The following is a 144,179-nucleotide window of genomic DNA, read 5'->3' as shown; positions in this document are numbered from 1 at the left end:
GTAATGTAATTGCACAAGTGACATTATGTCACCTTTGCTATGTTCCATTGTTAGAAGCAAGTTATAGGTTCTACCCATGCTCACGGAGAGAGGATTATACAAGAAAGTGAGGATCCAGGGGTCAGAAATGATGAGAAAACCAACTTATAATTTGTCCACCACAAACTCTGAAGCTGCGATGGCTCTTCAGAGCTGTCCTGAGTTGGGTCAAGGGGGTCAGGTCTTTCTGTTTCTCCATGGACTTGCCATTGGATGTGGGCTGTCCCAGGAAGGGGTTGTGACCTTGGATGAAATAACTTTGTGCTGATGAAGCAATTTTTAAAAAATATGGACCGTTTTTGCAGTCTTTATTGAATTTGTTACAATATTGCTTCTGTTGTTTATGTTTTGATTTTTTTGGCTGCAAGGTATGAGGGATCATAAGTCCCCCAACCAGGAATCGAACCCACATCCTCCTCATTGGAAGACAGAGTCTTAACCACTGGCCCACCAGAGAAGTCCCATGACAAGGTAATTTCTGACAGCTGAGGGCTATCAGCTTGCAATCTTTCCAGTGGAGAGTCTTGAAGAGAGGGGCATAGACACAGCAACCGCAACAGCACACAGCCAACAAGATGTGCTACAAACATCCCTATCTACAAATGAGGAGGTGAACACTAAGCCTTGACTAGATCCACACATTAGTATGTAATTAAACCACATTCTAACTGAGTTTAGGAAGTCCATATACTGAAGCAATTTTACAGTTTATTCCTTGATGGAATTTAAAGTCTAATTGTAGAACAAACGGATAGTCTGATTTGCAATTCGCTGGGTATAATCCCAGTGATTCATGTTCTTTACCACCAGCTGTACTGCTAGTCACAGCATCGGTGGCATTTACAAGTAAAGATGAGTTAGGGAAGGTGGTACGTAAATGGGTTGTACTCATATTTTGAAAGCTAATAGATGTTTCTAAATCTAATTCCATTAGTCAGGGTAGGCTAAGTAATGCTGCAGTAACAAATCCTCCAAACTCAGTGGCTTAATACTCTCACTTTCATCAGAGTCTAATATGAGCTGGGCATCTTTGGTCATTCTCCTCTGAGTGGTGATTCAGGGATCCAGGCTCCTTTTTTTTTTTTTTTTTTAGCGTTTACTTATTTATTTGGCTGTGCTGGGTCAGAGTTGTCACCCACAGGCTCCTCATTGTGATTCAGGGGCTTCTCTCTAGTGGTGACGGATGGGCTTCATTGCCCCCAGGCTTGTGGGATCTTAGTTCCCAGACCAGGGCTCAAACCGGCATCCTCTGCATTGGAAGGTGGATTCTTAACCACTGGACCACCAGGGAAGTCCTCTTTCCATCTTAAATATATAGTCTCCTGGGTGATCACAGAAACAGCAGAAGATTCTAGAAGCACAGGAAGTGTCATGGCTGACCCTGGCAGCCGTACCTCCCTCCCATTGGCTGGGGCTCAGTCACATGTCTTCAACCTAACAAGGGATCCTGGGAAATAAAAGACTGAAATGGCCTCTTCTGAGCACACAGCATTATCTCTGCCACGCCCTTCTGTGTGCTCCAGAGGGAAGCAGACCATGGGGAATGTCAACTCTCTCAAACCAGCTAATATTGACAATTGTGTCAATAAAGGCCCATCCCTTTATCCTTCAAGCTCTGAACTTTAGATTCCCCATGTAGAATATTTGCTGGTGGAAAAAAAGATAATCAAATGGCCCATATTTACCAAGCCTTTGGGCATTGATAAAGACCTCTGTCTCAGGCCTTCTGAGTCGATTTGACCCTCTCCCGGGTTTCTTGAGGCTCTCTGCAGTGTCTGTGGATCCTGAGGGCCTCAGGTCTGAACCAAGAGACGCTGGGAAGGAAGAAAAGCGATCTGGCTTTAAACTATTCCCAGACGAAGGGGCTCTTAGCACCTAAGCCTCGAGGGGAGAGACAACTCGCCTTGAGAGACTGTCTGAGCCCACACCTGGAAGAGATTGATTGAGAGACAGTTAATACGGCTGCGTGATTTATGAGGAGGGGATATTGTAGCCAAGGTGCGCGGGCAGGGGGTGGGCAGGGTGAGCACAGGCGATGTTAGGTCCTTACTGCTGGGTCAGGAAACACTTGATAACGTTCCACGGTGGAGCTCGCGGTGGAGGGAGGGGGGGGCCAGACCGTCGCTGTGGGGAGAGCCGGCTCCCAAGCCTAGTGCGGAGCGGGCTGTGGGATGCAGAGCGCTTCTCCCAGGGCTGCTGGTTTCGGTGGGATCCGGGGCTCAGCCTGGCTGCCTCACATTCATCATGTGGATGAATGGTCCCGAGTGAAATATCACATCTGTCAGGAGCCCTCCGCACTTGCGGGCGTCCACCGCTTCAGTTCACGTCCATCCGGTGTCTACCTGGTGCCAAGTGCTTAATTCACGCATGTGTCTGAAGCCAGGCATCTCTGGGAGACTGCGTGTTCTGCCCTTGATAAGCACTTGCTGCCCTCCGAACCTCATTCTCTTTTTCTGAATTAATAAGAATATTCTCTTCCAGGAGTTTAGTTGATTCTTGTGCCCTTTTGGGCAAATCGGTGACGTCTTGTGAATTTCCGAGTGGTTGTTTATACCTCATGTACCCATCTGGGGAGGAGTAGGTTTTCTTTGCTTGTCTCACTTGCAAGAATATAAGCATAATACTAGTTTAATGCTTAAGGTCAAGGGTCTTAGACATAAGTAGAGCCCTGGCTTCATTCGAGCTATATAAACTTGAGAAAGTTACTTGACCTCTCTGAGAGAGTCAAGGCTCACTTACCTATGAAATAAGTAATAACTACCTCTTAATATCATATGGAATTATGATGCTGATCTAGGTAAGGTGCTCATCTCCGGAGCTGGTACACAGCATGAACTCAACAAATGAGACATAAAATAATGATTATTGATAACATTAACATCAAGTATGGCTAAGGTGGCTCAGAGGGAATGTATCCACCTGTAAAGCAGGAGACATGGGTTTGATCCCTGGGTCGGGAAGATCCCCCTGGAAAGGAAATGGCAACCCACTCTAGGATTCTTGCCTGGGAAATCCCATGGACAGAGGAGCCTGGTGACTTAGTCACAACTTAGTGACTAAACAACAACAACAACAACAACAAAGGGCACACATAAGAAAGTGTTTACAAACATGTTGTTACCATTGAAAGAGATAAGCTCTTGCATCTCCGCAAGAGATATATGGCTTCCTTTAACAGATTTCACACAACTTGGCCAAGCTCCTATCAGCCAGCGGGAGAAGTGAGCCTAGATAAATCCATATTTAATTCCTATTGTCTAGAGGATACTGATACTGATACTGATAAGTCACTTCAGTCATATCCGACTCTGTGTGACCCCATAGATGGCAGCCCACCAGGCTTCCCTGTCCTTGGGATTCTCCAGGCAAGAACACTGGAGTGGGTTGCCATTTCCTTCTCCAATGCATGAAAGTGAAAAGTGAAAGTGAAGTCACTCAGTCGTGTCCGACCCTCAGCGATCCCATAGACCACAGCCTTCCAGGCTCCGTCCATGGGACTTTCCAGGCCAGAGTACTGGAGTGGGGTGCCATTGCCTTCTCCAAAGCTGCATTGTATATATCTTTATAGATCAGTAGAGGAGAGGTTTAAATAAACAAATGGATGAAACTATAATCTGATAAGGGCTTTTCATGCAGTCAGTACAATGGGGACTGGAGGTGGCTCTGGAAAGAATGATTAGTGAATCACTTTCTGGAATGATCCAGGAAAAAATTCCAGAGGGTTGTGACTAGAGCTGAGCTTTAGAGAGCATGAATAGATAGTCAAATATCTTACTTGCTTATTCCAGGCTAGAAAGTCAGGGCCTCCGGGGCATGAGGAAACAGGATTTAAACATAGAAAGTCTGTTGTGTCACCCCATGAGGTGCCCAGCCTTGTGATGGCATTAGGAACTGAAGCCAAAAGGATGACCATATATGCTCTACTATATATAAAATTGGACTTCTCTGGTGGCTCAGCAGGAGTCCATGGGGTCTCAAAGAGTCGGACACGACTTAGTGACTAAACACCACCACCACCATATATCAAATAGATAACCAACAAGAACCTACTGTATAGCACAGGGAACTACACTCAATATTTTGTAATAACTATAAAGGGAAAGAATCTGAAAAAAAATATGTATGTATGCTTCACTGAATCACTAGGGCTCCCCGGTGGCTCAGCAGTGAAGAATTCACTTGTCAGTGCAGGAGACCCGGGTTTGATCCCTGAGTCAGAAAGATCCCCTGGAGAAAGAAACGCCAACCCACTCCAATATTCTCACCTGGGAAATCCGATGGACAGAGGTGCCTGGCGGGCTACAGTCCATGGGGTTGCAAGGGTTGGACACAACTTAGCAACTAAATCACCATCACCATCAACCAACTGAATCACTTTGCCGTCCACCTGAAATTAACAACATTGTAAATCTACTATACTTCTATATATATATTCACTAAAAAATAGTCAAAGGCAACAATGGCCCTTGTTCCCGAAAGCTCAGAGGCTGCAGGACTGACCGTCTCAGAGAGATAAAGAGGGCCAGGGATGGGCTGTAAGGAAGCAAGGAAGGTTCTGAAAACTCACAGGACAGCTGGTCTGTCCATTTTTCTTTGCCTTTACCAGCTTAATGGCAACAAGTGCTCATCTCCCATCTCTCATTTAGGCAGTTTTTCATTTGTTGAATTCATTCATTCAACAAATCTTGTTTACAAGCCAAGTGTTGTTCTAGATTCTGGAAACATGGAAGTCAATGAGACAGAAAAGGAACCTGTCCTCTTGTGGCTTTTACTCTATTGGACACTGGCAATAAGCCATCAAACAACTAAATAAAGGAGGTAACTTGTCATGGTGAAATAGAAATAAACTGGGTGATGTAATAGAGCACACTCAGGGGAGTCTCCTTTAGGTCAGGTGATCAGGGAAGGCTTCTCAGAGGAGGTGGCAACCAGGTTCATATTTGATGGTTGAGAAGAAGGCAACTGTGTGAAGGTCCAGTCTCCTTGTAGGAGAGAAAGATGAAGGAATCAGGCTCCTAGTTTCAGGCTGGGCACACTAAGGGCAGAAATTTTATTGACTTAGCCCAAGAGCACTTGGCAATTTGCTTCATTCACTTCCAACTCTCTGACTTGCAGAGCATTCCCATTAGCATCCCCATGTCTCTGATGAGGAAACTTGAGTTTCAGATAGGTTGTAAAAAACCTCATCAAGATTATGTAGTAGTAGTAAAAGCTGGAACCAGGATTTGAACCTAAGTCAGTGGGAATCAAAAGCTTTGGATCTGCCTAATCTGGGCCCCAGGGGGCTCTTTCCAGCTGTGTATTTGAACCTCTGTCTGCAGGTTCTTCCAGAGGTCAGCCTGTAGCTGCTCAGTGGACCTTGGGGGACATGCCAATCATGAAACCAAGGCTGGAGTCGGCCTGTGTCCGCCTTCCACTGGGCTTAAGAGAATTCACTCAGCAGTTACCCACCCTGGGGTCATTCACAGAGGAACAGACAAACTGGGCCAGATGCCGAGGGGGCTACTGTAAGCTTTTCCTTGCCTCCAGATAATGAAGACAGCTGCTTTAAAACCAATTTGGCTTCTCTCTTTTTATAGAGGAATGAGCTTGCTCATAGCTCCAAGGGACTGGAAGGTCATGGAAAGGCGCAGATGTTGTATTATTATTTCTTGGGTGAGGCTGACGATAACACACAGTGAGCCTTGGTTACCGCCTGTTTGGGCTGCAGGCACTGGTAGTTACTAGGGGAAGCTGATCTTATAATAAAAATAATAGAAGGAAAGGACAAACGCCATCCCACCCAATGGTGCTGTTGGTGTTCTATGGGTTTTCTTATTGGATCCTTGGTCACTATGGCAACAGTGCTGAGTGGTGGCTTGTTGGGGGTGATTAAGAGTTTGAGTCTCATTGACTTAGGTTAAAGTCCTGGCTCCAGCTCTTTGTTTGTTGTTCAGTCGCTAAGTGGTGTCCCACTCTTTGCGACCCCATGAACTGCAGCACGCCAGGCTCCCCTGTCCTTCACTATCTCCCGGAGTTTGCCTCAGATACATGTCCACTGAGTTGGTGATGCTATCTAAACCATTTCATCCTCAGCTGTCCCCTTCTCATTTTGCCTTCAATCTTTCCCAGCATCAGCATCTTTCCCAATGAGTTGGTTGTTCTCATCAGGTGGCCACAGTATTGGAGTTTCAGCTTTAGCATCAGTCCTTCCAATGAATATTCAGGACTGATTTCCTTCAGGATTGACTGGTTTGATCTCCTTGCAGTCCAAGGGACTCCAGCTCTTACTACCACATAACTTTGATTAGGTTTATGTGACCTGTCTGAACCTGTTTCCTCATCTTTGAAATGGGGATGCTAATGATATCCTCCAAATCAGAGGGTGGTTGGATGTGAATGAAGCAAAATGCGTAGCACAGTTCCCTGGAACACAGAAAATCCTCCGTAACTGAGAACTGTTACTCTCACTATAATTATTAATGGTTCTTAATTGTCTTATGATTAGTGCTCAGAATTAGTAACAGTAGATCATGCCAGATTTTCAGATGGGGAAACTGAGGCACTGAGTGATAAGGTAACTTAGTTGAACTTTCCCATCTTCCATGTCAATAATAGGCTTTACAGACCCAAAGAGTGAGGTTTTAAAAGTATTCCCCATAAATAAATGGGGAAAAAAAAAAAAAGCAATCTCTTGGCCCTGGAGACGACTTTCTAGTCTAGGATAAGCAAGTAAGATATTTACGACACAGTCTCAATAGAGGGGATATTGTTCTGGGCTGACTGAGGGGCCCATCTAGAATGCTTCCACTGTTTTTTTTTTTTTTTTTTCCTGGGGCTGTCTTTTTCATAAAGAGAGATCTTATTGCCTCACATAAGGGCCACTGGGATAATTCCAGGTGGTAGCTCTAAGAAAACCCCAGGAGAAAATTCAAGCGAGGAAGGATTTGGGAGGGGAGCAAGATGAATGACTTATTCTGGTTTGCTAGGAAAGGAGAGGAAAACATAAAAATGGAATTAAGCTTAGTAAGGGAAATCAGCCAAGGGCCTTTTGGGGAGGTAGTAAAAAGAGGAGCAACAATGCAGTTTGGCAATTAGGAAGCACCTACTATGTGCTAGGCTGTCATCAACACTGGATGGTTTTCATTTTCTCATCCAGCCCTTCAAAACATCAGCCAAGAAAGAGAGTCATTTCCTAGGTTTTTAAAGAAAATATTTATTTACTTATTTATGGCTGCGCTGGGTCTTTGTTGCTGTGCGTGGACGTTCTCTAGCTGCGGAGAGCTGAGGCTACTCTCCAGTTGCGGTGCGTGGGCTTCTCATTGCAGCGGCTTCTCTTTTGTGCAGCAGACTCAGGGCCTGCGGGCTTCCGTAGCTGCTGCATGTGGGCGCAGTAGTTGTGGCTCGTGGGCTCCAGAGCTCAGGCCCAGTAGTTGTGGTGTACCGGGCCTAGTTGCTCCGCCACATGTGGGATCTTCCTGGCCTAGGGATCAAGTCAATGTCCCCTGCATTACAAGGAAGATTCTTAGCCCCTGGATTACCAGGGAAGCCCATACAGTCATTTCCTATTTTACAGATGATCCCAATGAGTCCTAGAGAAGTTATTCTCTATTGAGCCCTAGATTCTAATTCGAGCCTGGCTGGCTGTTTTCAAAGCCCACTTTCCACTCCAGTTATCAAATTGCCAGGTCAGGATGAAGAATTCAGAGTGTCAAGATCTACTCCGAAGGAAAGGGAGGCCTGATCTCGTGGCGGGGATGGGGGATAGGTGGTGCTTGCTTCACTGACCCTGACGTCTTGGCCCCCTTGCGGGATGGAGCAGTTCTGGCCTCTGCAATAGCCTTCCTCTCTTGCCAAACTGCCAGCGGCTGCAGTCTTGCTTCCTCTCTCTCTGCCCGCCACCCACGCACCCGAGAGTCACTTCCAAGGGTGGAGAAGCCTTTGAAGTCGGTGGTGACGCCGTGGAAGGCAAGGGCGTTGGGGGAACCATGGAGGAGGTGAACACGGGGCCAGCAGATAAGCAACCTAAACAAGCACCAGCGCCCTCCCAGTCGCAGAACCAGGAATTTCCTGACAGCGGGTCCTCGCCTGAGTTGTGCTTAGTCTCATTTTTAGAGCCCTGGAGGATGATGTTCCCAAACCCAGCTGACCCAGAAACGGAAGGGAGCAGAGCCCAGCAGTTGTTCAGGAGCTTTCCCTGTGGCTAGAGTTCTGGATTCACTCTTCCCCATGGCTTCCTCTCTCTGTTGTTTCCATATTGAATAAATCAACCTGGTATCCTGGAACAGAGTCCTGGAAGGTGCAGTATTCTTTTGACAGTATCAAGAGCTTGCAACAGAGCCTTAGTAATCCCTTTCTGGGAAAGGTAATAATATTTTGCAATAAACAAATGAAAAAAATGCAAGCTGTTAGCAAGTAGATGGAGAATGCCAAATACATTTTTTTGTTGTTGTTGTTCAGTTGCTCAGTTGTGTCCCACTTTTTGTGACCTGGTGGACTGCAGCATGCCAGGCTTCTCAGTCCTTCACTATCTCCTGGGTTTGCTCAAACTCATGCCTATTGAGTCACTGATGCCATCCAACCATTCATCTGTTGACTTAGGTGGAGATGCCCCGAAGTAGACCTTCAGATAAGTATCTGAGTGCCAGTAATTTGTATTTTGTTTTGTTTTGCTTTGGGGGTGATTCCAGAAAGCACCAGTAAGGGTGTAGAAAAATTTGAAAGAAAACTGTCAATATAAATGCATTCATGAACAGATTACTGCTGGGGAAAACTGCTGGGGAAAACTCCGTCCTGGAGATCTCTGAGAAGTGATAGAGAACTTGCCTTGGAGTCATCTCTCCAGATGGACAAGAAGCTGGCACATGTAGCTTCCAACTCCAGCCTGTCATTATCTTAGGGATACTCCTGGACTTCTGGTCTACCCTGTGAGCTAAGGCAGGGAAAGCTATTGGGTGGAGAGTTGCAAATGCTTGCTCTAGGAAGTCATCAACTTGCAGAAAAAGGGTGTGGGCTGAGAGCAGACTTCCCATGGTATCTACTACATACATAAATTCATATTTACTTGTTTCATTGCTGAGTGGAATTTTCTACTTATGGGAGACACAGCTCTGAAGATGACAAGCTTGGATTTTGTAGTAAATTAGGAAAAGGACTCATGTAATATTAATCATGTAAGTATTTACATAAATGCTGTGGGCTTATAGGTGAGCTACTGGGAGGAAGCATCATAAAACATTTCTTTGCATGAAAAATAAATATGTGCAAATGTGGCAGGAGGACTAAAGGAAATGTGAAATTAAGGAACAATGAAGTCCACTGAAATTTCTTTAGTCAACAGCCTAAAAGTCAAGAGCCTGGGTTCAGGATTCAGATGGTTCAAGTTCTAGGTCTGACATGTAGGACTGCGTGACTTCCAATAAACTGCAAAACCTCTGAGCTTCACTTTTTGTCTTTTTTTTTTTTAACTTATCAAATGATAAATCACATGCAGCTATCCTGAGAATTAAAGGAGGTAGTACCTATAGACAATGGTTATAGGTTATTTGTTTAGTAGCCTTTCTTTTATTCCCCACCCTTGCCACCCACCCTTTCCCCAACCAGGGCTTTCCTGGTGGCTCGGACAGTAAAGAATCTGCCTGCAATGCGGGAGGTCTGGGTTTGGTCCCTGGGTTGGGAAGATCCCCTGGAGAAGGGCATGGCAACCCACTCCAGTACTTCTGCCTGGAGAATCCCCATGGACAGAGGAACCTGGCGGGCTATAGTCCATGGGGTCACAAGGAGTCAGACATGACTGAGTGACTAAGCACAGCACCCCTGCCATGGTTTACTGTGTCAGGGGTATACTTCCTGTCCCACTGACTTGAGACATGGCCACGTGGTTAACTCTGGCAAGTGGCTCCTGAGCCCTTCCTCTTCCTTCCCTTACTATTCTAGCACCTCTTCTACTTTTACCTGTGCCCAGGTTTATTATTGTTATTTTAAGAATCTTCATGCAAGGAGCATGCACTACATGCCAGGCACCCCACAAGGCACTTTGTGCGTATGACCTTATGTAATCTCCACAACAACCAGTGAAGTGGGTCTTATGTCCATTCAACACCCAGGAGAAGGTACCTACCGGAGACCATGCAGCTCAGGAAGTGAAAGAGCTGGGATCTGAACCCAGGGTCATCCAGCTCCGGTGCTGGTGTTCACACCAAGGACGATGCTATCTTGTCTCTGGTTTGACTATAAAGATAACCAAGAAAAAAAAAAAAAAAGATAACCAAGGACTTCCCTGGTGGCTCAGGGGCTAAGACTCTGAGCTCCCAATGCAGGGGGCCTGGGTTCGATCCCTGGTCACGGAGCTAGATCCCACGTGCTGCTACTAAGAGTTTGAATGCTTTAACTAAAAGATTTCACATGCCACAACTGAGCCCTGGCACACCAAATAAATAAATATTTTTTAAAAAGTCATCTAAAAAACATAACCATGACCATAGTTGTCATTTCTAGCTCTGCATACATTAGGATATTCTCAGATGTTCCAGTGCCCAGTGGAGACCAACAGCATCTCTGAAGTGTTCACAAGTATTCTGGCATCTCTTCTGCCCCAAACTGTGAACAGTAACCCTTCAACACGCTCACATTTAAACCCGAACAAGCACACACACTCCGTATGTTCTCACACTCACACACACACACCTCATATATACACTCAAACATGTTCACACACTGTCACAAACACCCTCACACACACTTATATTCACATGTACTCACCCACACCCTACCTCACATATACCCTCAAACATGTTCACACACTGTCACATATACCCTCACACACACATCTATTCACACGCACTCACAAACACACACATCACATATACCCTCAAACATGTTCACACACTGTCACATATACACTCACACACACTTATGTTCACACACACTCACACACACACACGTACCTCTCCACGTCTGGAGAGGTCCCAGATGGCTTCCGGGTATCTTTGGCAGGGGAAGGCAAGCAAACTCAATTCTCTGGCAGGTGAGAATGTTTCTGCTCAAGGCTCTTTTTGACTTATGACTTAAAAAGAACCGCACCAGCTTTAGGCACCTTGGCTCCACTGGTTTCCCCAAACTTCACACTCTGATGGGTTCCAAAGAAAACTTTACCAGGGCCTGGGGAAGCCAGAACACTTGTTTCGTCACCTGTGGAGATGCTGGGAAAGATTGAGGGCCAGAGGGGAAGGGGGCAATAGAGGATGAGATGGTTGGATGGCATCATTGACTCAAGTTTGAGCAAACTTTGGGTGATGGTGAAAGACAGGGAAGCCTGGCATGCTGCAGTTCATGGGGTCACAAAGAATCGGACACAACTTAAGTGACTAATCAACAACAATAACATAAAAACTTGAGCTCAGTGTCTGTCCCAGAGTTAGCTCTTAGGGGAAGGAGGGAGTTTATTTCTAAAAGAAAATAGGCAAGAAGAAGAACTGGAGGCTGAGCACAGACTGCATATGACTTTAGTTTCTCCCAAGCCTCGAGACACAGATGAGAAAGTACATAAAGCTCATTGCATGGCTGCTTTTTTTCTCCCCGCCTCCTCCCCGCTGCCGCCATACAGCATATGAGATCTTAGTTCTCTGACCAGGTATTGAACCCATGTCCCCTGCAGTGGAAGCACAGAGCTCTAACCACTGGACTACCAAGAGATTCCCAGCATGACTGCATTTTACATTCTGGGAATTTGCCTCTGAGAAGCTGTCATCCATGTGTAAAAGACAGGGCATACCAGCTGTTTAACTGGAATGAGACAGGAAAGCAGGGAAAAGCTAAGACAGTACAATTTCAGACATCCTAGCAGCCTTTCTTAGCAATGACTAACTGGGGACCATGGCATTATTTCCTTAGCTCATGTTTTCTCTGTTTGAACCCAACATTTAAGTCAGGTGCTCTACCAGATGAGGAAACTTAAGTAAGTTCCTTTCCCTATCTGTACCTCAGTCTCTTCATCTGTTAAGTGGGTGTCCATGATTTACCTCACAGAGTAAAGGAGCAAAACACTCAGCGCAATGTCTGGTACATAATAGGTGCTCATTGATTAGTTCCCTTTCATATAAAAGTGGTCTGGGATTAGAGGAAAAACTAATGGCCAGTTTAGAGAAGGTGTTCTTACGTTATAAAGATTTCCTCCAAATGTTCAAAGAAGTATACCCTTTGTGGACCTGACCAGGCATCTCCAAACTTTTAAAATTGTGCATTCCTACCAGTCTAAAATAATGAGGATGGGTTATGGTCATACTTATCTGTATACAACAGATTCATGTAATATTAGCATATTATAAATATTCTAAGTATATGCAAAAATTAGAAATAAGAAGGATGAGCTAAAAAATGAATATAAATAGAAGTTCTGATATTTCCCCTAAGTCCCAAAGAATTATTCTAAACATCCTACTTTGTATACCGCAGTCTGCGTGCTAAGTCACTTTAGTTGTGTCCAACTCTTTGCAACCCCATGGACTGTACCCCACCAGGCTCCTCTGTCCATGGGATTTCCCAGACAAGAATACTGGAGTGGGTTGCCATTCCCTTCTCCAAGTGAACTTCCTGACCCAGGGATCAAACCCAGGTCTCCCACATTGCAGGCAGATTCTTTACCATCTGAGCCACCAGGGAAGCCCATACCAGAGTCTAGGCCTTTGCTATTCAAAGTGGGGTTCCTGGACCACCAGCAGCAGCATCACCTGGGAGCTGGTTAGAGACACAGAGTGTCAGACATCACTCCAGACCAGCCGCATCTAAATCTGCATTTTAACAGGATCCCCAGGGGACTGAGTGCATATTGAAGTCAGGGAACCACTGCTTTCCTCCGTCTCAGTTTCCTTATCAGTGTTGAACCTTCTTCTTATTACCTGAGGTTGAATGAGTTCTTCGCATTGTCTTCAGTTCACCCGGCATCTAGGGGATTCTAGGGAATTCACTGGCTCCCTGTGCAATGGCATCTAGTTTGGTAAACTGCCTTAGAATAGACTGTCCGGAGCCAAGCCTGCTGAGTGTTTCTCATTTAGCCTATATTTAGTGATGCCAGCCAATTTGGAGACATCTCTGAAGAAAGGGCTGCTGGTCTCCATAGTTTGAAACGTGATTGCCCAGTGATTCCATAAATCTGCTTGGGAAAAGGCCTGGCAGGATTTTTGGAGGTAAAAAAGCTAACAAAACTAATCCCTCGCTGTTCCTTGAAGTGGACTCAGATGGAAATAAAATCTTTCCACAAAGTGAGCTTTGGCCCCACTTCCTCACTTTGGGTCCAAAAATGACTTTCAGAGAGCATGTTAGCAAGAGCTCTGGCTGGAATTCAGAAAGGGAGGCCCTGCGGCAGAGAGGCGGAGGGGCGCCGTCACGAGGGAAGCACGCGCTAAGGGGCCGGGCTGCACAAACATTATTTTTTCATTCTGAGGGTAGAAGCAACTGTTGGAGAATTCATCAAAATCTAGACAGGGAAGGGCTTGGTTTCTGCTGCGCTGGCACTGCCCTGAGCTCAGAGTGGAGTTGAGTCACCTTCAGTCATTGGGGACACAGCCAAAGCCGGCTCTTTTGATTATCAGCCGGCCCAGTGAACTTTAAGGGAGCGGAAGGGGGAGCGGTGGCCAGGCCAATGGCTCAGAATGAAAGGGGCTACAGGGCGACTTTCTGGTGGAGGGCAGGGTTGGGCAGTCCAATGGCAGAATGTGCTTGTTACTTTCTCCATCTGAGTGTGTCCCTTCAACTGCCATGTTGGAAGTCAACAGGGTGGTAAGATGGCCAGCTGGTGGCTGCGAACTACAATTCCCAGTGTCCTTTGCTTCTGGTTAGGTTCAGCCAATGGGAATGCGCCTCCAGTGGGGGGCGTGGCCGGGTTGGAGGATGGGACCATGGGAGATGCTAAGATGTTCCCACACTCCGTGCTTTCTCTGATATGAGGGACTTTTCTGTGCCTAATGGTCACTCCAGCAGTGACTGTGTTTCCTACATGGTTTCAGCTTTCTCTATGCCCCTCCATGGTCCCAACTCCCTGCACGGCCAGCCCCAGCTCCTGGGTTCTGGTAATGCCCCTTCCTTCCTTGGTCCCTCCGGTCTCAGATGTTAGTGACTCCCTACTTATTTTCGCTGAGTTGTCTCCTGGGCTGTGTTTGCCCTTTTAGTTCTTCCAGTATTTCTGTCGCTAGTGACCTATATTAAATCCTTTCTCTTGAACTGTCTGAGGGGGTCACTTTGTCTTCCAGACTAGTGACGGACCAGTAAACGTTGAGACTCGGCAACAGAAACTTGAATGCTGTCAAATGAATGAGTATTCAGAGACCACTCCAGGACTCAATGACTCAAACTAACTTGAACAGTGTATGACAAAGACACAGGTTATTCCCGTGATTTGAAAGTGAAATGGAACAAGAGTGTAAACCCAACTAACATTGTTCAAAATAGTGTAGCACCTGTCAAGGGTCACTATCAAGTCTCTTTCTGACACCCAAGGCCTGGAAAATTACTGAAGACAAGAAGTTACAGATTCTCAGCAAAACCACATCTTATAGAGACGTGCAGCCAGCCCAGCTACTGCTGGGAACCAGTATAGATATGAACGCACCCCCTTTTCCCTGCACCTTCCCCTTTTAACTCAATAGAAGACCCACTCTATGTATTTGGCCCCTTTCCTCCCTTGGAAAATGAATAAAAATTCTTTTCTTCCCTTGTTAATACTTCTGTGAATTCTTTCACAACCCACGTTGGCTCACCTAATAAGTGTAAGTGTTAGTTGCTCAGTCATGTCCTACTCTTTGTGATCCCACAGACTATATAGCCTGCCAGTTCTTCTGTCCATGGAATTCTCCAGCCAAGAGTACTGGAGTGTGTAAACCATTCCCTTCAACAGAGGATCTTTCCAACTCAGGGATCGAACCTAGGTCTCCTGCATTGCAGGCAGATTCCTTACCATCTGAGCCACCAGGACCCACACAAATATAAAGCACAAGGTTTCTGATCTCTAGGGAGCAGACACTACCAGGAGAGTCTCCTTAGGATACAACCTTTGAGATAAATCAGCTCCAAATGCTTTCCTGGCCCTCATGAAGAGAGAGATTCTCATGGCCTTAGCTTGGGTCACCTGGCCACTGGTTGACCAGAAAGCCCAGGGCACCTCGACTGACAGTCCCACCAAAACCTGAACAAGTGGGAGAGGAACTTGTATTCATTGGGGATCCCTATGATCTTGTGGGGGACACAAACTTTCTGTCTGCAGCAGTTTCCTTCCTTCCTTAATTTAATATCAAAGGTGACCCACGTGAAACTACAAGCTCAGTGTGCCTTGAACATGTACTCTGTCCACGGGATTCTCCAGGCAAGAATACTGGAGTGGGTTGCCATTTCCTCCTCCAGGGGAATCTTCCCAACCCAGGGACTGAACCCAGTCTCCTGCACTGCAGGCAGATTCTTCACCAACTGAGCTATGAGGGAAGCCCACCTTGAAAATAGTAGGTGCTTTTAGTGAACTATGTTGATCTGGATGCCTACCATCTCCTTTAGGTAGCAGCACCTCAGTTTTCTTTGAATAATATCTGTGGTTAAACTACTAGTTTTCTCCCAGTGTTTGTCCTCTTTCTCTTCCACAGCAAGGAAACAAATACGTCCATAAGAACTCTGTAGTTATTGGGAACAGAGAGTAGAGCAGAGTAAGGAAATAGAGTGAAGAGTGCAGTCCAGGTCAGTTTGTCTGGGAAGGTAGATTCAGCAAAGACCTGAATGATTTAAGTGGATGAGCCATGCAGATATCCCAGGTAGAGCATTCTAGGTCAAGCATACAGCAAGTGCAAAGGCCCTGGGGTAGGAGCATGATTTTCCTGCTGGAGGAAGGGCAGAGGTCAATGGTCTTAGAGTGAGTGGAGTGAATGGTGGGAGCCAAGGTAGAAAGATCAGTCTGTAGCAGGTGCTGTAGAGGCTGAGAATCACTGTTAGGACTCTGGATTTTACTCTGAGTGAGAGGACAGCCACTGAAGGTTTCTCATAGAAGAGAGGTGGGATGGGATATGTTGTAGATCAGATTGCCGACCACTGTATGGAGAACAGACTGTGGCTGGGAGTGAGACAAAAACATTATTCTGTACAGTTTATCATCCACCTCTCAGGCAGAGGATAAGCAAATATGAGAAGGTAAAAGAAAGCACGGATATTGAAAAGTTAAACAGAAAGAAATTTAGGTAAGAGTTCCAGACAAGATTGGAAGGGTCATTCCAGGCCTGTGCATGAGTCATTGCCAAATGCTGGGAGTAGACAGGATTTACTCCGGGAAATCTGAGGTGGGAGCAAACACTTCATCCTGGGGAGAGAAGGAAAGGTGTTATAAAGGAGGTGGGGTTTGAGCGAAGCTTGAAGGATGAGGTGGACAAACCCCAGTCCGTGCCACCGCAGGAATTCATAAGCAGGGGGAAAGCTTGGGGCCAGATGGGTCTACCAGTTGTTTTCTGGCCAACCAGGATTATTAATCCATCCAGTTGTCACAGGTGGGAGAGTGATGGATGGCTCTTGACTCTGTTAGCACTGCCTGGGTCTCTGTCTCTTCCTCTGAAGGCTTGGGATTCCAGCCTCTCTGGCTGGCAGAGTCTGGGCTTGTAAATGGAAGATGAGTGGGTGGGTAGAGGGGGGTCTACAAGGATGAATAACACATACAAGCCCCTTCCCCAAGGAGCTTATAGACAGAGAAGTGCAGTGTTAAATAAGCAAAACAGGGGGACTGTATCTTTTTTATTGGAATATAATTGCTTTACAGTGTTGTTAGTTTCTGCTGTACAACAACATGAATTAGCTATAAATATACACATATCTCCTCCCTCTTTAGCCTCCCCCCCACCCCACCCCGCCCCTGCCAGGTCATCACCTAGCGCTGAGTTGAGCTTTCTGCGCTGTGTAGCAGCTTCCCGCTAGCTGTCTGTTTTCCACATGATACTGTATATATATCAGCGCCACTCTCTCAACTTGTCCCACCCTCGCCTTCCTCCGCTGTGTCCACAAGTCCAAAAGGAGAACTATTTCATTACAAACATTGGTTAATGTGATGAGGGAATACATCAGAGTGGGGTCTTCTCTGGGAAAAGGGACATGTGGGTTGAATCTGAAGAAGTCTCAGCTTTTGTGCAAAATTGGAAGGAAGGGCACTGGCGGCAGAGAGAACAGTGGGTGCTAAGAGTTCAGGGCAAGAGCAAGCTTCCTGGATTCAAGGAAATGAAAGAAAGCAAGCATGGTGGGAAGACAGTATATTAGAGGAGTTGCAGAGGATGAAAATTCTACAGCTATTCTTTTTCTATTGATTTGGAGGAAAGGCAGAAACAGATGCACAGGTAAGAGCATGGGGTCCCTGGGGATATTTTGTTACACGTAAGAGTGATTGTAATTTCTTGTAAGCAAAAAATGGTTCCTTATAGCTGGACTGATGCAGAATGAGGGTGTGAGTGGTTGACCATTGATGACAATGGTCACTGTACTGATTTTCAGTACTCTCATGGCAACCAACTCTAGTACTCTTGCTGGGAAAACCCATGGAGAGAGGAGCCTGGCAGGCTTCAGTCCATGGGGTCGCAAAGAGTCAGACACGACTGAACAACTGACCACAGCACAACATCAAGAAGTAAGCACTTCTTAGACTGAGAAAGTCATAAAAACCCATTCTAAAGCTTTATTTGGCCAAGCACAAGGTTTTTGTCTTCCTGGCTTCCTGGTTTGACTTGCTCCTTTGGAGGGTGTTTTATCCCCAAGGCTTCGATGGTGATCTAATTGCTACTGAAAGTTAGCTAAGGAAGAGCCTTTTTCAGATGCAAAAGGACTACCCTGTGGCTTACTCCAGGTTGCAAAAAACAAAAACAAACAAAACCAATCCCAACTACTTACCAGAAAGTGCCTGCGGTCAGTTCTGGAATGAACCTTAAAGTTTAAAAATCCATTTGTTTCCAGGACCCAGACATTGCAGTCCTCTCTCATTCCAAAGCCATTTTGTGTTCCAAGGGATTTTAGTTCCTGTGAGTTCGACTCATTTGCACCCATCTCATCAAAACAGATTTGTTTAGTTTCAAAAGCCACACAGCATCCTTTGATACCCAGGAGACTTCACCATCTTTGTGGCCTCACCAGGCAATTCTCTCCAGAATGAATTTGGAGCCTGCGAGACAGGAGCCTCATCAGTTGTTGGCAGCTGTCTTCCTTGTTTTTCATTCTGTTTCCAATTTGAGAAAAGGATGGGTCCCTGAACAGTATTTTAAAGAGGTTCTTCCAAACCTCTCCATTTTCTGTGACAAGGATGATCTCTCATTCATTCAACAAGCATTTAGCCAGTGCTTACTATGTTCCAGACTCTGAGCTAGAACTGGAGAAACAATATACAGCTTGACATGACTCATGCCCTGCACTAAATGGAATTCCGAAACGGAATTTGCAGTCAAGTGAGAGAGACACGTTAAACCATAATGACTCGTAAAGTAATTTAATTGCAAATGCAATTTTTCAACCATCAACAAATGTCTATAGAGCATCTCTTCATGCCAGATGTCATTTGGCATTGGAAATTCAGTAGTGAACAAAACAGATGTAGCCAAAATGTGGATATAAGTAGTACTGAAGTTTAAATGAGATCAGGCACTGTTATTATGAGTTACCTACCTGGTTTTAAGTCTTCAATGGCTCCCCAAGGCTTAGAGGGTAATAATGTTCCATCTCTTTTGGTTGCAAATAGCCGGGCTCTTCTTTTTTACCAAATCGGTCCAGTCCTGGTTTCACCACTTAGCAGCTGTGTGGAAGTCACATGTACTTCTCTGAGCCTCAGTTTTCTTTTCTGTAGAATGGGGATACTGGAATCTATCTCAAAAGGTGGTTGTAAAGATTCAAAGACCAGAGTGAACACTCAGTGAATGTAAGTTATTATCATTAAAATTGCTGTTTTTAAAATGATTGCTACTTCTGGCAGAGAGTTTGATTTCTCCACTTCATGATGGGGCTTCCCCTACGGCTCAGCAGTAAGGACTCCCCCATCAATGAAGGAGACACAGTTTTGATCCCTGAGTCGGGAAGATCCCCTGGAGGAGGAAGCAGCAACCCACTCCAGTATTCTTACCTGGAAAATCCCATGTGCAGAGCAGCCAGGCTGGCTATAGTCCAAAGGGTTGCAAAGAGTCAGTCACGACTGAGTGGCTGAGCATGCACACATTTCGTGATGGTAATAGAATCTTTAGCTGGACACACAGCTTCTCAGCATAAAAATACATTTGCCAGATTCTTTTGCAGTTACTTGTGGCTATGTGACTTAAGCCCTGGCTTATAAGGTATGAGCAGAAGTGATCTGTGTAACTTTACTCTGTGTTCTTAAAGGGAGGGATATACCCTAAGTTGGCTCCTACTGGCCTCTAGGCTCTGTTTTGGGTTTTTTGGATCTGAAGGAGATGAGTAGATGGTCTCTGTTTTCAAGGAGCTCCCAATCCTCCATCCATTATTTCATTCAACAAATACTTTATGGTCTTACTGTAGGCCAGGGACAGGACTAGGCTCTGGGGATTCAGTGGCGAACAGAACAGAAAGTCTCCTGCCCTCATGGAACTTAAGTTCCAAAACATTCACTTATGTTCAGGTTGAGGGGCAGGGAAGAGAACAAACACATCGATAAAAGGGCAAGGTAAGGACACAATAGAGTAATATGATACAAAGTGAAGATGGGGATGCCAGGCTAGAAATGATCATCAGACAAGGTCTCTCTGAGGAGCCGACCCTTGAGCTAAGACATAAAGATAAGAAGGTCTGGGGAGATGCATGTCCCAGGCAGAGGAACAGCAAGTGCAAAGGCCCTGAGGTAGCAATGAACTTATTAAGCTTAGAGTCATGGCATAAAAGGCAGAAGGTTGGACTTCCCTGGTGGTCCAGTGGTTGGAGCCCACCTGCCGATGCAGGAGACATGGGTCTGATCCCTGGTCTGGAAAGATCTCCCATGCCGTGGAACACCTAAGCCCATGTGCCACAACTACTGAAGCCTGCATGCCTAGAGCCCATGCTCTGCCATAAGAGACACCACTGCAATGAGAACCTGGTGTACTGCAACAAAGAGTGGCCCCTGCTCACCACAACTAGAGAAGGCGTGCTCATAACAACAGAGACCCAGTGCAACCAAAAATCAATAAAGAGGTTCTTTAACAAAAAAATAGCAGCAGGTTGGAACAGGGCTGAGAGGTCAGGAGATGATGTTGGAGAAATGGGGATAGACCTGACCATGTGGGGGTCCTATGGCCAGAGTAAGGAGACTAGATTATCTTGTTAATGCAAAGGGAAGCCACTGGGATTTAAATAGAGGAGTGAAAAAATGAGATTTGTACATTTAACATGATTCTGGGCTTTCCTGGGGGCTCAGACGGTGAAGAATCTGCCTGCAGTGCAGGAGATCTGTGTTCAGTCCCTGGGTTGGGAAGATGCCCTGGAGAAGGGCATGACAACTTACTCCAATATTCTTGCCTGGAGAATTCCATGGACAGAGAAGCCTGGGAAGGCTACAGTCCATGGGGTCGCAAAAAGTCAGACATGATTGAGTGACTAACACACACTGGATCACAGTAGGGAACAGGGGAGTCTCCGGGAGACCACTTAGGAGCCTATTGTCATCCAGGCAAGAGAGGAGAGAGTGGCTCAGGTCATAGAAAGGCAGAGAAATAGATGGCTAAGGGGGTATATTACAGAGAGAGACCTGACGGCATATTGCAGAGCTGTGGCGGGCTCAAAAGCTGTCCTCACGCAGCTCATAAAGCTATATTGAAGACAGATCCCTAAACACATAAGTAGAATACGGGAGGCTACCTGTGTGAGAAAACTTCACTTTCAGACCTATTACCTAACTGAAATTGCCCTTGACCTTGTCACAGACCAAGCTCTTGTTTCCTGAATCAAGTTCCTTTGAGAGCTGATTCTCCTTTGCATCACTGACAGTCCTTTGTACTGCATGTGCGGACTGTACCACAAACCCTTGTTGGATGCCCTGAGGGCTAAATCAACCTATAACATTTATTATCCGTATTAATACAATGATAGTTAATGTTTTGTTGTTGTTGTTGTTCAGTTGATAAGTTGTGTCTGACTCTTTGTGACCCCATGGACTACAGCACACCAGGCTTCCCTGTCCTTCACTCTCTCCTTGAATCTGCTCAAACTCATGTCCATTGAGTCAGTGATGCCATCCAACCATCTCATCCTCTGTCATCCCCTTCTCCTCCCACCTTCAATCTTTCCCAGCATCAGGGTCTTTTCCAATGAGTTGGCTCTTCACATCAGGTGGCCAAAGTTTTGGAGCTTCAGCTTCAGCACCAGTCCTAATGAATATTCAGGGTTGATTTCCTTTGGGATTGACAGGTTTGATCTCCTTGTTTTCCTAAGGACTTAGATCATGGACCAGGCTTTGTGCTTCATCTTTATTATCTCAAATCATCTCTACAATGATCCTTTAGGGTAGATTTTATTGTTACTCCATTGTGCAGCAGGGACAACTGAGGCTCAGAGAGGGGAGGCAATGCCTTCCTGGTCACACAGCTTGTCCGTAAAGGGTGGCATCAGGATTCAAACTCAGCTCCGCATGACTCCCCAGGGTCTTAGCTACAAAACAGTATTTGCTCTTCCATTATGGATAATCGAGCCTCAAATCCACCTTTCGTAGGAGTCGATGGGTGTGCCACAGAACCCCTGGCCTGTTTCTCCATGAGGTCTGTCACATATTCCCACCTAAGTTAGAGAATCTGTAAAATATGGTGGGTTAGGGTGAAGAGATGGTCCCAGATCACAGGGGCCTGATCATTTATGTTTCTCTATAGGCCTGGAGTATGATGGATGGAGATTCTACCTGTGGTCAGATGGGTCAGCTTTGCCACTTATTGGCTGCGTGGCCCTGGGAAAGTTACTTTACCTCTCTGAGCTTCATCTGCAAAATGGGGGCAATAGTGACAGATCTATTTTAGTGAGTTTCTAGAAAGATTCAATGTGCCTATAGCAAGCACCCAAAGCATGCTGGTTGTTATCATTGCCATCCTAGAGGTGGCAGGTTCAAGGTTAACGAGACGGAGGAGTTACTTCAAGGACCTCTTTCTAAAGTTACAGGAGGGAACTGTGTGGTGGTGCAGTGGTTAGGACTCTGTCCTCTTATTGCTGGGGCCAGGGTTTGATCTGGGTGTACAGTGGGCCCCCTAAAGTGAAAAAACAAACAAACAAGTTACAGAAGGAGGTAACCAAATTCCTCGAAGGATGAATTATTTGTAAGTCCATGTCCTCTTGACCTGCCCGTCCCTTCCAGGGCTCCCGTCCCTTCCCCTCTTGGGATTTGAGGGACTGTGAACTCAAGGATTTTGGCCTGGAACCAGTGCCTAGCAGCACTTTGGAATTATAAGAGTTAAGCATCTGTCTAGCTCCCAAACACAGAAAAACTCCGCCAAGACACAGGAGGGAAGTATTTCCATCTCTGATAAGGAGTAAAAACGGAGCAACTCATTCCATATGGGCTGGCGAGAGAGGCGGGCAGAAGCAGGCGGGGTCCACAGCATGCAGGGCTGAATGGGGCTGGTGAACGAGCCGCCACCAGCTGGGCCAGGCAGACCGGCCTCCACTTCGTAGGGATCAGGAGAGAACAGGGACAGAGGAAGAGAATCTGAGTCCTGCACGAGGAAGGGGTGGGCGTCGCAGGAGCCATTCCCACTTTTCTTGTTGGTGGCAGCAAGAATATGTGTCACCGTCTGTTGTTTGGAAAGAAACGGCAGCTTTAACTAGAGAGGGATGTGGTGAGAGCAGCATTCGCCGTGATTCAGCTTTGAGTCCATCTCGGTTAAGATCTGGATGAATTTCAGAGAGAAATCACCTGGTAGGCAGGAGACCCCGGTTCGATTCCTGGGTTCGGAAGATCCCCTGGAGAAGGGATAGCTGGCTCAGCTGGTAAAGAATCTGCCTGCAATGAGGGAGACCTGGGTTCAATCCCTGGGTTGGGAAGATTCCCCTGGAGAAGGGCATGGCAACCCACTCCAGTGTTCTTGCCTGGAGAATCCCCATGGACAGAGGAGCCTGGCGGGCTCCAGTCCATGAGGTCTCAAAGATTCGGATAGAACTGAGCGACTAAGCACGGCACAGCACCCGGTATGTTCTGGTGGGCTGTTTGGCAAGACCAAAGAATGTCATTTTCCTTCAAATGGATGCCTAAAAAATAAATACTGCTGGACTGAGTTTTGGTTAACGGGATACTTGGCTGAACACAGCCCGTGGATGTGGGTTACAGTCTGTGCTGTTCTGTTTTTGTCTTTCGGATAATTATTCAAGCTGTGTCCTTTGCCTGAGGTGCTGTTTCTCCTCTCCGCCCCCTTTTTTTTTCACCTGGAAATTTACTAACACTTACCTAATACTGTTTTCTGGCCAGGCATTTTCTAAGTGCTTTTTGAAATACTAACATCCCTCTAACATCAACTTTTTTAATCCTTGCAGTAGAGCTATCCAGTTGGTACTATGATTATTCCAGTTACGCTAAAGGGGAAGCTGAAATAACCCACTGCACTCAGATCATAGGTGGCAGATCCAGGATTTGAGCTAGGCCAGTGGAGCGCCAAATGCTACCCTCTTAACCGCTAAGCTACATGATTCTTACACTTGTGTTGTGCCTTCAGGTCTCTGCTTAGATTTTCCTGGCCAGAGATGCTATCAGCCTTAAACCTCGGATGATTTGATTCTTTTCAGATATCTTTAGTACCACTTAATTGCCCTCCTTAGGGTGTGGGAATCACAGAGCGCTGGGTTCAGATTTCCTTTTCCAGAGTTGTTCCCTGTTCTGAGGCACGGAGCTTGGTAGCCCACAGCCTCCAACTGCAGCACCTTCAGGATCCGCCTTGGCTCTCAGCTGAGGCCACCTCTGCAGCCCCAGCAGAGGCCTGTGACAGATGCCCTGAGGCCTGGCCATTTTTCTCCAGCTGTGTCTGCTCTGGAGCGCCCCCCCTGTGCTGACTGGGACTGTCAAATTTGCGTCACCGTTGGAACCCTCTTCTACCCCACCTCCCACCCAACCCGCGACAGCTTCTTTGATCTGCTTCCTTCTTCATCCTTTTTCCCCGAACTCACGAAAGGGCAGAGCCTGGTCCTTGTAATTGCGGTGTTTCTAGTCCGGAGCTCTGTGCTTTGTAAGATGCTCTCTACTTGTGGTAGGGTAATATTTTTAAAACAAAAGCAAAGTGAGGAACCTCCCTGGTGGTCCAGTGGCCAAGACTTGGCCTTCCAACGCAGAGGGTGCAGGTTTGATCCCTGGTTAGGGAGCTAAGATCGCATATGCCCCTCAGCCCCCCAAAACCAAAACATAAAACGGAAACATTGTAAAAAGTTCAATAAAGACTTTATAAATGGTCCACATCTAAAAAACAAAAGAAGTCTTTAAAAAAACGTGAAGTGAAATTTTTTTCGGTATTTTGCTACTTACTGTCATATTTCAGATTGTGCCTGCTCCCCCTTTTGGTCACTCCCTACCCCCAATTTGAGCATGGTACTGGATGCCCATTGCCTCGGCGAAAAGTTGAGACAACAGAAAACACAATTGAGCCTCAATTTGGTTTTTGAAATTCAAAATCCTACATCCTGCGACTCAGGTCATGGACTATATATTTGGTATTTATTGTGAATAATAGTATGCTTTCATCCCCTTGAGTTAGAAAAAGGGTGTCCAGGCGGGGAGGGAGGGGAAAGATGGAGATTTGAAAAGAGAAAGAGAGAAGCAGGCTAAAGGGCGTTTGCAGGATGAAGAAGTTGAACAGATACAAGGGGCTGGATCAAGCTCCTCCTGAAGTTGCATCTACAAGCCAGGTAAGATCTACAAGCCAGGTAAGAAGCACAAAATTGTCCATCTCTACTTCATTGGGTGCTGGGAACCACATGGGCTAGTCTTCCTGGCAAAGTCTGGCTTGGATCTCCTCTCAACCACAGCCAGCATACTTTGTGTTGAACATCTGTCCATGGGGCCCTGAGATTTGCTGGGTCACAGAATGACTTTCTCCTCTGAACAACCTCTCCCTCCATTATCCCAGGCAATGGAGGGTAATGGAGGTGGAGGTTGGGGCTCTGAACGTCACTGAGATGAGTGGTCATCAAGAGGACCAGAAAGCCACCCATAGGCTGTTCCTGGGTGGGGCTTAACAGGATCACTCCAAGTTGGCCACTGAGCTATGGTAGTTGTGAAAGATTCTCCTGGTCCCTGAGTTTCTAGGTTTATTTAGATCTTGACTCAAATGTCACTCCTCAGAAAAGACTTCCCTGACTTGGATCGAAGGCTCAGTTATTCTCCAACTTGTAAGTCTATTTCCTCTCACTTATTCCATTTCCTCCCATCAGAATTTGTCTTCCTCAGACTTGTTTGGTGTTCCAGTGGTTAAGACTCCACACTGACAATGCAGAGGTCATAGGTTCAATCCCTAGTCAGGGAACTAAGATCTCTCATGTCATGCAATGTGACCAAAAGATTTAAAAAAAAAAAAAAAAGATAAATAAAAAGAAATTGTCTTCCTTATTTATTTACTTGTTAAGTATCTTTGCCCTGCCTGGAAGGTGAATCTCACAACTGTAGAACCAGGTGGGCTTGTTCATGGTTCCATACCCAGTGCTTGGTTCCGGGTCAGCCCCACCCTCATCCTGTACGAAGCACCCAGTATTCTGGAAAGAACAGTTGAACACCTGCTTGTCCTCAGAATAAAGTCCAGGATGCAGTGTGTTACTGCAGACGTCTTGTTGGCAAATGGATGAATGGAATCATTTAGAGGAATGTGAAATGGAAGGGTGGGAAAAACCTCTGAAATGTTGGCTGGGGTCATACCAGTCACAGGAATGGGGAAAAGACCCTCTGAGCTGGATTGTGAACTCGAGAGATGGAAATGATCCACGTGGACGTCTCTTGCTTGAGGTACCAGAGGACACCAACCTACAGTGAGGTGGACCTGGGCCAAGTTTGAAGGTAGAGGGTCCTTCCCTCTGGCTTTTGTTTCAATCGGATAAAATTCCTGATTGGTTAACTTGGTTTATGGTCTTTGAATAGCTTCTCTGCTGGAGCCACAAATCCGTCAAGGACCATCCCGAATGGGGAATGCCATTGGCCTGCTTCCTGCGTGGGCAGTAAATCATTCTCCTGGGCTCCCTCTGGGCTTGGAGCCACAGATGGGAGCTGCTCACCAGAGTTAACCCACAAGTCAGGGGCGCTCTGGGGAGATGGGTCTTCTCTGCGGGAAGTGGTCAGGATGGCTTAGGGCACCCTGAGGGAAATCTGTGTTCTCTATTTGGTTTAAGGATGTAGGACTCTCTCCCATCCCCAGACCTTGGTCAAGGCAAAGAGGAGAACCTGGTCAGAACCTGGGGGCTGGTTTGTCATAGAGAGTCAGAACAAGACCAACAGCTTAAGAAGTAAAGTTGAGCAGCATTAATGAGAATTAGGGGGGCCTTAATGAAAGTATATTTGGAACCCTATATATTCCTGAAGTAATCTGTGTTTTTAAAATAAAAATAAAAGGGCACAGACAAGCCAAAAGAAACAAAAAAATATATGTGTGGATAATCCCTCTACCTAGACATAACATCGTTAATGAGTTGTGGTTTAGCTTTGCAATAATTTCATGCATAAGTGTATATGCTTTTTATTAAAATGGACTTATATAATATATACTGTTGTGTAACCTGTCTCTCTTACTCAGCATTAAGTCAGGATATATTTCCTTGAAAATAAATGGAGAGCTACCTCATTGATTTTGATTATTACATAAGATTTTAACATATGGATGGCCTGTGATGAAGTAGTAGTTTAACCAAATTGTTATTGTTGACGTTCAAGCTATTTGTAATTTTTTGTGCCTTGAATAACACTGCAGCAAGCATCCTTTCATATCCTTCTTTTCATACATTTCTGCATATTTCTTTGTAATAAATGAATTTAACGGGAATTCCTGCATCAAGGATATGCACATTTTAAATTATTTTTTGATATATGCTGCCAAGAGGCCCTTCTTAAAAAAAGTATATCAATTAAATTCTCATGAGAAGTATATATGAGAAAATGCCTTGATAGAAATAATTTTAAAAGCAATGTGAAGCTAAGTGAAAGTCACTCAGTTGTGTCCGACTTTTTGCGACCCCACTGACTGTAGTCTGCCATGCTCCTCTGTCCATTCTCCAGGCAAGAATACTGAAATGGGTTGCCATTTCCTTCTCCAGGGTTAAAAGCAATATATACTTGTTAAAAAATACAAAAACATGAACTGAAAGTTACTTGTTCAATTTTCCTTCCTAGAAAAAATCATATTTTTACTGAATTGATATCAGATCCCAATTTCCATTCAATCTTGATCCTGCCAGACTAACTCCACCCTTTCCATAAGATTTGCTTCTGATCTCTAAGTTTTGGGAAGGGCGAGGCTATATTTCTTTTGTTCATTTTTGCATGCTAGTATCTATTTCAGGGGCCTGGCACATAATGGATATTTATTGTATTAGTTATCAATTGCTACGAAACAAATTACCCCCCAATTTAGCACTTTAAAGCAATAAACATTTATTATCTCACACGGCCTCCATTGAGTCAGAAATCTGGGAGGTGCTTAGCCAGAGGGGTCTGGCTCAAGGTCAGGGAGTCACCTGGGCCTGTAGACTCATCTGAAGACTTGTCTGGAGCTGGAGGATCCAGTTCCAGGGCATTTCATTCGCACGGCTGGCAAGGCGTGCTTGCTGTCAGCAGGAGGCCTCAGTTCCTTGCCATGTGGATTTTCCAGGCAGCTGCTTGCGCATCCTCACAACATGGTGGCTGGCTTCCCCCAGAGAATCAATCAAAAAGATGGGGCGAGGTGAAAGTCGTAGTATCTTCTATGACCTTCCCTGAGAAGTCACACCTTGTTATTTCTCAGCAAATTTTATTTCTGTTGTTAATTCAGCAATACAGACAGACCTCAGAGATATTGTGGGTTAGGTTCCTGATCACCATGATAAACAGGTCACGTGAGTTTTGTTTGTTTCCCAGTGCATGTAAAAGTTATGTTTACGTGATACTGAAGTCTATTAAGTATGCAATAGCACACAATCTAAAAAAAAAAAAAAAGCACACACCTTAATTAAAAAGTACTCTAGGAATTTCCCTGGCAGTCCAGTGGTTAAGACTCCATGCTTCCAACGCAGGAGGCACAGGCTCAACCCTTGGTCAGGGAACTAGGATCCCACATGCCGTGTGGCAAGGTCAAATATTTTTTTAAAAAAGAAAGAAGTATTCCATTACTAAAAATTGCTTATCATCATCTGAACCTTCAGTGAGTCTTAGTAGTAACATCAAAGATCAGTGATCACAGATAACTATAATAAATATGTGAATGATGAAAGCATTTAAAAGAGTGCAAGATTTACCAAACTGACATGGAGACAGAAAATAAGCAGACACTGTTGGAAAAAATGGCACCGATAGACTTGCTTGACTTGGGGTTGTCACAGGCCTTCAATCTGTAAAAAAAAGAAATATCTACAAAGTATAAGAAAACAAGATCTGCCTGCATTTTACTGGTTACTAAGATCAGCTCTATTTCACGGGGGATGGTCCTACAGAAGGGCATTCATTTCAGGCAGCAAGGCTCATTGGGGACTGTCTTGGGTGCTGGCCATCATGTTTATTAAAATAAGCTGAAAACATGATTAAGAAAATGAATTATTGCCTCGGATTAGAAGAGACTAATGGCCTTTCCCTTGGTTTCCAGACTGTTCTATGTTCGCGAAGGGATAATTATCAAAGAACCCCGTTTGAACTGAGCTCTGTAGTTGCTGCGGAAGCTGCTGGTCTGAACTATTTTTGTATTGAGTCAGGACAGGCAAGCGAGGGCCGACAACTCCCAAAGCCCTCTGGGAAATTCCCAGAGGGTTGAGGTCTTGAGGTTCAGACCACAGGCCCAGAGGAAGGCTGGTTCTTACATCTCTAAGGAATGCCAGGCCCGCTTGTCAATCAAGGCAGCGTGGGTCGTTTGGCCAAAGGGAGGTCACGCTCATCATTGAAATACTCAGTAGTTTACGACCTCCATAAAGCTATTAGCCCCGGGAGATGAGGGGAAAGTGGTTACCAGCACCCTTTGCCTCTCTTGGGTCCATTAACATCAGGGTTGTAAACTCGGTCTTAGGCCATGGGTGACTGGTTTTATTATCAATCAATTACTGTGCTTGTCAGCAAGTCCAAGCATCCTGCCAGCATAGAATCTGGCCCAGATACTGCTGGGCAACTCTGGTCAACTCACCTCTACCCTCTGGACCTCAGTTTCCCCATCTGTAAGGAGTTGGACCAGATCAGAGGATCCTGCACTTCTCACTACCAAAGTCTACCTCCTTTATTTTACTTTGAATGTGTTTAGCTCATGTTTTGAAATGATTTCCCTAGCCATCAGCATCCCTGAAATGCCCATTTCTCTTCCCCATTTAATATTGTAAAAGACAATTATCTTTATATAAAAAGGAATAAACAGGGAATTCCCTGGAGGCCCAGTGGTTAGGACCTGGTGGTTTCACTGCTGTGGCCTGATTCAGACCCTAGTCAGGGAACTAAGATCCTTCCAGCTGCATGGCATGAATAATAAATAAATAAATAAAAAGGAATACACAATTAGTGATCAAAAATTCTAACCCCAAATAGGGCTGCACCCAGAGTGTATGAAGTCCTGGGTAAATATGTTTTGCAGGGCCCTGCCTATATAAATAATTTGAGCTACACAAAATCAACATGTCAGGACCATTCTGGTGGCATGATTCCATGAAAGAAATTCCACACAAGTCCGGGGGGGGGGGAGTGGTCTGTATGCCAGGTTGCCCTCCTGAAACTGGGACCAGCCATGGGGTCCTGTGATAACCCTAGAAGTGCAAGTTCTGGGGTTCCTCAAAGCATCTTCTTGACTTCACTCATGGGTTCAAGGGTCAGAGAGAGCCAAAAAGGGAATATCAGAGACTAGGACCCAAGTGGGTCCCGTCCAGATTCAGCACCATTTGCTCAGACAGCAGAACCAGTCCTGGCTGGTCCCTGGCATCAGGGGGCACTTAGGATATTTCAAGGAAGGGGGTCCAATGCTGGGGGCATCTGGGTCAGGGTCTCCTCTTGATCAGCTCTAGGGACCATCCTGACCATGGGATTGCCAACGTTCTCATGATGAGTTGTAAACGTTCTGCCCCAAAATGAAATAAACACATTTTTTGGTCACCTGTGAAGCCAAATCACTGGTAAATGAACAATTCTGTTCTTCTGTTGGAAATACAGAACAAAGTTGAGGCTCAGCCTTGGTACCTTCAGGCTTCCCAGGTGGCACAGTGGTAAAAAAAAAATCCAACTGCCAGTGCAGGAGATGCAAGAGACGCGAGTTTGATCCCTGGGTTGGAAAGGTCCCCTGCAGAAGAAAATGAGAGTCCACTCCAGTATCCTTGTCTGGGAAATTCCATGGACAGAGGAGCCTGGCAGGCTACAGTTGATGGGGTTGCAAAGAGTCAGACACAACTGAGTGCACATGCACGCATGCACTTGGTACCTTTGTAGATTTACAGAGGATAAAAACTCCAGTCATTATACTCACTTATTGTATTCATTTAGTGAGTAGCAAATCTGCCCAAGACCCTTTACACATACTATTTTCTTAACCTTTATAAGAATTCTGTTAGGAGTCCCTCTATACAGACGCATAAACTGAGATTGACAACACTTTCTTCCGGCTGAGAAGTAATCTTGAGCAAACCCTCAAGAAGTAATCTTCTGGTTGTAGGAGTAATTCATCTCCAGCAATTATTCTGTAATAATTTAATCCAGTGTTTATTGAAGATTTTCTGGGTACCAGGCATTGCTTCAGCATTTCAGTCCTTAGGGCTATACTTGGAAGTAGGAACTGCCCTCACTCTCCCATTTTACAGATAAGTAGACTGTAGAGAGGTTACATCACAGAGCTAATGTCACAGAGCTGATATGTGATAGACATGGGATTGAAGCTCAGGTTGTCTAGCACCACGACTGAGTTCTTAGCCATTAAGCCACACTGCCTTTCTCTGACCTCACTTTCCCAAGATTCTACCCCGAGGAATATCTGTCGAGCAGGTCTTCTGGAAGACATGTGCTCAGACAGCCATGTTTGGAAGTAGAAAACTAACCTTTGAATTCTTGGAGATAACTCACTCTGCTTCTCTGAGCCTCGGTTTCCTCCTTGGTAGAATGGGGATAATCTTATCTTGCTGGAGGCTACTGTGGAGATAAAATGAGATTGGGTGCAAGGTTCTGGGTTTAGTAGGGCCTTGCTATGGGACTTCCCTGGTGGTTCAGTGGTTAAGACTCAGCCTTCCAATGCAGGGGATGCAGCCTCGATCCCTAATCTGGTAGCTAATATCCCACATGCCTAGTGGCCAAAAAAACCAAAACATAAAATAGAAGCAATATTGTAACAGAGTCAAGGAATGCTTTGAATATGGTCCACATTTTTAAAAAATCTTAAAAAAAAAAAAAGAATAGGGCCCTGCTAGCCTTCCTATTCTTAGCCCAAACTACCCAAGAAAGTAATGCCTGTCTTATGACAGTGTCAATCTTTCTGGCACATTCAAGATGGAATTGGCTCCTGGGTAAACAGCTAGGGGATGCATGCTTATGTCAAAGTATGTCAAAGGAAATACTGGTACATCATTTGGCAAGGGCTGGCATACGGAGAAGTGGGATTGATTGGAGATTAGAAGAATTTAAGCATCTGTGTCGCAGGTTGGGTGTTCTGGAAGCAGGCATTGAGTGGCCTGTATGAGGCCATACTGGCCAGGCTCATATAAATTTCCATCCTGCTCAGTTGCCACTGGAGGCTGTCCCTAGAAGGGCATGACCTTGGGCGAGGTGGCAGCTGAGAGAGACCTGGGGACTGACTGCTGGGGGTCGTTTGTTGACCCCATTCCTACAGCTGGACAGCAAGTCCTTCCTTGAAGAAGGATCTGGAAGGTGCATCTCCTTGTCTACCAAAACTGCCAGGCTGGTGGTGCCAAGGGCGTTGGGAGGGAGGTGATGAGGTCATTGGGCTGAGCAGACAAACCACATGTTTAGACTACTCTGGGTCCCCTCTGACTCCCCCTGCCCGAGGCTGGATACATTGTGTCTCGTTGTCTGAGTCCTGCCAAGCCATCAACAGTGTCCCCGTAACACCTCCCTATGTGGCTGCCAACATGTTCTCATCTCCACAGAAACCAGGGTGCTGGTAAGACAGTCATCACGAAGCCAAACTGGAAATTCCAAGAGTCCTCAGCTAGCTTCCCCATGGTCCAAAGACTTGAAATGAAAGCTTCTGAGGCTGTTTGTCCTTCAATACCCAACATGCAAGGATGTAAGGGGTCAACCCGTGGCCGCATAAGGGTCGCAAAAGCAGGCTGCTTCTGGGGAGCCATAGAGTTGTTAAATCACTAAGTCGAGTCTGACTCTGTGCAACCCCATGGACCGTAGCCCACCAGGCTCCTCTGTCCATGGGATTTCCCAGGCAAGGGTACTGGAGTGGGCTGCCATTTCCTACTCCAGGGGATATTCCCCGACCCAGGGATTGAGCCCACACCTCCCGCATTGGCAGGTGGATCCTTTGTCACTGAGCCACCAGGGAAGGCCAACCATAGAGTGGGAAGAGCTGAACCCAAGGACTTCAGGGATCCTTTGGCGTTTACCTTTATCCGTCGTCTTTTGTGAAACAAAGCTCTTGTTCATTTTGTGTGCCTGTGTGTGCTGTCATGTCTGACTCTTTTTGACCTCATGGACTGTAGCCTGCCAGGCTCCTCTGTCCATGGAATTTTCCAGGTAAGAATACTGGAGTGGGTTGCCATTTCTTATCCCAGGGGATCTTCCCGACCCAGGGATTGAACCTGTGTCTCCTGCATTGGCAGGCTGATTCTTTACCACTGGGCCCCCTGGGAAACCCTTGAGACCTAAATCACAGCTAGAAATTTAGAGCTGTCTGTGGAGCATTTAACTGGCAATTTGGGAGTCTGAGACCTGGATTCAAATCCAGGCTCTGCCAGATATTTGCTGTGTGACCACGGGCAAGCCACTTCCCCTCTCTGAGCCTCCACTGTCTCTTCCGTAAGATGGGGCTCATGACCCCATCTTTCCAGGTCACAGGGCTATTGTAAGGACGAAGGGAGACAGCAGGTGTGTCACCTGGCCTCCTGAGTGCTGGCTTCCTTAACTAACACTATTCTTATTCCCCTACTATGACAATAGAAACTCTTTTTTTCCCCTTCCCTGCAAGGGAGTGAGAGTGATGCATTGCAACCCTGTAATCCATGTATGAGCCATAAACAGCCATTTCAAATCCCATTTCCTCCTGTTGGGAGGATAAACGAAGACACTTACCTTCTCAAAACCAGAGACACAAGACAAAATAAATAATAACCAAGTGCAATATTTAACCTCATGATGCCCCTGAGAGGGGAGACCGGTAAGAAGGATTAGAAAGCGATTCAGAAATATGAGTATACTGTCTGCAACCACTTCTTTGGCCAGCTTTTTTTTTTTTTCTCTCTCTCCTTCCCCCACGCAGATCTCAAGAGTGAGCAAGCCAGACCAGAACTTCTTAAAGTACCACAAGCAACATTTGAGGGTTTGCTCAGGATTAAGAAAGGCTGATCTGGCCAGAGAAGCTTGTGCCTGGAGGCCTTCCAGCCCGGCTCTGTGGCTCTGGCACACGGGGGTATGGTTCTGATCAACACTCCAGCTTGGAATCATGTAGCCCAGCTCTGCATTGGGATGTGTGGATCACGGGGTCTGATGGTGCCTGGGCTGGGGGGAGATGGGGACGCGTGCTTCCACTGGCCCAGACTTTTTAGCGCAGTTTGGAAAATGTGCCAGCTCTGAAGATCCTTCCTGAAATTCCTGACTTTTCCCAACTTATTCTCTGCCGTCTGGGAAGCTGGGGCTCAGCACAAACCTCCCTTCTTGGACAGGATCAAGTTCACTACCTTTGGGGCAGGGAAGTGGATGGAAAGAATTTGGCCTCTGTGGCTGGCTGATTGTGAGCTCTGGACCCCATCTGATCCTTTCCATGCAGACAGGTGGATGGAATAAGCTTTATTCTTCTCCTTTTGCCAGATGGGAAGACTGACATCATGATGACGGAGCGGATGATAACGAATGTCGGCTGAGCCTTTTCTCTGTGCTGGGTGACATGCTAAGTATTTCAGATGCTTTGTCTCCTTCAAGCTCATTCATTTTTTCCGTTTTACTAACGAGCTCACTGAAGCCCAGAAAAGTAAAGCCACATGCTCTAGCTGGTAAACAGTGCAATGAATGTGCTACGCTATTATTCATAATCGCAGGCATTCTTTTTAAACCTTAGGCACTAGAGGTTCTGATTACCCAAGGAGAACATGATTCCTTCCTCCAATAACATATCCATGTGGCTTAGACTAGCAAGATGTCCAAACACTTTTTTTTTCTCTTTTAAATAATCCGTGCCAGTGACCCGATGCTGTTCTTAAAACACTACCCCCAAGCTTGTGTGTGTGTGTGTGTGTGTGTGTGTGTTTGTGTGTGTGTGTGCGTTCAGTCGCTCAATCATTTCCAACTCTTTTCGACCCTGTGGGCTGTACCCAAAAGACTCCTCCCTCCATGGAATTTTCCATGCAAGAATACTGGAGTGGGTTGCCATTTCCTACTCCAGGGAATCTTCCGGATTCAGGGACTGAACCCAGTCATGGCAGAGTAAGGATGGTTCACTCACATTCCAGAACAACTGAGGTCTTAGCTGAGGTGACTCAAATACTGAAATGGCTGGGAGGGTTTGCCAGGAGCCATATGTCTGGGGCTTTGGTTCTGACTGTCAGCTAGGTTCCTTGTTTCTTCTCCATATGGTGTCTACTAGGGTCAGAAAAGCTGAGATGGTTTCTTCCTGTCACGTGTCTAAGACTAGAGTGCCGCCTACTCATCTGTCTTTCTTTCCATGCACCTCGGTGTGTGGCTAACTTGGGCTTCCCCACAGTATGGCAGTCTCAGAGGAGCCAGGAAGCTCAGGTTTCCGAGAGCCCTTGTTCCAAGAGTCTCAGGCAGAAGCTACAGGGATTCTTAGAACCTAACCTTGGAAATCCCAGAAGGTCAGCCAAGGTCCTCAGTGTAGCTGCCATGGAGGTGTGCCACTTGGAGCTCCCTTCAAGAAAGAATTTGTCCTTCAGCTAGTAGCAGGAGCTCCCACGGCAGCCTCTAGCTTGCAGTACCTGAAGGAGCCCCTGTAGCTCCTAAAGGAGCCTCTGCAACCCAGCTGAGGGTGTGTCCCTATGGGCTGTACCCGCAAGGCTCCTCTGTCCATGGAATTTTCCACACAAGAATACTGGAGTGGGTTGCCATTTCCTACTCCAGGGGATCTTCCGAGGATGTGTCAAGAGTGTGTCCCACCAGTGACAGACCATGGTGGGGGTTCTAGGGCTTGGCCATTTCCAGGCAAATCCAGACTCCTCTGATGGGTGATTTTGCTCTGAAACTCCACATTGAGTCACCCAAACATTATCACATCAGGTCCAGGGGATGAGGAATAAGACCTGTCATTCAGTGGGGAAAGTAACAAACCTATGCAGGTCTCCTCTATGATGGACACATCGACCTTTTTTTTATCAATGCACAGCAATACATATATATAAAAAGTTCACACGGCACAAGTGCATACCTCCATGAACTATTGCAAAGTTAGGCTCACCCAAGTATTTACTATCCAGATGAAGAAATAAAACTACCATATCTCAGATGCTCCCCCTGCATCCCGCTTCCCAGTTTCCACCCACCTTCCTGCCCAAAGTTAACTCTGATCCTGACTTCTAATGCTAGAACTGTGTTTGGCCTGTTTTTATACATTATATAAATGGTATCATAAAGATACTATTTTGCATCTGGTCATTTTTTACTTTATATTATGTTTGAGATTCATCCATGTTGTTGAGTGCAGCACTATTTATTAATTTGCATAGCATTCTGTTATATATGTCACAATTTAATTGTCCAGCCTGTTATTGATAATATCTATACTTTTTGATCATGCACCTTATCATGAAGAAATCTTTGAACATATCCAATATAGAATATGTATGATATATAATAGGGTATGCATATGAATTGTTGTAGTAGTAAACTTTGTACATTCTAAAACATATACAGAGATAGGTAGAAACTTTGAAAAATGAGCAAATCTAAAAGTTTTATGATTTTCTTTTTGCATTCAGTAGATTGTGCATGCCTCACCCCTTACTTTTTGGCTCCTGGCTTGAGGGACAGAACTCTCAACATATATATACTTAAATGGGCTTCACAGGTGTCTCAGACAGTGAAGAATCTGCCTGAGACTCAGGAGACATGGGTTTGATCTCCGAGTTGGGATGATCCCCTGGAGAAGGGCATGGCAATCCACTCCAGTATTCTTGCCTGGAGAATCCCCATGGACAGAGGAGCCTGCTGGGCTACAGTCCACGGGGTAGCGAAGAGTCAGACATGACTGAGCAACTAACACTTTCACTTTTCACACTTTCACATTCTTAAATAGGAGGTCGTGGGATAGGGGGACTATCATAGGCTTTGAAATGAGTTGGATCTGGACTGGTATCTATGTGAATCTAAATCAGTAACGGCAAGTCCTCGTTTATGGAGGGCAGTGTCTCTGCCTTGCTTTCATCCAGTAAATATTTCCCATGCACGTATTATGTGGCAGGCACTGTTCTAGGCACCGGGAAGCCAGCAGAAACCTGCAAAATCACATAGCAAAGAGCATCACTGTATGATTCTGATTCTGGCAGAAAGTGGAGAATTGGATGCAAAGATCCTCTTGACTGGACAGGCCCCAGGGACTGGCGCCTGCGTGCATTTGTAGGTGCTAAGTCGCATTCAGTCCTGTCTGACTCTTTGCGATCCTATGGACTGTAGCCCATCAGGCTCCCCTGTCCATGGGATTCTCCAGGCAAGAATACTGGAGTGGGCTGCCATGCCCTCTCCCAGGGGATCTTCGCAGGCCAGGGATCGAACCCACGTCTCTTAGGAAACGGACCTGTGTGTTTCGGTAATATTTGAAAAAGCCTTGTATTGGAAGCAGACAGCAGAGCCTGCCCTTCTCTGGTTTTCCCTGCATTGGTCCCTCCGGTGCAGCACTCTTTCTACTCCAGGGCTCTCCCACACCCACCCTACCGCCCTCCCCCAGCCTCCTCCCCACTGTGTGGTGGGAGGGGGCTGTCTCTGGTGGCAGTGGGAGGGAGTCAGAGGAGATGAGGGAGGCATGGATGGAAGGGCAAAGGGCAGAGCGGTGGAGATTTCAGAGACCCCATGTTTCCATCAAGCCGCACCCCCCCAGCACCGCATGCCCACCTAATACTGCACCGCCTCTCCCTCCCCCTCTCCGGGTTATCTGGATGGGGTTTCTAATTGAAATTGAAGACCTGTTTAGCTCTGTGCCTACATGGTCTGCTCTCAAATGTGGGCTACCACAAAGTATGCACTGGTGCTTCATATTCTCAGGAATCTGACAAAGTGATGGATGCCCAGCAAAGCTATTTCTTCAGAGGTCTGGAGCCCGTCTCTTGTTTAAGTTGAGGAATTGAAGAAGATTCATCCGATGCAATCTTGTGCTAACAAACCCAAGATGACTGAAGCAAAACGGGTGCCCAGATAGCCCTGAGAAACACCCAAGGCTTTCGTGAAAGCCTGGATCTGAGCTTTAAGGTGCCCTTGCAAAGAAATCCTGAGATTTCATTTTAGGTTTTTTTTTTTTTTGAGTATAATTGCTTCACAATGTTGTGTTAGTTTCTGCTGTAAAATAGCAGTGAATCAGCTATCAGTTCAGTTCAGTAGCTCAATCGTGTCTGACTCTTTGTGACCCCATGGACTGCAGCACACCAGGCTTCCCTGTCTATCACCAACTTCTGGAGCTTACTCAAACTTATGTCCTTTGAGTCGGTGATGCCATCCAACCATCTCATCCTCTGTCGTCCCCTTCTCCTCCCACCTTCACCTTTCCCAGCATCAGGGTCTTTTCCAATGAGTCAGTCCTTTGTATCAGGTGGCCAAAGCATCGGAGTTTCAGCTTCAGCATCAGTCCTTCCAATGAACACTCAAGACTGTTTTCCTTTAGGATGGACTGGTTTGCTCTCCTTGCAGTCCAAGAGACTCTCAAGAGTCTTCTCCAACACCACAGTTCAAGAGCATCAAATCTTGGGCACTCAGCTCTCTTTATAGTCCAACTCTCACATCCATACATGACTACTGGAAAAACCATAGCTTTGACTAGATGGACCTTTGTTGGCAAAGTAATGTCTTTGCTTTTTAGCACGCTGTATAAATATATCCCCTCCCTCTTGAAGCTCCCTCCCACTCACCACCCACCTGCACCCCTCTAGGTCTTCACAGCACAGAGCTGAGCCCCCTGTGCACACAGCAGCTTCCCACTGGCTCTCTGTTTTACACATGGTAGTGTATATACGTCAGTCCTACTCTGGCGTTTCATCCCACCCTGCCCTCCCCGCCCCAACCCAAGTTCTCTACATCTGCATCTCTATTCCTGTCCTGCAAACAGGTTAAGCCCTGAGATTTTTACCAGCCCAGAAAAACTGCAAGAGGACTGAAACTTTCTTGGGACCAACTGCATGCAAACCCCTCCTCCCCGCACGTGATCAGGGTAGGTCCACACTGGGGGCCCAATGTCTCAAAGGAGTAGGGAGTTTTTTTCATCACAAATCCCTTGGAAAATCTGAAAAAAGGTATGGATCCTTTAACCAGGAAAAAATGCATCTTTGTGGATGCATAAATTTGCACATATAATTTTAGCAGTAAAAATAAGTAAAACATAAAACAGCAGAGGTACTCTTCTATGCTCTTCAATCCTTATTGATCTTATAAATACTATTATTGAACCTGCTTCCCCAAGGTCGCCCAGGTGCTAAGTGGGGCAGCTAGAACATGAACCTTAGTCTGAGGTCAGTGGCCATGATTCTTGTCCCTACCCCTCACTGCTCTACAGGGACTCTGGTGGCAGTGACTTGGTGATAATTCACTGCGGGACTAATGATAACCTCTCACACTTGATATTAAAAAATTTCACATTTTATACTTTCAAGTGGATGCAAACCTGTTGGTTTTGCCTGTCTGATGTCTTTTCTTTGTTGGGCCACCTCCCTTAGCAATCCTGCCCTGCCTATTTTAGTCCTGGTTGTTCACATGGGGTCAGTTCAGTTCAGTTCAGTTCAGTTGCTCAGTCGTGTCTGACTCTTTGCGACCCCATGAACCGCAGCACGCCAGGCCCCCTGTCCATCACCAACTCCCGGAATCCACCCAAACCCATGTCCATCGAGTCGGTGATGCCATCCAAGCATTTCATCCTCTGTCATCCCCTTCTCCTGCCCTCAATCTTTCCCAGCATCAGGGTCTTTTCAAATGAGTCAGCTCTTCGCAGCAGGTGGCCAAAAGTATTGGAGTTTCAGCTTCAACATCAGTCCTTCCAATGAATATTCAGGACTGATTTCCTTTAGTATGGACTGGTTGGATCTCCCTGCAGTCCAAGGGACTCTCAAGAGTCTTCAACACCACAGTTCAAAAGCATTGATTCTTCGGTGCTCAGCTTTCTTTTTAGTCCAACTCTCACATCTATACATGACTGCTGGAAAAACCATAGCCTTGACTAGACAGACCTTTGTTGGCAAAGTAATGTCTGCTTTTAAATATGCTGTCTAGGCTGGTCATAACTTTCCTTCCAAGGAGTAAGCATTTTTTAATTTCATGGCTGCAATCACCATCTGCAGTGATTTTGGAGCCCAGAAAAATAAAGTCAGCCACTGTTTCCACTGTTTCCCCATCTATTTGCCATGAAGTGATGGGACCGGATGCCATGATCTTAGTTTTCTGAAGTTGAGCTTTAAGTCAACTTTTTCACTCTCCTCTTTCGCTTTCATCAAGAGGCTCTTTAGTTCTTCTTCACTTTCTGTCACCTGCAACCACCTCCCAGGATGGGAAGATGTGTGTCTTGGACTTGGTTAATGAGAGCCAGCATTCCCCTGGCTATGGAGATTGGTTTCAGAGGTTAGTCCATGGGTTTTTGATGATGCTACTAGGAAAGAGAAAGTCTCTTTTCTGTTGAAGTATCTGAGACGTAAGTGTTAACATTTTGGAGCAATTGAAGGAACCAGTTTGCTTAAAAAGGAAACTAAAACAAAAGAACACAGAGGCTAGAGATAAAGAGAGTTCTCGACAGATGAATGGATACAGAAGGTGCAGTGTGTAGTGGAATCCTGCTGCTGCTGCTGCTAAGTCGTTTCAGTTGAGTCCGACTCTGTGCAACCCCATAGACGGCAGCCCACCGGGCTCCTCCAGCCCTGGGATTCTCCAAGCAAGAATACTGGAGTGGGTTGCCATTTCCTTCTCCAAGTAGAATACTACTCAACCATAACAAAGAATGAAATAATGCCATTTGCAGCAACGTGGATAAACCTAGAGATTATCATACTAAGTGAAGAAAGTCAAAGACAAGTATCATAAAATATAACTTATGTATGGAATCTTAAAAAATGATACATATGAACTTATACACAAAACAGAAATAGACTCACAGAAAACAAACTTACGGTTACCAATAGGGAGGGGGGAGGGATAAATTAGGGATAAACACACACACACCTGTATTTAAAATAGATAACCAGCAAGAACCTACTGTACCACAGGGAATTATACTCAGTGCTTTGTGATAACCTATTAAGGGAAAAGAATCTGAAAAAGAAGAGGTACATATGTATAACTGAATCACTTTGCTGTCCACCTGAAACGGATGTAACATTGTAAATCAACTATACTTCAATTAAGAAAAAAAGAGAATTAGAATCTGGATGATCACTTTTCAGCAGTCAGATGATCACCTAGATCCATCCATGCCTGATTTCCTCTTGTATGGAAATATATTATTTTTGAGGGGAGGGGTGGTGGATTTCTATTACGTATAATTGAAAAGGCCATGATAAATATACAGACATTTTCATCATTTCCCCTTCTTTCTATCTCCAAACACAGTCTGTCTCCATGATACAGATGACAACATGGTACAGCATTGTGCTTTAAGTGATGACCACATAGCTTCATAGTGTGCTCATTGGCTATGAAGACTGGAGACACTTTGCCTCCTCAGTTACATTTCAGACCCTTGGAGTAGGTGTGAAGTCTCAAATATCTCTTCTCTACATGCTCAGCACGGACAGATTCTTAAACAGTAGGTGTCCAATAATTGCTCACCAGTGTAATGGGATTATAAAAAAGGACTTCTCTATCTTGGAATTTGACCCAAAGTTCAAAGCTGAAAATAGTAAAGCCTGTTGAGTGCTCACACACTCTAAAGAAAGGAGTTGGAGCCTACTGACAACATTTGCTACAGGAGGCCTAAAACTAGTTCTTATCATCTCTAACAGAAGGTAATGAACATGGAGGAAAAATGAGTATGAGAATTTCCTTAAAGAAAGTCGTTAACAGTTGTATCTTTATCCTTATGCTGTTCTCTCTTTGGGATTACCCTTCCCACTTTATATAAGAGGTGAATTCCAGTTATCCTTTAAAATTCAGCTTAAGTGTTGCCTCCTCTAGGAAGTTCTCCATGGTTTCTATAGATAGAACTGTTGTTCTTGTCTTCTGACCTTCATCCCAGAGCTCTCAATAGTTACTTAGGTTCTAGTACTTGAATATACAAACTAATACTGTAATAATGTGACAGGTGTCATTTCTGTTAGCCTGGCCCAGACATGTACTATCATTCATCTCTTCACCTTTGAAGGATAAAGAGATTAAAGGATGAGATGGTTGGATGGTATCACGGATTCAATGGACATGAGCCCTGGGCAAATTCTGGGAGATGACAAGGAGCAGGGAAGCCTGAAAGGCTGCAGCCCATGGGGTCGTAAAGAGTCAAACACGCCGGGCAACTGAACAAGAGCAACAGCCCTTGAAGGAGGGGAACAGGGTGGACTGTAAGTGACTCTAGCAACCTTCCTGCCAAAGGTAAAGTCTTTTGTCTTGCTTAGAACTTGCCCAACTTTGGATATGCAGAAATGGAGCTGGATCTGAGTACGGAAGTAAAGCTAGAGAGAAGGGCATCCTCAGGGAAATGGAGTATGGAGGATTTGGAATTCCAAGAGGTGGAGCCTAGAGAGGGGAGTGGGGCAGGGATGAGAAGAAGAGATGGAGGGGGTAGAAACAGAAGGAGGAGCTGGGGAAAGTCTGCCACACACAGCAAAGGGCTAGGGAAGGGCTAGGGATGCAATCCTCCAGTGGTGGGAGGCGGTCAGAGATTTTGGACATCAAGAATGTCTAAGTATTAATTTGAACTGTTTTGCATGTCTGCAATGTAAGCCCTGCTAGCATTTTTTAGTTCTAAATGAAAGCTTTAACATAACCAGAAACCTTATGAGATTATTTTTGTTTTTATTTTACTTGATCTGAAATAAGGAAAAGGGTAAAACTTGTACAAGGGTGGACTGTATTTTAAAGAAAAAGAAAACACAGTGATTAACAAATAGTAGAAGTTAACCGCTGACATTCAAGGTGACAATGAGATCATAAGTTCCCTGGAGGTGGCAGACATCCTGGGTGGGGTTTCGGTTTCTCTAAGGCATGGAATGGGGGCTTTGAGCCTGTCTTGTATAGAACTTATGGGGCAAGGAGATTCCCGGCGACACTGTTATCCATGCTCCTGGCTGAGTGGTTCTCAAAGTATGGTTTGTGGCCACACATGGAAACTTGTAAGAAATGCAAATTCTTGGGTTCTGCCCCAAACCCACTGAGTCAGAAGCTGACAGTGGAACCCAGCAACCTGAAATTTACAAGCCCTACCTGTGATTCTGCTGCATGCTAAATTTGTGAATGGCCTGGCAAGCCCTCAGTAGCTTTGTCTGAAATTAATGAACAAAAAACTTGTGGAAACACAGTGCCCTCATGGTAAGCCTCTATTTTTATATCTTTAATTTTTTTTTTTTAAACTCTGTGCTGAATCATAATTCATCAACAGCTAGGCTTTGAACTGTGCTTGACCGGCTTCCTCTCTAACAACCTCCAGTCGGACCACTCACATCCCAGGGTATAGGTTGAGTGTGGCTGCCTTTGGGTAATGCAATGAAAGTGGCTATTCTGAGGCCTCCCTGGGCCCACAGCCCAATGGCAGACTGCCCACTGGACCCCAAAACTGTTTTTCTGTTCTTTGCTGGGTAAAGTGAGGATAAACATGTCCAGGGACTTAGGGGAAAAAAAAAAAATTATTCACCCTGGCAGATTCTCCCAGAGAGGTACAGTTCTTTGCCTGTCAAGCTAGGATATTAAATGAAGCAATTTTCATCAGATAACACATCTTCTGGTTCATGTAAACGTCCCACAAATCGCTGAGCTCGTAACTCAGCCTGATTGAAAGTGAGCCGCTAATCCATTTCCCTTTGTAGATGGGTTGTAGACTAGCTGGGGGCTTGTCCCTTGACCAAGAGTCTTGTGACAACCATGCTAGTCACCCCTCCTTTCCCCCCGCCCCCCCCCGACTCTGTCTGGCTCCACATCCAGTCCCCCTGGCCTCAGACCATGTGGGCACAGGAGACCTGGCTCCCTGACATCATAAAGGAGAAAGTGTCCAGTGCCCACTGCAGGACACGCTGGAAGGAAAGTTGGGATGTGGATGGCATTTGCTATGATGTCTTCCACCTCCCTTTTGACAGTTTTCCTCAGGTCAAGTCCAGGGCCCTGATCCTTCCTCCTATTCCAGCCCCTCAAATGTAAGCATGATGGTGAAATGAATATGGTGTGTGTGTGTGTGTGTCTGGAGGAGAGATGCATTCCCTAGTATTATCGCTCCTTCTTTCTGAGTGTACAGGGAAATCTATGGCCATGCCATCCTGAACATGCCCGATCTCGTCTGAGTGTTCAGGGAAGAGGGGGAATGGGAGCCCCTCCTTAACATGATTGAGAACAATCATACCCTGAAAGATTGACTAGACCCTCAAGGTGGTCAAATTCACCTCAGCACACCAACTGCCTTATTTGTCACTTCCATGCTCCCACCTCAGTATCCATCACTGTGCCCAGTACAAAGTAGGTGGTCCACAAGGTTTGTTGATTGAATGAATGGACTAGAGGTTAAGAGCCCTAATTGCAAAAGGAATCCTACTTTCCCAGGTGGAGCTACATACCCAACTGATTAAACCCAGCCTCTGCCCATATTTGTGCTGTAAAAAAATGGAAAAGTATCAAAATCAGTCTGAGCACTCACCTGGGACGTCATCTTCCCAGAATGTTTGGCATGTGCCCACCCCCCTAGGGTTACCAGGTAAGAAATAGGATGTACAGTCAAATTTGAATTTGAAATAACCAATATTTTTCTTAATACAAGCATATTCCAAATATTGCATGGGATATACTCATCTAAAAATATGCTTTTGAAAACCAAATATATACAATATATATATTTTGGATACTAAATAAACTTTTACAATGACATAAAAGCATGATGCAAGGGTATTTATTCTGTTAAGTTCACTCCATTATATATAGTGTCACTAAGACATTTGTAATCACATAGGCAATTTCTGTGGGTTTTATTAGTCTCCTTCTTGCTCCAATGCAATATTAATAATTTTCTTTTACAAATGCAAAAAATTCAATCACATAATTTTCAATTAACTGAGGGTCTTATATTTTTATTTGCCAAAACTGGCAAGCCTATCCTCTAATAATCTGAAAAACTATGAGCTGACTTTTGAGGAATCCTTAATTCCCTCATCTCCCTCTTCTCAAACCATAATTAGTATTTGTTGATACTGTAATTCTATAGCATAATTAATTTAATCTGGCATGAAAATATATTTTCCCCTCCCTGTTAGGTGAAATTGTATGCTGTAAACTGCAAAATCAATTTTCTTCCAAACTTATGCTTACTATAAAAATCTAAATGCATGAAGGAAAATGTGAAGTAAATCATAATTCAACTATCCAGGGATACTCTCAGTTAATCCATATTGCTTTCTTTTTTTGTCTGTGGACACAAGTATTTTTTCATAGTTAAGAAAAAATACATAATTCTGTGTCATGATTTTTACTTAGCCTTTATACCATAGGTATGTTCTGTGGCATTAAGAACTCTGACATTGCCTTTTTAAATGATTAAATAATATTTTATTGTATGGATATACATGGGGTTTTAAATTTTTTGGTAATATAAGTGACACAGAGATGATCATATGCATTAAGCTGCTTTCAGACTTCCAAATAGGTTCAGAGGTGTTAACCTTGAACAATGAAACAGAAGTTATTTTTAACCAGAGAAATGAATTGATTTAGGAGTAGAAAAAAAATGGAAGAAGAACTAAAGAGCCTCTTGATGAAAGTGAAAGAGGAGAGTGAGAAACTTGGTTTAAATCTCAACATTCAGAAAACAAAGATCATGGCATCTGGTCCCATCAATTCATGGCAAATAGATGGGGAAACACTGGAAAAAATGGCAGATTTTATTTTTTAGGGCTCCAAAATCACTGCAGATGGCAACTGCAGCCATGAAATTAAAAGATGCTTTCTTCTTGGAAGAAAAGTTATGATCAAGCTAGACAGCATGTTAAAGAGCAGAGACATTACTTTGCCAGCAAAAGTCTGTCTAATCAAGGCTATGGTTTTTCCAGTAGTCATGTAGGGATGTGAGAGTTGGACCATAAAGAAGGCTGAGGGTTGAAGAATTGATGCTTTTGAACTGTGGTGTTAGAGAAGACTCTTGAGAGTCCCTTGGACTGCAAGGAGATCCAACCAGTCCATCCTAAAGGAGATCAGTCCTGGGTGTTCACTGAAGGACTGATGTTGAAGCTGAAACTTCAATACTTTGGCTACCTGATGCGAAGAGTTGACTCATTTGAAAAGACCCTGATGCTGGGAAAGATTGAGGGCCAGAGGAGAAAAGGATGACAGAGGATGAGATGGTTGGATCCCATCACCAACTCAATGGACATGAGCTTGAGTAAACTCTGGGAGTTGGTAATGGTCAGAGAGGCCTGATGTGCTGCAGTGCATGGAGTCGGACATGACTGAGTGACTGAACTGAACTGAAACAATTTCAGTTTAGGACAGGGAACTATGGAGAACCACATGCAAGCTCAATTCTCAAAGGAAAGGAAACTCTTATAGAGGAGAAGGGGAAACTGGGAGGAGCTCTTATAAACAAAGATTTCATTGGAGGAAACTGGGAGTTTGAAGTATAATGACTTTCCATTGGCTGAGCTGTTGCCAGGCAAGGAGTTTTTTATTTCCTCCTCCTGCTGGAGGGAGTAAAGTACAGTAGTGTCTCTTCCTGCTGGATTCCTGTTCGGATCAGTATTGACCCGAGTGGTAAGTATGTAAGAGCTCCCCCTTCTGGCTTCTTGACTTCATTTTAGTCAGAGTTCCCTTTATTAGTTTTTACAGAGCTGAATAGCAACTATCTACCTATCTACTTTGGCCACCTGATGCAAAGAAACGACTCGTTGGAAAAAGACCCTGATGCTGGGCAAGATTGAAGGCAGAAGGAGAAGGGAATGACAGAGGATGAAATGGTTGGGTGGCATCACAGACTCGATGGACATGAGTTTGAGCAAGTTCCAGGAGTTGGGAAGCTCCATCAGGACAGGGAAGCCTGGCGTGCTGTAGTCCAAGGGGTCTCAAAGAGTCGAATAGGACTGAGCAACTGAACTGAGCCTATCTACACATTTATTTTTTCTCCTGCTGGTTGTGAAAGAAATTCATGTTCCATGGGTAAATTTTGGTGTATACAGCGAAAGTGTAAATGTGACAATAAAACTTCATTCATAAAACCCTGACCTCAGTTGGTGATCTGGTCTTGCAATAAGCATTGCTCTAAAATGAGATTTCCTAAAATGTGTTCCACTGAATTAGTTTGGTGGGATGCTAATATTTGCCATGTACTCCTTTCGTAGAAAGTGCTAGGTTAAACAAAGGGCAATCACTCTCTTTTTTTTGCAGTACTTCTCAGAGCCTTTATTATGCTAATATACTTTGTGAGTTTCTGAAAGGGTGAGGACAATGCAGCATTTCTCAAACTCAGTGGACCACAACACATTCTTTTTACTGTTTTTTTTTTTTTTGGCAAAACATTACATCAAGTTGGGAACATCCTTTGGGTCTCCGTGTTTTACATTCCTTTTAACCCATAGACTTGTGCATAATGAGTTTGTGTAGATATTTTGATATTAACACACAATGAAATTAACGATGCTCACCAATCTCTAAACTTAAAAGTGAGAGGGGGAGAAAAAAACAAAACAGGAATTCCTGAATAGATGCTTGGCCTAAAGATTTGCCTAACTGAGTAGCTATAAGACTGAAAGGTAGACTTAATGTTTTGTGATTAGTTTCCTCTTAGAGAGAGGGTTTAATTTTGACATTTACACTTTATGCTCACTGCCTGTCATCAATTGGATGAACAGACTAGAGAGAAACAGCCATCCTACAGTGCCTCTTGCCTTTCCGGGATTAAAAAAAAACCCATCAGATGTTGCATTTTGGAAAAATGTAAGCAAAGGCTGCCACCTGACCCTCCCTCAGAACTTTGAAACTCTCAGTTGGCTTTTGTGCACAAGATCCTCTCCGAAGCTCTAACCCTGCCTCTTTGGGCAATAAATTAAGAGAAGGCGTGGGGACTTTCTCCTGCTTGGCTGCAGAGAACTGCTCAGAGGCTGTTGGTGAGGATGAAAAGTGCATGTGTGAGTTGGGGTCGCTGCGAGTTCCTACTGGATGTGAATGAGTCTTTCTGGAAGTTCTCCACTGGGCCCCCAGGGGCTGTGCTTCTAACTTTGATCTCTGAGACCAGAGCTTCACAGAAAAGCACAAAATCTTGACATCATTGGGTCTGGGGCAGGATCATTTTTGGAATTTATTGCTGGAGTGGATAAGGAAGGGACTGGAAACAGGGTTTGCAGCTGGGCTCCCAGAGGCACTTCCTCTGTTGTGCAGTTTAACCTGGAAGCAAGAAACCAGAGTGTTTGCCCATCACTGCTGCTGTCCATATAAACCAAGACTTTGCAGTTTGTCCCAGGGTGTTGAAGAATGGAAGATGAGAGTCAATTTGGAGAAAAGGATTCAAGAGGTTGGGAACAGAATTAAGAAGGGATTAGGCTTCTGTGGTGGCTCAGATGGTAAAGAATCTGTCTGCAATGCGGGAGACCCGGGTGCAGTCCCTGGGTTGAGAAGATCCCCTAGAGAAGGGAAAACCACTCCAATATTCTTGCCTGGAGAATTCCATGGACAGAGGAGCCTGGCAGGCTACAGTTCATGGGGTTGCAAAGAGTCAGACACGACTGAACAACTAACACTTTCACTTTTAGGCAAGATGAACAGGCAGTTGGCAAGAAGTGAGGGTGAGCTCTTTCCTAGCCATGTATCTGCTTTATAACCCTGTATGGTTTTCCCATCTGCAAAATGGGTTTAATACTCAGGTCTATCCCACTAGAGTTGTTGGGAGAATAAAATCAGATTACTCAGAAGATTCTCTTAGAATAGGGTCTGCCATTCAGTACACTGGGATTGGCAAACTATGGCTCCCTGGCCAAATTTGCCCGCCACCTAGTCTTGTAAACAACACTTTATGGGAACACAGTCACAGCCATTTGCTTATGTTTGTCTATGGCCACTTTTCTCTGGCAAGGGATGAATTGAGTAGTCAGGACAGAGACCATAAGGCCTGCGAAGCCAAAAATATTTACCATCTGGTCCTTTATAGAAAATGTTTGCTAATCCTTACTGCAGAAGATTAGCCATTATCGTCTGCATTCCTAATACCAATTCCACAGGGATATTATAAGAATAAAATGAGGATAAATATGCCAAAGAATTGTAAACATGTTTTAAAGTGAGCCTGTGTTTGACAGAAAGGGATGGTTTATTAAACCAGTGATCTATACAATAGAACTTTGTGTAGGATTTTTTAAATGATGTGGAAATTATATGGAAACATGAACACAGCACCTACATAGGATTCATTACATACTGGGCATTTGCCAGCTATTATGTAGTGCCTAACATGGAGGATGCTATTTTTATCGCCATTTTTAGAGAGGAGAAAATGGAAGTTCAGAGTGTTTAAAGTAAGTCAGGGCTCCCCAAAGCCCGGGATCTAATGTCTGATGATCTGAGGTGGAGCTGATGTAATAATAATAATAGAAATAAAGTTCACAATAAATGTCATGCGCTTGAATCATCCTGAAACCATCCCCCTGACCCCCAATCCATAGAAAAACTGTCTTCTGTGAAACCAGCCCCTGGTGCCCAAGAGGCTGGGGACAACTAAATGAAGTGACGTCTCCCAATTAACACAGGTGTTAGACGGCAAGACATCCACCTGTCACTGGTGTTTAAAAAAGAAAAAAAAAAAAAAAAAAGAATAAAACGAACAAGTCAGTTGGTGAAACGGTACCTGTGATAAATATCTGATTTTTGTAAGAATGAGTGTGTGTGTCCAAGCACCCTTGAATATGACAGGGAAGACATATGTTAAAATGTTAAAAGTTCTTCTGGGGTTGCAAGGTAATAGGCAATATATTAAAAACTTACTTCTTTATAGCTAATCATATAGTCTCTTGAACATGTGTAACACAGAAGGAAAAAAGATTTAGAAGAAGAAAATGGTTTAGGTATTAAGTGTCAGGGATCCTTGGCCAGTCTTCACACTCCAGACCCCATCACCAGCCAGGTGACTACAATTTAAAAGCACGGTTAACTCTGGTAGCACGAGGTTCCCAAGGAAAAGTTGGTGGTACCAGGAGTCAGTGTATCGGAGCTTCCCAATTTCCCTCCGCGCCTCAGACCTGATTCTCTTTCCCATCCGCTCCTTGCCAGAGGTTGCAGAGCCACCTTCCTCTCCCTCCCTTTCTTGGAGGTCTGTGATTGCCTCTCAACTCTGAAGAGCTCTGCTGCTTTTTATAAATCTGTTGGAAGCATCTCGAACCTTTTCATTTTTTTTTTGTTAAAGTCACTTAGAAGAGATACATCTTGACAAATTGAGCAGTCCATGAGCTCATCGTCCAGGTTTTTATTGTATTTCCCTTTACTCCAGAAAGTGGGAAGACATCCAAACCAGAATGTGGACCGCCCTGTTATATTTCTGGGAGAATAAAAGGAATCTGGCCGTGTCCTGCGAAGCATCCGACATTCACATATTTTTCTGGCTGAGACTTTTTTTTTTTGCCAAATGTCAGCGTTAACTTGCAGAATGTGGCTGTTTTTATTTTAATCTGCAAATATCACTCCTGTGAATTATGACCTTTCCCCGCTTTGGGTATTAGAGCAAGAATCGGGAAAGCAGTGAAAGGTGATCCAGGCAAGGGAATGAGGTTTTGGAAAATGCAAACTTAAGAGGTACCTGTCAAAACATTCTTTGTGAAAACTGTTTTTCCCCCTTCGCTCATTTTTAGAAACTTTGTTTTTAGAGGCTTGGAACCAGCAAGCCTCTTCCCCTTGGGGTTTTGTTTTTATGACAATAAATTCATACAGGTGGGACTAGAAATGGATGTTAATTGAGCAACACTTCAGGACAAACCTTGCTGTGTTCCGGAGATACGTAAATACAGAGGCAGACAGGGTTCCTGTTGTTATGGATATTATAAGTGAGTGAGGAATACAGACTATTAAAGATGTTAAGGGTCCTCGAAGCCCATTTTGGAGGACGTACTGGTTGATAGGGCTTCCCAGGTGGCTCAGTGGTAAAGAATCTGCCTGCCAGTGCAGGAGATGTGGATTCGAATTCCTGGGATTCGATCCCCTAGAGGAGGAAATGTCAACCCATTCCAGTATTCCTGCCTGGAAAATTCCATGGACAGAGGAGCCTGGCGGGCCACAGTCCATGGGGTCGCAAAGAGTCAGACACGACTGAGCAATTGAGCACGCACATTGCACGCACACCGGTTGATATGAAGCACATAAGATTTTTAATGTGGACTGAGGGGTTAGGGGAGGCTTCTAAGAAATGATGATGATCTGGCTAAGTTACCTGAAGGCTAAGGGGATGGAGATGGTGTTTGAGGGTGGACAAGTTATCTTAGCCAGAGGGCACAGCCTACGTGTGTGCCTGGGGGTGGGCAAGCGTGTGGCCCCTCTGAGAAACCAGGCTTGTAGGTGAGGAAAGGGCAGTGATGAATAATGAATCTGTGATGAATCTTTTAGAAGTGCTGTGCCATTTCAGTACCTACATTGTGGAAAACTGTGCCTGTGACTATAGAAGTCATAGCCTGGAATATATTCGGTTTAAAATCCAAGCAGAAGAATTGAGCATCTTCATGAATTTTGATTCATTTGTATTTCTGGTCTCAATGCTAATGAAATAACAAGACATTGGAAGAATCAAAGCCATAAGGTTTTTTTCTTTTTTTCTGGTTTTCCAAGAGGAAGTGTGTACTACATACATATCCCATGTGTTTCTTCTTTTATTCCAGAAGCTGAGGGGATCCCTGTGAATGGCAGAAAAAGGCACACAGATTGGTATTATTGCTTGGGGAAGTCCAACCCTCCATCTTCCACCTCCATAAATCCTAAAAGATCTGACTCCCTGTACCCAGACTTTGGCCTCAAGTTATTTGGGATTGAAATAAAAAATGCTTTTAATGAATTTCTTCACTGAAAATCTGATCACAGCTCTCCTCCCATTGGAGGACGGGAGCATACAGAAATAAGCATTTATGGAGTGCCTCCTGTGCACTGAAGATTTGTATACAATCCCCCCTTTATCCTCACTCTGCCATTACCATTTCCATCATACAGATGAGAAAACCAAGGTCAGAACTCTAAAGTCTGCATTTTGTCCCCTCAGCCCTTTAGCCTTTCTCTCTTTTCTCCCACTAACGGTTGCTCTTTGACTTAGCTCTAGTCTTTATTTTATTTTTAAAAAATTTTTTGGGCACACCACACAGCATGAGGGAAATCTCAGTTCCCCGACCAGGGATCGAACCTGTGCCCCCTTGCATTGGAAGGGCAGCATCTTAACCACTGGACTGCCAGGGAAGTCCTCTTTGGCTTCTCTCTGAAGTGGATTATCCACTGCCTCTCTTGAGAAAGGCTGAGCTTACTTGTAGGCATGTTCAAATGACGTCTTCTTTAATCTCCTAATCATCTTGGCTCCTCCACACACACACACTAAATTCTTTCTGAAGTCAGAGGAAGAAGCAGACGGATGTTTTGAAACCCACAAGATGTAAGTGAGACCCAAGGTGGGAGTCATCATAAAGCAGCTTTACTTTTGGCTTCTCTTTCTCTCCTTCCCTCTTTCACTCTGCTGGGTCTCAGTTGCAGCGTGCAGGATCTTTTTAGTTGCCGCATTTGGAATCTTTTAGTTTCTGCCTTCGAACTCTTAATTGCGACATGTGGGGTCTAGTTCCCTGACCAGGGATCGAACCCAGGCCCCCTCTATGGGGGAGCGTGGAGTCTTAACCACTGGACCACCAGGGAAGTCCCTTGTCTTCCACTTCTGTCAAATGTACTAATTGGAAGTTTCTCCCACTGTCCCCAGGTGAAAACCAGTGCTATCTTAGGCTTTTTCTACCTACTCTTTAGTGATGCTGGTGGTGCTAAGTCACTTCAGTCATGTCCAACTCTTTGTGACCCCATGGACTGTAGCCTGCCAGGCTCCTCTGTCCATGGGATTCTCCAGGCAAAGATATTGGAGTGGGTTGCCAAGTGATAAAAGATCCTGTTGTCCCTTTATATCACCACGTCTCATTCCACGAGTTACGATGCCCTGTCCAACTGCAAACTAAATTTAAAATTAACTCATCTTCCAGGTGAAAGTGAAAGACACTCAGTCATATCCGACTCTTTGTCTGTCTAGTCCATGGAATTCTCCAGGCCAGAATACTGGAGTGGGTAGCCTTTCCCTTCTCCAGGCGATCTTCCCAACCCAGGGATCGAACCCAGGTCTCCCACATTGCAGGTGGATTCTTTACCAGCTGAGCCACAAGGGAAGCCCCAAAATACTGGAGAGGGTAGCCTATCCCTTCTCCAGAGGATCTTTCCATCCCAGGAATCAAACCAGGGTCTCTCGCCTCCACAGGCAGATTCTTTACTAACTGAGATATGAGGGAAGAACTGTCCAGGTAGGACCTGCTAATTGGTCTCTTTTTCGTTTGTCATTTTTCTGCCCCCACTGGCCAACTTTGACTTTTGGGTTTGAACAGGTGAGGGTGGAGAAGGGAGAGCAATGTATGGAAGTTCTTGCTTGACTGACTCTATTGATGGTTCTGGCTTCTCTAGACGGACCGGTCCTCACCTGGGCACTGGAGCAGTGGAGATGCCCCGTCACTGAGACCCTTTCACCTGCCTGTCCTTGACCTGGCCTAAGAGAGCACTGCTTTGCTCATTGCTTAACCTTCCTGCAGCTTCCTGGAATCTTGCAGTGGCATTGGTGCCTCTCTGCTGGGGTCCCCACACCTCTCCAGGTTTCTCTTCTGGCTGAGGGTGACGTCCACTGTGCTCTCACACACGTTGCTCACGTCGGGCTGCGAAACACGCTCAGAACCATTTGCTCCAACAAGTTCTGAGAGCGAAGCCTTTTCCTAGGGCAGCCACTTCTCCTTCAGCTGAGCGGATGACCAGTCTGATTCTGTATTTTTTCTCCTTTTTGGATGGGAGCCAGATAAAAGCTCAGCTTATATCCATGCTGCAGCCTCCAGGGCTTCTAGGAGGACCTCCGGGTAGTTTCCTTCAAGTTCCTGTCTCTTGCCCTAGAATCAAAGTATCTGCTCCACCCTACTTGTTGGGGGAGTTAGAACTTCTAGTATACATTTCTAAAAAGACATATTCTTCTTAACTCTACTTTCAAACCCCTTTCATAGACTTGATGGAGGCGAGAGGAACGAGTCAGCTAATTAGTTCTTTGGCGTTTACCTTGGAACTTTTGTAGCACAACTGATGTCAGGATTTCTCATTGTTATTGGTGATCATGTGTGTGAATGGCTCTGCTTCTTTGCCTTTCCTAGTCTGCAAGACCTTTACAGATTCTCACTAAAGGCGAAGAGTTTATTTCCCCACCTCTTCCAGCTGGACCGGCCACGTGGTCTACTTAGACCTGTTGATTGTTGTAGGAATGACGGTGAGTTGAGTCTTGGCATCAAGAGTCCTTGTGGGTTTCTTCTTTCTCCCTCTCTTCTCCATCCCATGTCTGTGGTAACCATGAGAACATGCCCACGCTAGCCCACTGGAGGTGGAGAGGCAAATGGAGGGGAGCCAAGCCACACTGGTTTCTTCAGACAACAGCCAGCTAACCCCAGTATCGTGTGATCAGTCCCAGCCAAGACTGACAGAGCTGCCTTGCTGCTCACTCAGACACACAAGAATTTATTGTTGATTATTCTAGGCTCCTGAAGCTTTGTGTTGTTTATTAAAGAGCATTACGTTGCCATTAGATAACTGAGAAATAGCTGATAGCTACAGTCTTAGGGTTCCATCTGAAAATTCCATTTTGTCATAAAGGTTACTCTTAACTATTGAATCTCAAAAAAAAAAAAAAAAAATCACTCATCTCCTCCTTCCAGTCCTTTCTGACATTGAAAAAAGAACCTCATGGCATTTTACTTATTTTAACCGTGTGTGATGATAAAACAAATTTCACAGTGTGTTCCCTATATAATGTTATTCCCTTGGCATTGCTCCATGAGGAATAATGTCCAAGGTCATATATGTTTAGAGGATGTTTTGTGAGGCCAGGACTAAGGGGAGGTGAATGAGGCACTTGCTGAGGGTGCAGAATCCAAGCGGGTGCCCCAAATCTCAGTAATCAAGATAGATAATAGTTTAATAAAGTATTATTAAAAAGAGATATGCAAAAATCCATGGTGAGCAAAATATTACAATTTATCAGTAGATGATTTTTTGTCAGACTATTAACAATGCCCTATCAAACTGCCTGAGAACCCGAGGAAAAAGGGAAAATCAGTATTATTAGCAGCTGGATACATCATCTTCCCATCACTATAATGCCTCTGGCTGTCATAAAGGCTCTGACAAGGCCCACAGAGAAGAAAGCTATTGGGTTTTGTTGCCTTTCTTAAAAACACGTGGCCATGGGGAAAGGAGAAACACAGAGTGCCGGGGAAGCCGGTGGGTGTGCCCCCAATTCATTGCTAAGCTGTCCCTAGAAGAGGGTTGTACGAGAACTGCTCCTGATTTGCCCTGAGATCTTTTTCTCTCCAGCTTCTATTTCTCCAAGTGGAAAACGAAAGGAGAGGAATAGATCTCGGAAGACTGTCCAGGCATAAAACTCAATTTCTATTGTGTAAGTTCCTGAACTAATACATGGCTCCAGGTCTTCAGAGCCTCAGAGAGATGGGCACCCTACGATGAGGGGAGTCCTCTACCCTGCATGAAGGATGTCTTGTTCTTGGGTTGCCTTCTAAGGCAGTGGTCCTCAGGATATGGTTCCTGGGTCGGCACGATCGCCATCACCTAGGAACTTGTTAAAAAGGCAAATTCTCAGGCCCCACCCCAGAGCCTGGGAATCAGGAGCTCTGGGATTGGGGGTCCAGCAAGTGTTTTAAGGAGCCCTCCTGGAGATTCTGATGTGCATTCAAATGTGAGGACCACTGCTCCAAGGCACCTGGAGCGTGTTGCCGAGAGCTCATGATCAACCATCAGTTGTTACCAATATCACTGCCCATGGACCATGTGCTAGCCAGCTGCAGAAGGCTTTACCTGCCTATCTCAATGAATCCCCACAACACCTGTGAAGTGGGTGCTGTGATGTTCACCCCCATTTTCTTCATGCATAGAGCTGTTCACTTGCCCAATGTCACACAACAATTAAGTGGCAGAGCCAGGACTTGAACCTGGATCTGTCTGTTCCAAAGCATGCCATAGACTTGCCTCTCCTTGAGAGATTCACTTATCAGCCCCAAAGCACAAAAAAAGCGGGAAAGGATTGGATTTAGCAAGGTCAGGAAACCTTCCTTTGTTTAAGCATCAATATTACTTGGGGAGTTTCTTTTAAACTTCCTAATACCCAGGCATCATCATCTCTGGGCATTGGGACCTCAATACATTCTCTTTTTTCTGTTTTTTTTTTTTGGCCACCCTGCAACATGCAGGATCTTAGTTCCCTGACCAGGGATCAAACCTGTGTCCCCTGCAGAGGAAGCTTGATGTCTTAACCAGTGGACAGGCAGGGAAGTCCCGGGACTGCGACACTTTCAATGCTGCCTCGGTGATCCCAATGTGCTGTTAAATGGGAAACTACTGGTTTAAAGAGTTTCCTTCCCAGAACAACAAGGACCTACTGTATAGCACAGACAACTATGCTCAGTATCTTGTAATAACCTGTAGTGGAAAAGAATCTGAAAAAGAATATATATATATACATATATGTGTGTGTGTGTGTGTGTGTGTATACATATATATGTGTGTGTATGTATAACTGAGGGCTTCCCAGGTGGCACTATTGGTAAAGAACCCCCTGGTAATGCAGGAGACATAAGACACGGGTCTGATCCCTGGGTTGGGAAAGTCCTCTGGAGGAGGGCATGGCAACCCACTCCAGTGTTCTTGCCTGGAGAATCCCATGGACAGAGGAGCCTGGCGGACTACAGTCCATAGGGTTGCAAAGAATCAGACACAACTGAAGTGACTTAGCACGCATGTATAACTGAATCATTTGTTACATACTTGAAACTAACACAACACTGTAAATCAACTATACTTCAGTAAAAATAAATACAATAGTTTCCTTCCCAGTTAGGAGACTGGCTCCCACCTCCCTGCTCTATTTCCACTCCATTCTGTGCCCATCATCAACCTGGTGCTGCCTCTGTATCCACAGGAAAAAATCACAGAATAAGTCATCTTGGGTCCTCAACGGATCGTCTGTGGTTAATAGAATTCGAAATATAGAGCTCACAGTTGTTGTTTTTTTTTCTTTTTTAACCAAGAGAGAAACAGAGGCTCAGAGGTGGGGGGGGGGGGGGGCGGTGTGTGACCTTCCCAAGGTCGCCCAGCCTAGCGGACCGTCGTGGGGGAGGGTCTCTCAATGCTCCTCCTCCCCCCAAAAGGCTCCCCGCTACCTGCCCCCAGGCTAAGCAGTCTGAAGCCTTAAACCCTTTCACTTTGAGAGAAGCCCTCAAGTCCTCTTGCGGTTTTGATTCCTCCTCTGCAAATGGCACTTTGCTTTTGCTCCTAAATTCCTTCCAGCTGTCAGATACGGAGCACTCCCTGATAAGGGTTTCCCCAGTGTGGGAGAGGAACATTTACCAGAGGTAGTGGAGCGCGCCAGGCTCCCTCCCCGACCCGTTCCCAGCATATGGAATATATTGTGGTTGGAGGGAAATATATTTTAAGAATTTCTCCTGCATCTTTTCAGAGGCATTCCACCCAGGATTACTGCAGGTGTCATGAAAAGTGGGCTTTTTGCTCTCCTCCCTCCCCGCCCCCAGCGAGGAGGGGGCAGCCTCTGGCTGCGGAATCCACTCCAGGGGTGTGAGGGTCTGAAGGAACCTCTGCCCAAGACCGGAGAAAAAGCCCGCAGGACCCAAACCCTCCAGGGTCCCCAGATTTCGTTGCTTTTCTCTTTTCCCTAGAGTGTGTGTTCAGGGTGGGATCTTAGAGAGAATAATAAATATTTATTGAGCGCAATCTTTGCCTCCCCTTGCCATGTCTTATACTAACCTATGATGTATGCTTCTGGATCTTTCTTTGTTCGTGGTCTGCCTTCCCTCATGGAACAGCAACTTTCCCATAAATGCAACTAGACCCTGGCTTCTAGAATATCGCCTTTCCCAGAGCTGGTACACAAATACATATTTTTTAAAACATCTATTTATTTTGGGGCGGTGCTGGGTCTTCTTTGTTACGCGGGGGCTTTCTCTAGTTGCAGTGACCAATGACTACCCTTCCGTGTGGTGTGCGGGCTTCTCACTGTGGTGGCTTCTCTTGTTGCCGAGCACCGGCTCTAGGCCCACGGGCTTCAGTATTTGCAGCACATGGGCTTAGCCTGCACCACAGCATGTGGGATCTTTGCAGACCAGGGGTTGAACCCGTGTCCCTGCATTGGCAGGTAGACTCTTATCCACTGGACCACCAGAGAAGTCCACACAATACATGTCTGATGAATGAATGGGCTAATATTTTCATATTTATTCTGTGAGCACGAGCTCACAACCAACTGATTACGGTAGGAAGTGTTATGAACTCCTGTTTCATAGGAGAGAGGAATGAAGCACAGAGGGGTTAATTAACTTGACTCAGGTCACACAGCAAGCTTGGTATGTAAGAGATCTTAGACACGAATGCTAGTCTACATTATTCCAATCACAATCCATGGGAGAGACAAGGAAAGCGCTTCAGGAGGCAAGTTTTTGAAGGGTACCTTAGCGCCCAGTATGTGTCAAATCCTAGGCTGGGTACCAGAGCTATAGGAGTGAATAAGATGCAGTTGCTGCCAAGAGAGAATTTATTGTCTGCTGATGGAGAGAGATGAGTCAAAAGTAATGATAGTGCCAGATAAGGGGAGGCTCAGGGGACCATGAGAGCCCTGAGGATACATCTTTGCTGGTACCAAGGAAAGCTTTCTAGAAAAGGGAACATATCACAACCATTACCATCCTCTGCTTCATCTTCCTCATCATTGCTGTCATCCTCATTGCTAAGATCTTTCTTTGTCCTGGGGCTTTCCTGGTAGCTCAGCTGGGAAAAGAATCTGCCTGCAATGTGGGAGACCTGGGTTCAGTCCCTGGGTTGGGAAGATACCCTGGAGAAGGGAACGGCTACCCACTTCCAGAGAATTCCGTGAACAGAGGAGCCTGGCAGGCTACAGTCCATGGGATCACAAAGAGTCGGACACGACTAAAGTGACTTAGCATGTGGGACAAAGAATAGTGTGTGAAAGTTGCTTGTGACCCCATGGACTGTAGCCCACCAGACTCCACTGTCCATGGAATACTCCAGGGAAGAATACTGGAGTGGGTTGCCACGCCCTCCTTCGGGGAATTTTTCCTAACCCAGGGATCGAAACTGCGTGTCTTATGTCTCCTGCATTCTTTACCACTAGTGCCACCTGGGCCAAATTCCATACATTTAAAAAGTGTAATTCTCAAAGAACTTGAGAGGTTATGAGACTCTTTTTTTTTTTTTTTTGCCGTGTTGCAAGGAATGTGGGATCTTAGTTCCCTGACCAGGGATCGAACCCATGTCCCCTGCAGTGGCAACCTGAGTCATAACCACTGGACTGCCAGGGAATTCCCTAGATTCATTTTATAACTAAATAAGCCCGAGGCTCAATAAGGTTATGTAACTTGCCCAGGTTCCTGGGTAAGAGGCTGCATGGAGATTGGATCTCAGTTCTTTCTGGTACTAGAGTCATGGCTCTTCGTTTGAGAAGCAAAGGGTGTGTGTGTGTGTGTGTGTGTGCACATGTGTGTGTGTGTGTGTGTGTGTGTGTGTGTTGGGGTCAGGGGGTCATCTGGACAAAGATGAGGAAAAGTGTTCTGCACAGAGGGGATTTCATGGGCAAAAGCTGGGAGCCAGGAGAGGTAAATCTACAAAGGAGAGGTAAGTTAAGGGTTTTCAAAGCACTACCCCAAGCCCCAGGTTACCAGTGACCTGACTAAAGGCATAAGAACATCCAGACCCATGCCTGGGCCCTTAGGTCTAATCGACAGAAGTCATGAGGTTGGCATCGCGTGGTACAAAAAGTGGTTTGTCAGACAAGAGGATTTGTGAGCAGGGCTCCTGCCTGTGGCCACGGTGGGCAGAAGTGGCGATGGTAATGCAACACTCAGACACACCAGCTTCCCAAGACGCATCGTCCGGCTTGGTCCCAGAAACAGCATCATAATCCGTCTTGGTTCCCTAGGGATCTCCCTGGTCTTCTCTTCCACTAGATAGATGGATCTTCCCACTGGAATGATCAAGGGGCCCAGACACTCAGATGGAGCTGTCCCTTCCTTTTCCTTACTGAATCTGGCAGGGCCCAATTATCTGTCCCCTTCCCCTCTCCTGGGAACTGTGTCCCAGTCCCTTACAGAAACCATGGTTTTGTGACAGATGGTCTGGCCACCTCTTGTGATGTATTCAGATGCTAAATTCATATCCCCTTCTGGAGGAATCCCATCCACAGTTCGTCTAAGTGGCAGTGAACCACGTGGTACCTTTCTGATGGACCAGCTGATTCAACTATGCCACAACTGGTCATATCGAGTGATCCGGCAGCCCCAGCTGATTGTCTGAAGGACAGCAGCCTGTTGTTTGAAAAAATACCATTGACCTGTGAGGACCGGCACGCAAGAGGAACTGGCTCCGCTGTTTCTACCTTCTTTTTTATAAAATAAATATTTTTAGAGGACCACTTTAATCCCTCAGTTGAGATTTTTCCTGTATTTATTTGCTCAGTGGTGGCCCTCAGGGCTACAATATGCATCTTTTGAGGGGGGAGATGTGGACCATTTTTAAAAGTCTTTCTTAAATTTGTTACAATAGTGCTTGTTTTATGTCTTTGGGGGCTTCTTTTGGTCCCAAGGCACATGGGAATCTTAGCTCCCTGATCAGGGATCAAACTTCTACTCCTTCCTTTGGACAGTGAAGTCTTAACCACTGGACCATTAGGGAAGGCCCACGATATGTGTCTTCATTTATCACCATCTCATTCAGATCCATACAAGTTTAATTCTGGTTAAATATAAAAACTTTACTCCCATATAGCTCCCTTTTCTCCTCTTCCTTTGCCCTTGACTCTTTGGAATCTGCTTGTTACAGAAGGCAAAATATATATAAAACCATCATAAGGTTGTTAAAGTATATTGAGCATTTCTGTGAACTGGGGCTCTCTGTCAAGCCCTTCTCATGGATGATATCACTTATCCTTCAAAACCAAACCATAAGGTAGTACTATAATTATGTCCATCTTAAAGACAGGAAAAATTAGAGCTTGAGAGTGTTCTGAGTCACTTTCTCACTGACATATTGCTAGCAAGTGGTGGAAATGGGAATCTAACCCACAGAACATGGCTCTTACAAACTGGATAGTGAGCCAAAGATTTCAGACAGTCAGATTAAAAGGTGATGAATCCTTCTATGTATAAACTAATGAGAACCTACTGTATAGCATAGGAAACTCTACTCAATGCTCTGTGGTGATCTAAATGGGAAGGAAATCAAAAAAAGAGGGGACGTACGTATACATCATCACAGATTCATTTTACTGTACAGCAGACACTAACAACATTGTAAAACAGCTATATTCCAATAAAAATTTTTTTAAAAAGGTGATAAATCCATACTACTGTAAGGATCTACTGTATAGCATAGGGAATTATATTTAACATCTTGTAATAACCTATAATGGAAAAGAATCTGAAAAAGAACATATAAAAAAACTGAATCGAACTTCCCTGGTGGGCCAGTGGTTAATAATCCGCCTACCATTGCAGGAGACATATGCGATGTGGGTTTGATCCCTGGGTTGGGAAGATCCCCTGGATAGGAAATAGCAACTCACTTCAGTATTCTTGCCTGGAGAATTCCATGGACAGAGGAGCCTGGTGGGCTACAGTCGAGTCAAACATGACTGAACACACACACATGCATGCCAGTGCAGAGGACATGGGTTCAATCCCTGGTCTGGGAAGATCCCACATGCCTCGGGGCAACTAAGCCCAAGCACCACCACTGAGCCTGCCCTCTAGAGCCTGTGTGCTGCAACCAAAGAAGCCCTCTCATCGCAGCTAGAGAATAGCCCCCCCTGGCAGCAATTAGAGAAAGCCCACATACAGCAATGAAGACCCAGTGCAGCCAAAAATAAATAAATAATTTTTAAAAATCGAATCACTTTGATGTACACCTGAAACAAACACAACATTGTAAATCAACAATACTTAAAAAAAAAATGATGATGAATCCAGCTTCAACTTTGTGGGTAGGAGACGGGAAGTTCAAGGCTGCGTTCTGGAGTCTGAGCTAAAACGTGGCTAAGATTTGTTAGCCTCTTCTTTCCTAAGCAGCTTGCTGTTCAAGACTTGACCCATACTCAGCGCCCACTGTGTCACCAGGACTTGGGAAAAGGATTTCAAGATGCATCTGTCAGAAGCTCGCCAGTGCCTGGACGACCTCTCACTTAGCACTCCCTGCTCCAAACCCCTCCTCCACGCATTTGTTTGGAAGATGTTGGATGTCCTAGTAAGGGATCATTAAAAATGTAGCCAAGTGCGACTTGCATATTTCCCACCTTCTCAGTGAGCCCGAACTAATGGGTCAGTCCATAGTGGCTCAGAGGAAATCAATACTTTCCCCCTGGTCCCCGAGCTCCACAGTAAGCCTGACTCAATTGCCTCCTCCTGTTTAACCCTTCCTTCTAATCCTGGCAAGAAAGCATCTCTGATGACTCACTAAACATTCTTTTTTTTCTCTTGGGGAAGAAACTCCCTCTGTGTTTTCCCCTGAGTGCTAGCTGGGACTACTTTCCTTCTCTCTCGCCATCTATCTCTCAGACATATCTGCTTTGAATCATTGCATAAGTATATCCAGGAAGCAAAGATTCCCCTTTAACAAAAGGCAGAACTTGACTTCAGGGCTGATTCCAATCTTGGTGTAATTCCATCGCTTCTTTCTCACTTGAATCTAGTGGAAGTCAATAAATAGAATGGTGAGGAAGGTGTTGATGGCTCTGACCACCCCTCTGAGGACTCTTCACACACCCCATCATCTTTTCCCAGGAGACAGATCTGTGTCATTTAACCTGCTTTCAGAATGTGAAAGCACTTTCTTCTTTGTTTCTCAAACCATTTTTTCAATTATGATCAAACAGATCCCATTAATCTCTCTTAAAAGCTAGTGCGTGACTGAGCCAGGATTCGAACACAAGTTGTCTGACCCAAGTTGTGTCTTGCTGGTACCCATTACAGCTCATCATGGGGCTCTCATGCCTGCTTGTGATGTTGACGACTGCTCTGTAAAGCCCACCCTGACAGCAGGAAGGTCACTGCACTTTACAGGAGGATCAAGTGAGGTGCAAAGGGAAGGGAGTCGGAGCCAAAGCATCCCAAGATGCAAGAGACAGAAGTGGAGGTTCCCGTCCCCTCTTCTCATGCTCGCCTCTCTCCATACATGGATGTTTTGAGGACTTTCCCTGTTGCTTTCTCAACACAAACATCCTGATTGAGTCTCACACCTGAATTAATCAAGATGCAAAAGACTCAAATCGATTAAGATAGTTTATTTCTCCCTTTCATATCAGTCCAAGCACAAGCCATCCAGGACTGAAATGACAACTCTGTGGTTGCCATGTACGCAGGTTTGTTCTATCTGTTCACATCCCATTGGTCCGAACATAGTCACATGACCATAACTAACTGCAGAGGAGACTGGGAAATGTAGTCTTTAGCTGGATGATCGTACACCTAGCTAAAAGTTGGGGGGAATCCTCTCTTTCTAAGTGAAGAAGGAGAGAATAGATAGTTAAGAGACAAATAACGATTTCTGTCACAAGTATTCAAATAATTGATACATGTTTGATACATGCATAATTATGTGTGTGTTTAAATGTCCTATATACTCACTACCATACAGATAATCACAGATGATGTTTTGGGGTGATTTTTTTCTAGATATTTTATATTAGTCAGGTCCTGGTAGAAAAATATATTTAGCACACTGAAACAAGTAACTGAGGAAAGTTTAATAAATGAGCTACTTAAATTATGTGCACAGGGTGTAAAACCACAAGGCCAGTGATAGAGGGGTCTCAGTCCTGTTCACTCAGAAAAGTGGAGTCACAGGAACTTTTGTAACATGTCTGTGTATCTCTCTGTCTCTCCATCATCTATCTATCTGCCTACCTATTGTCTGTCTGTCTGTCTATCTATCTATCTATCTATGTACTCAGTCATTTACTTGTGTCTGACTCTCTGTTACTCCATGGACTATAGCCCACCAGGCTTCTCTGTCCATGGGATTTCCCAGGCAATAATCCTGGAGTGGGTAACTGTTTTCTCCTTCAGGGGATCTTCCCGATCCAGGGATCAAGCCTGGGTCTTTTACATCTCCTGCTTTGGCAGGTGGATTCTTTATCACTGAGCCACCTCGGAAGCCCATGTATAGATGTATGTATACATAAAATACAAGCAAAAATGGTGCTTCCTGATTAAGTGATGTCATCATTATTTTCATTTCTTTCTCCTTGGGCCAGTTCTTTTTGGAAGTGTTCTGCATAGATTGCTCTGAAACTGAAGACAGGTGACCATCTTTCTACTACAGCTTGTTAGGTGCTTAATCTCGGAATAGTCACTGACCTCTGAGGTGCGCCATGCTGATTTATCAGCTGGGGTTACCCCCACTTGCGATGGTTTCTCCTGAGAGCTCTGATGGGAAAGGGATGATGAGAAAGGGTGGCAGTGTTTTCTCCGAGTATAGAACAACCTACAAAGCGGACCAGCGTTATTTATGGAAAACCCCATCAGAGATTTACAATTCAATATCCCTTCGCTCTTTCCACTTCAAAGTCACAGCAACTTCTGCAAAGTCAGCTTAGCCAGGGCGACTACATATTTGTTCCTGTTCAGAGGTTAGAGTCATAGAAAACTCCTTCTTCTGCTCTTCGAGGCCCTGTGTGATCTAATCCTTCCCTCCTCTCACCGTTCTGTCCTGAACTTCTTTCTGCTTCTTTTATTTAAAATGAAGTACACGGGACTTCCCTGGTGGTCTAGTGGTTAAGACTCTGCTCTGCCAATGCAGGGAGCTGGGCTTCAATCCCTAGTCGGAAAACTAAGATCCCACATACCCCCACATGCTGAATGGTGTGGCCAAAAAAATAATAGCAACTAAAAAGACATCAATTAAAAAATTTTTTAAAGAAGTACAAATTATTTTTTTCTTTTTCTTTTTAATATTAATTCATTTATTTGCCTGCACTGAGTCTTCGATGTGGCACATGGGTTCTAGTTCCCTGACCAGGGATGAAACCCAGGGTCTCTGAATTGGGAGCATGGAGTCTTAGCCACTGGACCACCAGGGAAGTCCCCTTTAACTCTGACATTTTCCTCTGTCCCCATGACTTCATGTAGCAGGCTCTTTTATACAATGCAGGTCTCTACTTAAATGTCACCTCCTCAGAGATGCCTTCCAGGATTATCCAGCCTAAAATCCTCCCTATGACACTCATTCCTGCATCTACGTCACCTCATTCCATTGTCTGAACAGTGCTCATCACTCTTTGAAAATCTTACTTATGTATTTATTTACCTTTAGCATCTACCTGCTATGATGTATACTCAATGAGAGTAAGAACTTTGCTACAAGAATAGTATCCAGGATGTATTCAGTTCAGTTCAGTCACTGAGTTGTGTTTGACCCTTTTCGACCCCATGGACTGTAGCACACCTGGCTTCCCTGTCCATCACCAACTCCTGGAGCAGCAGAGTCACAAGATTGAAGAAGGCTGGGTCCCTGATATCAGTGAACCCCCAAACCTTGGCCACTGACCCAGATTTCTACTTTCATGAAAAACAAGCTTTCATCATGTTCTAGTCACTGCATTTAGATGTCTCTTTTTTAACATGGCTAAATCTATATCTTGACTAATAATTTTACTTTCCTTCCAGTTTCATAGTCCAATCATTTGATGTGGTTGTAAAATATTTCATCAATCTCTTCAGCCACCATCCTAACAACAATTGATAAGGTTTCACTTTGAGATGATGTATTCAAGAGACTTAACCATTTCTCTTCATCCTCGTCTCACTAAGCTTCTGACATAGACAAATGTTTCTTGAGGTTTGGTTCTTCCTAAGACACAGAAACACACATTGGAGACAGATTCTTTCCTCTCAGTTATCTGAGATCTCCTCTTTGAAGCAACTGTATTGTTTTCTGGTTTGCTACCTTCTCAGAAATAATTTATGTTCTCTGTGAAATTCAGGAAATGGAATCTGTGGATGCTTTCTAATCCAAGAGGGAGAACTTGGTTTTTCCTTTTGACTTTCAAACCCCATCAGAAAAAAATAGCATCTAAGTTTAAACTAGAACTTGAAAAAACTCTATGCCTCTGGGATGGCAGGGGAAGGGGGCGTGGGGACATTGATGACTCTGGCAAAGGGTTTGTAGGAACAAAGTTTGAATTGTTTTTAGCAAAGTTATTTGGCTTATTAACTTTTTTTGCCTTTAAAAATGGACACATAAAAAATTTCCACAGGGACTCCTGGAAGCCAAAGCAGAATTACTTTCTCTGCACAACCCCAGTTTTGTTAACAAGTGTGAACTGCTCAGATTTAATTTCTTTGGGAAAACAGGGCTTGCCATGGGACTGTTTGCTATTCCAGCATGGAGCATAAAGCTGGTGCAAAGGAGTCTGGGAATCTTGAACTCCTCTGCTCATTCTTTAGTGAGAACATAGCGTATGCTAAGCATGGTTGTCCTTAAGTAGGTTTACCAGATGCTAAACTCCAGGGCTCCTCACTCCCCTTAGCCCCTTCCCCTGCGTGTATGCACAGTGATAAGTTTTGTAAAATTTGCAAAAGTAAAGTTTAAAGCCCCTTTCTCTTTCTATTCCAACTTCTTCTTTTTAATATTTACTTATTTATTTGGCTGTGTCAAGTTTTGGTTGTGACACCTGGAATCTTTCATTGCAGCTCATGGGTTCTGTAGTTGTGGCATGCAAACTTAGTTGCCCCATGGCATGTGGGATCTTAGTTCCCCAACCAGGGATCGAACCCATGTCCCCTGAATTGCAAGATGGAGTCTTAACCACTAGACCACCGAGGAAGCCCCATCTATTCCAGCGTTTTCTCCATTATGCTCTCCCTCATGTCATTTGTGACCTCAGGCATTTTGGGGACCCATCTAAAAAAAAGTGGAATTGGTAGTATGTTTAGTTTTGGTCTAGTGGTATATTTTATTGTGGTTTGCACTTATTCTTTGGATAGTTATTGCAAGGTTTTCCTAGTGGCTTCTGGGAATATGCCTATGACTCAGGCTGTGGCATGAACATGTCCAATGTCCCCCGACCCTGGGGATATGTGAGAAGTGGAGGAAAAACGTTGCCAGAAGAAAGACTTATCCAGAGTGAATAATATTAAAAAAGAATAGTTTATATGAAGAGGTGGGGTATGCATGCCTTGGATATATCTGCCCTCTCCTGCTCAAAGATGTTTGATGGCTTGCCAGTGCCCACAGGACTCTTTAGCCAGGCATCCATGCTCTTCTGTGTGGGGCTCCATCCCATCATTCCAAAATCCTCCCCCTCTGCTCCTTCATATTGTCTCTTCTGACCCCTGGGTTTATGTGGATTTTTCTACTTCAGTGATCACTGACCAGAGCAAGAAAGTTGGGGATCTGTGAGTCAAACCCTGGACTGCCTGCCTCTAAAATCTGTGCTTTTAATGACTGTATTAGACTTTTCCACTTGCAAAGAACTATTTATGAACTGCCAAGTTGCTGCTGGTCATGCAGATAAAGACTACATTTCCCAGCCTCCCTTGCAGCTGTTCATGGCCATGTGACTAAATTCTAGCCAATGGGATGTGAGAAGGAGTGACATATACAACTTCCTCCTTGTGCCATCAAAGGGCAGGGATGTGTCCTCTACTTCCTCTTCCCCTTCCCCACTGGCTGAGTGAGCAGAAGCCTTCTTGGACCATGATGAAGAAGACTACTGTTGATTATGGCAGAGAAATCCAATGTGAAGAGCCCTCACTCCATGGAGCCACTGCAATAGCCCTGGATCACTTATGCTCAGACTGTTACCAAGAAGAGAAATAAATTTGTATCTTACCGAAGCCCTATTTATTTTGGCCTTTGCTCTAGTGACTAAAGTTCTATTCTGACTAATAAATTACCCTCCCACCACAATTTTAATTTTTATTATTATTTTTTTCCCCCGCAGTGTATGTAGGGAGGGAGAGGCTGGTGGAATGATACACTGTGGGCTGGTAAGCCCTTGAAAGTCACTCACAAGGCAAGGAAACAGAGACCCCAAATTCTCCTGGTGCCATCAGCATTCACGGAGCAGCCAAAGCCACACTCTAAGATCTTAGACCCAGAGCTCACAGCAGTTGCCTTTGGAACACAGCCTTTTCTCAGGACTTATTCCTCTGGCTGGAGCTATATTACAGGCAAAATAAACAGAGTTGACTGTTTCCATCGCAACTTCACACTTTGCAGGAAGGAAGTTGGAACTTGGACAAAGGAGAGGTTTTCCCGGAGGGGAAAAGCAAAGGGCATTATGGACACATCTATGAGTGAATTCAGTTGGCTCCTTCTCAGTGGGATAAATAAGTGTCATGCTTTGAAACCAGCAGGTTGAGGATTTGCCTTGCTGATTCTCCATCCACTTCTGCTTGGCTGTTCCGGGCCTTCCTTCCTCTGGGGTACCAGGCAGATGCAGAGGTAAGTGGTACTGTGAGGGATGGTGGTGGGGGAGGGGGGTGGCTGTAGCTCCATGAGACGCTTTTCCAACCCAGGACTTACACTGCCTGACATTGCACCAGCAAGAAATAAATAGCTGTGGCTCAAGCATCACCCTCTTCCTCTCCAGTCCTCATTTATGGGGGAAGAACAGCTGGTCTCATAAAAATAATTGGAGCTAGAATTTATGTTGACTGGGTTTCAACTTCTAAATTCTGCACAGCGCTCGGTGGAGAAAGCCAAGAACACAATTACCCCTGTCTCTCTTGCCGAGTTGGGGAATGGAAATGCCTTTGAAAGAAACAGCAAGTGGGCAGCTCATTAGCCTCTCTGTGTGAAATGAACTTTCGGGTCCTGTCTGCCCGGGTGGCTGAATCCGCTCTTTGCATCCATGCCCAGGGGTGTGAGGACCATCTTTGCTGTTGCAAGGCTGAGTTGACTTGGGCTCACGAGGTGGTGGGCATGTGGTTTGGCCACCACGTGGGCTCAGTGAAGCCTGATGAATGAAAAATAGTCCAACATAAATAAGTTCCAAGGGGATGTTGTGCAATTCAGGGAACGGAGCTGATATTTTATAAGAAATGGAGCATAACCTTTAAAAATTGTGAATCACTTTGTGGTATATCTGTAACTTGTATAATATCGTACATCAACTATACGTCAATAAAAAAGAGGGTAATAAAAGTAAAATAATATGTCATTTGGGGTCCCAGAAGGAGGACATTTAGGGTCCCAACTCATGGTGACATGAATTGGGTAATTTGAAGGAAGTTGGATAAAGAGACGGTTTATAAAGTTGTGGGCAGGAAGCACAGATGCTGGTAAGGACTAGGGGATGTTTTGTGAATTGTAATAGCAAATTTGGGTGTCCTAGGTGGCTCAGTGGTAAAGAATCTGCCCACTTATGCAGGAGACAGAGGAGATGTGAGTTGGATCCTTGGGTTGGGAAGATTCCCTGGAGGAGGAAATGGCAACCTGCTCCAATATTCTTGTCTGGAAAATCCCATGGACAGAGGGGCCTGGTGGGCTGCAGTCTGTCGGATCACAAAACCTTGGACATGACTGAGCATGCATGCACGCATGCCTAGGTTTAAAGGGATGAGAGGAAGTGGTAGTCATTGGAATGCAAAGTTGAAACTCACATGGAGATGGCTACCTGGAGAAAAGCTGTGACTCTATGTTGAAGTCACATCCAATCCAAGGCAAAAACCCTGGAGTAAATACTGAAACCCAACTCTGCTCCTCCCTTCCTACCTCCTCCTAGGGGCCCCAGTGGCTGAACCCAACCGGAAGTTGGCAAGCATAGGAGCCAAGGGTACAGTCCACACGAGTTCACCTCCTAGGCACAGAGCAGGCTGGAGAATGGCGGGGAGCTGGCCCTGGATACACAGAAAATGTCTGCCTCAAGTAGATACAGGTGATGCCCAGATAGAATTAGAGCTAGAAATGACTATCTTTCAGCAGAACCCCTCCTAACATGCTCTTATGTACCGGGGTTGAAAATGAAACTAAACAAGAATAGGTAACAATAACTTTTGGACACAGTGGGAGAAGAAGACGGTGGGAGGATTTGAGAGAGTAGCATTGAAACATATACACCACCATATATAAAACAGATCGCCAGTGGGAATTTGTTGTATGACTCAGGGAACCAAAATCTGGTGTTCAACAATCTGGAGGGGTGGGAAGGGGAGGGAGGTTCAAGAAGGAGGGGACCTATGTACCCCTATGGCTAATCCATGTGGGTATATGGCAGAAATCAACACAATATTGTAATTATCCTCCAATTAAAAATAAGATAAAATTAAAAAAAGAATAGGTAGCAATAATCGAGTGCTTGTTGCATGCTAAACACTCCTCTAGACACTTTGGACTCACAAGATAATATATGATAATTTAATGTTCACGACCAGTTTATGAGCATCATTCCTACCCCCATTTTACAGAAAAGGAAACAAGGCAGAAGGAAATCATTCCATCCAAGACCAATACTGTTGGCAGAAGGCACGTGGCTTTGATCCCTGGGTCAGAAGATCCTCTGGAGGAGGAAATGGCAACCTGCTTCAGTATTCTTGCCTAGGACATCCTGTGGGCAGAGGAGCCCAGCAGGCTATAGTTCATGGGGTCACAAAGAGTCGGACACGACTGATCGACTGAGCACAGGCGGACACTGGTTAGGTTCCCTTGGAAACAGGTCGAGCTTGGGATACAAGAGGTTTATTAGGGGATGCTCTTACTAGCTGTGGAAGGGAGGTGAAGGCTGCAGGTGTGGGCTTAGGGGAAGGCTGGGCTGTGGCTGAGACTTGGTCCTAGGTAACAGCATGGAAAACTCTGGAATTAGAATGGCCCTCTCAAGTTGTCTCAAGTTGGGCCATCATGGCAGGGGTCTTTACACCGCTGCTACCATGAGCCGTCAGCTGTGAGTCACGTGCAGAAGGGTCTAACCATGGACCACGCCATTCTCTGCAGTTGATAAGATCCCTGAAAGTGCTGAACGCCGAAGGCTCCCTGCAGACAGCACATCCAGCATCTGTGGATGTCATGGCATCACCATAGCAAGTGGCAGAGCCAAGGTCCTTATGGCCTGGGACAGGGCTCTTGTACCACTTTCCTTAGAATGAGTTGCAATGCAGTCACACCAAGCATCTCGAGAGTCAGTGGCAGGCAGACCCCAACCGTGACTCCATGGGGCAACCTCTTCTGCAGGGTCATTCCCCAGCTTGGCAGCCATTGGTGGTTTATTCCCATTTCTGGCTGGCAAGGGAGACTGTGGATGCCCTGCTTCAGGATTCATCCCTTCTGCCTCCTTGGGATGCTGTTGCCTGGAATATTTCACAATAATTTTACAAACCCATCGCCAGTTACCTGCCACTTTTCTTGCTTTATTGAACCTGTATACTAGTCTTTTCTGAGGCAGCGGGGACCTTCTCAAGTCAGAATGACTTGGGAAAATTCCTCAGACAGTGCCAGTTTTGTGACCAATGTATTATCTCCTGATATATTTCCCCTTTCTTCTCACACTTTTTGTTTAGGAAAAGCCCTGAACTCTGGGGGTCTTTAGCACATTGCATTATAGTCATCAGTGTATTTTAAAAGTCTTCTTTGTACGTTCCAACAGTTTAAACTGTTTCCTTGTCATCCATGTTATTGAAAAACATTTATGCTGCTTACAAAAATACTATTTCTAAAGTTATACCCACGCCATCCCCCAATATGGGAAAATCCAGAAAGAAAAAACAAATGAAAAGGTCCCCAGTTGTCACCATACTTAGACTAGTAACATGGGAGAGAAGGACAGATACTTTTTTCTCTTTTTCCCATAAATAATGTTTTTTTCTTTCTTGCGTCCTCATTGCTTTTCTTTCTTTATCTTTCTTGTGAACAGTCAATTGTGGTTTTTTAATTGAAGTAAGGTATAGTTGACATGCAATATTACATTAGTGTCTAAGTGTATAACATAGTAATTTGAAAACTAAATACATTATGAAATGATCACCATGATAAATCTAGTAACCATCTAAATGATTACAGTATTATTGATTATATTCCTTATGCCAGGCTGGATGAAGCACAAGCTGGAATCAAGATTGCTGGGAGAAATATCAATAACCTCAGATATGTACATGATACCACCCTATGGCAGAAAGTGAAGAAGAACTAAAGAGCCTCTTGATGAAAGTGAAAGAGGAGAGTGAAAAAGTTGGTTTAAAACTCAGCATCCAAAAGATGACTATCATGGCATCCAGTCCCATCACTTCATGGCAAACAGTGATGGGGAAACAATGGAAACAGTGACAGAGTTATTTCTTGGGCTCCAAAATCACTGCAGATGGTGACTGCAGCCATGAAATTAAAAGATGCTTGCCCTTTGGAAGAAAAGCTATGACCAACCTAGATAGCATGTTAAAAAGCAGAGACATCACTTTGCCAACAAAGGTCCATCTAGTCAAAGCTATGGTTTTTCCAGTAGTCATGTATGGATGTAAGAGTTGGACCATAAAGAAGGCTGAGGGCTGAAGAATTGACACTTTTGAACTATGGTGTCAGAGAAGACTCTTGAGAGTCCCATGGATGGCAAGGAGATCCAACCAGTCCATCCTAAAGGTGATCAGTCCTGAATGTTCATTGGAAGAACTGATGCTGAAGCTGAAGTTCCAATATTTTGGCCACCTAATGCGAAGAGCCAACTCATTGGAAAAGACCCTGATGCTGGGGAAGATTGAGGGCAGGAGGAAAAGGGGACAATAGAGGACAAGATGGTTGGATGGCATCACAAACTCAAAGAACATGAGTTTGAGCAAGCTCCAGGAGATGGTGAAGGACAGGGAAGCCTGGTGTGCTGCAGTGCATGGGGTCACAAAGAGTCGGACACGACTGAGCGACTGAATAACAACAAAAACATTTTTGTAATAACTGAAAGTGTGTACCTCTTAATTCCCTTCATCTGTTCCACCCAATCACCCCCCCCTCGACCCCGCCCCCAACCCCTGCCTTGCCTGGAGACCATTGGTTTGCTCTCTGCGTCCATGAGTCTGTTCCTGTTTTGTTTGTCCTTTTGTTTTGTGTTTTAGAGTCCACATAAATGTGAGATCCTACAGTAATTGTCTTTCTTTGTCAGACTTCTTTTACTTAGCATAATACTCACTAGGTTCAATCATGTTGTCACAATGTCAGGATTTCCCTTTTTTATGGCTGATTGGGCTCCAAAATCACTGCAGATGGTGACTGCAGCCATGAAATTAAAAGACGCTTACTCCTTGGAAGGAAAGTGATGACAAACCTAGATAGCATATTAAAAAGCAGAGACATTACTTTGCCAACAAAGGTCCGTCTGGTCAAGGCTATGGTTTTTCCAGTGGTCATTTATGGATGGGAGAGTTGGACTATAAAGAAAGCTGAGCGCTGAAAAATTGATGCTTTTGAACTATGGTGTTGGAGAAGACTCTTGAGAGTCCCTTGGACTGCAAGGAGATCCAACCAGTCCATCCTAAAGGAGATCAGTCCTGGGTGTTCATTGGAAGGATTGATGCTGAAGCTGAAACTCCAGTACTTTGGCCACCTCATGCGAAGACCTGACTCATTGGAAAAAGCCCTGATGCTGGGAGGGATTGGGGGCAGGAGGAGAAGGGGATGACAGAGGATGAGATGGTTGGATGCATCACCAACTCGATGGACATGGGTTTGAGTAAACTCCGGGAGTTGGTGATGGACAGGGAGGCCTGGCGTGCTGCGATTCATGGGGTCGCAAAGAGTCGGACACGACTGAGTGACTGAACTGAACTGAACTGAATATTCCGTTGTATATATACTACATCTTCTTCATCTATTGATCTTAATTTGCACAGGCTGCTTCCTTACCTCGGCTACTGTACGTAATGTTGCAATGAGGATCGGGGTGCACGTACCTTTTCAAATAAGTGTTTTTGTTTTCTTCGGAAAAAATACCCAGGAGTGGAATTGATGGATTGTATGGTAGTTCTATGCATACTCCTTTGAGGCATATCCACACTGTTTTCCATAGTGGCTGCTCCAATTACATTCCCACCATCAGTGCACAAGTGTTCCTTTATCGCTACATCCTAACACTTGTTATTCATTGTCCTTTTGATGATAACCATTCTGACAGGTGGGAGGTGAACTCTTATTGTGGTTTTGACTTGCATTTCCCTGATGACTAGTGATTTAGAGTATCTTTTCACGGGTCTGTTGGCCATCTGTAAGTCTTCTCTGGAGAAATATCTATTCAGGTCCTCTGTCCTTTTAAAAATTGGATTGTTGTTGTTTTTCAACTGAGTTGTATGATTTCTTTATGTAGTTTGGCTATTAACCCCTTACTGGATATATTATGTGCAAATATCTTTACCATTCTGCAGGTTGCCTTTTAATTTTGGTGGTGGTTTTCTTTGCTGTGCAAAAGCTTTTCAGTTCAATGTAGTCCCACTTGTTTATTTTTGCTTCTGTTGCTCTTATCCAAGGAGACAGACTCAAAAAAAAATATTCCTAAGACTGATCTGAGAGTCCTACCTATGTTTTCTTCTAGGAATTTTATGATTTTAGGTCTTACATTTAAGTCTTTAATTCACCTGGAATTTATTTTTGTATATAGGGTAAGAAAATGGTCCAGGTTCATTCTTTTATATGTGGTTGTCCAGTTTTCCCAACAGCGTTTATTAAAGAGGCTGTCTCTCCCCTATTGTATATTCTTGCTTCCTTTGTTAAAGAGTAACCGACCATTTAAGTGTGGATTTATTTCTGGGCTCTCTGTTGTGTTGGGTTCTGTTGATCTATGTGTCCATTTTTGTTCCAGCACCATGATGTTTTGATTACCATTATAGTTTGATTGCAAACTATAATCTTTATATAAGATTATATAAAGAGAGCATGATACCTCCAAGTTCGTTCTTTTTTTCCCCATTATTGCTTTGACTCTTGGGATCTTTGTGGTCCCATATACATTTTAGGATCAGCTGTTCCAGTTCTGTGAAAAATGTCATTGGGATTTTGATGGGGATTGCACTGAATCTGTAGATTTCATTTGGTAGTATGAACATTTTAACAATATTAATTCTTCTAATCCATGAGCATGACCTTATCTTTCCATTTATTTGAATTGTCTTCACTTTCTTTCATCAATGTCTTACAGTTTTAGAGCACAGGTCTTTCTTTCACCTCCTTGGTTAAATGTATTCCTAGGTATCTTACTTTTATTAATGCAGTTGTAAATGGGGTTATTTCCTTAGTTTCTCTTTCTGGTAGACTGTTTTTAGCATATAGAAATGCCACAGAATTGTGTGTTTTAATTTTGTATCCTGCAACTTTACTGAATTCATTTATTAGCTCTAATAGATTTTTGGTGAAGTCTGTCAGATTTTTCTACGTAGCATCATGTCATCTGCAAACAGTGATAGTTTTACTTCTTTCTTTCTAATTTGTCTAATTTGTCTACCTTTGTTTCTTTTTCTTGTCTAATTGCTGCAGCTAGGACTTTCAATACTATGTTGAATAAAAGTGGTGAAAATGGGCATCCTTCTCTTGTCCCTGATCTTAGAGAAAATATTTTCATCCCTTCACCATTGAATATGATATTAATAGTGGGTTTGTCACATACGGCCTTTATTGTGCTGAGGCATGTCCTTTTTCTACCCACAGCAGTGCCTATGTCCGATGCCCTGCTTGATAACTGGCTCTAGCTCTGAGCTTCCTTTTCTTTTCACCTCTTCCTCCTTCTTGTCTCCTTTCACCTTCTCTCTTCTCTCCATCTTCTGTTTACCTCTCTTGTGCCTTTAATCGGCCCAGAGCCTTGGAGGGACAGGCTTGTGACCTCCCTCTGAGGTCACAGATTTCCAGGAGTCCAGGATCTCCCTAGACTAGAGCAGATGTTCCCAAACTTCCAATCAGGAGGACCACCCAAGCAGTTTGTTAAAATATAGATTGCTGGCCCCCAAGCCCAGAGTTTCTGAGGCAGCAGGTCTGGGAGGGCCCCAGATGATGCATTTTTAACAAGTGTTCCCATTGCTGCTCAGGAGGTCTCAGTTGGGAATCACTGACCCTCTGCTCCTCTGGGTCGACCACAGTCCTGGCAGTTGAGGTGCAAAAGAGGCCCAGCCTCTAAAGCCACGCTCTAGAACCATCTTGATAGGCTGCCTTGGGCAACAGGGCTCCATCCTTTCTCCTATACAGAGGCCAACAATGAGACCCTCCTCACCAGGATACCTGTAAAGACACCATTTGAAAGTGCATTTGGGAGATTTCCCTGGTGGTCCAGTGGCTAAGATTCTGTGCTCCCAATGCAGGGGACCCAAGTTCAATCCCTGGTCAGGGAACTAGATCTCACATGCTGCAAATAAGAGTTTGCATGCTGCAACTGAAAAAAAAAAAATCTCATATGCCACAACAAAGATCAAAGATCTCAGGTGTCTGAGATTAAATAAATATTTAAAAAAAAAAATAAGAAGAAGAAAAGGTCTTTGGCAAGTGGCTGGCACATGGATGAAGCTCACCATGTATTGTGATGTCTTAATCTGTTTGGGCCTGTAACAAAATACCATAAACTGGGTGGCTTACAAGCAACAATTTGTTTCTCATTGTTCTGGATCATGGCGCCAGTGGCTGGATTTGGTGTCTGGTGAAAGCCCACTTCCTAAACATTTTTACAGAGGCTTCAGCCTTTGTCCAGAAACCACAGGGTTTTTCAGAGATCGAATGAGAACAGCACAAGAGGACCATCTCTAAAGATGGCGGGAAAGGGGGTTCAGGGGACCCAGAGGCCAGAGAGATGGCCCCAGCCTGGCTGGCTCTCATCTCTGGGGACCATCCCCCCCTGACTCGAGGCAGACAGCAGCAGTGAGCATGGGGAGAGAGGTTGAAAGTATAGAGATAAATGCTAATCTCTAGTGTAAACATTTCTCAGGGCTGGATGCTCTCTGAATGTGCCCCAGTTCCCCCGCCTCCACCCTGGGAAGGGGATGAGATAGCTTGGGAGGCCAAGGCTGGTGTGGAATTGAGGGCAGAGAAACTGGGCAGAGATGGGGAGAGACAGGGGCCAAGGAAATCCATCATTTATGTGCCTGACAACCCTGGGAGCAGCCTGATTGGAGACAGAGGGAATCCTCTGATGGGACGAGGGGTGGAAAAGTAGGACTGGTCAGGGTGAGGCAGACGGGAGCTTCGGGGACCCTCCCCTTACACATTACAGGGAGGCCCAGCCCAGGTACTGTTCAAAGGCGATGTGTAGTCCATGAACGGACTGGTAATTTGAGCCAGGGAAACTTGAGTGTGACCTTGACAAGTTACTGTCTCTGAGACTTGGTTTAGAAACTTTTTTTCTTTTTTCTTTTTAACTTCTTGGCCGCACAGCAAGGCATGTGGTATCTCAGTTCCCCGGTCAGGAATTGAACCCACTTCCCTGTAGTGGGAGCTCAGAGTCCTAACCACTGAGCCGCCAGGGAGGTCCCAGATTTTTATCTCTTTTCAGTGTCAGAGAGTAGCCTCTGTTTTATCTATGAAAGTCAAGATGAGTCTCTTAACCTCGATGTATCTTGATGAAATCAGAAAAGGAAGAGTGGGACCTTTTAATTTTCCATTTTTTTAATTAAAAATTTTTTTAGCTGTCCATTTTATCTTATTTATTCATTTTTTTGGGTCACATTGCACGGCTTCTAGGATCTTAGTTCCCCAACCAGGGATTGAAACCAGGCCCTTGGCTCTCATGCACAGAGTCCTAGCCACTGGACTGCCAGGGAATTCCCAGGGCCTTTTTTGAAAAACAGAAGAATTTCTCAAGGACAAGCAGAGTGGGGACAGAGTGGAAGAGGATAAAGGAAGTTGTAGGCAAAACAGCAGAGGAGTCTGGAGGGCTGTAGGCCATGGGGTCACAAAGAGTCAGACATGACTGAGTGACTGAGCACACTCGCGTGCACTCAGTGAGCACATGGGGCAGACCAGCACAGCGTGAAGCATGCAGCTAGACTCATGTAGGCCTGGGTTCAAATCTCGGGTCCTCCACTTGCTAGCTGGGTGACTTGGGGCAAGTTGCTTGCCCTCTCTGAGCCACAGTTGCCTCTACTTTTATATGAACATAAAGATAGTAACTGCCTCATAGAGGCAGAGAAAGTTGTAAGAATGCAATGCGATCATGTGTACACTGCTGAGCACCATACTTCACACCTAATAAATGCTTAGTAAACACTGGATGTTATGTCCACCATCGGTACAGTGTCAGTACCTGTAGGCCATGGTAGATGATATTTTCCAGGCTTGTTTGCAGTGATGCCTCTCATTCATCACACTCTTCTGCCATGTTACCTGCTACTCTCCCACCAAGTGGTGGAAACTTCTCCCCTTCCCTTTAAATCTGGGTGGCCTTAGGGACCCATTTGGAAGATGGCATCAGTGAGGCGGCCTGATTCCCAAGGTTGAGTCCCAGAAGCAGGTCATGCAGTCTGCACCTCATTCTCTGGGAATGTTTCTTCTCTAAATGTTCCATCTTGGAACCCAGCCACCATGCTGGATGAAGCCTGAGCTGTATGGGGAGGCCACATGTCTGGGGCTCCAGTTGACAAGCCCGGTTGAGCTTAACATTCTAATCATCCCAGCCCAAGGACTGGCCATGATTAAGCAGCTTCAAGATGATTCCATCTGTTCAAGTCACTGCTACCCATTTGTCTTTCAAGCCAAAGCTCCAGCTATGATGAATCAGGGCTAAGTCAGCCTACTATGCCTTGTCTCAATTCTTGACCCACAGAATCTGTGAGCCTATAAAATGATTGTTGTTTTCCACCCTTAATTTGGGAACAATGTGTTATGTGGCAACAGACAACTGGAACATGGGCTAATGAGGTTTGGGTCCCTGATAGCCCAAGCTGGTTGCGGACTTCTTAGCTCTCTGGTTGCCTTGCTGCAATTCCCGAAGCATCAATAGCCCCGAAAGTGTGTTGAAGAGTATCCAAGCTTGCAGATCCACTGGTGTGATACTAGAGGCCCTGCTAAGAGACTGGGCATTTGGACAGCTTGCCTGGCAGGATACTGTCTCCTCCCTCTCCCTCATCAGCCTTGTTAGACCGGAGTCCTCATGCCAATCCATGGTGTGGCAATGATACTGATGACAAGACATACCACAAAATACTACAAATTACAAAGTTGAGTGGATAGTATTATCTGAGAAGAACAAATCCCAAAGGGCACCATCTCAGAAAGATGTTTATGTACTGGTTAAAAAACAGGCTGTTCTGACAAGTGATCTTAATAATGATAATGACAGCCATAATTGTATTAGAATTTTCCACTGCAAGTGATAGAAAACCTAAGACTGGCTAAAGTCCCAAAGGACATTAATTGGATACTGAGGCTGAAAAATCCAATGAATGGAGGAATAGCTTGAACCAGGGACTGGGTTTCTTTCTCTGTCTCCCTCCTCTGTTCAATCTGCCTCCATCTTGGCTTTCCTCTAAGTAGAGGCTGATGAAAATTCTAGGTCTCTATACTCACCTGCAGTATGTTGCAGGAGCATGCTTTTTGCTAAAAAGACCCAGTGAAAGTATACTGATGCATCCTGGTTCTAACAGGGTCATGTGACTTCTGCAACTCAGTTTCACAAAGGCAGGAAGGGGATGTGATTGGTTCCCCTGAGTCACACGTCCATGACCATGGCTGGGAGTGGAGTCAACAACACCTAAGCCACATGGACTCTAAAGGGGTAGTTGGGCGGTTGCCCAGAGGAAAAAATGACAGAGCCTTGTTATTAGAAAAAGAGGCTTCCTCAGAGAGTGTCAAAAGCTCACACATGTGGAAAATGCCAACCACTCAGTGCCTGGGTCGTGCCAGGCACATTCCCTGTGTTGTTATCATGTAATCCTGTCAAATAATTCTTTCTCTCCATTTTGCAGATGAAGAAACTGAGATTCAGAGAAGTCAAGCCACTTGCCTAAGGTCCACAGAGACTGAACTGGGAGGGGAAAACTGGTCACATGACTACAAAATTCATGCCTTGCTGTTCTGTGTCAGAAACTCCTGCATTCCTTTGGTTCAGAGAAAAAAAGAACAAACAAAACCCCCAAACATTTGTAATGAATGACATTCTTACACACACATGCACTATGAGGTCACACTCGATTCTTTCTATGAGATATTGATTCTATTCTTTTCTCCCTGTCGTCGGCAAGCATTCTAGAACTCAAAAGAGTAGAAATGAGGTCATTAGAGAATTAGCCTTAAGGTTTTTTTTTTTTTAAGTCTTTATTGAATTTGTTACAATATTGCTTCCCTTTTATGTTTTGGTTTTTTGGCCACATGGTGGGATCTTAGTACCCCAACCAGGGATCCAACCCTCACTCCCTGCACTGGAAGGCGAGGTCTTAATGGCTGGACCACCAGGGAAATTCCCCAGCCTGAAGTTTTTTTTCCTTTGTTATTATGGAAACTTTCAAACATTTACAGTCAACAGCATAGCACGATGTACCCCACCTAATTATCACCAATTGTTGTGATGTGGTTTCACCTCTTCCAACACCCCTCCTCATCCCCAGTCTGATGATGTTCACAATAGTTTCCATAGATTTTTAAAAATCTACTTGAATTTTTTTTTAAGTACAAGGAGTTATCTTTTAAGGAGAAGTTAAGTTCTAAAATTCACAAGAAGAACAAGAATCACACATACCCCAAGTGCTCCTTTACTCACCATCAGCTCTCAGGAATGGAAACAAGTTGGTATTTCTTCTATTTTAAGTGGCCAGAGGAAGTGGCTGCCTGGGTACATGTTGTATTAATACAAAATGCTATCATCTGCACCCCTGGAGTCATACTCAGAATCCAGGAGCCCAGAAGAACCCAAGAGATCTTGTTTGCATCTGGCACCTTATACCCACGTTGGAGCAAGTATTTTTTTTTTTTTTTAACTTATATCCCTTATTATTTTTTAAAAAAGCTTTTTATTTTGTATGGGGGTATACCTGGTTAACAATGTTGTGATAGTTTCAGGCGAACAGTGAAGGAATTCAACCATACATAAACATGTATCCATTCTCCCCCAAACTTCCTTCCCATCCAGGCTGCCACATTAAGTGGCATGGCAGGCAGATGGAGAGATCGAGACAAAAAGAGGTCGCCCCACTATATAAATTCTTTTCTTCTCTCTAGTTTGTTTCTTAATTCATAGAAATGTGTGATACCACGTCACTGCCTCGGTCTTCCGAATTACGGTCTTTGAGTTTCTCCCATTGCCAAGAGCTTGTGACCTGGGCTCTGGGCTTGAGCCAAACGTGCATCACGCTGTGCATACACCGTGGGCATTCCAGCTGGGATAGCCCCGAGGCAGAGGTGCGGTCAGAAGGAACAGGTTGCAGTTCTCCCTGCATCCGTGTCCTGCAGCATCCCAGGTTCCCGCTGGCTGGTACCCTCTGGATTGTCCTCCCTTGTGGAGCATTCTCCCCTGTGGACGGTGAGCCTGGGAGGAAAGCGGTGAGTTCACCTCCCACAGCCTGCCTTCTGGGGCAGGCTGACTTGCTGGGCCATTAACCAGCAAAGCCACAGCGGTCATAAAATTAATTTCCTTCCTAATATATACAAGACTTTCTCTAGGAGAATTATGGGCCGATTTGATCAAAGTGTGTAAGTGGTGTGCTTATGCTATCAGTTTCAACCCCTTAATGCCCTCCTGTCAAAACAAAATCCTCAAGAAAGGCTTTGAGGGAAATCACATGGGCATAATGGCTTTCCAAAAGAGAGCCCTAAGTACTTGGTAACATATACAGAGCCGACTATTAGATCGGCTGGTGTAATTGTCCTTATATTTTAATGTAAACACGCTTATATTAGCCGGGCACTTCATCCCTCGGCAGACACGGAGGTGCAGGGCCGGCGGGAGAATGGAAGATGGCTTTAGTGGGAACATCACCCAGGGGAGGAGGCCGGCCAGGCTGAGCCGTGGAAGGGTCAGGGGGCGTGAGAGGGGAGGGGGATGCCGAGGTGGATGGAGGAGACCTATCTGGCTTTTATTAATAACACTAATGCCTGGCTCCTGGGTGGCACTTTGAACTTTTTGTTTTTCCCCAGGGGATTTTCTCATCCAGGGTCCGCTTTGCCCCTGAGGCAACCTCTGCAAGGTGAGCTGGGCAGAAGCGATCCCATTTTGTGGATGGAGAAACTGAGGTTCAGAGAAGGGTTTGACATCCCGGCAGGAAATAGATGCACACTTGAGGGGTCAAAGAGAGTTGAAGGAAGGGTTGTTTCCAAAGGCAGAGGCTGGGTTAAGGGAACTCAGAGGGATGGCAGAGAGACCTGAGGCTGACGAAGGTGAGGAAATTGTTGCTGGCTTCAGACCCAGTGAGGCAGGTGAAGTAGAGGTTTCTGGTACCTGGAGAGAACAAGAGTTTATGAGAGCACCGCCTGGAAGAAGCTGCAGGTTTTGGTAGAGAAAGACAGTGGCTGCCAAACCCATACTGGGCTGGCATGGGGACAGGTGGGGCCCAGGAGAAGAGATACCCCCATCTCTCTCTCTCTCTCCTCCTACCCTCTTCTAGCAATCTTGGCAAAATCCAAGAGGAAGCCAGAGGACAAAGAAGCATAGCCTTTCAGAGCACTGATAGGGAGAGGGAAGAAATTTCCAGCCTGAGGTTCAGAGGGACCATTGAAGGCATCTTGGGTTTCCTGCTGCTCAGGTCTTTCTTTTCCTATGGTGAATGATCCTGGTGGCCCAGACAGTAAAGTATCTGCCTGCAATGCAGGAGAGCCGGGTACAATCCCTGGGTTGCAGAAATCCTCTGGAGAAGGGAATGGCAACCCGCTCTAGTATTCTTGCCTGGGGAATCCCATGAACAGAGGAGCCTGGTGGACTACAGTCCATGGGATCATGACGAGTCGGACACAACTGAGCAACTAACACACACACACACACACACACACACACACACACACGGTGAGTGACAGGGCTGATGGAGGTTATCTGCCCATCCTTCTCAAAGGCAACCTGGAAGGTTGGGGAAAGGCTAAATCTCAGTTGTGTGACACCCAGTGGGTCAGATGGCAAGATTCAGACACTTTTTAAAGTTTCAGATTGGCTTCGTTTTCCAAATCCACCAGCAGTGTGAGCTGAGGTTTCTCCATGGGGAGACAGCATAGTTGCACCGAGGGAGTAGAGATAAGAAGCTGGCTGCCTGAAACCTGGGTAATAATAGAATGACAGCTGATGACTCATCCGTGTTCTTCATAGCCAGTTGATGGCACAGCCTTCCCCCCTTGGTTCAGGCAGAACCTCTTCCCTTCATTGGAGATGCCCATGAATTGGGGGTGTCCAGAATGCCGGGTGCCACACCAAATGGTCCCTTGGTTTAATTCATGTATTCCCTATATCCTCACCACCACCCCAGGAGATACAGGAAACACATCTGCATTTTATAGGCAGAGAGCAAGGTGCCGCTCTGCAGAAAAGAGGGGCAGGATGGGGCAATGGTCAGAACAGCGAGCCAAGGCTAGGGCATGAGTTCAAATCCCAGCCCTGCCACCTACCAGCGTGGGGATCTGGGACAAGTCACATGGTCTCTCCATGCCTCAGTCTCCCCATCTGTCTACCTCCTGGAGTTCTCACAAAGATCAAATCCAGGACTTTGAAGAGAACTTGACTTATCATGAATTCTATCTGAGCATTAATTAGCTCAGAGAATGTCCTCATGTGAAATAAGTTGCTCAGGGTCACAGAGCCAGAAAGTGGAGGTGTCATGGTTCAATCCCACACCCCAAAGGGGAGCCCAGACCCTGTGTTGTGTTGGACTGACTGGGTTGTACCAATGTGAAACAGTCAGCTGTTCAATTTCTAGGACGTTTATGAATTCATTGTTTAAACGTGGATATTATGAAAAATTAAATTATATAAATTCCCAGTCAAATAAAATATGTTCAAAACAAAGGTAGTAAATACTCAAAACTTATCGCTTCCTACCTTTTTGAGGTCGTTTCTCCCTGTTGAAACTGACTGCTCAACAGGGAATGATGGGCAAGTAGAAAGTACTTTTAATTTTCTAGACACAAGGCCATTCTCACCGGGAGGATGGGTAAGCATCAGCCCCTGATGTCAACTCATGCCAGCCAAAAAGACCCTGGCATTGGTGAGAGGAATTGATGACGGGCCAGTTCCCCACTGCAAAAGCTTTTCATCTGGCTATGAGAACCAATTTTTAAATGTTTCTTGTTGGGGGCAAGAGTCATGGGTGGGCCGAGCAGACAGTTCATTTCTGGGCACTGCCACTGTCCTTCACTCAGTACCCTGCCCCCGCTTCGGGCAAATTCCTCGCCTGGTGATAAGCCTGGCTCCATCTCAGAATTTTCCCATCGTGCTGACAGTTTTAAACCAATAGATTTATGAACTTTTAAGTAATAGAAATATTTAAGGCAGACCTATTTGTCTTATCTGTGAAGCCCGGAGCACTCCTCTTCAGAGGGGGCAAAAGTAAACTCATAAAAGGGAATGATGCTGTTGATCATGAACCTCAGAGATGAGACGCAGGATTCCTCTGCCTGCCAGGATACCAACATTTGCTGCCGTCTGTCTCCTGGGCTTGGCTCACCCGCCTTCCTGCTGATTTTTAGGTATTGCTAGAAATTCTCTCAATAATTCCTTTTAAAAAAAGAAAAACCCAAGTTAACTGAAGCCAGTTTCTCTTGCTTCCCTCTAATAACTCCATTGATGGGGGCAGAGGTAATGGCCATCAGGTGACCAACAATTATTGAGCATCTAGTCTATGCCAAGCACTGTACTAAGAGCTTTAGACACACAATTCCACTCGATTCCCTGGAAACTCTAAGAGGTAGACAAATGGGTCATGGAGAACAGGTGGAAGGAGATCCAGATTTTATGGGGCCTGAAGCTTATTCAATTAACGGGTCATCTTTAAGGAAAAGAAAAAGAAATGATTGTTTTTGCAAAACTGTATGACCCTGTGAAAACCTCTCCAGGGCTCCTCATTCTCACGGTCTCCTTCAAGTCTCCGGGAGGGGCCCTGGAGACAATCACGGTCTCTGTTTTACTGATGAGGAGAGTGACTTGTTCAAGGTCAAATGGTCCAGGGAAGGGACAGCTTGGGGTGGGCTGGAGCATTGGGGGCTTATTTTTAGGAGGAGAAGAAAGAGCTAGGGAAGAGAGAGAGGTATCTGAATGGCACCTGGAGAATGGATAGGGTTTGCATGGGTGTGGAGCAGGAGTATCAGTGGCCAGTGGTCTGGGCAGAAAAATAGCACCAGCAAACAGAGGGATGAGGTGAGCCGAGTTCTGGCCCAAAGACTAGCTGTTGGTGAACAGGAGATGCCAGCTGGTTGTGATGGGGAAGGTCATGGGGACCTTTCAAAAGAAGCCACAGTTAAGAACAAAGCCTCTGGGGACTTCCCTGGTGGCCCAGTGGCTAAGACTCTGCACGCCCAATGAAGGGGCCCAGGTTCCATCCCTGGTGAGGGAACGAGATCACAGGTGCTGCAACTAAGACCTGGCGTAGTCAAATAAATAATTTTTTTTTTTTAAACCATCAAATCTGGAGTGAGACCTGGGTTCCCATTTTGCCTCCTTGTCACTATCTGACATAGTCATTTGTTTATTTCCTGACCAGAATGTCCAGGATGTTGTTTGTCTTGCCCATCACCAGATACCCAGCCTCAAAATGGTTCTGGGCACACAGCAGGAACTCAGGGAATAGATGGTTAGCCTCATGATTTGGTTGGCAAGGAGAATGGACAGGGGTGGTGACTAATTGGTGGAGGGGGTGTTGCAGAGGGGGCATCCAGTTTCCTGGTTGGGTACCAGAAGGAGACTGACGGGCTCCATTTGGGGTGTTCAGAGTACTAGCTATGGGTAGGATGTTTTAAGGGGAGACAGTGACCAGTTCATGGCTGAAGATGTGAGCTCTGGGCTGAAATTATGGACTCGGGCCTTGTCCTGAAGTTGATACAGTGTCAGGCAGGGCCTAGGGAGGAACCAGATACACATCCAAACTGGGCAAGTGGGGAGAGTTTAATGAAGGGACTGTTATAAGAATATGAGTGGGTTTTGTAACAGTGTTAAGTGGAAAGCAACCTTTAAAAATTGTATATAGGGGACTTCCCTGGAGATCCAGCGGTTAAGACTTGGCCTTCCAATGCAGAGGGTGTAGATTCAACCCCTAGTAGGGGAGCTAAGATCCCTTGTGTGTTTTGGCCAAAAAAGCAAAAATAAAACAGAAGCAATACTGTAAAAAATAAATTCAATAAAGACTTAAGAAATGGTCCACATCAAAAAAATTCTTTACAAAATTAAAAAAGATAAGAATTGTATAAAGGTACTTGATAGCTTTTAGTAACCTATAAGAGAGCCCCTCGGACTGCAAGGAGATCAAACCAGTCAATCTTAAAGGAGATCAGTCCTGAATATTCATTGGAAGGACTGATGCTGAAGCTGAAGTTCCAATACTTTGGCCACCTGATGCGAAGAGCTGACTCATTATGAAAGACCCTGATGCTGGGAAGATTGAGGGAAGGAGGAGAAGGGGATGACAGAGGGCAAGATGGTTGAATGGCATCACTGACTCAACGGACATGAGTTTGAGTAAGCTCTGGGAGATGGTGAAGGAAGGGAAGCCTGCTGTGTTGTAGTCCATGGGGTTGCAAAGAGTCAGACATGACCGCGCGACTGAACAACAACAAATGGAAAGGAATCTGAAAATAAGGTATATATGTATGTAGAAGTGAATCACTTTTCGGTCACCTAAAACTAACACAACATTATAAATCAACTATACATTAATTTTAAAACTGTATCAAAATAAACATTAAAAAATAAATTTAAAAAAGAATGTGAGCTGGAAGGGAAACTCATGAAGAAGTGAAGAAGCTCTCTGGGACTGGCACCCATGGGAGCCTTTACCACTTGCATCAGAAAGCCTTTTCCAGGGAAACAGAACTAGTAGTTGATAAGATTTAGAAATACAAATAATATGCACACAGGGACTTCCCTGGTGGTCCAGTGTTTAAGACTGTGTTTCCAGTGCCGGGGCTGCAGGTTTGATCTCTGCTTGGGGAACTGAGATCCTCCATGCCACGTGGAGTGGCAAAGAAAAAACAGAAATCAAGCAACCATACATATAATATGTGTATCTAAAGCAAAAGGATATATGTATCTGAAGCAAAAATGTGAGAGAAAGCATTAGTCACTCAGTTGTGTCCAACTCTTTGCAACTCCATGGACTGTAGCCTGCCAGGATCCTCTGTCCATGGAATTCTCCAGGCAAGAGTACTCGAGTGGGTAGCCCTTCCCTTCTCCAGGGGATCTTCCCCACCCAGAGATCGAAACCAGGTCTCCTGCATTGTAGGCAGATTCTTTACCATCTGAGCCATCATAAAATTTTAAAAATTTTCAATGACATAGATCTGACTTACACTGTTATGGGGGCTCCTAAGTCCTTGGCCAGGTTAGAAACTCCTGGTATAAATGCTGCAACTCTGAGGCAGAATTTCTTCATTTTCTGGCAAATCTCAATTTTTGCTCTTAAAGCATCTCAACTGATTAGACAAGGCCCACCCACATTACGGAGGGTGGTGCCAACTGATTTTAGAAATGAACTTGTCTACAAAATACCTTCACAGCCACACCTAGATGAGCCTGTGACTGAGTTACAGGACACTACAGCTTAGCCAAGGGCTTCCCAGGCAGCATTCGTGGTAAAGAACCTGCCTGCCAGTGCAGGAGACATGAGAGACATGAGTTCAGTCCCTGGGCCGGGAAGATCCCCTAGAGGAGACCCTGGCAACCCACTCCAGTATTCTCACCCGGAGAATCCCACAGACAGAGAAGCCTGGCGGGCTACAGTCCATGGGGTCGCAAAGAGTCGGACACGACTGAAACGACTTAGCACACACGCACAGCCTAACCAAGCTGACATGTCCCACTGCCCTGGGACCTGAAGGGGTGTGTATGGGGTTGGTTACCACGATCTGATGAGAGCGGAGGCCAAGGAAGAGGGGCTACCTGTCAGAGGCTTTGGAAGAGGGATCCATTCAGCCCACAGACCAGCAGGGAGGAAGCAGCAGGGAATAGAAAACCCAGCTTCCCTGTGCTCCCTCTCTCCTACCTATCCAGTCTCCCCTGGTACTCCCAGCCTGAAGTCAGAGGGCAAGGGGGGCCGTTGACACGTCCAGGCAGGCCAGCTCTCTGCCAGCTTCCTGGGCAGGAGTCCAGGGTGGAGTCTGGATCTGGAGGTGAGGATGGAGAAAAGCCCTAGCACAGATGGTCAGGAGTGTGGTGGGAATAGTCCAGCCCCAACATGCACAATGAGGAGGAAGCCAAGAGAGATGCCTGAGGAGCATCCACAGCCAAGGAAGGAGCAGAGGAAAGTGACCCACACAGCAGATGGGGAAGGAGTGGCCAGATGCTGGGAGGAAGTCCAGAGAAATCAGAGGGGTGTTGATGGAAGCTGTGGGGACCTCAACCCCAAATCTGGAAGTGAAGCTGGATCCTGGATCTTGGAACTAGTTGGTTCCTAACGCTGTTCAGATTAAGGATAGGCAGAACATGTCAGCTGTGTCCTGAGGGGCTGAGGGGACTTGGGTCAGAAAATTTGCCTTCAAGTGCAAGGGGTGAACTTAAGAGTCCGAAATAGGAGATGGGGGAGGTCAGAACCACTGACACAGGAACAAAGGTGGGGAAGAGGAGAGGATGTACGTGTGTATGCGTGGATGGACGGATGGTTGACTGGATGGATGGATGGATGGATGGTTGGATGACTAGATGGATGGATAAGTTAGTGGATGGGTGGGTGGGTGAGTGGGTGGGTGGCTGGTAGAAAGGAGGAAGGAAAGGAGGAAGGGAGGGAGGAAGGGACCACATTCTAGGCACTATCCTTATACTTTCATATGTTCTTCAAGCCTCATGGGACTCCTGTGAGGTTGGAATGATTTGTTCCCATTTTATGAATAAGAAAACTGAGGCACAAGGAGGTTGAACAGACCATCAGAGGTCACACATCCAGTAGATGGTGGAGCTAGGACATGCACTAGCCTTGTTGATTCTGCAGCTTGTTTTGACAGTGATTTCTTCTCCTGACTTAGAAGCAGACAAGCTAGTACATCAGCCACCACCTCCCCAAGGACAGCAGCAGAGAACAGCTTCTCGGCTGCCTGGTTTTGGATCTTGGTTCTGTCACTGAGGAAGCAGATGGTCCCAGATCATTACCTCACCCTTCCTGTGCCTCCATGTCTTCAGAGAGACAGTAGGGACAGTGATAGAACCAACATCAGAGCTGATGAGAAGCTGAGATGACTCAATGTACATAAAGTGCTTAGAAAATGCCCTGCATTGACAAGTGCTGGGGAGTGTTAGTCATTCATATCAATCTATCAGATCTCTGTATACCTAGATGCTTAATTCTGTGTGTTTCATGTTGGACCAACATTCCATCCTCTCCCCTCCTTAAAAAAAAAAAAAATCTTTTGACTTCTCATTGGGAGAGCTGAGAACCACATCAGAGCTTGGAATGGTTTTCAAAATTCCAGGAAAGACATAACTTACAGTTCCCAGGAGAGGCGGCTTCAGGTCAGTAATCAAGACCAAGCATGAGTGTGAGGAAGCAGCTCCTACTGGACACCTTCATGCTGCCAATATTTATTAAAAATGTGTCCCCATTACCACCATTCTACTAACATAAAAGTGCTGTCTGCACTTCAACAAGGTTTCCAGCACGGAGGCTGCTGCATGATATATAGGTTTCCTGCTTCTTTGTGGCTTCTTTGTTTGGGGTTCTTTGTTCCCTGCCTTCTGGGTCCTGGTGGCTTAGGCAGGAGGTAACAGACATTGGGTTGCAGAATTCAGGATCTCAAAGCTAAAAGGCACCTCTGGGAATGAGGTCAGTGATGTGTTGTAGAGAAAGAATGCAATATTTAGAGCCAGATGATGATCTAGTTCTTATTTGTATCTGTAGTATTTATGAAGTCATTAATAGAGTCATTCACTCATGTATTCACTCATGTATTCAATATAATAATATTTTATATTGTATTATTATATATAATAATTTTATATTAATTCAGTTAATTATTCAACAGATAACTGTCAGCACTGTGGCAGACAGACCCAAGAGTGGCCCCCCCATGACTCTTAGGCCCTGAGGTTCATTTAATCCCCTCCTCCTGAATGTTGGGTGTTACCCTACTGCTTACTTCTGGCCAATAGACTATGGAAAAGATGAAGGAATTCTGTAGATTACAATGCTAAATTTATGCATTTTTGAGTTAATACAAAGAGAGAGGTACCTGGGTGGGCCTAGCTTAATATGATGAAAACTTTTAAAACAAGAACTGGGCTCTGCCTGAGTCAGAGCCTCTCTCCTGCTGACCTTTATGAAGCAATCTGTCATTCAACTGCAGGAAATAAATTCCTCCAACAACTTCAATGGTCTTGGAAGCAGATTCTTCCCCAGCCAAGACTCCAGATGAGAACACGGCCTGGTGGACACCTTGACTGCAGCTTTGTGAAACCTGGGTAGAAGACCCAGCTAAACTGGGCACAAACTTTTGACCCAAAGAAACCTTGAAATAATAAATGTGTATTGCTTCAAGATTCTAAGTGTGTGGTGATTTTGTTATGCAAAATAGAAAACTAATATAAGCAGCTACTACATGCCAGGTGCTATAAAAAAGAAGGATGCTGTGGATAAAATAATACACAAAATAATCTCTATCTCCTGTCTCAATAGGTTTGCAGTCTAAAACCTTGCCAGGCTCAGCGTAGATGCTCAATAAATGTTGTACAGACCTTGGGCTTCCCAGGTGACGCAGTGGTAAAGAATCCGCCCGCCAATGCAGGAGATGCAGGAAGACCTGAGTTCGATACCCTGAAGGAGAAAATGGCAACCCACTCCAGTATTCTTGCCTGGAAAATCCCATGGACAGAGGAGCCTGGCAGGCTACAGTCCAAGGGGTCACATAGAGTCAGATACAACTGAGCACAGACACAGACTTATTGTCAGCTCTTTTCCTCTCTTAAACAAGTCAGGTGATTTCTCTGAGCCTCAGGTGAAAAACGTAGACAACAACATCTGCCTTAGGTGACCACTGTTGAGTGTGCTCTGAATATCCAAATCATTGAGCAAATAGAAGTTAACCTAGTTTTTTTTTGGACTCAGGTTTTTTTGTTTGTTAATTTGGCTATGCAATATTTTTTCTTATAAGTTTCAGGTGTATGGCATTATAATTCAGCATCTGTATATACAACAAAGTAACCACTACCACAAGTCTAGTTACCATCCACACAATACAGTTGACTCTCTTCACCCGTTTTGCTCACCCGTCAACCCCCTCCCCCTGTGGTAACCACTAATCTGTATTTTAATTCAATGTTTTTCCTCTGGCCTTCACACTGGACTTCTGTTTGGGAGACATTTCTGAGCACCAGGCTTCTCCGCTGGGTGCTGAGGATACCTTATGGCCAAGGAGCCCCAAAGAGACAGAGCTGATAAAAACAGCAACCCTCCAATGAGGGGATGCTGGGGGCTTTCATTGCTCTGGGATTCAAATCTCTGTCCTCTTCCAACCAAGAGGACCCATTTTTCCCATTCTACTTCCCGACAATGTCCAGTGATTGTCCCACCCTAACTCGGACTAGGTGGCGTCTCAGGCAGTAGAGATCCTGGGCATCCCTCTCGTGAGGTCAGGGGTCACGCCTTCCTGCCCAGATACCCCCCACATTGCCAGTTTCCCACAGTAGGTGCGCTGTACACGTTCGCTGACGGACCGCTGATTGATCTGATTCTGTAAAGTGCCTCACTCGGCCACATGGGCCCAGAGAGGCTTAATAAAGGCTTTTTGAAGATGATAAGAAACAGAGCTGCCTTGTTAAGATTCCGGGGGCCTCGGATTCTTCTTCAGCGGCAATATCTTCCCTTCTTTCTTTTTTTTCTTTTTTAAGTGCTGGCAGATAAAGCCCGCCAACTGTCCAGTGGGTGACAGTGGAGAGAGAGCTTTGGGCTTTTTGGATTTTTAAAGGAATACATTAAAGTAGTTCATGGCATTAAAATCTTCTGGGTTCTAGCCAGGGATTGACAGTGGATTGGCAGATTTGCCTTTATTCCTGGTTGATAAAAGCATAGTCAGGGTAAGTCTGGGTGAGATGGAGCTGAGAAAGGTAGAAACAACGCTAGGCTGGCTTTGGGGGTGCTGAGACCTGATGCAGCACACCCAGCGCCCACTGTAGGTTGCTAAAGATCCTCCTTCCCAACCCCGAGCCTCTGTTTCCCCAGCTGCAAAGTCAAGGGTGAAAAACGGATAAAGAGTCCCCAGTGTTCGGAGATTTCCCGTAGAGTGAGACTAGGCCTCTCATTGCTCAAGAGCGAGATGGAAGAGAGAGAGCCAGGGAAGGGATGCTGTACCCACGGACGTGGATTAGTGCCACCCGGGTATCCAGGCAGATTGCTGGGCAGGAGAGGAGTCAACAACTTGCCCCAGCCTTCACCCTTACCCTGGCAGCTGCAGTCTCTAACACAGAACCCTCTCCAGAGCCATGAGCTCTCCTGAGTCTCCAGCTTGCAGGAAGATGTCCTGGGACTTCTCTAGAGGGATTTCATTTTGCCTCCTAGAAAGGAGACAGGCAGACAGAGGAGTTGCATGGCATAGGTTTTCAATTTTTTTTCTATTTATGAGTCTCTTTGAGAATCTGAACAAAAACTATCAACCCGCTCCTTGGGAAAAACACACATATGTATGAAATTTTGCATTTGATTTTAGGGGGTTTATGGGTCACACTGATTCCAGGTTGTGCTGTGTGTGTGTGTGTGTGTGTGCACTCAGTTGCTCAGTTCATGTTTGATTCTTTGAGATTCCATGGATTGTAGCCCACAGGCTCTTCTGTCCAAGGAATTTTCCAGGCAAGAATACTGGAGTGGGTTGCCATTTCCTTCTCCAGGGGATCTTCCCCACCCAGGGACTGAACCCACATCTCCTGCTTATTAGAAATGCAAAATCTTGGGCCCCACCCAACTGGGAAGTTAGCATCAACATTTGAAAACAATTCCCAGCTGGTTCACACACACATGCAAATGTGGGTTCCCAGAGAGCTAGACAAGTATTTGACAATATGCCCCCAACACCACTTAATAGCATAAACAGAACTGCACTCCCCTTGGAGCCCACAGACCCCGGGGAAGCATCGGAGCCAGGAGGGCCCCTTTCTCTTCCCGTCTCCACCTTCTTGGGACTAAGGTTTCAACACTCAGCTCTTCCCAAACAGCCCCCTTCATGTCTCTGTCGCCCCTCCCTAAATCCCCGGCAGCCAGGTTAAAGTTGTCACCAGGTACGTATAAAGCCAGCAATCACTCGGCACGCCTGTAATAGGAAGAAGCTGCCTGCCGAGATCCAGGGCAACACGCTTGGAAAAGATCAGATCTCAGCATGGGGTGCGGGTGGGCTATTTGCCACGAAATCTCTCTGCCTGGAACATAAAACATGAGTTGAACACAGGAAAAATCAATAGCAGCAACAACAATTATCACTTCCTAAGTCTTCCCATGTGTGGACACCCCACGGGGGCTTGGACTGCATTATCTAATTTAATCCGCACAACGACCCTGGGGGGCAAGTTGTGAGTATTCCATTTCGCGGCTAAGGAACCGGAGCACAGAGAGGTGAAGTAACTTACTGGAGGTCACACAGTGGGCAGGTGGAAAAAGCACAGACTAGAGGGACATTAGTTCAGATGTTACAAATGGGGGCCACAGGCAGAGCCGACCTGCACAATGTTATTGGAAGCGATATTTAAAAATCTCACCTATAATCTGGGTTTCTGGATTATCTTGGAAAATCAGAATACTTTTTGGTATTGCAGGACTGCTGGTGGGATATCCATTGTCCAGGTTAAGGAGTTCCCATTACTCACCACTTATGGTGTCTACTGACCTACGGTAATTTCAAGTTGAACACTTAACTATATGAGAATGTTAACAATAATAATGTTGTTCATTTGCTAAGTTGTGTCCAGTTCTTTGTGACCTCAAGATCTATAGCATGCCAGGCTCCTTTGTCCTCCACTATCTTTTGAAGTTTGCTCAAATTTGTGTCCATTGAGTCTGTGATGCTGTCTAATCATTTCATCCTTGGTTGCGCTTCTCCTCTTTTTGCCTTCATCTTTCCCAGCATCAGGGTCTTTTCCAATGAGTCCGCTTTTCACATCAGGTGGCCAAAGTATTGGAGTTTCAGCTTTAGCCTCAGTCCTTCCAATGAATATTCAGGGTTAATTTCTTTTAGGGTTGACTCATTTGATCTTGCAGTCCAAGGGACTCTCAAGAGTCTTTTCCAGCACCACAGTTCGAAAGCACCATAATAGCTAATGTTTACTGAGTGCTCACTACATACTAAGCACAACGCTAAAAGGTGAAAATAAAAGGTAGACCATGTCCTCAGGTGCTAAGGAATCCACTCCACAACAGCTTATGCTCAATGCTCACACGGCATCAGCTTAAATTTCTCCAGGCACAAGGCACTCACTACCTAGTGAAGCTCTCCTTTCTGTAACACCACTGGATGTCTTTAAAATCCTTCTTTAGAACTCAAATCTGCACACTCTGTTTCCACCAGGGCACCAGGCCACCTGTAATCAACCTGCTTCATCTCCCAAGAGGCAGCCCTTCTGGAGATTCGAGGCCATCAGACTTCCACTTGAGCTCCACGTGCTGATACCAGAGGCAGATGGAGAAGACCGGGTTCTGAGAGGGGGCAGGAATGGAGCGGCTCCTGGTTGCTTGTGGTCACTCCCCACCCGGCTCACTCCTATCAGGTCCCTGGGGACTCCTCATCTCAGATCAGCTGGACTTTTCAGCACCCTTCTTGGCAGGAGAGGATCACAGAAGAAAAGTCCCGGGTCCCAGGTCTCTTACAGTCGTTTTTTAAAAAAATTGAAGTGTAGTTAATTTATAATGTTGTGTTAGTTTCTGGTGTACAGGAAAATGATTCAGTTATACATACATATATTCTTTTTCACATTCTTTTCTATTATGGTTTATCACAGGATATTGAATATATGATTGGCCAAAAAGTTCCTGTGGGTTTTTCTGGACCATCTTATACAAAAATCTGAATGAACTTTCTGGCCAACCAGTTCCCTGTGCTATACAGTAGGACCTTGTTGTTTAATATGTATTTGCTAATCCTAAACCCGTAATTTCTCTCTCCCCACCTGCTTTCCCTTTTGGTAACCATGTTTGTTTTCTATGTCTGTGAGTCTGTTGCTCTTTTGTAGATAAGTTCATTTGTGTCATATTTTAGATTCTACAAATACCATAAGGTATTTGTCTTTTTCTGACTTACTTCGCTTAGTATGATAATTTCTAGGTCCATCCATGTCGCTACAAATGGCTTTATTTCATGCTTCTGTTATGATTGAGTAGTATTCCATTGTATATGTGTGCCATATGTTCTTTATCCATTCATCTGTCAATGGACATTTAGGTTGCTTCCATGTCTCAGCTATTACGAATGGTGCTGCAGTGAACACTGGGGCGCATATATCTTTTCAAAAGAAAATTTTGTCCAAGTATATGCCCAGGAGTGCTGGATCATATGGTAGTTCTAGTTTTAGTTTTTAAAGGAATCTCTGTATTGTTTTCCCTAGTGGCTGCACCAATTTACATTCCCACCAGCAGTATAGGAGGATTCCCTTTTCTCCACACTCTCTTCAGCATTTGTTACTCTCTTCCTTTCTTCTCTTTTCCTTTCTTGGTTCCTTCATTCATAAAGCCGTATCTCCCCACCCTCTTCCCCTCTTCCCCTCTCACCTCTCCGAGTCTCCCATTGTGCTACAATCCTCTGTCCCTGCTCCTCCCTCCAGGGACACTGCCTTATCCCTGCCCACAGCTTTCCTTTAAATCACTTTTTCACTGAAATCCTTACCTGGCTCTTCCCTGCTTTTCTTTTTTCCCTACTCTGCATAGATTTCCCTACATATGTCCAGCTGGGAGACCAGAGAGAGCACCTGCTTAGCGATTTCTCTTTGAAAAACTCCTCTCCCCCCATGCCTTTTTAATGGACCTACAGGTTTTTTATGATGACATTTTGATAAAAAGCTTCCCTAGGGTGTCTCTGGTCCTGTCCTTCCCAGCACAACCCCTCCTGGATGTGCTCATTCCCTCTCGTGGTTTCAAACACGACCAGAAAGTGTCACCTCTCCTGTGGGTCTCTCCGCCCGCACCTGGTCCTAAGGCTGCAGACAACTTCTGAACAGACAACTTCTGGCTGGGCATCTTCATCTTAGCCCACGTGGCCCCAAGTTGGACTCAATGTCTTTCCCCGTATTCATCCCATCCTCCTCTACCTCTAGCTCAGCGCATGACACCAGCACCCATCCAAATGTTTGAACCAGAGATTCCAGAACCATCCCACCCCTCTGCCCCTCTCCCCACGTCCTGTTGGTCATGAGGTTCACTCACCCCTCTAGGTGTGTCTCAAACAAATCCCACCTCTGCTGATAACACAGTGAATGATGGTGGAATGAATGAATTCTAACCTGACTCCTCATGACATTCAGCATCTCTTTCAGGTACCACTTAAAAAGTCTCCAGTGAAGTCTCTTAGTCTCCTCTTCAGCTTTTGCCATCTAGGCCATCTTTTGCCATCTGGCCTCCACACTGGGGCCACAGCCATCTCATAAAAGTATAGGTTCAGTGGTGTCCCTTCCCAGCTCAGACAATTGTAGTGGCTCCTCACTGCCTCCAGGCTAAAGTCCAGATTGCTCCAGGTGGCCATGGGGACCCCATGCTCTGCCTTCTGTCCCTTCTCTGACCTCAGACCTCCTCACTGCCTGGAGCTCGAGTTCCACGAGCACTAAATTACATGCCTTTTTCCACTCACCTCTCTCCTTCCGCTATGTTATCCCTCCTGGCTGGAATATCTTTCCCTCTTCCCTTTGTCCAGTTAATTCCAACACATTCCTAAGAATTTCCTGGAGTACCTATAATTCAGCTCCTCTTAGCTAACAGAGTTCATTCTCTTCCCTTTTCTATGGCTAGCATGCAACCTGAATATCCATTAGTGTTTATGTTGGCATTTAAGCAGAGAAAGCATCAGTGAATGAACCCACTTGCTATTTTTATTCTGGTAGGTTGTTTTCCTTTTTTTCTCTGTGATCAACGGTGCTGAATACTTCCAGGTGTAGATATGTCTCCCTTCACCCTTAGGATTATTTCCCTGGGCTCGATCCTTGACAGCAGAATTGTGGTGAATGAGCATGTCTCAGATTAGATATTTTGCCAAATGGCTTTTCCAAACAGGCAGGCCCACCTGTGCTGTAAGCGAGTAGATGGTCAGTTTTAGAATTCGGCCTCCCACCCCGGTCCCCCTGGGGTGAAGAGAGAAGAGTGACATGTGATGTTGGCAGCAGAATGGGGTTGTGATTTAGAAATAACAAGCCCACTGGAAGGAGGAATTGGATCTCCATTTAGAGTGAGTGGCAATGGTTTAAAAATGGAACCCGACGAACAGTGAGGCGCTAAATGAGAAGGAAGATGTCTAAAGACCTCAGTGAGTGACCGCTTGAATCCATAATCGTCGGGAAAAATAAGATCGATTTTATTGCATGAAATGGATGCTTTAGGTGACAGCAGAAGACCTGATTTGTTGAGTGTCAAATTTCCTTCAAGTTCCTGGTCTGGGGTTTCCAGCAGACCTCCCTTCCTTCCCCAGCTTCATATCATTTGAATTCACTTACCCAGGGAGCAATCCAACTGAAAGTAAAGAGAGACTTTAAAAAGCTTATTTTGAAAATCCTCATAAGGTGTTTTGGACATCAAATAGCTCTTAAAAACCACGGCAGTACTTTCATGATTTAAGTGTAAATGATTCTGAAACATATGGATTACATTTCCCTCAAACTCCTCCTGGTTTTAAAAGTGAAAGGCAGAGAAGTAGGATAAATTGTAGCTTGCCCGGGCTGTTTGGAGATTCGATTCGTGGGCGAATACCGTGAACTGTGGGCCCGCTGGGTAGTGAACATTTGCCGGGTTTCTGGTGAGGGTAACGTTAATAAGTGCTCCAAAAAGGACTCTTCTGTTTAAATTCTCAAGTCCTCTTTGGTTCTGGGTTCCCGTCCAGGCATAACAAGAACCTAAAGAAACTGTTTCCAGGCTCTGATTAGTGGATCAAAATTTCCTGAAGAGTGATTCTGTATTTGGAAATACAGAGCCCAAGGGGACACACCCCAGCCCTTCTGAATCAATGTGTCTACACAGGGGCCCCTGGAATCTGTAATTTTAACAGGCTTTCCAGGCTCTAGGTTGGATTGACTGCTATATTTGACAGCAGAGTTTTTCAGCCTTGGCTCTATTGGCATTCGGGGAGCACATAACTTCGTCGTAGGGGGCTGACCCGTGCCAGAGAGGGTGCTGCGATCATCTCTAGTCTCAACCCACTACATGCCAGTAACAACCCCCACCCAAGTCACGACAACGCAAATGTCCCCAGACATCGCCAAACTTGCCCTGGTGGTGGTGGTGGTGGTGATGGAGGGGAGGCAAACTAACTCCCCGCCCCATATGACATTGAAGTGGCCAACCAATCAGAGGATGGACAATGATTTGCGGCGGTGTGTGTTTTTCTGTTGGGTGTGAATTGTAAAGCCATCCGTATATAAAAACAGAGCCAGGGAAGTTAATAAGGCAGGGGTAATACCATGTGTTTTGCGTTTTTGCAGCTCCCACCTCACCGAATATTGCTCACTTGTTCTCATATGGTGCACATGTCGATCGGTTAGTCCCCATTCTTCACTCTCTCAATAACACACAGTTGTACTTTCCCCATCCTTCCCCTGGCATCATGGCGGAGGGATGAAAGCCCACCCGTTGACTTTGACCACGTGACTTGCTTCGGCCAATAGGATGCTAGAGGATGTGGGCGGAGCAAAGGTATTAGTTGGGTCTCTGGTTGAATTTGTTTTTTCAGGCTCCAAGAAGAAGGTATGTTTCAAGTCACAGCAGCCCCTTTCATGTGAGCCTCGATAGAAAAACGCTGATTCCAGTAGGAAGCCTTGAGCCCAGCCTGACCCAGCCAAGTCACAGCCAACCTACAGACCCACAAGTCTGAAGATAAATGTTAGTTGTTGTATACTCCTGGGATGTTGAGGTTGTTTACTACAAAGGAAAGTACAGCAACCCTGATTGAGGCAATAGGTGGAAATACTCCAGAGTTTTCACTAGAAAGTTTGGCTCAGAGCCCAAGAATGGAAGGCAGAAATACCAAGTCTCAATTCAAGCCCCAGCCCTGTGCTGTTACTTGACCACTGCGTTACTGTCATGTTACATAACCACCACCAACTCCGCTTTTTCATGGTTTAACTAAGTATACAGGGCTTCCCTGGTGGCTCAGTGGTAAAGAACCTGCCTACCAATGCAGGAGACATGGGTTTGATCCCTGGTACAGAAATATCCAGCATGCCTCGGAACAACTAGGCTCCTATGCCATACCTACTGAGTCCACATGCGGCAATTAATGAAGCCTATGTGTCTAGAGCAGGCGCCGCAACAAGAGAAACCACCTCAATGAGAAACCTGCTTGCTGCAACTAGAGAGTAGCTCATATAGCAACCAAGACCCAGCACAGCTGTAAAGAAATATATATATTTCAAAGCATACAAAATAATCCACCAGTCTCAACTTGCTCATCTATTAAATGTGCTGCTCTAATAGTATGTGCTCGGTAGATTCTTGAAGGTTAAATGTGATGTGTGGAAATCATTCAGCCGTCAGTACCTGGCCCACGGGAAGCACATGATAAAAGTGAACTGATTTTATTATGCTCAAAGCTTAAGGCTATAGAATGTATGTGCATCTTCTTTCCTTCCTCCTTCCTTCTCCTCCTTCTCTACCACAAATATTTCTTGAACGCCTGCTCTGCACCAAAGCCTATCTATGCTTGGGTGAACAGGCTCTAGAGCTCCATGTGTGCACCAGGCACCTCCCGACCGGCCACGAGCTCCTACAAAGAGTTAATCCCCAGGTAACCAAGAGCCAAATAAATTCTGCCCCACCAAACATGTCCCAATCATCATTAGTCACGGCTTGTTGGACGGGAGGCTCCTCCCTGGCGCTTATCTCCCCGGCTTCTGTCCTCCGCCAGGCCGCCATATTTCACCTTCTGAAAACAGATGACCCCGGGGTCAGGGAAATGAAAGCCCCATTCAACAGGTCTGCCAGGGACTTGGCGGGGAAGGAGGGCGAGGGTCAGTCGGCAGCTCCATCCTTGCCAGGACAGGCACGGAGCACGTGCTTTAGGGGCCACCAGGCGTGTTTCTTAGTGCCCAGCGCCCGAGGGATCAGGTCCCAGGGACAGGATCAGGGTGACAATAAGCCCAAGGCTTGGCTCCCCATAAAAGTCAATCTGGGGGTGGGGCCTGGAGGTCCTATTTGCATAGAGTCTCCCAGGATGCCTTACTGCAGTCCTGTCCAGGGAGGGATTCCAGGATGGGGGTCCAATTCCAGCTCTAGGTTGGTGGGGGGCGGGGTGCTTGCCTCTGGGAACCATACCGAGAGAGGGGCAGAGGTGATTCCTATTCTTGTGGGGTTTACATCCCAGGAAGGACCTGCTTACCCGCTAGGCATAATGTTTTCAATTCTTTAAAATAAGAAGAAAAAAAAATAGTTATAGAAATGTTTTCAGTTTTCTTTCATCAGAAAAATATTTTAAAATTAATTATTTTTAATTGAAGTATAGTTGATTTACAGTGCTATGTTAATTTCTGCTGTCTAGCAAAGTGATTCAGTTATACATATATATGCATTCTTTTTTATATTCTTTATAAATATAAAGATGGTTTATATTTATAAATATAAATATTTATAAATGATTGTAAATGGTCTATTTATAAACCATTGGATAAATGGTTTATTCCAGGAGAGTGAATATAGTCCCTTGTGCTATACAGTAGGACCTTGCTGTTTATATGTAGAATCTAAAGTATGATACAAATGAATCTATTGATGAAGCAGAAATAGTCTCACAGACATAGAGGGCAGACTCGTGGTTGTCAAGGCAGAGGGAGGGTGGGGGAGGGATGGACTGGGAGTTCGGGGTTAGCAGATGCAAAAAAAAATTTTTTAGGCCATAAAAATTGACTTTTACCTACACAGAAAGAAAAATAAAATGCTTAAGTATTTAAAGTGACATCAAAAACAATTTTTAATGTTGATATTACTGTGATAGAAGGGAGAAACCCACAAAGGCAAAAATGCATGAGGGCAGCCCTGAGTGAGGGAGATAGGCCATCCATGTGGGAACAAAAAATAGATGAGCTACATTCAGATCCATCAGTGCTATAACAGTGACTAAGAAGGGTGATGCAAAACACAACAAAGGAAAGAAAATTGACTTGAGGTGAATATTACTTTTGTGAGAAGCTAGGGAGATTAGAGGTAAATAATAATAATGAGAAGCCAATAGCAACCTACATTTATCCATGCAGATTAAATAAGTTAAAATGTATAAAAGGCCTGGCTTTTAAGAAGCTTGCGAGCCACAACTACTGGAGCCTGCGCCTAGAACCTGGGCTCTGCAACAAGAGCCTGCACACTGCAGTGAAGACCCAGGGAAGTCAAAAATAAATAAAAGAATTCCTCTCCGTGAGCTTCTGTTGTTGTAGCTGTTGTTAGTATTATACATGCCAGGGCTGTGCTTAGTCCGTCAGTCATGTTTGATTCTTTGCGATACCTGGACTATAGCCCGCCAGGCTCCTCTGTCCATGGGGATTCTCCAGGCAAGAATACTGGAGTGGATTGCCAGGCATTGTGCTAAATAGTTTACATAGTTTGTACATGTCATTTATCTTAGTTTCCCCAAAAGCAAATCTTGACATCAGAACACAGATGTAGGTGGTTTAGGTCTTCCCTGGTGGCTTAGTGGTAAAGAATCTGCGTGCAGTGCAGGAGACCTGGGTTCAATCCCTGGGTCAGAAAGAGCCCCTCAAGAAGGAAATGGCAACCCACTCCAGTGTTCTTGCCTGGGAAATCCTTCATGGACAAAGGAGCCTGGTGAATGATAGTCCATGGGATTGCAAAGATTTGGACACAATTGAGTGATTGAGCACACATGTAGGTGGTTTATGTGGGAGGTGATTCTGGGAAGTAGAAATTTAGGGGAGAGAAAAAACTGGGGGTGAAGACAATTAGAGGTCTGTGATGGACTGAACATTTGTGTGCCACCCCCACCCCCAAATTCATAGGTTGAAACCCTAACCCCCAGTACGATGGTATTGGAAGTGGGCTTTTGGGAGGTAGGCAGGTTTAGATGAGGTCTGTAGCAGGGAACTCTCCATGGTGGGATTATACGTGCAGACACTGCAAGAAGGTGGCCTTCTGCAAGTCAGGAAGAGAGCCCTCACCAGACACTGAATCTGCTGCACCTTGGTCTTGGACTTCCAGAACTCCAGAACTGTGAGGAATCAAACCTGTTGTTTAAGCCACCCAGGCTACGGTATTCTGTTAGAGCAGCCTGAACGGACCAGACAACATGCTCGTGAGCAGGTCTCCCTGGAGTCCCTCTGAGGAGCCAGGTAGCACACACCTCTGAACTGCCCTCAGAGAGGACCAGGACACCTGAGCACCCTGCAGTGGCGTGGGAGAACAGCTTTAGGCAGAAAGGAAGGACACCGCCAGCCAGCTCAGGGACCCTGAACTGCAGCCGGAGATGGACTGGGAGGTGGCTGAGGAGTTGTGGAGCCAGGAATCTGAATCTGCCTCGTTCATGAACTCGTGATTATGACTCTACATGGTATATACAGTGAGGATGCGCCTTTCGGGGACAAGGAAACCAAGGCACAGACAGGTCAAGTGACTTGCCCAGGCCCACACACCAAAATGAGAGCCAGAATCCAAGTCTCTCCATTTCCCACAGCCTGGACACTGAGACACACAGCAGCACCATGGCTAGAAGCATGCGCTTTGGAGCCCGACCCTCTGTATTCAAATCCTGAATCTGCCAAGTGTGAGGAGTGTGATTTGAAGACTTTTTTAAAGGTAAAAAAATTATTTATTTTTATTTTTTGGCTACACCACATGGCTTTGTGTTGTTCAGTCACTAAGTCGTGTCCAACTTTTTGTGACCTCATGGACTATAGCTCACCAGGCTCTTCTGTCCATGGGATTTCTCAGGTAAGAATACTGGAGTGGGTTGCCATTTCCTTCTCTGGGGGATCTTCCTGACCCAGGGATTGAACCTGGGTCTCCTGTATTAGCAGGCAGATTCTTTACCACTGAGCCACCAGGGAAGGCCCACCACATGGCTTGTGGGATCTTAATTCCCCTCAGGGATCGAACGTGTGCCCTCTACAATGGAAGCATAGAGTCCTAACCACTGGACTGCCAAGGAATTCCTTTGAAGACTTTTTTTTTGCCTCTTTGTATCTCAATTATCATGTTTTGTTGATGTGATGATTAAAAGATTTGGTATTTGCGAAGGGTTTAAAGCAGTTTGGGGGTATATAGTAAATTCTCAAAGAGTACATATTATTATTTCAACCCAGTGGTTCTCAGAGTGTGGTCCCCAGACCAGCAGCATCAGCGTAACTTGAAATTTACATTCTTGAGTCTCATCCCAGACCTGCTACATCAGAAACTCTGCAGGTGGGGCCCCACAAGTCTGTGTTTTAACAACGCACTATCCGGGTGGTCCTGTTGCACACTTGAGCTTGTGAGACCCCATTTTCACCACCCCACCAGCTCTCACTCTCCAGATGTCATCTGACATTGTCCTGCAAGTGGCCACAGTGACTTCTGCACCTGAAGGGTGTTCTAAAGAGATCAGAAAAAGTTTCTGCCCATGACCCTCTCCTGTAAAGCTCTTTATGTTAAGAGTTAGCTTCTGGTTCAAATGCAGAGATTCCTGGAAGATGTAAAGAGGAAGTGTTTTGTGGCTCACGCTTTAGTCAAAAATAGCGAATGGAGTGAAGATTAGCTGAGAACAGGTTACATTTAAGGAGGAAGTAGCAGAGTCTGAGAATTTAGGCAGTTTGGAGAAGATGAGGCATTCAGGGGAGTGGAAGATGGTCGTGGAAAAGAAGGTAGAATAATAATAGAGAGAGGCCTTATCTACATCACACTTCATGCCAAGTTTTAATGAGATGGTCAATATATAACATTGTATTAGCTTAAGGTGTATAATAGGGCTTCCCAGGTGGTGCAGTGGTAAAGAATTCACCTGCCAATGCAGAAGACACAAGAGACGCAGGTTTGATCCCTGGGCCAATCCCAGGAAGAGGGATCCCAGGAAGATCCTCTCGAGAAGGAAATGGCAACCCACTCCAGTATTCTTGCATGGAAAATTCCATGGACAGAGAAGCCTGGCAGGGGTCATGAAGAGTCGGACACAGCTGAGTAACTGAGCACACACAAGGTGTATAATATGAGGATACGATATGTGTACACATTTATACAACATTTAAAAATTGGGTTAATGAGACCATCCCATGCCAGTCAGGATCTGGCTAAGAAAAGAAAATGAAACACAGCAAAACACCCTAGGATTTTCAAGCAGAGGGAATTTAAAACAGGGACTTGGTTACATCATAGACAGAGGAGTTGATAGCAGTCAAGCAAGGGATGGTGATGTTACCCAGAGACTAGCAACATCAAGAAGCTGATACTGGCCCTAGGGCTGGAGAAACAGAAGGAGGTGATATGACCAGAAGTCAGATACATCTAGAATAAGTTGGAACCAGAATAAGGGCTGCTTGGAAGGAGCTGGGGCCATGCAGGAGGAGAATAAATATCTGATGGGAGCTGGAGTGACAGAGGAGACCCAGTCAAGGCTGGAGATGCCACAGGAAGCAGAGAGAGAAAGAGATTCTCCTAGATATCTACCTAGGGTATGATTCCCCTAGATGTCACCCTAGATTCCCCTCTCCTCCCACCCTCTAATTTCCTATTAGGACCTCCCTTGGGCCAGCTATCCAGAGAACAAAGGAGCTTGGGAAATGTAGCTTTCTGAGACACAGAGCCCCTAGCTAAGGAGTGTGAATGACTCTGAAATCCTTCCTTCCTTTTCTTTTCTACATTCCTCCCTTTCTCCTTTCCCTCATTCCTCTCCCCCGCTTTCTCCTTTTCCATTCCAGGTTGCCATCCTCCATGGTAAACAAGTGGATACTGGTAAACAAAACCAGAAGATTTTCACACTTCCATCTGTATCTCAGGGCCACTCTCTGTGAGTCCTCAGAGAAACAAGACACTGGAGAGGAGGTCAATTGTCTGTGCTTCAGGCCCCAGAGATGAAGGGCTGGTTAAAAGGGCAGCCCGGTTTTTGAGATGAGAGCCTCCCTCTGAGGTCCTGCAGAACCCCCCTGGCTCAGGCCAGCCTGGCTTTTCTCAAAGGACAGGTTTCTCTGATCTTTAAAGACAAATGAAGCCAGTGGCGGGATTGGCAAGATTTGTCCTGCTTCAGACAGATTATTCCACATAGGAGAAAGGTGGCTCAGGGTTCATCCATAAGTTTCCCCGAAAGCATCTCTTCTACTGTGTGAGTGTTTAGAATAGGCAGTAATCTTTACAACAAGAACCTACAATAAACCACAGGGAAATTATACTCAATATCTTATAATAACCTACAATGGAAAAGAATTTCAAAAATAATGTATGTGTATATGTATAACTGAATCACCTGAAACATTGTAAGTCAATTCTACTTCAATAAACTATATATATTAATAAAATTAAATAACCAATAATGGAAAAGAATCTGTAAAGAATGTGTGTGTGTATAACTGAATCACTCTGCTATATACCTGAAAGCAATACCATATTGTAAATTAAGTACACTTCAATAAAAAAAAAAATAAAAATCAAAAATAAAAATAGAATATGAAGTTTCAAGAAGATGAAGCAATTAATAAACTGGAAAACAATTTCTGATGCTTGATTTGGTATAATAATACTATTATTATTGTTACAGTCATAATAATTAGCATTGCATATAGTGAAAAAAAATTATTGTGTGTACAGTGTAGTAAGGCACAGCTGCGTGTATGTGTATCTGTGTGCGTGTGTGTTTTAACTGAGGGCGTCTAACCTTTTTTGTTCATGATCAGCAGTTGCAAACAGCTGCTATAAATTATTTTGACTGTCCAGCAACTTGCTGATTTGAGTCTGGCGTTCACGCTAAAACAGTGCTTCTCACTGATGGCTAGCACAACTTTTGTGAGTTTGGACCAACCATTTATTCCTTCTCTCAAACATCTGGGTGGGGCCCCGTCTGAAGCCCTCAACTCAACGCTGTGAACCAGAGAGCTCTGAACCCCTGCCCTTGTGCTGCTGCTGGGAGTCAAGGGCAGTTCTTTTCCTTCTGGTTTGCGGTGACAAGACACACCCGAGCTGTGGGCAGAGATCTTGAGTTTAGAAAGCTCTGCAGGGAGAGGAATTCTGTAACTGGGAGTCTGCAAGCCTGGGCTCACTAGTGCAATAATCCCTTGTCCATTGTGTGCTCAGTTGTATTGGACTCCTGGTGACCCCCAGACTGTAGCCCGCCAGACACCTCTGTCCAGGGGGATTCTCCCGGCGAGAATACTGGAGTGGGTTGCCATGACCTCCTCCAGGGGATTCCCCACCCAGGGATGGAACCCAGATCTCCTGCTTTGCAGGCTGATTCTTTACCGCTGAGCCACCTGGGAAAGCGCAAGGATATTTGTCATCTATTTTTGAAAGTGCACGTGAAAACACGAAGAGCTCCAGGCAGCAGGAGGGGCTCAGTCCTCTTCGTGGTTCAGTAGACGATGTACAGTCCACTGTCATCTGCTGTTTTCCTCCCGTGTGGAAGGATCTGGCCCCTCGTCACACAGGACTCGGTGCTCTGCGCATCCTCCGGGGATCTCTCTCGCTGCTGCCCAGATCTCTGCTTTGGGCTTTCTCTCTTGTGTCGCTGTCCCTCACCTGCCAAAACCTGACTCTGCCTGAGTTCTCAGGTGGCGGAAGTGCTTGGAAACTTCCACCTTGGACGGGGTGGTGGAGAGCAGTCCAGGGTGGGACCTGAATGTCTGCATTTCAACCCCCAGGGGATGCCATTGCTGTTGATCTGAGGACTGTATTTTGAGTAGGAGACCTTAAACTTAGCTCAGGGTTCACTCTCTAGCAAGTGCTCACTATAAGTATAGTCGCTATTATGATTGTTATTTTTTAATTTTTTATTTATTTGTCTGCACCAGGTCTTAGTTGCAGCAGGTAGAATCTTTGATCTCCCTTGTAGCACGTGGGATCTTTAGTTGCAGCATGTGAACTCTTAATTGCAACACGCGGGATCTAGTTTCCTGGTCAGGGATTGAACCCAGGCCCTCTGCATTGGGAGAGTGGAGTCTTAGCCACTGGACTACCAGGGAAGTCCATGATTGTTATTGCTGTGGCTTTATTATGTATTTCCTACTATAATTACCTCTAAGTGACAGGAATGAGGCATGTCCTTGGCAGGGCATGGAAAATAAGAACTATAAGGTGAGACTCAGGTAGCCAAGAGTGGGTGACAACCACAGTAACCCCGCATCTCCCAGTGGATGATGATAATGATAACTAATATTTATTGAACAAAATCCATGCTAGGCTTTTTGCTTTGTTTTATCTCCGTGAATCCTTATATGAACCCGAGGAGAAAAGCAGCGTCATTGATCTCATTTTACACAGAAGGAAACAGAGGCTAACTAAGGGTAAGCCATTCGGCCGTGGTCCTCCATCTAGCTCCTCCGCTCAGGCACTTTGATGGCCAAGTGCAAGCACACGGCCATGTCTCCATGCTGCCGGGAAGGGGGTGTGACAAGGAGCGGTGACTTAGGGTAAAGTCAGCGTACTCTCAGTGTCTCAGGCAAGCTTGATACGTGGGAGGGGCTCAGTAAGTCTTTGAGGAACAAATGAGATTTATTATTATAGTAAACCTGCCCCAGGAATTCTTGGCCATGCACTGTGGTCAGTCTTCCTTCTGCTGGTGCTCTGGGCTTCCCTGCTCACACCTTGGGCTGCAGGAGAAGAGATTCTGCTTGTCCATCCGATGGCCTTTGGTGTATCATTGTACTCCTCTCCCTAAGTCTGGATTTTACCTCTTCATAGCCAAGAGGAATGCTGACTGCAAAAGGGAACCTCTGAGCTTAGGTAGGAAAATTTCACACGGGGTTAGGGACAATCAGAGTCACCTCTGGGTCCCAGCACCCAATGTTTGTCTGAACTCCATTCTGTCTGCCCATGTGCGGTGTAGACATTGGGCATTCGCTTTGGCTGCTCAGCCTCCAAATCCACTTCCAGTGTCCAGGGAGCTCCCCACTTGATGAATCCTGTGGAAGGCAGAGACCCCCTCTCTCTACAGAAACAGAACACCAAGTTCTTGCTTTCCTGGATTCTCTTGCCAGTGGGATACTGACAGGTGACTCAGGTGTTACAATTCATGCTCCACAAGGCAAGAGGGCTTGTCCATTGTGTTCGCTGACATAACTACAGTTTCCAGAACAGTGTTTGGCATGCTGGATGCACTCAATCTGTAATTGTGGAACCAATAAACTCATCTCATCACTCTTTACTTCTGTTTTCTTCGCCAAGACATGGTGATTTTAATACTGACCTGCCCCAAATTGGTGTGAAAGTGAAGTCAAAGCCATGAAGAGTGTGATCTTTGGGCAATCTACTTATTGTTGTTATTCCCATCTGTAAAATGGGGATATGATAATGTCTGGCTCTTAGGATCATTGGGAGAAAATCAAATGATTCAGTACATGTTAAGAGCATGTAGTAAGTGGTACTATGTGTTATCCCTTCCTTCTCAGTCTCCCCTATATATCTCCACCACCATCATCTCTACCACTACTGCCAACCACCACCATCATCACCAGCTCTACCGCTGTCAACCACCATCACCATCTTTGCCACCGTCAGCACCACCATGTCTATCCTAGTTTAGGTCAATCCTTGGGTATCCAGCAGGCATTTGATAAACCACCAGTTGAATCTGAATCTTATCAACAAAGAAATTGCCTCTTCCATCTTTCCCTCTAGAGAAACTGGGACCGATTGTCCAGGTGCATCCTGCTAGCTTTCCCTTGAGAACTGTCAAAGTGTGCCCCAGTGACCCCAATATCTGGCTGGGTTCCTTCGGGCCAGGACTGGGGATTATGCTGTCGGCCTCTGCCAGCTCTGACAGGTTGGTTTGGATTTGGATGAGGAGGAAGCTGGAGAGAGAGCCTGTCCCCCTCACCCCCCAACAGCTCTGTAAGCAGAGATGAAGTCTGTAAGGGAACTGGCCCTCTGCTAAGTGGTGAATCCTAAGCAGTGTTCTGCAAAGGACATGATGTAGCTGAGTTCAGCCCAGTAAATGGAGGCCCTGGGAGTCAGACTTTTTACAATGAGATAATTTGAGAGGTGGGGCACAAGCGGGCTGGCTCCAAATGTTCCCTCTGGGAGAATTCCGCTAGAAAACCGTCTTGCCCAGGGCTTGTTCAGCAAACCCTTATTTATGGTAACATGCATTATAGGAAATTTTTATATAAGGCATTAAAGTGCAGGCAATTTAGGACATTTGATCGTCTTACCTCTCCAACTTCCTAACCTCCATTTCCCCGACTGCCCCCCTCCCCCCCATGCAGCCCCCTCCATCATTCTTCGGTCTTTGAATTTCAGCTGGATGAGAAGGTTGATAATAGCTAAATAACACTGCAAACAGGTGCGGGCCTCTCCTGTCTGGACAGCTGCCATGGTTATGTGATTCCTCAGCTGGGGGTGTGTGGTTTGCCCAGCTCGTAAGGTTGGGGGTGGAGGTGAAGGTGCTCCTCTCCTCTCTGCATCTCTTCACCGCCCCCACCCTGGGCCCTCTGGAGGGATATACAGATCTCTCACAAGGCAGGCAGAATTCTCTCTGCTTTCTTTGTTCTATTCTCCTATATGGGTAACATGTTTCTCCCATCCTGTGAACATCTGACTTGTTTGGAAGAGACCCTGGTGCTGGCAGAGACTGAGGGCAGGAGGAGAAGGGGATAACAGAGGATGAGATGGTTGGATGGCATCACCGACTCAATGGACATGAGTTCGAGCAAACTCTGGGAGATAGTGAAGGACAGGGAAGCCTGGCGTGCTGCAGTCCATGGGGACTCCAAGAGTTGGACCCGACTGAGTGACTGAACAACAATTGGGGGTGTGTGTCTTGGTTACCTGGGGCAGCTGAGCACGATACTAATAGCAGTAATAATGACATTGACAAATAACTACCATCAACACGGTTCCTGCTACCATTGGTTGAGAGTTTGCAAAGCTCTCTCTTCATCCACAGGCGTCATCTCTATAGTCAGTTAAGACTGCCCCCAGGCTTGACAGTTCAAGTTCTAACTTGACCACTTAGCGGCTGTGAGAATTTGGGCAAAGGTCAAAAGCACTCAGTGCCTCAGTTTCATCATCTGTAGAATGGGAATGATAAGATGGTCCTCTTCACAGGATTGTAGACATTTAGAATGGTACCTACAGCTTTCTTTATTTTTATTCTTACAAAACCAAGAAGGCCCAGTGGGATGGGATGGGAGATGGGAGGGAGGTTCCAGAGGAAGGAGGCATACCTATATCAATGGCTGATTCATTTTGATGTATGGCAGAAACCAGCACAATATCGTAAAGCAATTATCCCTCAATTAAAAGTAAATAAGTTAGAAAAGAAAGAAAGAAAGTGAAGTCACTCAGTCGTGTCCAACTCTTTGCGACCCCACGGACTGTATCCTACCAAGCTCCTCCGTCCATGGAATTTTTCAGGCAAGAGTACTAGAGTGGGTTGCCATTTCCTTCCCCAGGGGATCTTCCTGACCCAGGGATCGAGCCCGGGTCTCCCACATTGCAGGCAGACGCTTTACCATCTGCGACACCAGGGAAGCAAATTAGAAAAACATGAAGGCTATTATAACAACCCCCATTTTATAGGTAAGAGAATTGAGGCAGAAAGAGGTTGAGTCAGAGGACAGAGAGTGGATTTTTTTCATTGGTGGGTCTTGTATACATCAAGGGTGTTCATTCACACATTCGAGAATTCTTTTTCTTTCTTGAGTGCTGTGTGTCAGGCACTGTGCTAGGGTTGGCCTGGAGTGGAGCAAATGGAGACAGAGGCAGAGCAGGCATGAGAGGAAAAGGAAAGCGGGGAGTTCCATGGAGGAACTTGGAGCCCGAGGTAAGAGACTGTCGCTTCCAAGTCTGCTGAGAAAATCTGACCATGGCTTGCAAGACCTCACTGCATCTGGGAACTCAGCTTCCTTTACCCTCCCATCACTCACATGTGCTAAGTTGCTTCAGTCACGTCTGACTCTTCGCAACCCTATGGATTGTACCCCACAAGGCTGCTTTGTCCGTCAGATTCTCCAGGCAAGAATACTGGAGTGGGTTGCCATTTCCTTCTCCAGGGGATTTTCCCGACCCAAGGATCAAACCCTTGTCCCTTACGTCTTCTGTATTGGCAGGTGGGTTCTTTACCACTAGCGCCACCTGAATGAATGAAGCCAGCATTCCCAGCCACAGCTGTCTCTTTGCTGCACGTGGAACATGAGCAAGACCTTTGTATTTGCAATCTCCTCTGTCTGCAGGACATCCCTCCCTCCAGATAGCCAACCCCCCCCCCCCCCTTTCCTAAGCCTGCTTTTTCCTCCTCTCTTCTCTGTAGCATCAATCACCACCTGACATATTTCTGTGTTTTGCCTTCTGTCTCCTATTTAGACTGTAAGCACCATAAAACAGAGGCTTCATCTCTTTCGTCCCTTGACATATGCCAGTGCCCTGAGGAGGGCCTGGCATGTAGAAGGTACTCGATAGATACCTATGGAATTAAGGAACCTAGGAAAATCATTGCTTGAAATTCAGATATCTCAAAGTTTGGGCTGTGAAGGAAAATGAATGGGCAGGTTGGATTAGCTTAATCTCTTCCACAGCATTCTCTGTGCAGGAGAACAAAGCCCTGCGTGTGTTGGAAGGATGAATTCTGGGATTATATATCAGGTAGGAATACTTATGGTGACAGGTAGTGGCTTAAACCAAAAGAATATTTCCTGTTAGCTCAGATGAGACCCGAGGTATGCAGTCTAAGACAGTTATAAGAGCTTTTAACAATAGTGTTATGGTCCAGTTCTCAGCCATTCTTATCCTGCTGGCTTTCATTCACCATGCTTTTCCTCTCACAGTCTCAAGGTGGCTGCCACAGCTCCAGATATCATACAAGTATCCCCAAAGAGAAAGGTGACAAAATGTTCCTTGAAAGCTCTGTCTTCTTATCCTTCCCAGAAAGGGGTTACATAGTAATTTCCAGTTGTGAGGGAGGCCATCGATGACAGTATCCGGCACACTAGAATGGATTAGCAATGATTTGCCTAGAACAAGGATGTTTTGTCAGTTGGGTTGTCGGTATCCCAAACCAAACTCCTATATTGTTAGCAAGGATGATGGGATGATGGGTGTGGATTCAACAATGCTTGCTTAAAAGAGCCCCAACTTCACCTTCTACACTTCAGACTCCCAGGACTCTTGTTAAAAAAAAAAAAAAAAATTGGCTCAGTTAACTGATCGACCTGTTCTGTACCAACCATGTCCCCTTCCCTTTAAAAAGGAAGTTGTTAAAAGCATAGGCTTGGAATTCAGACTAGCACACTTTTGAATCCCATTTGAGGCAAGTGACTTCATTCAAATACAGCCAGAATTGGAGGAGAGTGAATTTTACTACCAGGAAGTTGTGAGAGCATCATGGCCAATTGCCCTTTAAGTGTTATAGTTTGTGATAAAAATGATTCTGATATGGTCAATATGGCAAAACAGAACCCTGCCAATTTAGTTATATGCATGTGTCAAAACATCTCCTCCCTTTCCCAGCTCCTTCAGTAAAGTTGAACCTCTAGGAAAATTTATTCAGTTTAACACATGGTTCTAATTAAATGCCTGCTGTCAGATCCAAGGACCCCAGGGGTAAGAAAATTCACATTGAAAATTAAAGACTTTCCAAGTCTTTGCCAACTTCACTAAAAAACAGGGATAATAAAACATATGTCACTGAGTTTTGTGGGGATGGATTGAAAGAGACAATGCGTATGAAGTGCCAAGTATAGACTCTGAGGAGCAAAAAAAAAACAAACCATGTAAGGCATCTTTGTATTAGACACTTGATTGGGTTAATACCTCCCAAAAGACAAATCACCTGTTGCCACTCCTCTTATGCATCTTTTAAATACAGTTTAATGCCATTCTTAGCACCTTTAATTAATACCCGATTTAATTTTTTCTAACAAGTGCGTCAACTGCCTACCATGGGATAGGATTCTATAGGTTTCAAGGAAGCAAGATCTCTGACCTTAAGGGACTCGTGGATGATGTCAGTGGATCTCAAAGTGCGGCATCAACATCACCTGGGATCTTGTTAGAAAAGTGAATTCTTGTCCCCACCCTGAGCTTCTGAATCAGAAGTATGTGAAGGAAGGGCCCAGCATTCTGTGCTTTAACAAGCCCTCCGGGGGAGTCTGATGCAGGCTCACGTTTGAGTACACTGGCCTAATGGGAGAGAGGCAAGTCAAAAGACAAGTACAATTTATTGTGATGAGAGTTGTGGTCCAGATAAATCTAAGGGGCTGTGGGAACACAGAGAGGAGCCATTAACTCAACTTCGTTGGGCTTCATAGAGGTGTTAGAACATGAACTGAATCATAAAGGATAAATAATGAAAAAGCCCCTTTCCTGGAACCTGGAGGATGAATTTAATGATCTCCCAGGTGACCATTAAGTCTAAGACAAAGTTATAGTGATTGGTGGGGAGAATGGGCACGAACATCTGGTCTACCCTAGGTTGTGTCATTATAAGGGTGTTTCCTAGGGTCACCCCTTTTGGAGATCCTTAGAAGAGTTCAGCTTAGACGAACCATGTCTCATGCTACACAGACCATTTGGAGTCTTGGGCTCTGCAGGGAGGCCCTCTCAAGTGCTTTGTGTTTTATTAAAGTTGTGACAAACTGGGGTTTCTTTGAGGATTGAAGGTCTGGAGGCATCTAGAGGATGTCTCAAGAATGAGAATGTTGATGGTATAAATGAAGAATAGCTTTCCCTGTGGGTGGGGAGAGAGAAAATAAGGACTCGGATCAGAGCAAGTTGGGATTTTTTGTTTTTTTGGTTTTTTTTTTTTTAGTGTGCAAGGCTCTAGAGCAAGTTTTTTTTTTTTTTTTTTTTTTTAATGTCTGTTGATATCACATATTGAGAGAATACTTTCTAGTGGGAAAATGGTCTGGTAAAGGGTGGGTTCTTATGTACAAGGCTTAGATACAGTCTCAAACATTCCTGAAACAGGAAGGTACTCTCATTTCCAATGAAATATACATCCAGGAGTGGAAAAAGAGGACCACATGTTGTCAAATTGAAGAGGAAACACAGTTACTTTGTTAGTCCCAGAGGAAAAGGAATAAGACCTCTGCCAATTCAACTATCATGCACCATTGATTATCAGATACATCCTGATTTCAGAGATAAAAAGAAGTGAAAAATATACACCTATGAGTAGGTGAACTACAGTAATTGTGCCCCTAAAAGAAAATTCAGGCGAATATACCCTTTGGGTTTGACTTTGATCCCATTTTATTTATTTGTTTGTTTGGTTGTCTTTAAAATTATTTATTTATTTGGCTGCTCCAGGTCTTAGCTGCAGCACACGGGATCTTTAGCTATGGCGTGTGAATTCTTAATTGTAGCATGTGGGATCTAGTTCCCCGACCAGGGATTGAACCTGGGCCTGCTGCATTGGGAGTGCAGAGTCTTAGCTACTGAACTACCAGGGAAGTCTGCCATTTTAGAATTATAGATTTTTTTGGAGTTCAAAAGAACTTCAAGCAGTATTTCTCAACCTCAAGACTATTGATATTTGGGGTTGAATGATTCTTTGACGTGGGAGCTGTCTTGTGCCTTGTAGGGTGTTTAGCAGCATCCCTGGCCTCCCCCACTTGTATGATAACAACCAAAACTGTCTTTAAACATTGAAAAATATATTCGGGGGTGGGAGGGAAGGTTCACATCCTCCCCTGTGAGAGCTGCTTGATTAAAGTCCTCCTAGGTCTACTGTCCCCAGATCCCTAGCTTCAACCTTGCTGATTTTATACATAGAGAAACTGAGGCCCAGATAGGGGTAGTCAATTGACCTGAGGGTCTTCTATGAACCCAACCAGAGACCAAGCACTTGTTATCAGGTGGAATTTTCTTTACATGCATGTGTTCATTCTGTCATTCACTCAAGTAAGATTTTTACAGAGTGCTTACTAGGCATTGGCCCCATGTTAGGTCCTGGGGAAATAGTGATGTTTTAGTTTGAGTTTCTCCAGAAACCCGAGGGTTTGTGTGCAAGTTGAGTGCAAGCCCCAAGGGTTGAGAGAAGGGTCTGAGGGTGAGGGCTTACCCTCACGTAGTCTGAGGGCTATGATGGAAGTATGCACAGGGAAAGGAGGATGTGAACCCAGACAAGGAAGGCAGATGGTCAAGAGTGGATTATTCAGGGGCTTCCCTGGTGGCCCAGTGGTTAAGATTACCTGCTTTCAATTCAGGGGATGTAGGTTTGATCCCTGGTTGGGGAACTAAGATCTCACATACCGTGTGGTGCAGGCAAAAAAAAAAAAAAAAAAAAAAAAAGAGTGGATTATTCAGGTGGAAAAATGGAGCTTAATCTCACTTGGGCAATTCAGGGAATCAGTATTGGGCACATCCCCAGAGTTATCCTGCCCAAGGGGTGGGGGAGCTGAGGGTGCAAATGCCAACTCCCACTATTCATTGGTTGAGGCTGCTCCTGGTTAATTACCGAATACTGGGCCTTGTGCATGGGCAGGCACAGACTTCAGTACCAGAGTAAACTCTGAGATAGATGCCTAAACCAACCAATAAACCCTAAGAGGAAAAAAAAAAACAAAAACAATAGGGCTTGGCAGTAGGAAGTAGGTTCTACTAGACTGGGCTGGTAAGGGGATTTAAGGGGGCACCAGTGTTGAGTCAGACGTGGTCCCTGGTCTCAGGAAGCTCATGCTCCAGAGGGGTGACAGATGTTGTTTAGTCACTCAGTCATGTCCAACTCTTTGCAACCCCAGGCTTCCCTGTCCTTCACTATCTCTCAGAGTTTGCTCAAACTCATGTCCACTGAGCGGGTGATGCCATTCAACCATCTCATCTTCTGTCTCCCCCTTCTCCTCCTGCCTTCAGTCTTTCCCAGCATCAGGGTCGTTTCCAAGGAGTCAGCTCTTTGCTCTCCATTAAATGTAAAGCCACACAAATTTCAGTGCTATGAAGAACAGGTGTATGGTTCTGCATGTGTAACAGTGGAATGTGAATTAGGCCATGTTGTCATAGGAGGTTGCCCCCAGGGAGGTAATGTTTAAGCTGGAATTAAAATCCAAGGGGAGGGGCCAGAGGGACAGCACATGCAAGGTCCCTGTGGCAGTAGAGAGCACAGCCCATGAGAGGAACTGGACAGAGCCAGAGGGGGAGGGAGGAGGACAGGGGCCTCCAGCAAGGGCGAGGGTGGCTGCACTTTGTGGTTGTGGCGGAGAGGTCTGCAGTGGTCAAATCTCGCCTGTGTGCATGCTTAGTCATTTCAGTTGTGCTCAACTCTTTGTGACCCCATGGACTATGGCTCACCAGGCTCCTTGGTCCATGGGATTCTCCAGGCAAGAGTCCTGGAGTGTGTTACCATGCTCTTCTCCAGGGGATCCTCCCGACCCAGGGATCAAACCCACACCTCCTACGATGATAAGTGCATCAGGAAGCCGTGCATGCTGAAATACTGCTTACCCAATTTCCCTGACAATCCTTTGAGGTGGGTCTTATTGTTGCCCCATTTTACAAAGGAGAAAATTGAGGCTTGACGACATGAAATCACCTGACCCTAGACACTTACCTGGCAAGACGACAGAGCTGGGTTTGGACTCAGGATGATCTGATTTCAAAACTCATATTTCTTCTTTGACTGAATCCATAGCCTCTGGAGACCCAGGCCAGCCTGGGGAGTAACAGACTGCACATGGAGGCAGGGGGCAGGGAGGCCAGAGAGGCTGGGGGAGCCTCTGACAGCGATGGTATATAGTTTTAATTAAGGCCATGGGGTGAAATCTGAGAACTCGGGTGTGGGTGGCCAGGGGCTTCCCCTCAGGGTGGATCTTTTGGTTCTTGGCAGCCTTCCTGATGCACTTTTCTCCATTTCCAAGGAATAAATACCTAGCTGAGTGATGGGATGTTCCAGAATCAGGACTCTAGAAATAGGATCTGGGTTTTACACATAGGTGAATATGGACTGCATGGAACCAAGAGGGGAGACAGGGAGAGAGGAAAGTGGGCAGTACCCCATCCCACTGCTTCCTTCATTAAATATATCATTTTGGGGTTACATGTGAGTTTCCATGTGCAGGGCTATTGGCCCCCAGAATGGTGGCACAAGCTGGTTCTTGGGAACTACCCTGGTATGTCTGGAGACCATCTGGGGCCTTGCTGAAGGAGCCCTGGGCTGAGGGACAGAGCTGACAAATGCCCAGCATTGCCCCTAATTGTCTTGGGGTGACTTTACCCAGTTCTTCCCCTTTGGTCCTTCCAGGGCTCTCCATGCCCTTATATAGAAGGCACCTTGCCTGCCCACTTAGGGCACCCGGTTGTGACTAAGTTTCCAGCTCATCTCATCCCAGACCCTGTTCTGGGATTCCCTATTTCCTGCTCTATCCTACCTCTCCCCAAGTCACCTGTGGGATTTGGGGGTGCGGGACTGGCATAGTAGGGGAGCTGGTTTGATGAAGGAGGCAGGAAGTGGGTTGGGGTCCCAGAAACCCCAGGAAAGGAGAGCCTTTCTGTTCCTCAAAGTGAAATTCAGAGTCATTCACCGGACCCAACCTTGCATTTCCTGGGGATGTGAGTTAGACTGAGCAACGTCCCAGTTTCCATCTGAGGTCTGTTTTCAGACCTCAACCCGGACAAGCAGAAAGGAGATAGAGGGTGGGAGACAGGAACAGAGTAGAAGAATAAATCAAACACTGATGGGGGAGCAAGGAACACAGACACCTCCATAAGAAAGGACAGCAATAGCATTTTAACAAAAATAGAGAGCTGAAGTCGAAACTCAGGGCAATCTCCAGATCAGGACCAGAAACACAATTTGTGGGGCCCATTAAAAAGTGAAAATGCAGGGTCCTTGGCTAAAAAGCAGGAGGAAAGTCTCAGGAAAGATACTAAATTATAAAGTTTTTTTCCTTTCTCCTGTGGTTTCTTCTTCTTAACCTGTTGTTATGGTTTTTATTTGCTATTTAATATGGTTCAAAGTTAAATAAAGATACAAACCATCACCAAGAACTGATGCTTTTGAACTGTGGTATTGAAGAAGACTCTTGAGAGTCCCTTGGACTTCAAGGAGATCAAACCAATCCATCCTAAAGGAAATCAAGCCTGAATATTCTTTGGAAGGACTGATGCTGAAATCCCAATATTTTGGCCACCTGATGTGAAGAGCTGACTCATTAGTAAAGACCCTGATGCTGGGAAAGATTGAAGGCAGGAGGAGAAGGGGATGATAGAGGATGAAATGGTTGGAAGGCATCACCGACTCGATGGACATGAGTTTGAGCAAGCTCCGGGAGATGGTGAAGGACAGGGAAGACTGGCGTGCTGCAGTCCATGTGGTCGCAAAGAGTCGGACACGACTGAGCAACTGAACAACAACAAAAGCCATAAGCATGAATTGTACCCTTCTTCTGTATGTTGTGCAAGGCCAATTTTAAATGCAAATGTCAGTGCCTTTATCTCATATGTGGAATCTCTGAAACTTCATAATTTGTATTTTGCAGCTTATAATACATATGTGTTCAGCTGTGTTTAATTCTTTGCAATCCCCTGGATGGTAGCCTGCCAAGCTCCTCTGTCCAAGGGATTTCCCAGGCAAGAATACTAGAGTAGGGTGCCATTTCCTCTTCCAGGGGAACTTCCGGACCCAGGAATCGAACCCACGTCTCCTGAGTCTTTTGCACTGCAGGCAGATTCTTTACCACTGAGCCACAGGGGAAGCTGGGCTCACAGCATAATGGTTGGCTAACCTGTGCAAATAATATGACTAGCAAAGGATAGAGCAGGATTTCTTGCCTGACCTCATTTTAACTTGACGATCTCTGTAAACACCCTCTCTCTACCCAAGGCCTCATTCATAGAGGCCAGAAGATAGGATTTCAACGTAGGCCTTGGGCGGGGAGGGGATCGGGACACAATTAAGCCTATGACAATCCGTATGAAGCAATTTGTGAATGCAAACAACATAGTTTATTGTTTTCTTTAGACATACGTGCGGGTACACAGACCAATAAAACCTGGAAAGACACCTAACTGTGAACAGTGGTGCCTCCTGTGTTGAGATGGAAGGAACAGGACTTGTTATTTTATTTTTTTAAAAACTCATATTTATTTTAAAATATTTATTTGTATTTATTTATTTGGCTGCACCAGGTCTTAGTTGTGGCATGCAAACTTTTAGTTGTGGCATGCAGGATCTAGATCCCTGATGGGGTATGAAACCTGGCACCAGCATTGCAAGCGCAGAGTTTGAGCCACTGGACCATCAGGGAAGTCCCTATTTATTTATTTTTTAATCTGTGGCTTGTTTTCTGGCCACACTGTGAGGCAAGTGGGATCTTAGTTCCCTGACCAGGGATTGAACTTGTGCCCCTGCAGTGGAAGCTTGGAGTCCCTAACCACTGGACCACCAGGGAAGTTCCCAAGGCTTGTTATGAACATCCTCTGCGACTTGAGTCTTATCGGAAATGTTGCCATGTTTCATGAGGATGATTTATTTGTATGTGGTGTAGACGCTGTTGGTACCTGGTGTAGATCCTTCTGCTGGGTTGGTGCACTGCTGTCTTAGCAGTGTTGGCTGCTAAGAGCTCAGCGCTCCTTCCTTCCGTGGAGAATTGCTCTCCTGCTTATCATGTATCCCCCACATTCGAGGCAGGCAGTTTGAATGACTAACAAAGGGTACAAAGACCCCAGGCCTCGAGGGGTCTGGGAAACGATTCTGTGATGCTGTCTGAACTCCTCGTGGGATCAGGTCCAGGCCAGACTTCAGCTGAACCACAAGATGCTGTGTCTTCTGAACTTGCCTCTCTCTCCTCCCTCCTGGCTTTTCTCTAGAGAGTTCTTCCTCAATAATACACTTGAACAAAAGTTTCCATCCCAGGTTCCAGCCCTAGGGAGCCTGCTATAATCTGAATGTTTGAGTGCCCTCCAAATTCATATGATAAAATCCTAAATCCCAAAGTGATGGTATTAGAAGGTGGGGCCTTTGAGAAGTGAATGTGTGTTTTCGTTCACTAATCGTGAATAGGCTTGGTGCTCTTATAAAAGAGAACCCAGAGAGATTCCTGGGGGGTCCCCAACTCCTGGGATCTAACACCTGAGATCTGAGGTGAAGCTGATGTAATAATAATAGAAACGAAGTACACAATGAAGGTAATGAGCTTGAATCATCCTGAAACCACTCCCCACTGATCCCCAACCCCATTCCGTGGAAAAACTGTCTTCCACGAAACTGGCCCCTGGTGCCAAAAATGTTGGGGGCCACTGTCCTATTCCTTTCCACCCTGTGAGGACACAAGGTGAAGTCTGTGACCCCTAAAAGGGCCCTCATATTACTGTGGTGGCACCCCAATCTTGGACTTCCAACCTCCAGAACAATGAGGAATAAAATCTGTCATTAATAAGGCACCCAGTCTGTGCTATTTAGTTGTGGCAGCCCAGGGGACTAAGCCGAACCAAAGACATATTCCATGTATAATTTTTAAAAATGTTGATATGTCTAATGGGTGTGAAATTTCTCATCCAATAAGGTTTAATTTGAATGTATTATCATTTTAGGTGCCTTGGACCACTGGCCCCTGGAGGGCGTGGGGTCAGGGATAGTCCATTTGCCACTGTCAGACCAAGGAGGCCAAGTTCCCTGGCTCCAAAGGCATCCCAGGACAGTCCTTCATGTCCCAAAGGTCAGCAATGGCTGGACAGAGAGAGGCGCTCATTGGACAATTGAATTCCAATTGCCTTCAGAGGAAGGAGGGCAAACTTGTTTTGACGTTCCCTGGGGCAGATCAAAGGGGTTATTAGTGACCATTGTTAGGCTATGCTCCTAACCGAATCTTTTCCAATTAGGGAAAAATGAAATCTCTGCTCATTTGGTGAACCAAAGCAGAATGAGAGTCCCTAATGATCCCTTTGAAAGGCCACAGTGAAGCAATTAAATTGGTATAGCCTTTCTGAAATTTGGGATTTGCCCTGTTACAACAAGAGCCATAAAATTGTCGTCTTGGATGAAGAAATTTGACAGCCATGAATTGATCCTAAGGAAATGATCAAGGATGTACACACAGTTAGCACGTGAAACATGTTCACAGTAGCAGTATTTATAACCATGTGAAGGAAAATAACTGAGGTCTAATAGAAGGGATTGACTTCAGTCACAGTGCTTTGTAAGATGAAGGCAAAGCAGTTATTTTAAAACAGATTGTAGAATGAGAATTCATGACCAGCACATTTGAATGGCATGTTATTAACTCACAAAGACAGGTTTCAAAATAGATTGGATGACAACTTTTCTAAAAAGTATGGAGTTCTACACACCAATAGAGTTCTACACACCATCATATTAAATGTTGTCCGCATTAAAGAGTTGATTATATTTAATTTTGGCTTTCTGCTTTCCTTTATGCCTCTCTATATTGCTAAAGGGTCTATGTATTTCAAAGGAATGACCCATCTGATTTCTTTTCCTATAGTGTGAAAATGATTAGAATTACCATCAGAGGATTGTAAAAACTCCTTGTATGGGAAAAAACTTTTTTTTTTGGAAAATTGTCTTCCCTTCTCACATGAATGGGAGAGTTTTGTTAACCAGAGGTATAAACCATTTTTCCCAAATCACACATCAAACCTACAAAAGGGAGGGAGGATTAGAAAAATTCAATCTGTGCCCCTAAAATAACAACTGCTACTGTGATGTTGTATATCATTCAGAACTGGTTTTTTTTTTTTCCCAATTAAAAATAAAATCAAGAGACTTGCCTGGTGGTCCAGTGGTTACGACTTCACCTTTCAATGCAGTGGTTAAGACTTCACCTGGTTGGGGAGCTATAAGATCCCACATGCCTTGTGGCCAAAAAACCAAAACATAAAAAAACAAAAGCAATAGTGTAACAAATTCAATAAAGAATTATAAATAACTAAATAAAAATAAAGTCAAGTTTAGATTTCTGTGACTATATGATTCTAAGTTCATGAGAGAACATTCGGAAGCTTCTTGCTTTCCTTCTCTGATTCTCCATCTCTTCCTTTCTCTCTCAACTCTCACTGTGTTCCAAAAACATTTTAGGAAGCTTATATTTTCTTGCAATTCTATTTTGTTGCAGTTCTTGCAAAAGAAAAAAAAAAAGAAAAGCAACTTGTTGAAAGTTAGCTGGAGAGGATCAATGTTCATATCCTCTTTTCCTCTCCTCTCCTTTTCTTTCCTGCTCTTTCTTCCTTTTTGTTTTTTTTTTTTTTTTAGTTTTTCTGAGAAATTATCTTGTTCATATCCCAGAAAATAGAGTAAATGTTACTTCCTATTCATGCCTTTTTTTTGCCCAATTCCCACCCCCACCTTCTGGTGACCTCAGTTTTTAGTTAATTATATATTCGTTCGGTTTTCTTATGCATGAACAAGTAAATAGGCAGATAAACCTTCATTCCCCTCCCTTTTACACAAAAGTAGCACATGTTACATTCTTCCTCATGCTGTTTTTGACAACATCCTTTTGGAATCTGACCTTTACTGTGTTATCGTAGGCAAGTGATTATTCTCTGAGCCCAGTGCTAACAGTTTTGCCTGCCTTTCAGCTGGATTTCTGTCTACCCAGCTCTTCACCACCCCTCCCCAGCAACTGTCCACCCCTCTGTCCTACAGCTAGAGTTGGCCACTGGGGGCCTGGCGAGAGAGCCGACGGAGCAGGCAGGAGGTCAGGGTGTTTATCGTCTGGATCCTTCTGTTCCGGCTGGCTGTGTATATTCCCAAATGGCCCAGCTCCCTTCAGGCAGTCCTCTCTCTGCTCCTTCAAGTCTAGGGATGTGTATTAGTCTCCTGTTGCTGCTGTAACAGATTACCCCAAACTTAACAGCTTGAAACAACATAGATTTATTTTTTAAAGACTTTTTATTTTGTATGGGGTTACAGCCAGTTCACAGAAATTGTTGTGATAGTTTCAGGTGAATGGGGAAGGGACTCAGCCACAAATATACATGCTTCCACTCTCCCCCAGACTTTCCTGCCATCCAGGATGCCACATAACATTGAGCAGGGTTCCATGGGCTATACAGTAGGTTCTATGTTATCTATTTTAAATACAGCAGTGTGTACATGTCCATCCCAAACTTTTTAACTATCCCTTGCCCCAGTCCCTCCCCCAGCAACCATAAGATCTTTCTCCAAGTCTGAGTCTGTCTCTGTTTAGTAAGTAAGTTCATTTGTATCGTATCTTTTTAGATTCTACATATAAGGGATGTCAAATGATGCTTCTCCTCTGTCTGACTTACTTCATTCAGTTTGACAATCTCTAGGTTGTCTCCATGTTGCTGCAAATGGCATTATTTCATTCTCTTTAATGGCTGAGTAATATTCCATCGTATATATCTACCACATCTTCTTTATTCATTCCTCTGTCAATGGATATTCAGGTTGCTTCCATGTCTTGGCTACTGTTAATAGTGCTGCAATGAACACTGGGGTGGGTGCCTGTGTCCTTTTGGACCATGTTTTTCTCAAGATATATGCCCAGGGGTGGGATTGCAGGCTCATATGGTAACTGTATTTTCAACTTTTTAAGGAAACTTCCTACTGTTCTCCATAGTGACGGTACCATTTACATTCCCACCAACAGTGTAGGAGGGTTCCCTTCTCTCCTCACCCTCTACAGCATTATTGTTTGTGGATTTCCAGATGATAGACATTCTGGCTGGTGTGAGGTGACATCTCTTAGTTTTGATTTGGGGTTCTCTAATAGTTAGCGATGGTGAACATCTTTTCCTGTGACTATTGGCCATCTGTATTCTTTGGAGAAATGTCTACTTAGGTCTTCTGCCCATTTATTGAGTGGGTTATTTGTTTTGATGCTGTTAAGCATCATGGACTGTTTGTAAATTTTGGAGACTAATCCCTTATTGGTTACATCATTTGCAAATATTTTCTCCTAATGTGTGGGTTGTCTTATCATTTTGTTACAACTCAGATTTATTACCTTACAATTCTGGAGGTCATGAGTGTAAAAATCAGTTTGGGGCTAAAGTTGTAGTATCAGCAAGGTGGTTCCTTCCAGAGGTGCTGAGCAAGCATCCATTTTCTTGCCTTTTCCAATGTTTAGAGGCTGCCTGCATTCCTCAGCTCATAGCCTCTTCCTCCATCTTCAAAGTGCATTCCCGCTGCTCCAAGGCACATCTCCTGCCTCCCTCTCAGATGGAGGCTCATGGTTACATTGGTCCCACCCAATCATTCCCTCATTGCAAGATCCTTAGCTTAATCTTACCTGCAAAGTCTGCTTTGCTATGTAAGGTATTGTATTCACAGGTTCTAGAATTAGAATGTGGACATTTTTAGTGGGAGAGAGGTTGACATTATTCTGTCTACCACAGTGAGGTACAGAGTTTCCTTCCTGGTATTTCCCCTGGGGTGCTGCACCAAATCCACTTGTGCCTTTGTAAATCATCCCTTTGTTAAACTCACCTCTTATTACCCACATGAATGGACCATCAGCTTCTTGCAAGATCTTTAAAAATATTTTATTATTTATTTGGCTGCACTGGGTCTTAGTCATGGCACAAAAGATTATTGATCTTCACTGCAGCATGCCAACTCTTAGTTGTGGCATGGAAAATCTAGTTTCCTGACCAGGGATCGAACCCTGGATCCCTGCATTGGGAGTGTGTGGGATCTTAGCCAGTGGACCACCAGGGGTGTCCCTCCTGCAAGATCTTGATGGATGCACTCAGTGTCCACATCCCTAGAATGAGTCCTTCTGCCAATGCAGGAGAGAGAACAGATGCCAGTTCAATTCCTGGGTCAGGAAGATCCCTTGAAGAAGGAAATGGCAACCCACTCCAGTATTCTTGCCTAGAGAGTCCCATGGACAGAGGAGCCTGATAGGCTACTGTCCGTAGAACCCAAAGAGTTGTGCGTGACTGAAGCAACTTATAGGATGAAGAGGAGGATGTGTTCAAAAGCATCCATCTCACTGGGGGCGGGGGTGGCTTGCGGTGATGGGGTCCAGTGTCTAGACAAGGACCTGGCATTCTGCTGCTGCGCAGTATCCGTCTGCTCTTTGCCTGCAGATGGCCAGAGCCCCTTGTGGCCCATTTCCCCTCCCCTGCCCTTGAGAAGCTTCGCTCAAGAGAGTTGGGATTTCACCAAAGAGGAAGAAAGGGTTGAGAGCAGGAGCTAGGCTGGCTTGGTTGAGTTAGATGCTCTCCCAAAACATCTGTGCTTAGGAAGCCATGTGAAGGCAAAAATGTCAGCTGCAGGTGGTGGGAGATACAGAGTATGTATGGATAGATGAGACTTTGTACACTTGGGCAACTGTGCCAAGTCCAGGCAACTGCTAGGATCAGCCTGCCCCTCTCATAAACCACTTTTAATAGTCTCACGCCTCACACCTGCTAGTACATAGTTGGTTTCCAATTCTAGCTCTGTCTTGGAGTTGAAATTTACTGAGTGTTTATTATGGGCTCAAAAGCTTGGAGCAAACAACTAAACCTTCTGAGCTTCTGTTCCCCCATCCCTAAAATGGAAATTGAGTCACTCAACTAGGATGGAGTGAGTCCTTCTTAGGTGGCGGGTACTGCCCTAGAACCAGAGATGACAGTAGCTACAACATGAAGTTTGAATGACTGTCCAGTGGTTGAACATATAGGACACACTGTGTATTTAATTCTTTTTCACTTATTTTATTTATTTATCTATTCATTTGGCTGCACCGGGTCTTGGTTGTGGGATCTTTCATTGCACATGGGCTCTCTAGTTGTGGCTCATGGGCTTCAGTAGTTACAGCACATGTAGGCTTAATTTCTCCATGGCACATGGGACCTTATTTCTCCCCACCAGGGATCAAACCTGTGCCCCTCTGCAATGCAAGGATCACCAGAGATGCCCTTGTGTGTTTAATTCTTTGACACACAAAGAAACTGGCATTTACAAAGCTTTCACTTAAGGCTATTTATTTGGATTATTTATTTTGATATTAGATTTAAATTTATTAGATTAAAAGCTTATCAACACAGGCAAAGTCAGGTCACCAGGTTCAAATCCTCCTATCTGTGTGTTATCAACTGTGCCAGCCCCTTCCCCACCTGTTTCTGTAAATAAAGTTTTATTGGAACACAGCTACTCTAATTCACTTGTACATTGTCTATGGCTGCGTTCTTGCTCCAATGGCAGAGTTGAAGAGTTGTGACAGATTGTATAGCCTGCCAAGCCTAAAATATTTACTTTGTGGGCCTTGGCAGAAAACAATCGTAGACCTCTGCACTGATTCATTGAAGATACCAAGAGAGGGTTATTTATGTTCTCTCTTCTTATTGCTGTGTTTGGTTTTTACCTTTCTTTGAATCCCCCTCAAATATTGTGGATAGCAATGATATTTCCATGCAGGAATAATTTGTAAGGTTGGTTCTATAGGGATGGTTGCTGTACAGTGTGAATTCTGTATGGATTAAATTTCCCCCAAGTGAATATCAGAGGATTGAAGAACTTATTGTCAGGAGAAAGACCATGGATCATAGGTTAATTCCCATAAAATGAGAAACTTCGATGCAACAGATTCTTTGAATTCTCTATGTTGCTCTGATTACATGATGAAAAACCCAGTTCTAGTCTTTTGTTAAGAATGAAGCTAAATAGATTTTCTTTAAGTATCTTATAACAAAATAGGTGAAATTGTTTTCCTAGTCTCTCAACAACCAGAAATTTGGAATAGCTGGAATTTGGATGCCCACTTTAGAGAGTGGCTAAATTTAGGCTTTGGAGTCAGCTCTCTTCAAATTCAAATGCCGCCTTGGCCACGGGCTGGCTGTGTGCTCTTGGTCAAGTGACTTAACTTCTCTGGGCCTTTGTTACCTATTGAGATGAGAGCATCTACCTCATGAGGTCATCGAGAGAATTAAATGGATGATATACGGGAAACATTTAGCCCGGCGCCTGAGCTTTGGTAAGAACTCAGAACTTTTTGCTATTTATTGATTTATTGTTATTGGCAGAAATTATGTATTCTGAGAAACAGCATCCAGCCTCTTGCTGCAGATATCTTGATGCAGATAGCACACAGACCCAGCCAGAGGGTAGGGGTTCTGATTCTCTATCAACGAGCTGTTTGCTGTCACGCCTTCAGGGCAGTCTGTCTCTGGACTGTGTGTATCAGTGGCTGGCACTTAGGAAACCCTCAGGAAGGCTTCCTGACCCCACCAGACCAGGGCGCTGAGATCATTCAGACGAAGCAGACGTGACCAGACAGGGACTGGAAACATCTTCCCATCCCTGGCTTCTCCCTGTTCATCCAGAAGGTCCGCGCCTGCATAAATGGACACCCCCCCCGCTGAGCCCCAGCTGCAAGACACCAGGGCCTCCCCACTGGACCACAATCCCTCCTGCTCAGAGAATATCTGCATCAGGTCCCCCAGGAGCCGGCTCTTCACCTGGGAGTCTGTGAATCTGCATGATCGTACCCTGAGAATATCGATTTCAGGTCTCTGTTGAACCACCCCTCCTTCCCATCCCCTTGCTCTGTCATCCCCCCTCATTGCGGTACACTGAGCATTCTCTCAAAGGTTCAGACTTTTAATTCGGGCAGGAGCTGGGGCCCCAGAGTAGGGGGTAGGGAGGGGGGCAGGGGGTTGTATGGGGCGAAGAGGTGACGGAAGAAAATAAATTCCCCTTCACAGAACAATCAGAGGAAGACAGTCTAAAACAATGGCCAGACCATCCTCACGGGCCATGATGACAGCCATTTCGAACTTATCACACCCCGGCACTATATTAAGGGCCTGAGATTCCAGTGTGGTTCATTAGAGGAACATCTGTTGGAAATCAGCACGGAGCCGCCAGATATGATGGCTAAAAAAGCAGCTGGGGGTGGTGGGGGTGGGGGACAGGGGGAGGCCACTTCCCTGCTGAGGAAAACCGCCAAGAGGCACCAGCTTTTTGGCTCTTAGGTGGCTAGCCTTCCTCCTCTGTCCTAAAACCAAGGACCCTAATCTCAGTAGGGTCAGGAATAAGTATCAAGAAGCAGGATGCATTTTCAAGATTCAGAGGGCCCACTGATAAGTACTTTCCGTGTGCTAAGCACCTGTGGTAAGTATTCCATACACAGTATCTCATTTAATCCTCACATCAATGCCATAAGGTTCCGTAATATTGTTATCCCATTTACAGCTAAGGGAACTGAGGCTCGGAGAAGTCAGGGGACTTTCACGATGAGTGTATATGATGATCAACAGTCCTATTTTATCCAGAAGGCTTTCCTGGGATACAAGATTTTCAAAGTTAAAACCTGGGATGGTCTTGGGTAAGCCAGGATGGAGCTAGAGTTTCAGTTCACATGTCTGATGTCAAAACTTATGTTCATATCCATCGTGTTACACTGTTTCCTTCATTCTGTGTTCATCCATTCAGTCACACCTTCATCATCATTATAGAAGTGTTTCCTGAACACCTATTTCGTGCATGCTCAGTCATGTTTGATTCTTTGGTGACCCCATGGACTGTATCCCACCATGCTCCTCTGTCCATGGGATTTCCCGGGCAAGAATATTGGAGTGGGTTGACATTTCCTACTCCAGAGAATCTTCCCGACCAGAAATCGAACCTGAGTCTCTTGCATCGCCTGCATTAGCCGGCGGATTCTTTACCACTGTGCCACCTGGGGAGCCCATGTGCCAGGAATTGTTCTTAGGCACGGAGGTGAAGGAAACAGAACAAACCCTCTGCCATCACAGAGCTGACACGGTATTGGCTCCTTTGTTATAATGATCGTGTATCCTTATAGGCTTTATATTTTCCCAAGTCTGGAGGAATTTGTTTAATTATTATTAACAGCAATTGAATGGTCCCTCTTTACAATCTTCTGTCCCACATCCTTCTTAAAAGGATCTGGAATACCCTCAAGTATGGCTGCATACCGAGAAGACTCAGTAACTGTATCATATCGCCTCTTCAGTCTCGAAATAGGATGGTCAAAGGGGCATGTGATCAAAGTCTGCACAATCAGGAGGTTATAAATAGGGGAAAGCTGGACTTAGCAAACTCCTATATGCCAAAACCAGGAGATGCCCTTACAGTGTGGGGGTTTTAAGTTGAACAGAAATAAAATACATGCTTGGTTGTGCAGTAAAAGGAGCATGCAATTTGGAATTGGCAGCACCCAAATTCAAATCCAAACCTGCCACTTTTTTTAAAAAATTGAAGTATAGTTGATTAACCATGTTGTGTTAGTTTCAGGTGGATGACAAAGTGATTCTGCTATACATATCTAGCTATTCTTTTCCCATATAGGTTATTACAGAATACTGAGCAGAGTTGAAATTAAAAGACACTTACTCCTTGGAAGGAAAGTTATGACCAACCTAGACAGCATATTAAAAAGCAGAGACATTACTTTGCCAACAAAGGTCCATCTGGTCAAGGCTATGGTTTTTCCAGTGGTCATGTATGGATGAGAGAGTTGGACTATAAAGAAGGCTGAGCACTGAAGAATGGATGCTTTTGAACTGTGGTGTTGGAGAAGACTCTTGAGAGTTCCTTGGACTGCAAGGAGATCCAACTAGTTCATCCTAAAGGAGATCAGTCCTCGGTATTCATTGGAAGGACTGATGTTGAAGCTGAAACTCCAATACTTTGGTCACCTGATGCGAAGAGCTGACTCATTTGAAAAGACCCTGATGCTGGGAAAGATTGAGGGCAGGAGGAGGAGGGGACGACAGAGGATGAGATGGTTGGATGGCATCACCGACTTGATGGACATGGGTTTGGGTGAACTCTGGGAGTTGGTGATGGACAGGGAAGCCTGGTGTGCTGCGGTTCATGGGGTTGCAAAGAGTTGGACACGACTGAGTGACTGAACTGAACTGAACCAAGCAGAGTTACCCATGCTACATAGCAGTGTGTGTCTCTTAACCTCAAACTCCTAATTTATGACCCCCCCCCCCCATTATTCCCTTTGGAAACCACATGTTTGTTTTCTCTGTCTGCGTGTTTATTTCTGTTTTGTAAATAAATTCATTTGTATCATTTTTCTTAGATTCCACAGATAAGTGTTATCGTATATTTGTCTTTCTCCATCTGACTTACTTAGTGTGATTATCTCTATGTCCATCCAAGCTGGTGCAAATGGTGTTATTTCATTCTTTTTAAATCAAACCTGCCACTTTCTTCTTAGGTACTCTTGTGAATATCTTTGAACCTCTGTATCTTAATTTTCTGCCAAGTGCAGATGTTGGTAACAGCAATTTCTCCAATGTGTAATGCTGAGCATGAATTAAAAAGCCAGCTCAGAGATGAATTATCCATTCTGTTTCTTTTCTCCTTCTGCTTATTTTTCATAGAGACCTTTATAGCACTTACATCCCATGCTCTGTTCTGAAGACTTACAGATATTAACTCATTTCATCCTCATAACATCCCTAGGTTGTGAGAACTTTCAGAGGGGGAAATGGAGGCAAAGGAAGGTGAATGAACTTACCCAGACTTCACAATGATTCAGTTGGCAGAACTGGAATTTGGACTCACAGTGGTATGAATTTTAGTATTGGTTTGGCCTAAAGGTTCATTTGGATTTTTCTGTGAGATGTAACAGGAAAAATCTGAACGAACTTTTTAGCCAACCTAATACAAATAGTTTAAGGAGGGAGAACTTACACAAAACCATGGATGAAAATCTCACATCCAGCTGTTAAGTTGCTGTTTTAGTCACTAAGTTGCGTCTGACTGTTTGCAACCCCATGGACGCGGCTGCTATTTCCTTCTCCAGGGATCTTCTCAACCCAGGGATCGAACCTGCATCTTCTGCCTAGCAGGCAGGTTCTTTACCACTGAGCCATCAGGGAAGTCCCCAGCTCTCAAGAGAACACCCTAAATTCAAGCAACTGTCTAGCTAAAATTGGGTGGTGGGGGGGAGGGGGCTCTGGTTATGTTAGAGCCTGGCCAGGCTTTGGGAAGCTGAGTTCACAGCCCCAGCTTATTCACATGAGCTGGGGAAATCGCCAGGACACTCTAACACCTCCTTCGCCCCCTGCAAATGGCTTTGTCCTTGATGATGACCTTCTGGTGGGAGACAGCTTCCACAGGCTCACATTGGCTATAGAAGGACACACATCTTTAGGGAGAGCCTCCCTTTATTATCCAAACAGGGACACATTTGACAGTGGAAGGTGGCACTGTTAATTACACCAAGACAGCTGGCATCAACTGGGAGCCTCCGGTCATGCTCCTAATAAGTGACACCTGGAATAAAATACTTGCAGGAGTCACTCGCGGGCCCAGGTGAAGAGCATTTGGGAGGGACACAACCAGCCAATAGGCAGCATGGGCGGCACCGCGGGAAGCCTTAAAAGCACTGCTTTGGGCGGCCTCTCTTCAACTCTTTTCTCTGGAGCCTGCCATCCTTTTAGGGGAAGGGCGGGGGTCGGTATAGAAGATGCTTTCTTTTATGTAAACCAGGATGCCTTATTGGGGTAGGTGGCTGCTGGTTAGGCTTTCTCTTTCTTAAGATGTTCTAGAGTTTAGGAAAATCCTGGCATAGACTCAACGTTTTTTTGACACAGAGGAGGAAGAGCAGCAGGGAACTTCCTTAGAGATGGGAAGGGTGCTGGAACTGTGGCTGGGGGCAGGGGTGGTCCAGAGTTCATAGTGTGTGGGGGAGGGAATCTGTCTTTTCTATGTGGGAGCTTTTTTAGGCTCTGACACCCCTACATGCCTTGCCTGTCCTCTGGGGGCTGTGAAGGGGGTTGAAGGGGCAAAGGAAAGAGGAAGGAGTCAAGTTGTCTATTGGGAGGCCACTTAGCTAGCCTTGTTCTCTTCCTTGAAGCTTTCAAGAAGTAAAAAGCTACTTTTCGGCATCTCAAAGCTCTCCCTGAGATCCTGTCTATGGCAGGACCCCAGCATCTGAGCGGTCTGTGGGCTCCACATGAGGTGTGTTGACTGTAACAGGGAAATCAGATGAAAAAAACGGAGTTTCCATTTCTATTAGCTGGGCTGTCGGGCCAAACAGGGCATGCTCAGTGAACCTGCTCCTCTTCCAGTCCAGTTCCTCCAGGGCGGTGCTCCATGCTGGCTACTGTGTAACCTTGTAAGGATGCTGGGCTCTGAGGCCTACCTTCCAAAGCATGGAAGGAGGGAGAGAAGGTAGAGAATGTTAACTACAACTCAACTTGGACAGCTGGGAGCAGCTCCTGGCATGGGTTAAAAGCTATCTGGTTTTTCTCTTTGATGGGTAAGGAAAAGCTTTTGGTTACTACAACCTCACAATGTTCTACTTTGGTAGGCATTTCTCAATTCCATCTCCCAAACTTTTCACACTGAGGGAGGCAGGTCAACAGTGACCTGGAAAGGGGCAGGAGGGTTGGCACAAAGTAGGATTGAAAGTCCACAGAGTCTTTCTCACTGAGAGTCCGAGCCATGCAGGGTATTGGGTACAAGGGCTCTGAAGTCAGGCTGCCCAAGCTGGAACCTTAGCCTGGCAACTCCTTTGGAAGTCCTCCTGGGCAAGTCATGTAGCCCTGGTACTTATGAAGTTTTCCTTATCATTAAACTGGGGAATATATGTGTGCTATATGCGCATCATCATATGATGTCAATTACATGGGTATATCGTTCAAATGATCAAATCTTTGTGTTGATACAAGGCACAGGTGAGTGGGGAAAGCAAGAATGGTGCCTCAAATCAGTTATTTCATTTCAAACTTCTGTGAGCGGGAAGAGCTTTCTGGTGAGGCAGCCCCAACTGGCTCAGGCGAGGGTCCCCAAGGACCCCTGTGGTCGTGTTTCCGCTGCCTCTTCTCTGAGTTCAGCTCCTTGTGCACCGGGCAGGGAGGAAGGAAGGAAGCGGGGCACTTGGTGGCTCAGACCTCCTTATACAGCAGTCTTTTTTTTCCCCTAAGCCACCCTGTGGACCCAGTGGAGGTCAATACCGCTTATGCCAAGTGGTGGGAGCCCCTTTCCTACCAAAAAAGCTAACTTAAGAACACCCTTGAAAGGACCCAATGTGCTCCTCCCTGGGGCCCGCCTTTCAGCATAGCTGGGACTAAGTCTGGGGACCTGGGGGTAGATTTGTGCACCATGGGTCCCCCCTGCTTGATTAATCTCTAGTGTGAGGCTTACCCCACGCTCTTAAGGCCTTAGCTGCTGTTGGGGGCATTACATTTGCAGTAGAGTGAGATCTTTGTAAGCTACGAGGTCAGTCATCAAGCCTCAACTAGTTCTACCTGAAAAGTTCTCTTAACCACCTCAAGCATTGTTGGGCCCCCTCTTGGCTTATTCTCATGTTCAGCCTCACTCCCTCTGCACCCATTCCCTGTAGTCAAACACTAGATAATTTATGAATTGCATGCATGCATGCTAAGCCACTTCAGTTATGTCCAACTCTTTTGCAACCCCATGGACTGTAGCCTGTCAGTCTCCTTTGTCCATTAGGATTTCCCAGGCAACAATACTGGAGTGGGTTGCTGTTTCCTTCTCCAGGAGGGTCTTCCTGAGGCAGGGATGTACCTGGGTCTCCTGCATTGGCAAGCAGATTCTTACCACTGGACCACCAGAGAAAGCCCATCAGTGGTAACGTAACGAGCACTTCACAGCTCTGGGATGACTTGCCTCTCCTAACTAGATCACCGATAACAGCTCCCACGTGCTGAGCATTTAGCTTGTACTAAGTACTGATCTGCTTCTGAATCTCCTGATTTACCCTAAAGATGAAGCTTAAGCTGAGTTCTGTATTCCAAATTCATAATCTTGTATCTTAGAGACTTCAAGGTTAGCTCAGGCTCTACTAAGCCTATGTCTGCCCCAATTGGGATGACATTTCTCTGTGGATCCTCGTCACCCAACCAGCTAGGTACCATCATCACCTTCATCAAATGAGAAAGCTGGGGGAGGAAACCATTTGCCCTGGGTCCTGCGACTCAGTCTGAATTTAGCTTAGCTCAGCTTGTTGAGGCCATCAGAAGTGTCTCCTTGGTATCCTTTCAAGTTCTGCATGTTCATTAATCTCGAGGCAGATGGTAACTACCAACATCTTGGCATTCATCACACCTCAGCCTTTTGATAATGTGACATGAGCACTGATAGCCCTTGCAAGCTCCTTATTGTGACTCTAGAGAGCCTTATGAGGGGGTCTGACTGCCTTTATGTTCTTACCTGGGTTTCCCAGGTGGTACAGTGGTTAAGAATCTGCTTGCCAATGCAAGAGACGTGAGTTCGACCCCTGGGTTGGGAAGATCCCCTGGAGAAAGGAACTGGCTATCCATCCCAGTGTTCTTGCCGGGAGAATCCCCACGGATGAATGGACGAACCTGGTGGGCATGGGGTCCCAGAGTTGGAGACAACTGAGTGCACACACACACCTTCTTACCTGCTAGGTTACCCTTTCTCTCCCCACTCCCAGTGGCCCCTTCTTTCTCCCCCAGATAACCTGTCGGATTGAAGTCACACAATCTTGTCTCACTCACTTGCCATGGCTGTGACCTTGTGCTCAGCACCTTGTAACCAGGACAGCTTTGGGTTCTGGGGTTCCCAGCAGTTAATGGCTTTGATCACTCACTCCCACGGCCCTACAGAAATTGGAGCAGGGGGATTAGAGGTGGGCTAGCTTTGTGACACTGTCACAGCCCTGAAGGCTGCTGCCCATCACTTTGTGCAGCAACTGGGGGCTCTGGAGAGAAAGTCAAGTCATGGATAAGGGAGCCTCATGGGAAGTTGGCATGATGCTGGTTGAGGAATGGTCGACTTCCACTGACATCCTAGTTGGGTGTCTAGGAAAGACTGGATACTTTATTAAGTCCCTTCTAGAGCCAAGACTCAGAGAAGGAAATGGCACCCCACTCAAGTACTCTTGCCTCGAAAATCCCATGGATGGAAGAGCCTGGTGGGCTGCAGTCCATGGGGTCACAAAGAGTCGGACACGACTGAGCGACTTCACTTTCACTTTTCATTTTCATGCATTGGAGAAGGAAATGGCAACCCAATCCAGTGTTCTTGCCTTGGAGAATCCCAGGGATGGGGGAGCCTGGTGGGCTGCCGTCTATGGGGTCACACACAGTCAGATACGACTGAAGCAACTTAGCAGTAGCAGCAGAGCCAAAACTGGGCTCGAAGGACAGCAGGTCTGATCTCTAAACCTGATCATTCGTGCTCTTAGATATTAAGGGCTTTGCTTCTAATCACGTATCACCTGAGATCCAAGCCAATAAAAATGTTGGCATCTAGGGTCAAATAAGGGGATAAAAAGAAACTCTAAGCACCTGCTAAATGTCAGACACTGAACCAAGAACAAGAATAATGATCTAGCTTTTTCATAAACCTGGACTTGGATTCTGACATCAATCTGGTCTTTGATACTTGCATTTGACTTATGAGAACCTTACCTTTGTTAGGTGTGAGGACCAGACTCCTTTGGGGGTGGCAATAAGACTAAATATCTAAAGAGAATGGTTCTATGAGAAAAAGCATAACTGTTCCTGAAATGTGCACTCTGCCTAGGTTCATTTTTTGTGAAAGATTCCCCAAGAAATTCCTCCCTAACTAAAGATGGTCATCTGCATGAGGCATCTTAATCCTGCTGGGATAAGGCACTTATGACACGTTTGGAGAATCCATACCCCAGTGAGGGCTTCCCTGGTGGCTCAGTGGGAAAGAATCTGCCAAATGCAGGAGACATGGTTTCAGTTCCTGGGTTGGAAAGATCCCCTGGAGAAGGAAGTAGCAACCCACTCCAGAATTCTTGCCTGGGAAATCCCATGGACAGAGGAGCCTGGGGGGCTATAGTCCATGGGGGTCACAGAAGAGTTGGACACAATTTAGAGACTAAACAGTACCCAATGCAGGAATACTTTATACAGTGTACCTCACACCCCCTGTGCCTGAATCCAGTACAAGGTTCACTGGCTACTTTAGATTCAGTAGTAACTCAGTTCTCATCCGAGAATGAATGGATGCATGACGTAGCTAAAGTCTGAGCAAAAATCTCAAACATCTAAAGTGGGAGGAATAGCTGATGCAAAGGTCCTGAGGTAGGAATCTGTTTGGATGAAGCACAAAAGCACAATGACTGGAGTGCAATAAGCACGTGGGGTGGTGGCAGCATCTTTAAGATGAAAGCAGCTGGGCAGGAGCCCTATTCTGTGGGATCTTGTCATGGTGAATGGATTTCAGACTTTATCCCAGAGATGATGGGTGAAGACATCAGCAATCAAAACTTGAGTGTCAATCACTGGTGCTATCTCTCAAGTTGATAACAGGCAGCAAGAAGTAGGGAGAACAGGAAAGATACTCCAGTTATCCAGGCGAGAGGTAGAGCTGCGGTCCAAGCCTGTACCAGTGAAGGTGCTAAGATGAAGGGGACAGAAGAAGAAATAGGACTTTGATAAAAGATGGGCTGTTGGGCATGAAGGGGAGTGAGCCATCCAAGCTGGAACTCCCAGTTGTGTGGGCTAAGTAGAGCAGTGTTCCCAGAGATAGGGAAGCCCAGGGTAGAAGATGAGTGATGTGAAGGGCAAGGTGTGCAATGTTTGAGATGTTAATCAGGCCTGAGCCCCTGACTGTACTCAAACTAGTTCTAATACAATTTGGGGACCTCAAGAAATACTTCTGTAAGGGGCATGGGGATCCTACCTGCCTGGTGTCTCCTAGGTAAGTCTGAGGCCTCAATAGCACAGCTGTGATCCATGGGAGTAAGCAACGATCTCACCAGGAAAGAGTTGGCAAAAAGCAATAGCCAACAACCAGAACCTCGCCCCTTGAGGACAGAAGTTTCAGGAACAAAAGACTTATGACAGCAAAACTAAACCCAAATGTCTTCTAGGCATATAGTCAAGGCTAGAGTCCAAGTCATGGAAGCAAATCATTAAATGCCATTAAATGATTCTAAGAAGATACAAAACCAAGCCCTGAGACATGGGGAAATGTATTGCTAAAGCCTCCTTCCTAATCTCTACTTTTCAAACCATCTTTTATGAGTGGGAGGGTGGGGGATTACTTCTAACATAATCAAAATGAGATCAACCCATACCCTAGGCAGAACCGTCCAAGAAGCCATACCCCATCGTGGAAGGCATGATCCAGGCTCAGCAGCCTCTGGGTATGTGAGTCATCATTTATGTTGTAAAAATAATGGCTTTTCCAAAACTCAACTTCTGAAGGCGCCTGAGCTAGTTTAACTAGTTTCAACTGCCATGAACATTTCTAGCTGGTCCTAGGAACAGTCTCTGGAAACTTCAAGCCTCTTAATTAAAAGGACAAGTACTGGAGAGGGGTCCTAAGCTGGTTTAGCCTCACTGCCCCTTTAGACAGATGAGGAAACTGAGGCCCCATGTGGGGAAAGACATGGGATCTGAGCTAAGGCTGCAGCTCACATTCTGACTCAGGCCAGCACTTATTGCCCTAAATCTTCAGCCCTCCTGTTCTCATCCCCCCTCCCTTGTTGAATCTGTCCTCTACCTATTGATTGAGGAGCGTCTTGATGGCACATCTGAATCCATTGATTCATTGGTGCCTTGAGTAACTCTGCTCCCATTAGAGATAAATAATGCACGTCCCGACACAGTTCTGGCATGGCATTGATTGGGAACCAGGGGAGGATGGGACAGCTGTCAGTACAATGTGAAGTGAAGTCTAGGAATTGAAATGATTCTTCAGCAGACAAGACAAAAGCACGTGCACCTGGGTTTCGGCAAAGGCAACCAGCAGGAGCAGCAGAGTCTGCCCCAACTCTGCTGCGAGCCTCCACTCCCGGCCCTTCATCTGAGTGTGTGTGTTAGCCGCTTCAGTCGTGTCTGACTCGCTGTGACCCCCTGGACTGTAGCCCGCCAGGCTTCTCTTTCCATGGAATTCTCCAGGCAAGAATACTGGAGTGGGTGATTATTTCCTGACCCAGGGATTGAACTCCGGTCTCCTGCATTGCAGGCAGATTTTTTTTTTTAACCACCTGGGCCACCAGGAAAGTCTACTACAGACTTCTGTAAAGCAGTACTTGCTTTTACATCCCTCAGAACTTATTGCATACATGCCAATTGCTGGGGTAGAGTCCAGCCTTCTCTAACTCGGGGTTGGGAGGGGTTAGAGGGATAAACCGACTGTTATCTTTTGAGCATCAATGGGTCACTTTTTTGTAGGAGAGGCGGATGGCCTCCCTAGGTAATCTTCTGTGGGATCCCACATTGCACTAGCTCAGTCTCCAAAAATCTGAGTTTGGAAGCCAAAGTTGAGGTAAGAAGTGCCTTTGCACAGACCTGGGGGCCAGATAGGGTAGAGTCTGAGGTGAGGAAAAGCAGACGCTGTGAGCTAGGGGAGAGAGCAGGGGTTAAATTCCATAGGATCTGGCAAGTGTTTAGGACATGGTTCCCTACGGACACTGGCAACTCTGCTTCCTGAATCACCATGGACTAGACTTTGAGCTAGATCGCACACCAGCTTTGTCCAAGTGGATTGAATGCTGAAAGCTGGTCAAGGTTTGGTTTCCCAGAATTGAGCACCAAGCAGGAACACATGGATGGAAGAAAGGAGCACAAGAGCAAGATCCTGAGTGTTTGTAGAACAAAGGAGATGCTCAGAAGTGACAGACTCCAGGGGGAGGTGAGAGCATGCCTCGGCTTCTATATAGAAATGGAAGAAATTCATCCCACAATCCCCCTTGGTGTCCATGGAAAGCAACTATACCTCAATTAGTTTTTTAAAAAGGAATATTCTCTCGGGTTGGTGTGGACCCTTAAGATCACACACATCCATGATATTTTGGAATCACTTCTGTATTAGTCCAATAAGCTCAGTCCACAGTCCCAACAGTGTTGGAAGAAATTTTTTTCTACCCTTCTAAGCTCTCCTGGCTGCTCTAAGAACTAAATCAACACGAGATGGATGAACTGGAGAAAAACAAAAGGTTAAGGTTAAGGGGTGAGTGGTTCAAGAAAACCAAGTCACCAAAATGGTCAAAGCCTTTGCCTTTATAGATCGTCTCCAGTAAAGACAAGAGGGTGGTGGATAATTTGGGTAGCTCAAAGCCAAGGAAGGCAATTCACATGGAGACAGACATTCAAGTGTCTGGTCACTGGGCCACGTGTAGGGTCAATGGGACACAGTGACTCAGGTCTCTCCACCCTGCCAAGTCTCCGCCTCCCCACCTAGTCCATATTCTTTTATGTGTTAAAGATTTTTTTGAACTCATGATCATGAGGGAACTGTTTAAGATGTCAGAATGAGTTCAAAAGAGAAGCCAAAGAACAGGCACAGTTGTAGATGAAGGAAGGTTCAAACGAATGAGCAAGTCAGAGGCAAAGCTGTCTTCCTTGTGTCTAATGTGTATGCTCAGTCACACCCAACTCTTTGTGACCCCGTGGACTGTAGCCTGCCAGGCTCCTCTTCCATGGGGTTTTTCAGGCAAGAACACTGGAGTGGGTTGCCATTTCCACCAGGTTTAGCCCATATTCTTTGTAGATATCTCCGGTTGCCTTTCCCCCCTGCCCAGGGAACAGAGCGTTTACATTCTTTTAGACAGTTTAGGGAGAGGTAACAAAGCTTCTTGCATCTTCTGTTTTCCTAAAAATCAGCACAAGTTAATCGTTATGGCAAATTTTGCTCCCATACAGCAGGCTCAGTTGGTCTTAGAGTTCAGGCTCAAGATGGCCCTAGAATATCAAACTGGGTTTGATACTGACTTGCTGAAGACAAGTTCCATGTACATGATATTGGCTTCCATCTCAAAGGTACTTCCTGCCCCCATGCTCAGCTTGAGAGTTGTACTTGCTTGTCCCCCTACTCCCTATAAGAAGTCCTTCTGACACTTAAGGGAGCAAAGACGAGATGTGATGTGAAACTTAGGCCAGACAAATTCCTTCCTCTAAATATGTCTCCGTCCTTGAAAAGAGCACACCCTTTCCAAGAAGCGAACAGGCTCGAAGAAGCTCCTGGTATAGATTTGGAACTCAAAGGCAGATCCTCAGCGATCAGATTCCTCTTCCCATCTTACCATATGAAACAGTCCCTTCTTGGGGGAACCAGTCTTGAAGATTGACTGAGAAACTCAGATTCACATTTAATGGGAGGAACTGACATCAGTAGGGTGAGCGTGGCTCCAACCTGGGAGATGTCAGCTGTTAATGTCTCCTGAGAAGCCTTCTGCACGGTCCGAGTGGCTTAGGTCTCCATTCACAGATAACAAGGTGGAGATTCTAGCTTGATGCTAGTTGATGGAGGCCCTCTAAATGGAGGTTTGATCATTTCTGATCTCAACTGCATTGACTAAATCCAACCCTGGTCTAGTGAGCCTCGTTAAGCATTTTAAGCCTCTGCTGATGGCTAGATTGTTTTAAGAGAACAGCAGAGACAGAGTCATGTGTCATCCCAGGCACTATTTTATCTGAAAGGAGATGTCCCAAACCCCACAGCCAAGCTTTGGTTCCCCTATAATGCACGGGTGTTCGAGCTTTTTCTTCACGGGACGCACGACGATCGTTATTGCACAGGGAGACGGTATTAACCTTCTACCGTTGCACGGCAGAAACTTGGCAGCTTTAAAATTCCACAAGCTCACTCTTCTGTAGGTGCTGACCAGGCTCAGGGTGGCTGTGTTCTCTGCTCAGGTGTCTCGAGCCCGAAATCTGGGTGTCAGCTGGGTTGCAGCCTCACTGGGAGACTAGGAGTCAACTCAGCTTCCAAGCTCATTCTTGTTGGTCTAATTCAGCTTCTTGCAGTGTCAGGCTGCGGTCACCTCCTTTCTGGCTGGCAGCTGAAGGCCTCTCATGTGTCCCCCTCCATCTTCAAGCTGCCAAGAAGTGCATTATGGTTCTTGTGCTTTGCTTTTCTGGCTTGCCATGTCTGATTTCTAGACCCAAACTTAAAGGGCTCATGTGATTAGGTCGTGCTCATTAGAATAGTCTTCTTACCCTGTAACAATCACAGGAGTGGTGTCTCATGCAGAAGTTCACCCATACCCAAAGGGTTATACAGGGGGTGTGTGGATGGAATAGAAGTCACGGGGTGCTACTTAACCACATCCGTGGCTGTGATCCTCTGTTAGATCCCCTTGAGGACTGGGGTCCTCTCTCCTTCACTGTGCTCAGCACCTATGACAGAACTGGAGCATAGATGTTGGCGCTCCTAGGACCAAGTCTTGTCCTAGAACTAGGGGTGTTCTTCTGAAGTAACTTTGCCTTCCTGGGGACACAGCCTTCAAAGCTAGGAACATAAAACCCTGACAAGACATCTCAGTTTACCAAGCGGGCTGCCTTCTGAGATCTTATTTAGATTGCACTCTCCCCTTCAGTTTTATAGGATGTCCACAGCATCTGTGAAAGTCCCATGGAAGATGCTGCCATTGCTGTTACTGCCATCACGGTCCACAGCTTACACCATGGGTGTTTCGGACCTGACCTCTTCTGATGAAATCTGTTCACATGCAGTGTATGACTGTGGTCACCTCCTAGCTGGCTGGCAGCAGAAGGCCCCTTAGCTCCCAGAGACCCTCCTACACCCGCTGTCCATGTGCCCATCTCCGCCTTCAAGTTGCCAACAGTGTATTCTGATTCTTACTTGTGCTTTGACTGCTGGCTTTTTCCATGTCTGACTTCTAGAGACACATTTAAAGGGCTCATGTGATTAGATTGAGCTCATCCAGAATAATGAGAATAACTGAACTGAAATGCCCCTGGTAAGGGACTGAGCCAAGGGTTTTTCCTCCGACGAGGGCTTTAGTACTTTCTCTCCCGATGTTGGGTGAGTGCTGCCCCCTGTGGGTCACAGGGGGTAGTTCTTGTGTCGGCCATCCACGTGTTCATCAGTCAAGTGTCAGGTAAGTGCCAAGCATCCCTCGGTTCCCCCCTCCCTCATCAGAGGAGTCTCTCAGAGGATGTTGCTGCCTTTTAAAAACTTCCAAGACACTACCCACGTTCCCCTTTACGTGCTTAGGAGAGGAGTCTGAAGGTTCGGGGCAGCGCTATCAAAGACAGGGGATTCCGCCCTGCTTTCCCAGTGATGCACACGGCCAACCTGTTCACCTTTCTCCCTGAGTCTCAGCTTATCCGTAATAGTGCTTGGTCCATAGTGAGCTACTGCTGGATGTGAAATCCTTTTCTCAACGCAGCCTCCTATGGCAGCCCTTCAGGCTGTTATTCCTGAAGCAGTCATGAGCATGGCTTTGTAAAGAATCAGTCCTCAGGTTCCTGGTCCAGGTGGCATTCGCTGGAATCATGGGTCAGCCTATGGGCTTTGTGTACAGTCTCCACCTGAAAACCTCCAGTGGGAGTAAAAGGGAGCCTGGCTGTTAAGTTCTGTCCTCTTACCCAGGCTCAACGTACAAATAAGGCTGGAGAGTTATAATCTCAGGACAAACGCAAGGTCGTCTCAGGTTCACGGGTCAGTTTGGGGAAAGTCTAAGCTGTCATCTGGCCTGAGGTTGAGGTCTTCCAAGTTCTCCAGAGTGATCGTGCTTCTGGGAGGAGACCTGGCCTGAACCTCACATGCAAGTTCCAGCCTGAGCTTTAACAGCTGTGGGTCTTGGCCTGAGTCTCTCAACCTCTCGGGGCTTGCTTTCCAATAAAAAGAATGAGTGTCTACCTTCAGGTCTCTGGAGATTGTGCCTTGTGGGTGGCCATGGTTCTCTGCTGGGTAAATGGGTTGATCTAACTTTCTCCCCTGAAGGCTGAAGAGCCTTAATTTCTCCCACGGGAACTCGATCTTCTTCCTTGTGATGTTGCCTGTGTGTGTATGGGTCCTCCAACCTTTTTAGATGCACTGCAGATTCTGTGAAGGCCACCATGTCCCGTTGGGAGGTGCTGACTCTGGGCGAACCTGAAGATGCTTATGAGATGAGGGCATCAAGGCACACCATCCCATGTTCTTTCCAGGCCTCCAGAGATCGTGAAAGCTGTTGCCAAGAATAATGACTACTAAGCCTGGTCCTCTGGGCACTGCATGCTCATGGCTTCCGAAGGGATCTGTTCAGGATGCACTGGATGCTACTCTTAGATCCAACTTTGCATCTCAACCTGGGATTACATAGGCCCCGAACTGGAAAATTACCAAGTCAGGGTCAGCATCAAATCAACATCAAATTGACTGAAGCCTAACTCTTCTCTCGAATTGATGCTTTCGAATCGTGGTGTTGGAGAAGACTCTTGAGAGTCCCTTGAACAGCAAGGAGCTCAAACCAGTCAATCCTAATGGAAATCAACCCTGAATATTCATTGGAAGGACTGATGCTGAAGCTTCAATACTTTGGCCACCTGATGAGACTCATTGGAACAGACCCCGATGCTGGGAAAGATTGAGGACAAGCGGAGAAGGGGGAGGGGGAGGGAGAGGATGAGATGGGTAGATGAGCTCACAGACTCACTGGAAATGAATCTGAGCAAACTCCTGGAGATACTGAAGGACAGGAAAGCCTGGCATGCTGTAGCCCATAGGATCACAAAAAGGCAGACATGTGACTGAACAACAGTGACTGAACAACAACTCTTAAAGCTTTTGAGATGTGAAATGCTATTTTGATAAGATATGGTTATAGAGCAGAATATGAAAATGTGGTTCCAGAGCTCCTTAGAAGCCTGGTTATGTTACAGTGGAGAAAGCCAAATTCAAACTGCCGGCTATACTCCAGACACTACTGTAGGTGCTGAATATTCAGTGGAGGAGAATGCCTGCCTGGTGTAGTATATTCTAGATGCACGTGCAGAATACTTTGGGTAGTGATAAGGTCTATGAAGAAAAATTGAAGCAGGAAAAAGGATAAGGAACATAGGGGAGGGAAGCTTGTATCTGCTCTGGGTCTAAGGCCACAAAGATCTTGGATAAACAACTTGTATAGTTGGGTAAACAACTTCTCTACTTATTGATCTGCAGAAAACCAATCCTCAATTTTATCTCAATGTGTGTAGAATCCAAGAATTGACCTTTTTTCTTGCAGCATGATAAAAGGTTTGGATCCCAAATTTGAAGGAATGCTCGACATCATAAACTTCTGAGAGGTTCACATCCATATCTACATATTAAAAGCTCTGACAAGCCCTGCAAAGGAATGTTGAATGCTGCATAAACCATAGTC

The sequence above is a fragment of the Dama dama genome, chromosome 5, assembly GCF_033118175.1.
Source record: "Dama dama isolate Ldn47 chromosome 5, ASM3311817v1, whole genome shotgun sequence".
Taxonomy (NCBI): domain Eukaryota; kingdom Metazoa; phylum Chordata; class Mammalia; order Artiodactyla; family Cervidae; genus Dama; species Dama dama.
Note: the sequence above shows the minus strand (reverse complement) of the source record.